This window comes from Rhinolophus sinicus, chromosome 3 (genome assembly GCF_057876585.1).
Source record: "Rhinolophus sinicus isolate RSI-liver-muscle chromosome 3, RSI-T2T, whole genome shotgun sequence".
Classification (NCBI taxonomy): Eukaryota; Metazoa; Chordata; class Mammalia; order Chiroptera; family Rhinolophidae; genus Rhinolophus; species Rhinolophus sinicus.
Genome location: NC_142503.1, coordinates 195086745 through 195230923, shown reverse-complemented (window position 1 = coordinate 195230923; position 144179 = coordinate 195086745). Strand labels below are relative to the sequence as shown.

The following is a 144179-nucleotide window of genomic DNA, read 5'->3' as shown; positions in this document are numbered from 1 at the left end:
AGGAAAGGGAACATGTATTTGAAATGTCTAAACTAGCAACAGGTTAGTATTCAGAATGTGCAAGAAACTCCTGCAAATGAATAAGAAAAGACCTAATGAGAAAATGCGCAAAGGAACAAGCCACAGACAGAGGAAGGAAATGAAAACATCGACAAGTAGGCGAAGAGATGCACAAACACATTAGGAATCAGAGAAACGCTATTTAAAATAAAGACAGCACATTACAAATGTTAGACTGGCAAAAATTAGAAAGCCGAGGTATGCCAAGTATTGGTGAAGATGTGGGCTGTGGCCCCACTTAGTCAGATTAGATGCCTTGAAACAAAAACAACCCTACTTCTGGGTTTACAGCCCAAAGGAACTCTCACACTGGCCCCCAGCGGATGTAAGAGTGTTCACTGCAGCATTACATTTCACTGAAAGGAAGCCTCACTCCATTGTGAAAAGCACCGGTATTTTATGTACCACTAAGTAAGGAAAGCCACGTGGATGAGCAGGAGTGACAAAGGAGGGCCACAGCCCTAGGGATGAGCTTGGTGGACAGATGACCATGGGCGTCTCTGCCATATCTGCCCTCTGCCTGGACCTCCAGGCAAGACTCAGAGCATCTGTGCCTGGGCCACGGTCTGTCTGTCCTTCCAGACATCGAGGAAGATTGACGCCCACCAAGAGACGGTTCTAATATCATGTGCTGAGTATTCAGTTACTTGCACATTGGAAGTCAGGGAGGTATCTCAGAAGGAGATGGATATTTTTGAGCTGGTCAGGAGAAAGGAGCAGCAGCTCACCAAGGCAGAAGGAACATTTGTGGAAAGGGAACAACACACACACACGGGCTGTGCCCTGCCATGCCTCCTTGCACTAGCTCAGTTAAGCCCACAGCCATCCTATGCCAGAGCAGTGGGCACTGCCTGCCTTTCACTGGTGAGATCTGCCTCTCAGAGACGTACCAAAGCCCACTCGGGTCTGTCTACCCTGACAGCCTGCACCCTCTCTGCTACCTCACAACACCCGCCGCGCAGCTATCAAGGCAAAGGAACTGCTGGGGCAGAGGTGGCCGTCAAAACACAGTGGCTGGGAGAACCCCAAACAGCCCCATGTGACTAGAGCTGAGAGAGCAGAGGGGAGAAGGGGGGTAGTGAGACTGAGGGCAGGGGCTCCATTCAAGGCTCTGACGAGCCCACTCTGACCACCCCACACAAAATGCAGCCCTGGGGACTCCCCCATTCCATTTCCAGCCAGTGAGCTGGATACAGCCCGACTCACGCCAAGAAATGACACAGCGTCAGGCGCTTCACTCGCCCTTGGCGCTTCTCTCCTCCTGGCACACTATTTATTTTACTTATTTGCTTATTCTCTCTATTTCCCCCCAGTAGACTGTAGCCCCCCTGAGGGCAGGAGTTCTTGTCTGCTTTCTTGGCTGCAGCGTCCTCAGTATCTAGAAGGATGTTTGCATAGAGCAGACCTCAGTAGAAGCTTTGTTGAATGAATGAAATCAACATCTTACATCTCATGCCAAGGAGTGCAGCAGCTTCTTTCCTGAGGCAGTGGGCTGGCCACTGAAGGGTCTGAGCAAGGCACATGCTCAGATCCGCAGGCAGGATGGCAGCAGCAGGTGTCACCGTTAGGAGTGCAGACCAGGGCCAGGCTGCCAGGAGTGATTCCTGCCCCTGCGACCAGCCAGCTTTGTAATCTTGTGCAAGTCCCTTAACCTCAGTTTCCTCAGGTGCAAGATAAGAATAACAATAATACATCCTTCACAGGTTTTTGTGAGGATAAGTTAATACAAGTGGTGTTTAGAACAGTGCCTGGCACATAGTCCATGCCATGTAAGTGTTAGTTGTGTATCAGTTAGTTTATCCTGCATAGCAAATCCACCAAAATTAGTGACTTAAAATGGCAATCATTCATTTAACGCACGATTCTGTCGCTGGGCGATCTGGGTTGACCTCCAACGGCGAGGTTCTCCTGCTGGTCTTGGCTGGGCTCCCTCATGCATGAGCTGGCAATCAGTGACCTCACTCACACATCGGATGGGTGGCCAGATGAGGCTGGGACCACAGGGGAACCGGGGACATGTGTGTCTCCTCTTCCCGCAGGCCATCTCCGCTTGCTCACATGGTGACAGCTGCAGTGACCCCAGAGCAGAAAGAGAAAGCAAGCTCCAATATGCAAGCACCTGTTAAGCTTCCGCTTGCGTCATTTTGCTAATATCCTATTGGCCCAAACATGTCACATGGCCAACCCAACTCCCAAGAGTAGAGAAACAGTCTCCACCTCTTGAAGGGAGGGGAAGAATTTGTGGTTAGTTTTGCAATTTTTTGCCCTTATTTTTTTCAGAAATGCCAAAGGCCTCTAATGAGTATCAGGCCGCCTTTGCCAACGGCCCAATTTGATGGAAGCCTGGAAGCCCTCCTGGGTGTGAGCAGTGGCGTGTCCCATCCCTTATTCCTACTTCCAGCCCTCAATGATAAAAACCAGTGATTTTGAGGGGTAAGTGAGTGAATGTCAGATATTGACTTCTGCTCTGTCTCAAAGGGCCCTTACACTTTTGGGGTGGGGAAGGACACAGGCTTGGAGCCGACCTTCATCGGGGGTGATCAGAGCTCTCTGTCTGGGACATCCTCTGGGGTGGCATTCCCACCCCTCAGCCTCCACAATCCAGGCTGTGAAAGCCTGATCTCACTTAGCGTCTTCTCAAACAATAATTTGAAATCAACGAATTCTGCTGTGACATACTCCTCCCCCATGATTACTGAGCTGTAGACATGGGGAAACAAGACATTTCTCAACCAAGCCCTCAATCAGTGATTACCGTTATTGCATAATTGGGGACATCAGAAGCAACAGAGTGCCATGACTGCAGGGCCCAAACTCCCGCTCAAATGGCGCTCTGAGTTCAGCTGCTGGAAGACAGGGAAAAGTGGCTAATTGAGGCCAAAGTCTGCTCTGTGTTGCCTTCTAATTCTCCACAGTTAGTTCCTTTTTATTCTGCAGTGATACCCTTCGGTAATTGACTTTCAAATACTACGTGTTACAGATCACTCTGAAATGGGAGTATTTCTGGCAGGATTGAGGTGCCCAATGGATCTACGAGTGGATTTCATGAGGGGGAACAACTGTATAGATCTGGGGCCCCCCCAACAGTGCCCACTACACATCGATACTCGAGAAACACACGCCCATGAAGTACATTCACGGTAATCAGAGTACAGACACCGTCGTATCACCCACGTGTCCTTACAGCGTTATGTGCAAGGGATCACAGAACGCCCACACATTTCCCCCATTGTGTAAGGTCCTGTGACTTTAGAAGCACAAGTGATAAATGAGGAAACTGAGGCTCACGACACAGTGCATTTTACTGCACGTCTACTACATGCCGAGCATCGCAAACACAGGCGAGATTAAGGCAACCTCTTCCCGCCTTCAAGCGGTTCTCTGTGTGGAGGGCGGGGGGGGGGGGGGGGGGGGGGGGGGGAGGAGATAAAAAGCAAACAAATTGTAATAATGCAATGAGAAAGTCTGGTAATAGAGACTTATACAAATGCAAAATGGGGCGAACTCTCTGTGGGGGTTGAGGAGGTGGAAGGATGCCTAGAAGTCTACCCGGGGGAGAGGAGGTTAAGGCATCTCAGTCAGAGCAGGAAGCAAACACTGCATATTGCAGTTCCCTGGGCAGAGACCCTCCAGGCCCCTCGCATCAAGGGCATGGCCTAGTGCAGACTGACCTCAAGTTCCTGGCCTTGACTCAACATCCATAGCTGCTGTGGTCGTGTACTGTCCAACTGTTTGGCAAACAGCTGCACTCCCGTGCTTGCCTGGAACCCCTCAGGATATCCCCTGGAGAGGCCCCATAGGCATTTCACGGGGGCTGCCATCGCGCCAAGCTCATTTGGATTCTTATTGTAGAATTGCCACTGGAGTCCATTTGTAAGCCATGTAATGGTTTTGTTTTTAGAGCAATACATTGTTTTTGATTCCAACTGCTATATTCCTCAGTACAGCTATCCATTTTGTTGCTAGATTTGGCTCCAAAAAATTCCGAACTATCTCCAAGCATTAAATCTGGCCTCAAAGGTTAATGACGGTCTCTGCAGTGAGCATATTCAATGTGATACGCTCTTACAAGAAGGTGTGGCTCGTCAGCTGCCTTTATCACCCCTGCCCAGGTAAAAAGAAACTACATCTGATCAGTCAGCTGCCAGAATACTGATTGGGCTACTCTGGGCAGGGGACCTGGTACCCAAAGGCCGAGGACACTGAGTGTCCATGGGTGGCACTTGTCCTCCGTTTGGTGGGACGATTAGGCTGACCCTGCCCCCATCTCCACCATGGGGGGTCAGCCAACTTATTTGCTGTGGTCTAAACATGCTCATTTCCACTTAGGTCAGCCAGAGGAGCCTAGGACCCCAAGATTTGGACTGAGGGTTAAGGGACTCTAGAAGGCTCTGCTTACTTTGATAGACAGCATACTTATTACGAAATAATCAATATGGGCTGTTTCAAAAAGGCTGACGACTAGGTAACAGCCACACCTCATATGCAGACAGTGCTGGGGAGGGTAGATCATTAAAAATGCTGGCAAAATCCTTTTCATGGGAGCACAATTCTGAAGCCAGATAGATGATGGGAACCAAGAGCCCCTTTTTAGACCCGAGGACCAGGTTCTTCTCCTTCTGTCTTCAGGCCCAGGGGCGCCTCCGCCCAGGCTGGGGTGCAGTCCCCAGCCCAGAACCATCATCTCAAGGAGGATACTGTGGTTCCATGACGCCCACCTCAGCTCTCAGAATTACATGCTGTGAACTATTGAAAACAAAACCCCGGGACCACACAGGGCAGCCAAGAGAAGGACTGGCATTTCTGGGCTGGGAATTACAGATCAGGCGCCTTGGTGGGTCTGCGGTTCCTGCTCCTGAGGGCGAGCAGGCCAGCTGGCTGCCCTGCTTTCCAGGGGAGCTGGCAAGCTGTGTGACACCGTCACTCACCAAGAAAAGTTCACTTCCCAAAATATCACGCGCTGCAGGTAAATGGAAGAAAGGTCAGAATGGTATAGGTGCGTGGTATAAACCAGCTAGCTCGTACATAAAAATTGCCTAATTACTGGCGCTATGTGGAAGAGCATATATTACTCTGAGCAGCTCACCCTCATGGCTGTGATGGAGGCAAGCACATGTCAGAACTGCTTAAACCCAGCAGACCTCGGGCTCCGGCTGCAGAGAAAACGCCGGAACTCTTTATGCTCCACCCCTGCCAGGTTATTACCTATAAAGCAATCTGTAGAAATCTCATGAAAACGTCATATATATTTGAATCTTTTGTATTCGTTTCATACTTAAATAATGTGACTAATCAGTGTTTTTTACTCTTTACCCTTGACGTTTCATTATGAAGATTCAAAAGGGATAAATTCCATCCATTAGGTTTGGAAGCATACATAGTATATTATTTGAATGAATTAAATTTTGTTGACTTCTGTTTCAATCAGATTTTGCAATAAGATGGGGCAGCATCATGTCTTCCATCGTCTTTTATTTTGCTTGGTATCCAAATTCTCTGTGCCCCAAACTCTGCAAATAGGGGTCCTTTATTATCCAAAGATCAAATCCCCTTTGAAGCAATACAATTGTCCTTTTAAAATAACTTTGTAATTCACTTATCCCACCAAAAATTGATTGTCTCTTATATTCTAGACATTGGGCATCAAGCAGTAAGTCAGCAATTATTGTTCCGGTACTTGGGTGAACTTTTGGGGAAAAGCCAACACATAGATACTGAATTATTTTTTAAAAAATTGTTCATAAATGTAAAATAGAGAGCAAACAGGAGAAATATCTAAGCTAGTTTGGTGGTGTCAGGGAGGGCTTCCTGGAGGAAGTGAAAAGGGTCTCTTAAAGAATTAGTAGGCATTAGTTAAGTAGAAAAGAGAAAGGGCTTTGGCGGCAGACAGAGTGACCTGTGCAGACACAGAGGCCTGACAGCTGCTCGCTTGAAGAGCCGCCAGTTGTTTCTTTAAGATGCAGCCCATCAGTGTGAACTATGAGTGGCCAGCCTTTGTTTCCAACTGGTTTTTCTGCACAATAACTACACTACCTTCTTGTTCCCCTCAGGGTCTGACCGCGAATCAATGTCATAAGTCTGTGCCATTTTTAGAAAATAGCCAATATTAGAGAGACGGTACAAGCCAGGGTATCAGAGATTCCCAGACACGGACGGGAATTATAGCCTGAGGGGGCAGTGAGGCTCCTGGGAGGCCTGGGAAAACGAAATCCAGGGGCCACAGCGAGTGACTCTCTGACCATCACGAGAAAAATGGTAGATGCCAAGTCAGTCACTAAAAGGGGCTGGATCCTGCAATCCCATCTCCTCGTATGCATGCCTGCACATGTGCGTGCGTGCGCACGTACACACACACACACACACACACACACACACACCCAGAGGACATATGAGCACAGCTCTTGGGTCATTTATTCGGGTAGAGGGTTGATTACACTCACAACAGTGCTTGCACGGCCTGGAGAAGAAACCCCAGAAATGAGGGTTGCTCCATGGGAAAGGAACCACTGCAGAGTGGAGACTTGAGTAGCACCACCGGGATGCTAGTCACAGAATCGAGGGTATCGCCACGACCCCACCTCCACCCAGGAAAGGACGTGTCTGTGGCTATGGGGGAGGGGAACCACTGGCTTCTTGAGGTCTTCCAGAAACATTGCTTCTTTGCGGTGACCACTCACATAATGCATTGCAAATATCACCCAACACTTCTGTGTCCTGGAATTCCTGAACCTTGTAGTAACTTTGACCAGTTTTCTTAATTTCCAGTATTCCCACTTTTCCAAAGAAATGGGAAATATAACAACCAGAACTCTTCTGAAAAGTTGATTTACCCCAGGGAGATTCCTTGTCAAATGCATCAATTATGCCAAGGCTAGTGCCCCCGTCGCTCTCAATGGTGAGCGACAGGAAGGCCAGCTGCTCTGGGGCTACAGGGAACGAGAGGGCACAGGGCCAGTGCACATGAACTTGTAATCCCAGCAAGGGACGGGAGGCGGGGATTTCACGCAGGAGACAACAGTACACAATAGAATGCAGCCCAGGGGAGCCTGACACACGTGTGAACTGAAGATTTAGTCACCAGGCCCTTCTTGAGCATTCAGTCCATCACTGGTTCATCTACCAGTTATCCGAGCGCCAAGAACCACGGGGAAACAAGGGTGCCGCAGAAGCAATGTGCTTTTGCCGATGAAGAGAAGGAAGACGTGAGGATAACATGTGACCGCCAATATTCTTGGTAGGACTGGTAGGCGGGCTGCACAGACGGAGCTGCGGGAATTTAGAGGAGGAAAGGCCAGCGCACACGGGACACTCAGCCTTGGCGCACCACTGGGCAGCCCCTGTCTAACAGGTCGATGTGGGAGGTGGGTGCACCAAGGCTCAGACCTTCCCCTCTTGGGACTAAACTGAAGGGCCGTCCTTTTGTTGTCACTGCACCACAGTTTAAGCTCTGCCTCGGCCTGTCTCCCTCACGCTCCCACAGCCAGTGCGGTGCCGGAGCTGGTGGGAGCCAATTCTGAGCATTCTTCCCAAGTCTGCACTCAGTCTCGGCAGGTGGGAAGCCAGGAATCGGCCAGGGTGGGAGCATTTACACCACAGAAATTGGCAAACAACACACCAGGACTCCTCCCAGACGGAAAATTGTTGTTCAGCGCTTCCCGGCACACCGCTGCCCACACGGTCAATCACAAGGCAGTCTTCAGTCAACTTCCTGAACGCAAGCCCCTTTGCCACCCCAGGGTCTGTTTCCTGGGGACCTGATTTAAGACCCTAGGGGAGCTTCGGCGGCTCCTCTGCAAACCCAGGCTGCCCAACCACTGGGACTTTGGGCATTTCCCCTGGCACCCCTGAGCCGTAGCTTCTGCGTCTCTCGTGAGAGGCATGGCCTCGGTCTGGGTTACAACGAGCGCTGGATGCCCAGGGCGTCTGTAAGGTCATAGGAAGGAGATCTAATCCGTGTGGCCTGGGATCTGAGCCCGAGGGTCCTCATTTATAAAATGGGGCCCAATTTCTCAGGTTGTTAGGAGGAACAGATGAGACCAGTGGAGAGAAAGCTCCCAGTCCCGTGTCCAGGCAGGGACAATCCCTCTGCAAACGGATGAAAGGCTTCTGGACTGGCGTCCCACGAGAGTAAGATTCATCCCTCACCCAGAACCTGGTGGCACAAAAACATGTCGAACGCTTAGATGACAGGGGGAGGCCTGTTCTGTGCACTGCAGCACACAACATAGAGAGAAATGATAACCAACCAATTCAAACGTAAGACTTTCCACGTTTTGTCTTCTCTGTTGCCGCCATAAGCAGAAGACAATTAGAGAATTCTAGGAGAGGCTTTTAACAGCCAAATTGTTAAACTTAGAACCAACTTTGGTTCCCTTTAGAATGACTCTGTTTTGCTTCCCGCTGTAAGGCTACTGCCTAGCGCCCTGGTAAGGGTCTGCCTTGGGTCTTGGCATCACACTCTTGCTTCACAGAAGAGATTCGTTTTACCCCCTACCTAACTCCATCCCGCTACAGTTGAGGGCTAATTGTCTCCTTGGAGCACGTGTGCTGCCGCGCTTCTCTCCTGGTGGAGGGTGAGCAAGACAATGTCAAGTAACCAAGATGCAGAATCATGCCTTGCTTGGAAGCTGACGCCAGCCATTCATCTTCAGCAGTCTGGTGTGCACCTTACTGCTTCCCAAATTACGTATTCGGGGACAGAGTGGACACATTGCTTTCATGGAGCCATTTGGCGACAGGCTTCCCCGAGTGCTGTCCCTTATTATTTCAACATCAGCAGCAGTTGCATTTCAGGTGGGGTCTAGCAAGTAGGAATACAGGACACCCAGGTACATTTGAATTCCAGATAAATAATGAAAAATGTTTTTAGGATAGCATGTCCCAGGCAGTATTTGAGACATACCAAGGGTGCCAAAAAAAATGTGTACACATTTTTAAAAAGGAAAAACTGGATTAAAATTGTAATACTCAATATATACCAATAACAAAAGATGAATACAAGTCACGTGTGACTTCTGCAATGACAAGAGGTGCTCAAAGTGGTTCCCATCAGCGTCCAGACACTTCTGATTACGGTGAACTCCTGCTTGAGCAACGCTGACCAAAGTGTCCACTTGGATACATTTTTTGGCACCCCCGGTATTTATACTAAGCAATTATTTGTTCTTTATCTGAAATTCAAATGTAACTGGGCGTCTTGTATTTTACCTGGCAACCCTAAGTTTAGGGAACTTTCAGAAATCAGAGAGTACGAGAAATCTCTGATTTCTGGAAGTTGGAGCAGCTTCTCCACCTGTGAGAGGAGATGGGCGTCTGGGTCTCCCCAGGCCGACTGAGTCCTTGTGCGCAGTGGCTGGTGGAGGGCCTCCTGTGAGAGGAGATGGAGCAGGGCGACACTCCAGTGACCTCAAAGGAGAACTTCCTGCCTTTGAAACATCGTGAATCTTAGTATTGCTGGAGCCATGGGCGGAATGCAGAGGGCGAGGTCCCCTCAAACCAAACCGCACACACTGGGCACAGCTCTGGCCACCCGGAATGTCTTCCAGTTGAGCTCAATTACTGCCATGTGTTCTTTGTAACCATGTTCTTCTGACCACAGAGGGGACGTGTGAGCCAAGATAAGACCTCTGCCCTTTCACAAGTCAATTTCTGGATTTGGTGCCTGACTTTCTGAACAAGGACAGAGAACGGTCACACCTGCACGCAGCACAGGACGTGCCCTTGGCCGTAGGTGGAAGAAGCGTGACTGTTTCTACCCACGTTCCTGGACCAAACGCCAGAAGCGTGCATCCAAGTTTCTACACTTCCGCTGACGGCAGGAGCAGTGCTCTCATGGCTCACGTTTCTGCCACATGAACTTATACCCAGCGAGGCTGCTGAAGGACAAGGTCCTCACAGTCCCTTGGTAATTATAAAACAGGATCGCCCTCCATAAGCCACAAGGGAATGCGAGTCTCATCACTTAACGTTCTTGCCATTTAGGTCATGACCTGACACCAATGATTTATTGCTACTTTTGACTTCCTATTGCAGAGGTGGGACAGGAATTCGTGTTGGTCACCAGGTACTTCCTGTTCTGCTTCCCAGTGCAGCCTGGGTCACGGAACACGGGAAAGAACAAATCCCTGTAATTTTTAAGCCACTGAAATTGTAGAATTATTTGTTACTGCAATACGACCTAGCCCACACTGACTGATGAAATTAGGGTTGAAAATGTTTGGGGGGTGCAAGGGCCAGGTTGCAACAGCTGAGCACGGTATCAAGTTACTCAGAGAAAGTTTGGGCTCATCTCCGATTGTACCCCTCACTGTGTGACTTTGGGCAAGTGCCCCGACCTCTCTAAGCAGCAGATTCCTGGAAAAATCGTGGCACCCTTTTCACAGGGTCATCGTGAAGATTAAATGAGATAATGCCTATAAAAGAGTCCAGCGCCTAGAACACAGTAAGCACTCAATCGAAGTAATTACTATTAATACATGTTTATATTTATTATTACAAGACGGAGGTTCTAATGAAAGAATCCCCCAACAATGTATTTGGCACTGTCTCTTCCTGACGTTTCTGGAGGTGAGGGTTTTACTGCCTTACCGGGCTGCTGGTCCCACATGGATGTAAGCAGCCAGCAGTCACTCCTCTGTGCTGGGCCATCTCCCTTTCACTTCCACCTCATTAGGCCCGGTTCTGCCTTCCCCGGGGACTCAGGAAAACCTTACTCTTCTTGCACATGACAGATTTTCAAATATGTGTACACACTGACCTTCTCCAGCAGTCTCCCATGACCACTTCTGTCCTCTCCTCCAGACAAAAGAGCCCCAGTTGTGCCAATGTTCCCTCGTGCGGCATGGTTTCCTAACCATTCTCCACCCTTTCCACCCTCGCTCAGAAGCACTTCAATTTCTCCAGGTCCATGCAAACGGGGCAGCAAGATGTGGTCTCCTGGGTGCAAAGCAGAAGCATCAGGCAAGAGCTTCCCTCTGGCCGTCGCCCTTCCGTTGACCTTGCCCAGGTGATGGCGATCAATGCAAGCCTCCCACCCTGACCAAGTCCTGCTGTGGGCCAAGACCTTCATCCTTCATCCTAAAATAGCGTAACTGCTAGTTTGTTTGAATATAAATGGTTGGCAAATTAATTTCATTTCCCAGCTTTCCTCGTCTTCCAACCAGTCATTCATTCAGCAAATATTTAACCCACACCAACCACGTGCCAGACACTGTGCTCAGCACTGAGGTGACAGCAAGACAGCAAGAGGGTCTCAGGCTGCTGAGGGAGTGCGACTGGCAATCAGAGTGACTGACTCTTCTGACTCTCAATACCATCCCAAGTATGAATTGCTACTCCTGGTAAAACGTTTCACCTGTAAACATGATAAGCAGATTTCTATGTCTTTATATAAAAGACAATTAAAACGTGGAAAGAAGGAGTGAGCACAGCAGGACAGTGGGGAGTTTCCTGGGTGAGCTCTGTCGGCCAGCACGCCACCTGACAGCATAATGCCCGTTTCTGCACTTTTTCCAGGACCTTTTGCCTTGCTGACAGACGCTTCACTCTTTATCCCTCCTCACTTCTAGCAAAATAAATGTGCAAGAAGAAAAGATGGAAGGAAGGAAGGAAGGAATAAAAGAGGGAGGGAGGGAGGGAGGGAAAGAGGGAGATAAAAATTTAAAAAAAAAAAAAAAAGAAAAACTTAAAATGAAGAAAAAAGGATTAAGGTTAGCATCATCTGCTATATAACTAAATCCAGAATATGGTTATGACACTGACATTTGACGATCTGCCCATTCCTGATCTCTGGCATTTTTTCACTTTTTCCACAATTACTCAAAACACACCAACAGTGTTTCTGCCACCACACTCAGCACATTCTAACTGTCCCTGAGTGTGCAGCAGGTCAGCACTTGGACAGCTGGGTTCATATGAAGTATGTGACTATTCCTGCCGACTCGTACTTCTCTTGAACCCTGAGCACCCCTTCAGAAGGCATTTTCCTTTATTAGGAAAACGGAAACAAATGAACAGGTACAGTTCCACTTGTCATCTGTCAACATTAACACAATGCCTGGAACATAGTGGGTACCCAACAAACAAGGGCATTTTTTGAAAAGAGGAGAGGATAGAGCAGAGCAAGCAGCAGGAGGGCTCCCTGAGGCGCACAGAACCCCAGGCTCCACGGGGATGCTGGGGAGAGTGCAGGGCTGAAATGGTGTCCTCTTTGGACCCTCGTCTTCCTTCCCCACTCAGCATGGCCTCACAGCTCCAGACATTGGAAAAACATCTTTTAAAATGTTGAAGGATAAAATGAAGTAAACCTAAAAAAAAAATGGAATGAAAAACAGAGAAAAAAATAGGAGAGGTCCAACAAGTCACTGCTAAGAGGTCCAGAAACATGAAACAGAGAAATGATCCAAGGATACAAGAACATTTCCCAGAGCTGAGGAACAAAGTCCTCTGGTGTGAAAGGGCCACTGAGCCCAAGCCCATCATGTGGAAATCTGAAATAGCCTCCTCAGTGGTCACCTGCTTCCATTCTTGTTCCTCTCTAGTCTGCCCTCCCAGAGCAGCTAGGGTGGCCTTTTAAAATGGTCCTATCACTCTTGTGAGTATAACTCTCCAATGGCTTTTCATTTCAGAGAATAAAATCCAAACTCCTCTCCATCACCCTGCGGTGTGGCATTTGCTGAAATCTTGGACTTCATGTCCTGCCATTTCTTCCGTCCACCGCGCCCCAGCTACACTCTAACCGCAGCTCCTCAAACATGCTGAGCTCAGCACCTTTCCATTTGGTTTTGCTTCTATCGGGGACTGTCTTGCCAAGGTGGCTTTTGCCTTCTCGCCCGCCAGACCCCAGCTCTAACATCGCCTCCCCCTGGTCACCCTAACACATAACACCCACCGTTTAACAGACATTCAAATTCATTTTTGTTTGATATTCTTCATTGCACTTGTCACTATGTGAAATTATTGTTTTTATATTTATCTTTTCCCCCTACCAGACTAAACACTCTGTAGTTATGGAATGAAAACCCTGTCTTATTCACTGCAGAAATTTCAGGGTTTAGAGCAGTGCCTGGGACAACATAAGTATTCAATATTTGAGAAATAATGGATTCTCAGTAAAACAAATGCAAGAAGCCTCACCAAGGCATGAAATATTATAACACCAAGGATAAAGAAAAGATCCTAAGAGTTTCAGAGAGAAAAGGGAATCAGAACGCATTAGGCTTTTTCCTCAGCAACACTAAATGCTAGAAGACAGTGGTACAACACCTTAAGAAATCTGAAGGAAAAGAATTTTCAACCTAGGCTTCTATACCTAGCCAAACTATCTATCAGATGTGAAAGCAATTTAAGATATGGTATTTTCAGACAAGCAAGGATTTTAAAAAGTAACAGTAACCTCCTGTTCATGACTTTAAGGGGCCTTCTGGAGGATGTACTAGTGCAAAGCAAGAGAGAGACTAAAGAAAGAAACTACAAAAACCAGAACAGCAGACACAATACACCAAAGTGGTAAAGAGAAGACCAGTATTACAGGGAGGGGGAGTCCTATGTGAAGACCGTGCTGGAACCCAGGGACTAACTGATATTCGATGGAGCAAGAAGAAAGACTCCAGGAAGGAGGCCTCTAATTAAAAAAAGAAAAATTGAAGAAATCAATTTTCTGGCATGATTGACGATATGAAAGAAAAAGGCTACTAATGGGTATTATAATGGATCTGATGGCATAACTGTAAAAATTAAAAAATACGTAGAAAACTTAACAAACAGAAAAACAAGGAGGTCTTTTTTAATTCCAGGAGAAACAAATGTTTTGCCAAAACAATGAAATGATATCACAGTATCATTGAAATAAACACTACCTACCTAGTAGGCACTGTTGAAATAAACAGTACCCACCTAGTCGAGATACTGTAAACAGTACCAATTTATCTTTAAAAAAAAGCTAAGATCTTATCTACTATAACAAGAATATCCAAGTGTTAAAATTGACAGTGAGGTCATCAATGTCACAAGATCAGCACACAAAATGCAATCGCATTCTTTAGATTAACAATGAATCTGTGGAATCCAAAATTAAAACCACAACACCATTTACAATTGCTCCAAAGAAAATTAAATACCTAGGCACACGCTTAGTAAGGTCTGCATCCTGAAGCTTACAAAGTACTGATGAAAGAAATCAAAGAAGACCTAAATAAATGGAGAGACATTCTGTGTTCATAGATTGGAAGACTCAACAGAGTTAAAGATGTCAATTCTCCCCAAATTGTTTCAATGCCACTTCTATCAAAATCCCAGCAATATTTTGGTAAACATAAATGTGTGTATTCTAAAATCTATATAGAAAGGAAAATTTATATATAAAGCAATCTTTTTTTAAAAAGGAGGAATCACGGCAATCACTGTACCTGATATACAGCTTATTATACAAGTGCAATAATCAAAACAGTGTGGTACTGGCACAGGAATGAACATACACATCAACCGAACAGAAGAGAAATCCAGAAATACACCCATTTTCAAACACATCTAGCTAATTTTCGACAACCCAGAAGAGGGCCCCCACCAGAACCCGACCAGGCTGGCACCCTGATCTCAGACTTCTAGCTTCCAGAATTGTGAGAAATAAATTTCTGTTGTTTAATAGCCTTCCAGTCTATGGTATTATATTTTTGTTACAGTAGCCTGAGCTAAGACAATTGGGATCTCTCAATTCAATCCTGTGGGCAAGAGACAGAATCTTCTCTGGGGAAACTGACCAGTCCAAGAGGAAAGATTTTAAGATAATTACATGGCACTGCATTTGTGCATCGCTTCACATCTTCCCTCATCCCAGCCCAGGCTGCACTAACTCTGCATAGGCTTCCACCAGCTCCTGATGGCCCCTGGTTTCCTTCCCTGGGATTTGCATAGGGTGCCTTCCAGGAACAGTGGACATTCCACATTGTAACTTGGAAGTGTGGGAAAGTTAGCACCCCAAAGAAAGGGAGTTGGGGGAGAGGCTGTGAGAGACATTTCAATGGGCTACGTGGAAGGTCCTGCAAGATTTGAGTGCCAGTCACTTTCAGTTGTAGCCAACTTGATGACGTCCCTGTAACTGTGCTCTCTCCTTCCTTGGTCCCACATTTTTCCTTCCTGGGGTCACATTCACAAATAAACTACCTGAACATAAGCCTTTGTCTCAGGCTCAGCTTTCTGAAGGTCCCATGTTACAAGATGGGGTTCTTCTAAAAACAGCCCACCCAAGTCATTCTACAGGAAAGCCAAAAAACGACAGCTCCAAACCCCTCCCCATCACACACACACACACACACACACACACACACACACACACACGCACACCCCAATCGCCTTTTCAATGGTTCACGTTTATACATATATGGACAGCCAAGAACCACTATGCATTTGAGAAAACCATCTAAAATGAAAAATAAAGACAAAAACAAACAAATAGGACAGGGTACTGGGACTGCAACTTGGAGAAAGAAACTAGGACAAGAAAGAGATAAACAGGAACGTTTCAAATATTATAATTAAAAATCCTCAACGAGATTAAGAAAATCCTTCATCCATGAACTAAGACAAAATTTTTTTTTTTTTTTTTTAAGGACATTAGAGCAGAGCTCTTTCTTGGAAATTAAAAACATGATAGCAGAAAATTTTAAAAGTCAGAAGTTAAAAGAAAATATTGAGGAAATTTCCAAGAAAGGGGAGGAAAAAAGATAGGAAACAGAAAAAGGGTGGGTGGCAGAGGAGAAGGAAAAAAGAGTTTAGAAGACTATGATTCCCAACATCTAAGTAACAGAAGTTCCCGAAAGAGAACAGAACGACTTCAAGTCTGCTCAACAGCAACACTGGAACCTAGACAATACCAGAGTATTTAAAATACTGAAGGAAAATTACTTCTATTTTTTTTTTTAAGGAGGACACAGGCCACAATGACCCATGTGGGGATCGAATCAGTAACCTTGGTGCTACCAGCACCACGCTCTAACCGGCCATCCCTACTTCCAATCTATAATTCTACACAAGTCAAACTATCAGTCAAGTATAAAGACAGAACAGACATTTTCAGACATGCAAGATTCCAAAAAATTTAATTCCCACACATCCTTTTCTCAGGCAACTGATACAGGATGTGCTCCCTCAGATAAAAGGAATAAACCAAGAAAGAACACACTGGACCGGGAAACAGGTGAGCCCACACAATTAAGATGCTGAGAGGAAGCCGCAGAGTAGGGGAGAAGAACGCAAGACTGTGTGCAGATGGAGGAAGCGTTGAAACTCTGTGCCTGAGGACGAGAGAGCCAGTCACTTGTCCCTAGTGTGGGCAGGCAAAGCCAGTCTCTTCTACTGATGGAATCAGTAAGAGATCCTCAAAGAGGATGACGTAAAACTAAGACTGCATCCCCTAACGTCGTGCGTAGGTACATTAAAGTCTGGTATTTGACCCCAGAGCTTGGCCAGAGCCTTTATCACAATAATTTGGCTATACAGAAACACTGGAGTTTCTCTTGGTTTCTCTCTCTCTCTCTCTCTCTCTCTCTCTCTCTCTCTCTCTCTCTCTCTGTCTGTCTGTCTCACACACACTCACACACACAAATGGATATGCAGATTGAAGGCTAGCCAACCTTGTAACAGTTGTTATTTCTAAGGAAGGGAATTATGGCTTAGGAAAAGGAAAGGTTCTTAATTTTTTTGCCATGGATTCTTTTGGTTTTTAATGCAACAAATAAAAACAGGATCCTTTTCTACCCAGATTCCTTGAGGGTCCATGAGCTTCAATTTAAGACTTTTTACTATTTACCTTCATTCCTACTGATTTTCCTGGCATGTACCATGCGCCATGTATTATTCAACAAATGATTTCCTAAAAATTAGTCTAAAATGATGTACGGGTAGGAGAAGTCTAACATACAGCAGACATTCACTTAAAGCCCTCCAAGGTCATCCATCAACAGCTAGAGTGTCCCCTGAAAAACCACGGCAGCGCTGTTCCTGCCTTCAGTCTTCCTTGGGAGGAGTCATCAAGCCCTGACCTCTTGGAGAGAGTGTGGCCTGATTTTCAAAGCCAGTTCTATCTTTGTCAAAGGGCAATTAATTACAGACATCTTAATAGCATATTAATTTTATTGCACATAATCAAACACTGGATAAAATAGCCTCTTGCCCTCTTCCCTCAGCTTCTGGCAGAGAAAATCACGAGGACCCCAGCTTTCCTGATCCTTTGCTAAAATAGGTGACGCTCTTCACCTTTGTCAAGGAGGCCACACTTTCACTGATGGCATCTCAGTCATCTAGCCAAAGGCTGGAGAAGCAAGTCTGGACAAAAGAGCTTATGTGAATCTGAGCTACTACATATATTTACAACGGAACTGTAATTATAACGAACGCTTGCATTTCACTAGAATTTGTCTGCCAGGTGGCCCTTCAGTGGGGAAGACAGCACCATCAAAGCCAAAGCTTGACAGCAGTTCTGAGGGTGTCAGAGAAAGCCAACTGGAAGAATGGCCAGATGCTGGGAAAAGGGAAGTATTCAAACCTACTTACTGCTTCAACATTTTCAGATGAGACTACATTTCCTAGTATCTTCTGAATGGGGAAACAGAAAAAGCCACCCATTGGAGTTTGTAAAAAGATGTATATTTTTGAAGCAGGAAAAAAAACGATTCATTTCCCAACAGGACATCAGCAAAACTGGCAGGATGGGGGTGAGGAGCTGCTTCAGACGTGCCCAGCTGAGTCAAGGTGACAAGAATTATTTGCTTACTCGTTTCTCTCCACATCTTCATTCCCAAGGTTCTAATGATTCAGAAATGAAATGTCAACTGAACATGCCCTATACCGGTCTAATTTCTTTTGACAGCCTGCTTCACAAATTACAAAAAATTTTGAAATTAAGTATCTTTGGAAATGGAAACCAGACCCACTGTACCATTTTGGAGGGAGGGGAACTTAAAGTACAAAGTGAAAACACAGTAAACTAATTGGAAAAGTGTGGGAGAGTGCTAGTGCTAGAAATGGTCTTCCGATTTAAAAAAAAATGGTAACAATGGGGACTATCCATTATGCAGCGAGTGCTGTAAGCCTATGTGCTGGCTCGTCTACGTTTTTCTTTTTTTTTAATGTCTGGCAGAATGTTTTAGAAACTAAACCCAGAAAGACTACAATTCTACCAGAAGGTGCCTCAGATGGTTTAGCTAATAATTTTGATCAGCTGAAATGGAGAAAAGCATCATTTCAATTATTCACTTTTCAAAACCCGTCAATTTTAAGTTGGCATATTAAATGCCCCTTTCTTCCACCCTCCGTCACCATCAACCAAATAAAAGTCAACCCCAAATGAACCCTCACAAAAAGGAAAAGGGGGTGGGTTGGCAGTGACATTTTTCAATGTTAAAGTACTAACAACCTTGTCAACATTAATTTCTTGCCATTCAGAAGCGGAGTCCGGCTTACGTGTAACTTTGTTCGAAGAGCGTATAAGTTCCTTGGGAGAACAAGGGGGAGGCTGGCATTGCTACTGATGCAAAGATGTAAGTGCAAACCACCATATATTGGCTTTGGTTTTAATAGCCTTTTAACCAACTTTGTTAATGGACTGAATGCAATTTAGATATGGAACTTGGCTAAAACGTCGCTTCAATTGGCTATTAAAATTTAAGAGCCAACTAAGATAGCTAATTACAAAAAAAGCCCCAGTGATAATGCTAAGCAGAATTAGTAATAGCAAATGACAGTCTGTCTAGTCTTATTCCCATAGGGAAAGAAACTCTTAACTGAGAAGTCAACCAGACAATGTGCAGCAAACGCAATCGCATTACCGCTATTATGGCGTACAAATCCGGCAGCGCGCGGGACAAGACAGCGAGAGGAAAGTCTGTCAAACTTGAGTCAGAAAGCAACTGACCCCCTTCCATACCAGTTCCGGCAGATTGCAGGGAATTTTATTTGTACTCACAGTTGAAGGAAAAGCGTTCTCATGAAGCATTTCCTGTAAAACGCTAGTGGGGACTGAGGTGTGTGAATGGAAGGAACAAAACCTCCGAACAAGGACAGTTGCAAAGGAAAAGGTCCTTCGCTACCACAGAATTAGATTGCCCTTTTAGATATTTAGGTCTAAAAACGACAATAAATACATGACTGCTAAAAAGTTGAGCTTCGAGGGGACCAAAATGTGCTACTGCTTTGCTTCATTACAGATCCCCTCATTACAGCATCAGCTGAAGTGCAGCCCAGCCGCCTGGGAAGATCTGTCATGTGTGGTGACCACTTTGAATCAGAGGTACTGGAGTCTTTAACGTTCCCTAGTCAAGTGTCTCCCTGCTGTGCCTGTAAATGTCAGTCCAGTTTTTTCACGGCTGTGCGCACAGATTAGAAACAGCAGGAGAGCTCGGGAGTATGAGTACAATACCAGTAAGGACACTTGTCTTCGTGGCACTGCTCAAGTGGTTCTTGGAATGCAGGACCCTGCTGTTTTCTAATATTTACACACAACTGGAGTCATCACGAGCAGTAAATGCAGTCTGAAGGCAGCTCGCTTCTTTTGTTGGGGACTTTCCTTTCCAATAGGGAGAGCAACAATAACACCAAAAAAAACCCAAAAAAACAAAAAACCCCACCGTTTTAAAAAGTTTCATATTCCCCCCCCACCGAGTTTTGCTAAAAGACCAACTGGGTGTTATGATGGCTGTTCGCTCAGCTCGACCCTCCCTCCCAGACGTTGCCGCGTGGCACAGTTCATTGGGAACAGCAGGAGTTTGGATTCTCGACCTGGAATTGTTTCGCAGGCTGTGGTTTCTGACCTCTACAGAACAGGCAGGGCCTTGGAAAGCATTTCGATGTAATTTCAGCCACCTTCGCCTTCTGCACACTTCGCAAGACCTATCAGACTTATTTGGGGGATACAGCACCTGGAATAGACAACTTCTTTCAAAAGCCTGGTTAGGAGCTTAAAAAACGGGGAGAAAACCCCACTGGGTCTGTATGTATACATTTAAAAAATGTCTTAATGATCCCTCTTTAAATTATGAATGGAAGGGAGGATAAATTACCTATTTTTGACATAAGCCTTTAAATATCTGCGAAGGCATTCAGGACTAGAAACTTGGAAGGGGCTGGCAGTGGCTGAGGGGGCTGGCAGGGGCAGATACAGGGACAGACCACATACCTTCTTGCAAGCCGTGTTAACCAGATTAGGAGCACAGCCCTTCTGCAGTAGGACGGACTGGGCATTAGCACCAATGTTCTCTAAGAGTTAATGAAAGACATGAAGACAAAAGAACAAAGCTTTTGTTTTCTTTGATGGGGTGGGGACTGACGTGCCCAGAACAGAAAGGTCTTCTTAAGGATCTTGAAGGCACATTTCTCTATCTAGAAAAGTTCAAGAAGTAAACTATTATTCTCTCCTGTCTTCACTAGGCAATCTAATAGAACCAATATGCGTCCCCAGCTGTAAGTTCCTGGGACATCCCGCCTAGAGCTTTCCTGTGTTCAGGGTCAGCAGACCCTGCAGTGGCTTCACTCTAAGTACTAACATACATCGGCCCTGCATGAGGAAAATCTGAGCACGTGTGTAGGGGCATCTTTCACATCTGGGAATTATACCAAGGACTGTCGCAAACTTCTGTGTCCAGGTCACAAAGCATACTGAATACAGTGATTTTTCACTCTTTAAACCAAGTGTAGCCCAGTGTTATAATCACTTTTCACTTGCTTCTAAAAGATAATCAGAAGCAGAAAGACACCCCCTAGGAAAACAGGCACAGATTTCCGACTCCTGTTCCACTTCCTCCCTGCTCCAAATTCTGGATTCACACCTCTCGATCCTCCCCCAGCCCCTGCACTCCAGGCACGACGATTATGTTAGATCACGTCCACTCACACTTCTGATGACTCAGACTTCTAATAAATGTTGAACTTGACTAAGTCAAAAAGAGGAGTTTTTCAAAGATCACTTGCAGTGGGTTATAAATAAAAACGTAATTTGCTCAATGCAGAAATTTTACAGGTAACGCATTAGAGCTGATTGTCTGGCTAGGTCTTATTTTCAGGGAAACACAGTAAGTTAAATGGAATTAATTAAATCAGCGTGGTGAAGGCATAAAAATAAATCAATGAAATCAAACCAACAGTTCAGAAACAGACCCTGGTGTAAGAACTTAATACGTAATAAAGCAGACATGACATCACAAACCAGGGCAGAAGAGGGGTAAGGAAGAGAATTTATTTAACAAGTGATACTGGTGCTACTACTGGTTAGCTAGTTGGAAAAAACTCCACTGCGATCCTTACTTCATGGCATGCACACACCAAATAAATTTCATATGGATTAAAAATTTAGAAGTATTAAAACAAAAAACCTCGGAGAAGTCATGGTAAATAGTTCTGATTTCAGGATAGAAAATATTTTAATACAGTGGCGGAATTTACAATGAAAAATATTAATAGATTAAAGCCATAAAAATTAAACTTCATAAAAATAAAAAATACATCAACAAAAAATAAACTAGAAAAAGTCAGTAACAAACATAACAAAGGGTTAAGAGTATTACTATGCAAACAGTACAAACAAATACACCAAATAGAAAACAGAATTATCAGTTGACAAATAAAAAACTAGTTAGGTTTACTAGGAATCAAAAAAATTTACCTTATCAAATTAGAAAAATTAGTAATACTCAAAGATGACAAAAATGTAAGTTGAACACTGATTTACTGGGCAAAGTGTTCAGTGATGAATTTTTTGCAAAGCAATTTGATAATACGCATCTATAACCACCTCCCATTCTTTCAATCTTTGAGCAAATGGATCCCTTTTGAAAATCTAAAGAAATATTTATACAGGTGGACAAAGATTTTTGCCCAATTTTATTAGAGAACATTGTTTTCAATACTGAAAACAACTTAAATGTCCAGTATTGGGGAAATGGTCATAAAGTATCATAAATCTATTAAGAAAAAATTATGGAAACATAAAAATTATACCTATGAAATACATGTAATAACATGCAAAGTATTAAATGTTAGCTTTAGAAAGCAAAATATAGGCTGTATGTAAAATATGATGATTATTGAAAGATAAAAATGCATAGAAATGACTGGAAGAAAATGCGTCAAAATCTTAACTGGTTGCACGTAGGAGTAGCAGCACGGCTAGTTTGTCCTCTGACAGTTCTCTGTATGTTCTAAATTTTCTACAATGACCCTGTATTATTAATACCCCTTGATAACCGGAAGAATAACGAGCACTAAAAACAGCATGTTAAAGGATAAACGAGCATATATTGCTCAACTATATCTATACAGACATACACAAAGGTGTACAATTTATTAGGTTGGTGCAACAGTAATTACGGTTTTTGCAAGTATTTTTAACCTTTTAAACCACAATTATTTTTATACCAACCTAATATTTGTATTTTCACCACTAATTTACTGCTATCCAACTCCGGTCTCTACTGGACATTTTATGGTAATTCAGAGAAATACTAGAGTTTTACAGCTCTGGTCTAGTCACGTTTTGTCTTAAGAGGCCACTCCTGTAAAACGACTAGAAGATACTTTACCTCAGAGTTTACTTAGTTACAAAGATTTATCAGTTGCTTTCTAGAAAATGTAGAGCACACATAGCTCCTGTCGTGTGAAGCGCAAGAGTCTGGCACAGGCGTCGGTCCTCAACAGACGAGAAGCCACTCGCTAAGGACCTGAGAAAATGACAACGAGGACAGGATACCCAGTACCGGAACGTGTTAGAATATGGATGTGGGATGGTGAAGAGAATGAAAAATGGCCAAACCCACTGAACGCAGGAATTGCAAAGAAGCCGTGCAAAATAAAAACAGCAAATATGGAACTGAAAAAGGCAAGAAAACTAGCATAACTCCCAATGACAGGGAGGCTACTTAACCCTTTTTTTTTTAAAATCAAGGGGGTGAGACAAACAAGTATAAGGAGGGAACAGAAGAACAGCCCAGGGGATGATGCAGCTGTGAATCAAACTGGCTACTACGGCCGCTGCGAGGTTTTCATTTCTGCAGCCCTGCCAAGAGACTAACATTCGAGAAAATGCCAGCACTTGTTACAAACAATATGTGAGGAAATTTTGTTTTCTTAATGTTTAACCAACAGGCTTTTGCTGTTTTTGTGTTTTGAAAAATAAAAAAAAGGCTAAGGCATATACATAAAAACACACCACACACATTTTATCCTATTTTAAGCGTCAATGTGTTTGAAACAGAACTTGAGAGTTGATTTAGGTGTTACAAATAAACTTGGGACCATAACACTGATGAGTACTAAAATCAAACATGCTACAGAAAGCAAGAGTCTCTGCCCAAAACCTAGCTCTCTATTCTGTAAAGACAAACTCCAGGAGGCATGTAAAAAAATTAACCTTCAAAGGAAAGTCTGCAGATCTGTTTTGCATTTTTCATCATCTGACCAATACAGTGACAAATGCTTCACATGACAACTAAATATGCACATCAGAGAGCCAAAAGTCAGTCTTTGTGCTGATTCAGTTGCTCAAACTTGGTAAAACCTTGACAATTTTTGGTCTACATCTCACCTGTATTATCTATTAACTTGCTGTTTTAAAAACTGAAATATTTACTTTAGGCTTGTCCTAAACAGTAAAGAAATCAGCAGTTTAATATACTACTTATATTTTGAGTACATGTTAAAATGCTTAAATCTTAAATAAATGTGTTTCTTCACCATCTAAAAACATTGTATGTGCTGCAAGCGCTAAGGCGTATGACCATTTAGAGAATCTAATCCAATCCCAATTCTGCTAACAAAGTATATCTTGAAATCGTTCATAAATGTTTAAATTCCAAGCTTTCGTTCCCTAGGCAACTATAAAAAGTTCACATTTCAAAATTTCTAATCACAAAAAAAAAGCAAAAAACAAACAAAAAAAACTTCTAATCACCAAAACTCTCAAGTGCTTGGTTTACTGTACAAATATTATATGCTACAAAAAATGGAACTAGTAACAAAAAAATCTGTGAATGATCAATAAGATATAGATAGATAGACAGACAGACAGACAGACAGACAGACATATATACATTTTACAGGATTTCCTTAAAGGAAGCCAGTCTATAAAATCTTTGATCATGCCACCACTTGATACTTGATCATGTTTTCTTATCATCCAACTTGCACACTTACATAATTGTTACATTTTCTAATTTTCAAACATGCATATTGTCTCTCTCACAGATATACGTATTACTCCACTTTTTCTTTCACAATCCTTTCCCTTCTTCGTACCTCTCGTTTCATACAACAGGTGCTTGTGGAACTGAACAAAATCAATACAAACCAAATCTTATGGCCACAAAAGAACCCTTTATTTTAAGTTTTATATTTCCTTAAAAGTAAGAACTTTGTCATTTTATATACTCCGAGAAATATACGACCATTAAAAAGTGCACATCATAGTAATTTTTCTAAGTACTCCAGAACCTGTCACATACAGCGTGGGCTAGCTTAAAGAGTATATAACCAAAGGATTATGTAATTTTATAAATTAGCCTTTAATAAATTGTACAAAGTATTTATTTTAATAAAAAAGTTTGTTTTTCAAAGCTATAGGTATTTCACTGTTACCCCCACCCACAAGACTCACACAAAAACAAAATAGAAAAAGAGGAAAAAAATCCAATGAAAGGAAGAAAATAAAAACTGGTTCACAGCATTTGATTTACTTCTGGACCCTTTTTCTGGTTTTTGAACCTTGAAGAGAAAACAAAGAAATTTAAATCATTAATTTACAAAGCAAAAGAAGAACAGAAATATAAGTATTTCTATATATAATTAGCATTTAAAATTTTATTGACCATCATGATTTGTGGACATGAAATTCACACACAAAGGTATAACTGTTAATACCCTGAAGATCTTAGGAAACTGTCAGTTTTCTAGTATGTCAGACAATACTCTGAGTGTAGCTTATAGTCTTAAGTTACATCAGAACACTTCCACTGGTAAAACATACCCAATTTACACTGGTCCTGAAATATTTCTCCCAAAAAACTTTATTGTACAATTTAAAACATTAAACCTAAAGTAAACTGTAGCAACAAGGTAAGTATTCATTCCTTGGGGGAAGCAATGAGGTTACGCATATTATGAAAAGCAAACAATTTTATTCTAAATGTGTTGCCTTCTAAAGCCTGCTACCTATACTCTAGGCAGGAGAGCACTGGGCTATTCCAAAATGCAGTCTTTTCCACCAGGAATTAAACAGATCCCAACTGAGTAGCTTTCCAGAAAAGCATCACATCTGATACTGGTCTACGAGTAAGTAACTTATGACAGCTCCTATCCAACTGTTCCTGGGTTGGAATAAATTCCGTGATTCCTCATCAGGGGCATGGGAGTTCTGCGTCACCGAGGAGACACTGTTCCCAACCACCACCCCCACTCCACCTCTAGCGGGAGCACAGCAGACAGAAGGATATGCTTAAGCCTGACCAGACTGCCTAGTGGTGGCAAAGGAAAGATGCCCTCCCACTGCTTGGGCTTAACTCCTTCAAAAGTGCAATGGGAGGGGCAGCGGAGCTCATAATTAACCCATGAATGTACTAAACAACAAAGAGATCAATACTTCTGTTCTGAAACATACAAAACATTCTTTGAATCTAGGACAAAATACCTACCACACATGTCTAATAATAGTGTCTAAAGATTTTTGGATCACAGGTTTATTTATTTACTTCACTGGAAGATCAGTTTTAAAATCACTGCTCTTTTATTTTTCCAAGTTCTAGTTTCTATGCAATTGCACTAAGTTAAAGCAAATTTCAAACATATATAAGTATCTTTTTTTTCTGACACTCATAATGCACAGCCTGCAACTATGGTTGGTTTGAAGTTTTTAGTTTTTTTCCTTCAATTTTTGTGAGATAGCCTTCTTTTCAAAATAGCTCATGGTACATTTCTAGGTTTTTATTTCAAGAATTTGGAATTTAATTTTGCATAGAAAACAGAATGTTGTGATTGTCTGAGATTGGCATAATGGTATACCACAAGATCAAGGTCAATAATCATTACTATAGTACATCTCCGTTTCAATACATTTTGAATCTATAGTCACATTACAAAGAACATTAAAGATAACCATGACAACTACATTCAAGTAGTATTGCTCTCATTAACCTCCACTTTCCTCTTAAATTAAGTATTATTGCTGCTTATCCCCTTCAATCTAGTTTTAAAGTTTTCCACTGCAACTAAAAATGCTATCACCACCTGGAATTTATTATATGATCAGTATTATGCAACTTGGACACTTTGCAGCATGTAGCGATTCAATATTTCCCAAATAATCAATTCTGATGCCTGCAGAAAAAAAATCTATTGTCCTTCTAGTCTTTTAAAAAAATATGTTCCTTTTCATAATACGCTACTACTGGTAAAAAGTCCAATCATAAGACTAATGTGTAAAAGTTAGTATTTGACAAACAAATATTTAGGATACTTGTCTATGATTTTATAATGCAAAGGAAAAAAAACAAGCGGAAAATTTCTTTGTAGGGTGCCCTTAAAAATACGTCTTTCTTAACTAGACTAGATACTCAAGAGGTAAACATCAATCATGTTTTCCTCAGAATCCTCAAGAATGGTCCAAAATCCAAGGTATCTCCAAAAAAAAAAAAAAAACAACAACAAAAAAACAAGACTAGGTTGCTGAGCTCTGTCCATTTTATGAACAGTAGGGACAAAATATACTAGCCATAAGTATCATGGCTACATTAACTCATTTTTAGTACAATTCTGAAATACTGGCATGGTTTTGAAATGCCAGAATACACATGGTTTTTTAAGGCTTATCATTTTGTGGGGCAAAGAAATTACTTGCAGCAAATAACCAAATTTTCTCAATTGGTAAAAATTATGCCTTGCATAAAAATAAAAGGATTAGAGGCCTCTGTTCTTCTTGAAAACCACGCCATCACCCCCTCTCTTTCTTTGAGAAAACCTACACAATACACATTTTGAAAGCTTTCAGAATGTGTTCTTACACAATAGACCCCCAACTAGTCAAAATGAGTTTAGGTGTATCAAGAAAATTATACACGTTTTTAAAACGGTCTAAATAGATATTAAAGGAAAGTTGCTCCCATTTTGCTAGGCAGAGCATTCTGAAAGAGCACACAGTGAGAAAAATCTCTTACCATATTGTAAACCATGAATTGTGTTTGAAAATAAAATTGTTAATGAAGAAACTGACATTTCTAAAGCTGCTGCTAGAGGTAACTATTCTTGAAACACATTTATGACACAAAATCTTAAAGCTCTAAAACACAGAATTTGCTGAACTGTACTACACACTTTTTAAAAAAAACTTCAAACGTAATAATGTGCTTTCTTCAAGTTACTTTAAACTGATAAATACAAATGTATACATTTTCATGGACTCTTGGTTTTTGTTTTTCTTTTTTCTAGAAGCAATAACATTTTACCATCTCAGGTAACAGTTCTCTCTTTTATGAATGTTTAGATAGTAAAATACCTTAATCAGCCTCATACTTTAGGAGAAAAAATGAATTACAATGGGGAAATAAGACAGCATTTAAGTACAGCAACTCAGAGTTTATATAAGGGAGAATCTGATTATTCTTTATCTTCTATTTTTATATCAAAAAAATATCTGGATTGTTCTCCTTAAATTAGCAATGGGATCTACTCTCTTCTTTGGGCATTAAGTAAAACAAAAACACTAATATATTTTCTCACAGTAAAAACTAACAGTATAAGGACCTTAAGTTAAAATTTTAGGTACAAAAAGCATTTTTTATAATTATGGTCAAATTTAAAATCATTATGTATCAAAACAAATACCTCTGCTGCTCACTGAGCACCGCTCAGTAACAGTGACCTGCAGGCCGTCGAGAGCCTGAGTCAGCCTCACGCACAGCTGTGACTTCGCTTTGGTCTAAATCAGAATCAACCTTACGAGAACCGTGGAGGACCTTCCCTAAACTAAAACTGCCAGTTTTAGAATTGAAGGGATATTTTAAGTAAGAATATTACTCCATCTTTAGAAATGCTCCTCAATTTTGCTCTCACTCACTGTCATAGCTGCTGCTGCTAGCCTCTGGCTGAGACATGCTTCCATGTACTGCTCCTTGGGACGCCTCACTTCCTAGTAACAAAATGAACAAGACAGGGGATGGGGGGCTGGGGGAATAGCAGGGAATGGAAGGTGGCGGCAGAAAAGAGAGGGACTTCTTCAAAACCTTTAGCTTCCACACTGAAGTCATACATTCCCTATTCAGGTTCTCCAAGTATTCTCTTGGGTAAGTTCAGATAAACCTAAGGAGGTCCTACCCATATATATAATGAAGAAAATATGCATAAAACCAGGGCAAAGATGATTCTCTTAGAAAACCGAGATTTTGCCTTCCACAAACATGCCCTGTGCTTCTGCCAAAGCAAAGGTACAATACACCACTGACCTGACTAAACAGGGCACTTACACTTGAATGAAATTTTTTACCGAAAATAAGCCTTTTCCATTAGAAATCAAGAACCAACAAAAAAAATAGTCCAGCCTCGTTTTGCCTTTGCAGACGCTCCCTCTGCTACTGTCATTTCCAGAAGCACTCCCCATGGGAGCGCCTTCCGATCCAGCTCATGAGCTATCGAAAAAATACCTTTATGCCTCACTTTTTGCTTCAAGAACTTTGAAAAATGATGATTCAAGGTTTTAACTCCTTACGTCCAAACTTGTTGAGAAAGAAGGGCTGGCGTTTTGTGGGGAACGATGGGGCAGCTCCGGGAAGTGGAATCTGGAAGCCACGGGAGACGCACGTGGCAACCAGCTGAGTCCTGACACGCGCTCTCCTCCCCACGCACGTGGATGAGTGCGCGGAAATGGAAAGGGAGGGGCCTGAGAGTTATGAGTTCTGGTCTCTAGGTCTAAGCCTCTCAACTGCTCGGTCATTTAGATGCTCGGTGTCTCCGGGTCCCTATCTACAAGACGAGCAGCTCCTTGTCCCAATGTCATGATCACGGTGAACAGTCAGTAACACAATGTGTGTACAAAAGACACTGTGACCCATTCTACACAAATGACATTTTATCTTAGGATACTTTATTATAAAATTAAATGCGATGACCCAAACAGTTAACCTCTTATTTGGTGAAAGGAAAGGAAAGTCATGTTTACATAGGGAAAAAGCTAACAGGCAAGACGTCCTACTTACGGGTTTGTATGGTTGTTTCTGTCTGCGCATCTGACCATTCCATTTCTTCAACACTAGATTCTGTGCTTTCCTCAATTTCTTTCTTTCTCTTCTTCCATATAAAAATTAAAAGAGAGAGAGAGATGTGGTCTGATGGTCAAAGAAGTAAATATACAAACTTAGCATATACATAAATCTATAGAGGTGTGGGTGTGTTAAGACCTACAGGAAGAATACAGCGTAGTCCCCCCTTATCTGAGGGGGATACATTCCAAGCCCTCCGGCGGATGTCTGAAACTGTGGATAGTACTGAATCCTATACACAATGCACTACGCTTTTTCCTGTACGTACACAACTTTTCAATTAAAGGAAACTCTCTTAGGCATATCCGAACCGCCAGCATCACCACTCTTGCGCTGCAGGGACACTGTAAGTAAAATAAGGGTGACATGAACACAAGCACTGGCTGCTGTGAGAGCCGATCTGATCACCCAGGCGGCCACTAAGTGACTACTGGGCGGGCGGGGGATGCGCTGGGCAATGGGGTGATTCACGTGTCAGGCGGATGGCTCGAGATGTCAGCATGCTGCTCAGAACAGTGCACCATTTAAAACTTAGGAATCATTTATTTCTGAAATTTCCCATTTACTATTTTCAGATCACGGTGGACTGGAGGTAACTGACACCGAGGAAAGAGAAATGCGGATGAGGGGGACGACCGTGTACCACTTCAGGGTAGTGGTCACCTAAGGGAAGGGACAGGGGGTGGAAGAAAATGGGATTACGAGAACCACCAACTATCCAGTCTGCATAGTGGGTACGTTTGCCTCTAACGTTTTATGCTTCATACAGTTCACCACTGAAAGTCATGCTTTAACCATCAGGATTATTATACAGAAACTCTTTTAAAGCAAAGTGTTTTATAAACTTGATATCACCACTCACTGAGGCCAATGATGCTTATTTTCCCCATTTTACCATGTACGTCTGGGGAGCGAGTAACCTACTTGATAAATGGGGAAACAGGTGCCTTGCCCCACATATTATATCAGTGGTTATACGCTATAAATTGGTGGTAAAATTCTATTCATGAATCAATGGCAAACTTCCAATAAATGTTTTGATATATTTTTATTAAAGTTTAAGAGGGCCATAAACCTTACTGTAAAGGAAGTCTTAAAAGTGCATAGCTCTCCTAAGATCTCACAAGACAGGTTGGATTTTCCACCATTCTCTCAGGTCTTCCCTATTTTCTATTTAGTTTCCCAGTTGAGTGTTACTTAGGAGTTAGTGCTTGCATTCTGTCACCATCCATTCTTCCCAAATGTTCACTCAATTTCGTTGCATTATTTCCTATCACTACAACATTTTCTAACTACTTTATTCCTGCGACAAGTTTTTAAATGACTTAACATCTCCCTATGTAGGTATAACTAGAGAAGGACTTTAGTAATAAATTTAAAACTTTGTATGTTTCAAATAACTTTATCCCATGTAGTGTCAAATTTAAATGTGTTAAAATGCAAATTATAACTCAAAGCTCCTCTAGGTTGCCTAAAATAAGTCTGTATCATTTAGGAAATCATCTGATACTTCCCAAATTTCACAGATTCGCAATACATCAGAATGTCCTCATTTTTATTTCCTAACAATTACTATTAAACTTCATCTGAGAATTTTCCTTGCTTCGAGCCATTGTGTGTACAGCTACAAAGAGTGTAATACCTGCTGACGGCACAGTTCCTTTTTCCTAATGGCAACCATGGCTTCTGTTCCAACGAGAATTATGTGGGAAAGCCCAACTCTATTCAAACCTCGTTATCTTGAAACCTCCAAATGGTCAGAACTGTCATTATCTATGTATTACAATTAATTCCACTATTTGAAAATATTCTTAAAGTGGCTATGGAAAGATCAGAACTCAAGAGCTACCCACCATGTTCCTAAAGAAAATGCTTCACACATACAAAAATAACAACTTGACTAAAGCTTAGGAAACGTTAAAAGCATTCACTTAGCAGATTTGTATATGGAGGTATTCCTTCTCAAAAATAGCTGTGAGAGTGGCTGTAACTTCATATAGCTGAGGAGAGAAGGGGAGAGTGCCTTCCATCTTTCTTCTCCGAAGTGTTGCTTCATGATTACCATCTAAACCCTGCTGGGCTGAACAGATTGGTTCGATAATTACATACAATAACTGCAGTGGGCAGGTAAGCCTCAGCTGGCACCAGGCAGCTCCCCTGTGAGAACTTCCATATGCAAACTGCACTGATGGACTGTGCATTAGGTCCATCTTTCCTGCCAGTGCACAGGCCTGAGTAACGCCAGCCAAGGCTCCGAGGTTAGCATGTCAGCAGATCTGTGATGCATTAAGCAGGAATAAACACAGACACTTTTGTTCGTTTGGACCAAAATTAAGGAGGAATATTTCAGGACCATACTGCTTTCCATACAGGAGAAAATGCATTTTACAGTTTTCGAGGGGCAGATTTCTAACTGCTCATTTTAAAGGGAGCTATGCAATACATTCTACCCAAGAACCTAGTACACTCATCTTGTTTTCAAGCTTATTTAATAAAAAGGAGCTTTCTTAATCTCCACGCAGGTAAATTACGTACGAATGAAAATCAGACAGTATTCAGCCAACAGAAGGAACACGTGTGTTTTAAGCAGTACGCATTAGGTGAAGCACTGAATTTCATTCATCCACACTTCAGCTGGGTGTCTCCTGCTCAACTCTTCTGACGATATATGTAGTTTGGATAGAAATGGCCAATGGTCTACAGACTAAGACCAATTTTTAAAAAAACCAAACCTTCAAGTTTAATAGTATCTAAGTAGCAGCTGCCAGTCATAAAACCCATCACAAGGAAGGAAAGTACAGCACAGGGAATACAATCAATGACACTGTTATCACTGTACGGCGTCAGGTAGCTGCTAGATTGCTGGCGTGGTCACTTCGTAAGTTACATAAATGGCTAATCACTATGCTAGCTACCTGAAACTAATATAATATTGTATGGCAGCTGTAATTGAAAGATACACTTTTTAGAAAGGAATGGAATTCTGACCCATGCTACAACATGAAGAACCTGAGGACACTGTGCTCAGGCAAATAAGCCAAATACTGTATGATTCCACTTCTCCGTGGGACCCAGAGTAATCAAACTCAGAGATGGAAAGTACAATGGGGGTTGCCAGGAGCTGGGGTCTGGGGGAGATGAGGAAAATAGGGAGTAGTTTGTAATGGCTACAGAGCTTCTGTTTCGCAAGAATAAGAGTCCTAGGGATGGATGGTGGTGACAGTTGCACAACAATGTGAACGTACCTAATGCCACTGAACTGTACTTAAAAATGGTTAAGATGTTAAATTTTATGTTATGCATACTTTACCCCATTAACAATTAAAAAACAAAAAAACAAACAGTATCTAAGAATGTTATTCATTTGGTAAGCAATGAGTAAAATTCCAAACAATCTGCTGCCAGCTTCTGTCTCCTGATTATCTCCAAATGCTTCATTTTGCTATTTGTCAACTACTAGACTTCGGACAGTACGTGCACACAGCTGTCCCTGGGTATCTGCAGGGGACTGGTCCCAGCACCGCCCCTCCTGGAATCCTAAACCAGAGGCCGCTCCAGTCCCTCATTAAAACGGCGTGGTATTTGCACATAACCCGTATGCATGTCTGCATATAGGCCACCATGGGCTCTGCCTACACATCACTGCATGCGTGTGGCTCCAGCTCAGTGCTTAGCACATGGCAAATCCAAGTTTTGCTTTTTGGAACTTTACGGGATTTTTTTTTTTCTGGGCATTTTTGATCTGAAGTTGGCTGGATCCGCGGTAAGGAAACCCACGGATATGGAGGGCCGACTGTAATTTTGTTCTCTTTGGACAGAAAACGACTTTACAAGGTGAATATGCTAATCTCTGATTTTGTCGTGTTCCATACCAGGTTTCATAGGCGCCTTTACTTGCATTTATAAATGAAACCAAACTATTGTATGACACACAACAATAACTTATAAACTTAAGAGTTTTCTTTTAATTCAGCACAGCTAAATATCTTCAAAAAATTACGTTTGTGTTAAAGTGTATTAGCGTATATATTACACATTGTATTTTTGAAGTGCTTAAATATAGTAGGCTAAAATTTAGTTAATTAACTGCTTCTCACCTCCAATTTAGAAAGAGGAAGACAAATCAGCTAGATGCATTTGGACTGATAATTTACCAATAGTCTAAACAGTGATTGGAGAACAGTTATACTTAAAGCAATTTTAATGGAAAAGAGTATAAAAATCTGCACAGGCAAGAAAACCAAAGACCAATTCTTTGCTTTCCAAGTCAAACATCAAAAAATCAGCTCTGGATGCTTTCAACAGCCACTAAGAAAAGCCGATTAGATTCATGGCTGTATCATGATGGTACTCACTCAGAGACCATGGTTGGGTTTCTCCCCTTATTACAGAAGTCAGAAATGTTCATTGTAGAAACTATACAGCCTAAAATTTTTGTATGTTTGGTATTGCACACGTGTCAAAGAACAAAGAATTCTAAATAGAAATATGTGACTGCACTAAACAGTTAATCTTATTTCATTTATTTATTTGACTAAGGCCACTTAAAATCACCATGCAAAGTATACACTTTATAAATTACTATTACATTCCTTAATAGTAACCAAAAATAGAATATTTTTTAGTAAACAGTAATTTAAAAAAAAGGATATATCTTCTATGAAGGTAAGCCAAATACAGGTGTTACTCCATAATAACTAAACCCAGTGGATTTTAGTTAAAATTCACTGTCACACTTTCTGACTTCAGCTTGTACTACAGGGCAACAATAATCAAAACAGCATGGTACTGGCAGAAAAACAGACATGTAGACCAATGGAATAGAATTGAGGACCCAGAAATAAACCCACATAAATATGGACAGATAATTTTTGACAAAGAAGCAAAAAATATACAATGGAGAAAAGACAGCCTCTTCAATAAATGGTGCTGGGAGAATTGGAAAGCCACATGCAATAGAATGAAACTAGACTGCTGTCTGTTACATGTACCAAAATTAATTCAAAATGGATCAAAGACCTAAACATAATATCTGAAACAAACTGCATAGAAAAAAACATAGGTATTACACTTATAGACCTTGGGTTCAAAGAGCATTTCATGAATTTGACTCCAAAGGCAAGGGAAGTAAAAGCTGAAATAAATGAATGGGACTATATCAAACTTAAAAGCTTCTGCACAGCAAAAGAAACCATCCACAAAATAAAGAGGCAACCAACTGAATGGGAGAAGATTTTTGCAAACAACGCCTCCAACAAGGGGCTAATATCCAAAATATACAAGGAACTCATACAACTCAACAACAAAAAACAAACAAACGAACAATCCAATTAATAAATGGGCATAGGACCTCATGGAGATAATTCTCCAAAGAAGACATACAAATGGCCAACAGACATGAAAAAATGCTCAACATCACTAATCATCAGAGAAATGCAAATAAAAACTACAATGAGACATCATCTCACACCAGTTAGAATGGCTAACATCAACAAGACAAATAGTAACAAGTGTTGGAGAGGCTGTGGAGAAAAAGGAACCCTCATACACTGTTGGTGGGAATGCAGACTGGTGCAGCTGCTATGGAAGGCAGTGTGGAGGTTCCTCAAAAAATTACGAATAGAATTACCATACGACCCAGCAATCCCTCTCCTGGGTATCTACCCAAAAAATCTGAAAACATTTATCCATAAAGACATGTGTGCTCCAATGTTCACTGCTGCTTTATTTATGGTGGCCAAGACATGGAAACAACCAAAGTGTCCTTCGATAGATGAATGGATAAAGAAGTTGTGGTATATATACACAATGGAATACTATTCGGCCATAAGCCAAGATGAAATAGTGCCATTTGCGACAACGTGGATGGATCTTGAGATTATAATGCTAATCGAAATAAGACAGAAAAAGTAGAGAACAATAAGATTTCACTGATATGTGGTATATAAAACTGAAAACAACAAAAGAACAAGACAAACAAATGAAGAAACAAAAACTCATAGACACAGACAATAAAGACGTGACTTTTCCTATGAAGCCGCCGATTCCCGTCGTCCTTTCCCTTTGATGTAGCCCTTCCCAAGTCTGTGTGCATGGTGGAGCCCATCTCCACACTTCTCTCTACTTCCCTCCTATGAGGTGAGCACGGACATGATTTTCCTCATTTGGAGAAGCCTCCTGACCATTTCCTTTTGCAGTAACACTGCCCTCCATCTTCACAGAGGTAGAAACCCCACCATATATTTACTAAATACCTACTGTGTGCCTGGCACCCTTACAGGCTTCATTCTCAAGTTCAAAAACCACACACTAAAAAACAAATTAAGGGAAGAGTAATTTTAGCTTTTATAAAATTAAGCACACACAAGTTAAATTTCTAAAACTGTATTTATGTAAGCCTGTAAGGAATCATTTTAGAGTTCCATAAATGAGTCTTAAGTATCCAGTGTAATCCCACATACATGGAATTCTGTTCTATTAAGTATCAATCCATGTGTAAATGTAACACATGCATACTTCAGGGTCAAGCCCTGATTTTGTTTTGTTGTGATTGTTATTGTTTATTTGTTTAAATTTCAATCTCTCTTCTGTCAACACTTTTAGTTATCTATTCTGGAGGTGGGAAGAGAAAGTATAACTCAAGTAATTTTGCTAACTGTTAACAGGTTTGGGGGAAATGATTTCGCATAAGAAAGTGTTTAAATAGATGACTAACAAAGTTTGGAATATCTATGTCCTTCACTAGTTTAAGCTATCCCACTCTTACAATACCATCAAAAATGAAAAGTTTACCGTAATTATCTGAAAATGATGCACTAAAAATTACTGCTAATTTTTGAGTGTGCCAAAAAAATACGGATACATTTTTAGGCTCTGTCAGAATAAATAAATAAAGGGGGGAAAAACTTCACCTAGTTGGCAATCAGATTCAACTGCTTGCTATGGGCAATACATTTTTGAGCAAAAGCACTGCTTTCACAAAGTAGGCATAAAATGTCTACTGGCTTATTTGGAACAAGTATGTGTCCTATCGGAAGTTGGGCCTGCTGAGGACAGAAAAGAGCTGCTTTCAAGTCCTGCTGTCATTCATCCTCCCAGAAAAAAACACTGGGTGAATGAGCAGACAATGAGCTGGAAAGCAAGCTGAACCCTGAGCACATGATATACGGGCTACTACATGCATGAGAACTTACTCTCATCAAATTTTCATGTGATATGGGCAACCACAGCCTGGAAAGATCTCCCAATAGCATTTCAAAACCAGGAAATCCAACTTCCAACTTGTTGGCAACAACGGCCTTTCATGCTCTAACACCATTCACCTCACAAGGACCAAGAAACTTCCAACATGATCAAACCTATAGTCACTTAAGAGTAAAAGAAGTTTCTAAAGACTTGATAAACTAAGGTCTAGAAAACTAATATGTCACTGTATTCTCTTCTAAGTTGGAATTACTATGATACCTCCTCATTCATATTTTCCTCTGAGGGCTCCATGATCTGTACCATTAATGTTAAAAAAAACTTTTAGCCAAGCTAAGGTGTTTCGAGGGCAATTTATGAAGAGTGGCAAATGGGCGTCTAGTCTTGCTTTAATTGTCTTTAATATTTTATGCCTCAAATCACTAGGAGATTTTAAGTGCCTTGAGCTCCTCTGAGAAAAAAAAAAAGCTATATAAATACATAATAATAATTAATGGTTGTAAGGCCCAAGCTGTACCTCACATCAATGCTGTAAAATATACATAAAATAACTTAAAAGTACTGACAGAACACTGAGCACTACATAAATGTTCAACGATAACCTAAAGTTTAAAGGGTCGATATCCTATGACCAGTACCGAGCACCACTGAATCCCCTGGAGAACTCTCAAAATAAAGCATAAAACTCAGAAACTGTAACACTGCCAACTAAAAAGGCCAATGAAAATCAACCCTATGTATGTAATGGTGGGAAATTAAATGGTTTCAAGTCATACATGAACCAGTTTCATACAAAATAAATCATCAGGCTTAGCGTTCTGCTGAAAACAGACTGCCTGACCTCCCGGAATAGGGCCATGTCCACAAAACGCCTCATCCTAACCACACAGGGAGGAGACGGCAGACACAGAATTCTTTGCCACCTGGAAGTCCTCTGCTTTATGTCAACTACCTGTAACCCTCAGCACCAATCAGCAGCTCCAGGGAAAAAGTTCACTTCAAACTCATTAAGTTGATTCATGTATTTTTAATATGAATAAGGTATGGAGCTGCATTTCGGTGTCTTTATTTCACAGTAATTACCACCTCGCCTTTGTTGCAAAACCGACTTTTACCAATTCCCAATCATTTACTATTCAAAACAACCTATTTAAACACACACACTCTCCAAGCGAAATGTAAGCCAGTCTTCATTCACATCTGCCTAATCTATCTCATAACCGAACTTTTAAATTTGTAAGTTCTTAGTTCAAAAGGTGTTAATAGATTCCAATAGAAATGCTCCACGTGTTATTTTCTTGACATCAAGAAACCAGACAGACTTGAGCAAACTTAAATAGTTAGGGAAACTTCAACAGTAACATTAACGTTTACTGATCACTTGCTACGTGTCTAGCACTGTTTTAATCACTTTCTGTATCTCATTTAATCCACCCAACAATCTTATGAGCAAGATACAGAACATTACGATTTCCACAGAAAGCTTTTAAAAAAGTCATCCCTTATTAAAAGAGTAAAAACAAATTATCAACTTCAACAATCTAAATTTAGACATTTAAAATATAGTTCCTATTACTCTACCATGCTGGAAGAGCTAGACAGACTTTAACCAAATTGCAAGGGTACAGTTGGGGCAATCTAGCTTAAGTAACAGGCAGCATGGCATAAATTAAACAGTGCATGAGGGACAGCCACCTCAGTCAGGAAGCTGGCCACCAGAGCAGCCGCAGGCCAGACTCATAAGGAAGGCCTGTGCTCTTGTTCAATTCTCGGCCAAGTTCCAGGCTGAGTGTCTGTGAGGATCTACTTAACGGTGGTGAGTGATTTTTCAAAGGAACTCCAGAAAAGCCAACTAGCATAATCTAACCTAAAAAAAACAAAAGCTTTGGCGGTAGAAAGGAGGGTATGTGCGCCTCATTCATATTACAAATATTCGTATTCGTAATATATGGCGTCTGAAAAGGAAAAAAATCAAACATAAATTGCAGGGCCACACTCTAGACCTACTCAATGAATCTCCAGGGACGACACCCAAGAAGAGTCTAATGAACGGCTAGCTCCCTCCTTGCTGGCTTGGGCAAGCAACTCAATCAAAGCCCTACAAGAAAATAGCTAATGGAGGTATTAATGTCCTTTTAACTTGCTGAGTTCCTGCCAGTAAATTAAGCTATTCTTAGCCCAGATGGGACAGGACAGAATTCTTTAAGGACGCACTCTATCTTATTGATCCTTGCAGCCCTAGAGACCCAGCCTGGACCAGGTACATAAATTAGACCTTATACATAATTGTCGAATGTTGATTTACGAGTACACACTAAATCCAGTAACTGTTGAAACTGTACTGCCAGATTCTAATGAAAGTGTTTACTCCTAATCAATAAGGAAATTTGGCTGTACTTTTTAAGGGCAGACTGATCATTAGATTCTTTCTTCTTCAGCTTTATGTCATCCCAAAATTCTGTGCTTTAAATAAAACTCTTAGGCTATTGAGACTGAAAACACTCCGAGTAAATTCATATTTCACTCTAGTTTCCAAAGACACTGTATCATGCTCACGCATGGCTGTAAACAGTGGATAGAAACCTTGCTTCATTCCACTGCTGCTCAATTCTTATATGTTTTACCATAATGGATATCTCTTAGGAACATAAAGAGAAACAGACTGAACTGACTACACCTACCTTTTTCCAAAAGAGATTTGAATCTGATCAATACAAAGAACATACACTTTTTTCTTATTTTTTTTCTAAACTTAACTGTGGTAATCATTTCATGAAATATTTAAGTCAAATCATTATGCTGTACATCTTAAACTTACACAGTGCTATATGTCAATTATATCTCAAAACTAGAAAATTGAAAAATAAGATATTAGCAAAGACTTTTATAAACGTAAATGCTGTCAGACTTAACATCAGCTACTGAGGTGGAGGAAGGACTATATGATGAAGACAGTCAAGAACGCTCAGTTCCAACGCCTCACTGCATAAATCACATAATGCTAAGGTCCTTTGTAATTCTAAAAATGGATTTGCAAAAAAGAAATGGGTTCGAAAACAATAATAGTTTATATATGGATTATCTGAATAATAAATCTGAAAAAACTTTTAAAAATTACAACAAAGAAAAAGAGGGAACAAATATGCTAATTATAAGGATTAATATAGTCTATAATCATAGAATCATATTTAGCTCTGAGCTTCCTGGTAACCAGAGCAAAAAAGACACCCTGATTATATACCTCTTGCCAAAAAAGAAATGGAATACTAATTTCTCAAAAAAGAAAGTTTTTCCTTGTAGGGAGTCCCAATTATTCAATCAGTGGAGCTCTGCTTTTATGTGTTTTAGACATGGGTATTTACAATTTATTTGAAGAAAATGTTCTAGGCCTTTCCTCATTTGGGAGAAAAAGAAAAAAAAGTTTTTAAAAAAACTAGTCTGGTCCAGCTCTCACTTTTACAAACAAAAAGACAAAAGGCCAACAAAACCAATAACTCACAGTTACGTGGCTATCAAGCGGCTTCATGATCTTACCCAATCCTAACTTTTATTAATTTCTTTCTAATACTAAGAATAGCCCTGTGTCAGCCACGAAGACGACAATAATAACAAAATAAAAGCAGTAAATTAATAAAGGAAACCTAATAGTTCAACTTGGTATTCATTTTTTCCCCCTAAATGAAGCTTTATATGTGTAGGAGATGATCCAACAGGAAATTTCCAGCCTTCTGAACTACCCAAGGACACAAGAGAATTATAAGGTCACAGATGTTAGCTCTGCAGCAGACAGACCTATTCAGCTGTATGGGCAGCCAACCCGCAGAAACCAAATTTTCTCCAGCACACAGGCCCAAACAATGACTTGCAAAGGAAGGGGGAATGGCACTGGACAGGTTCTCACTGCAACAGAGATCTTCACTTCTCAATGAGCAGTTAGAAAGAATTACGAAAATCTTTTCATTTGCTGCTTCTTATTTTAAAGAGAGAAAATTTGTTTTCAGCCCTTTTTCTTATAGTTTGGAATATGAGATTTCCAAAGGAATCTACTGAAACTTACAGAGTTAACAACAGTAAAACGGGGCAATAATGTAAAACGCATCTTTCTTCCAAAAGCAGTTTTCCTTTTCCATATAAAGGTAGCTAACACATTTTATTAAATAATTTCAGATTAATAAAGGAAATCAGTAAGTCAACAATTTATTAGAAATAACCAATAATAAACCAGTAAGTTAATATATACCTGTAAAATCTAAATATTAAGGTGATACCAGGAGTTACTTACATGCCTGCATAATACTCCTACCATAAAGGTCATTATTTCTTATTTCTCTCCAAACAATTAATCCCTTTGTATGCATGTACATAGCTTTACATAATGATATTTCTATAAAGAATACAATAATGTTCAAATGATAAACACATCACACCAACAAAGAAGCAAACTTTCAAGAGGTACTCTGACCACACCAACAAACAAGGAAAAACAGAGACAAGTTCAACCCTAGGGGTTCACTTGAGAGAAGGAAACACACAGACTATGAATTAAGTGCCTGGTCAAAATCTCTCTGCCAGATATTACTATCCAAGTTAGAATATTTTTAGAAATTTAATAACTTGCTACTGTACATAAAAAATGTATATACATTCATCTTTTACAACCCTCTATATAGTTTCTGTATCATAAAGAGTCTGCCTTTGTACAATGGTGATACTAATTAACTGCCAAGCAATCTGTTATTATTGTCTTTACTGAGCTCCTGGTTTCCTTTACTAAAATCAGTATTTGTTATTGCAATAATCACAGGAAGTCCAAAGAATAATGCAATGACAAAATTCACCTTTGACACAGTTTTCGCTTTCAAGCCTCCATTCTCCACAACGCCGAGTTCCAGTTTGCCATCGTCCTTACATCCTATCGATTTCAGTCCTTGCAAAAGAATATCTCGTAAACTTTGATATCGAGGTTTTTCAACGTAGTCCAGTGATTTCACTGTTTCCATGTATTTAGCAATTTCATCTAAAATAACACAATAATTTTGCAATTTTTTAATCATAAATACAACATATTTACCTAAGAAAATAATTTGTAGTTCCAGTAAAATTAGAATGCAAATGTATATCATGTTAAAAGATGACTTTTTTCAATTACTTCTTCAATGAAAAGTATGCTTTTGAACTCAGGAATTGTCAGATTAACTCAAACAAAACTATATTTTGAGATACAATGTAAAAAACATTTTTGTAATAGTGACACAATTAGAAGCCATACTAAAAATTTAAACATGCACAAAAATAACTACCATAGTTTTAAAGCTATCAAAAAATAAAAAAGGACCTAGAATAAAGATTGTAAAGTAAAATGTGCTTAAGTACAATGAATATTACAGCCAATTTTTTTCTTGCTTTCTTTGTATAAATGAGAAATAAAACTCCCGTACCAAAAATAGGTGGAAGAAAGAAGCAAGGCCTGATTGTCCCATAAAACAAAAAATCGGCTTCTGAATGGTAAAAGGTTTACTGTACACTGAGGCAGAACCATATCCATAAAAAGAAATCTTATTAGTCAAGATCAATACTTCTCAACATCAAAAATCCATCTTTAGGCTCCCAACTCACATATGTGTATTCCCAGCCTAGCCCTTTCCCCTGACTTCCAGACTTGTATACCGTGTTTCCTGAAAATAAGACCTAGCCAGACCATCAGCTCTAATGCATCTTTTGGAGCAAAAATTAATATAAGACCTGGTCTTTTATCACATTACGTTACATAAGACCAGGTCTTATAGAAAAATAAGACCGGGTCTTACATTGATTTTTGCTCCAAAAGACACATTAGAGCTGACGTTCCGGCTAGGTCTTATTTTTGGAGAAATAGGTATACACTGCCTCATATAGTGGCTTTTGGATGTATAATTGTCATCTTAAACTCCAACAAATCTAAATGGAAACCTCTGTCCTGCCCCTAAAACCTGCTCCCCATGTGGTTTGCCCTGTCTCTGTTACCAAGAATTCCATCCTTCCCGCTCCTCAAGCCAAGCTTCTTCTCTTCCCACACCCCATATCCAATCTCAATCTCTCAATCTCTCTCTCTCTCTCTCTCTCTCTCTCTCTCTCTCTCTCTCTCTCTCTCAATCATTGAAGTATTTATTAAACACCCATTATGTGCCAGGCAAGACTCTATATACTTGGGATACATGAGGAAAAAAGAGACAACCCCCACCCCCAACTTTCAACTTTCTCAATCTAATAAAGGGGATCTGTAGAAAACCTAAAACAAACATCATCAAGCGGGGTAAAATCTTGAAATTTTTCCTTCTGAGAGAGGAAAATGGCAAGTATGTGCACGTCCACCATTTCTATTCAGTACAGCAGTCATGTATGCTTTTACCAGCACAGGAGGGCAAGAGAGGAAAACAGGAGGCACAGAGCAGAATGGAAGATATACAACAGTTCATTCACAAACATGATGGTGCATGTAGAAAACCCTAAGGAATCTATAGAAAGCTACTAGAATAGGTGAACTTAACAAGTCACAGGATGCAAGGTCAGTATATAAAAATCTATTCTATTTCTAAATATTTACAAGCGATTGGGAAATGAAACTTGAAAAACATATCCCTCACAATAGCACCAAAAACTTAAAATACAATGAAAGCTGAGCAAGATTTTTTGCAGAGAAAACTATAAAACACAGTTGAGACCAATTAAGTGACACGAAATGGAATGGAGGATACCCCATGTTATTGGATCGGAAGCCTCAATGGTAGGGAGACAAACGCTTCCCAATTTGTCTACAGTGAATACAATCGCACTCAACGTTCCAGCAAACTGGGAATGGACAGATGTGTGCGGAAGTGACAAGGTGACTCTTAAATTTACACAGATACACAAAAGGCCAAAAATAGCAAATGAGAGAAGCTGAAAGAACAACATTGCTGGAGTACTTCAATTATCAGATGCCAAGACTTGAGACAAAGCTATAGCAATTAGGATGGTATGGCCCCAGAACAGACAAAAAGGACAATGGAGAGTCTGGAAACAGACCCACAACTGCATCAAGACAAATGTGGCCCCACAGGGGAAGAGTGGTCTTTTCAAGAAAGACTGCTGGGTCACTTGGATATAAATATGGGGGTGGGGAAGAACTATGCTCTTCCTCATATAATTCGTTGCAGGTAGACAATACATCTACATGTGTAATTGGCAATCTGTAATTGTCAAAAATTGGAAATAACTCAACAATAAAATAAATAGTATATAAATACAATGGAATACTATATAGAAATGAGAATGAACAAACTACTGCTAAATATGCAACAATGGGGTTCTGATGACCTAATGTAATGGTGACTATAGTTAATAATACAATACTGTACACATACAAGTTCCAAAGAGTAGATCTTAAGTATTCTCACCATAACAATATAATTGTATATTGAAGTTACATATAATGAAGTTAATGTGAGGTGATGGGTAATCAATCTACAATGTGTATGTACGTCATCATGTTATATACACTTTAATATACAATTATATTGTCAATTATTCCTCAATAAAGTTAAAAATAAATAAAAACATCCAAAAAAGCCATGCCACAATGGGAATGAATTTCACAAATACAATACTGAGAGAAAGCAAAGGACTCTAACCGAACTAGAACACTAATTCATTAGGGTAGGGATGTTTTTGTCTGTTTTGTTCACTCTAATTCCATTTCTATGCAGTTCGAAAACAAATCTTTGGTGCTGGAAGTTAGGCCCATGCTTCACTAGGCCAGAGGGACTGGCTCATGATGGGTGGGGACAAGGGGGGATTCTGAGAGCCTGTAACGCTCCACTTCTTGATGTGGTTGGTATGTTGCAACTTTAAATACCAGAAGGTCAGGGTAGACCTCCCTGAAAAAGAGGCAATTAAGCGAAGGCTTGGAAAGGCTTCTAAATATATTCAAACTGACCACTTCTCTCACTACCTCCACTGCTACCTCCGTTGCATGGATTGTCGCGTAGATTGTCGCAGCAGCCTGCTGACCTACTCCTGCTTACACCCTGCCTTGCTCCTTTAGCAGTCTATCCTCAAAACAGAAGCTAGGGAGATGTCCCTAAACAGCCAGTTCATGTCACTTTTCTACTCCAAACCTTACTTTTGCTCAAAGTAAATGCCAAAGTCCATATGATGGCCTAAAAGGGGGCATTCCTCAAATACAACAGGCATTAGCGTTCCTTCGGCCTTGAACTCTGTTCCCCATAGTTCACTCCCTGTCTCCTTCCTACAACTGCTCAAATGTCCCCTCCTCAGTCTGGCCATCCCTGCACAGGATATTTAAAATTCCAATCCTCTTCCCCACTTTACTCCAGGATTCTATTCCCTCTTTCTTCTTTTTTCCATGGTACTCACCATATGATATACTGTAGAATTCACTCATTTGTTTACTATCTATCTCTCCCAACTCCAGTGTTAGCTTCATGAGGACAGGAATTTTGGTTTTGTTCACTGGTGTATCCCTAGCACCTAGAATGGTCCCTGGCACACAATAAAACTTCAATAAAAAATAGTTGAAAGAACGAATGAAATGTGCTTCCTCTCCTAAAAGCAATGAATAACTGAATCAAACTCAAGTATTCATGTAGCCCACTTTTGAGAAGGGAAGTGTTTTTTGATGAGCAGGCCCCATACAATGATTACACCTAGACTCTTACATTGAGGGATATTCCATGGACATCATGACCTTCTTTTTGCCCAGCAAACAAAATCCCTATGAATATACAAGAAGTCTTTTCCTACCTGGCTTGTTTATCTCAGGAAAACATTTGTCCATCAAACCTGCAATATTTTCTCTGTATCTGTTAAAAATTAAAGAATGAGTCACTGTTTGAAGCTTGATGCCACAGAAAATTAATATTGAATACCAACAAACAGCACATTTAGCAGCACTGTTACATCCTCAATATGCTTCCAGTCTTCTAAAATAAACTGAACAAAAGACCAAAGAATCTTACTGTCTAACACACACCTTCTTCTTTCTTTTCTTTTTTTTTTTCCCCAAGATTTTTAAATACCTGTTTCCTAGCTCTGTCCATTGAAAGGGCCCCAGAACAATGATATACCAGCGGCAAGGAGCACACCAGAGCCCTGACTATGGTTTCTACCATTCTTCACCGGAAGTAACCAGGGCTCCTTGGGGAAGTGGCTGATACCAACTCTGAGCCTGGAACATCTGGTTGTGCCAAAAAATAAGGAAGAGCTCAAAAACCGATGGGGTGTGTCAAAAGGAGATGGCAGCCTGCTTGAAAGGGCTCTCAGCCAAATATGAGCACCAAAACGAATAATGTCAGGAATAGACTATATATAACGGATGCAATCGCCATTTTTAAAATCCCTGAACCCATACTGATACTATTACTACCATTAACAACAATTAAATTAAAACTATTTTAAAGGGGAGGGTGGGCAGGGCAGCTCTTCTTTAAAAAGAATGCCAACTAATAAATGTAGAAAAACAACAGAAATAATAAAATGCCATTTTTTCGCCACCATAATAGTTGTGTTTCAGTCAAGAATCATCACAACATGCTAAAGCCACTGCATAAAAGATTACTGGGAACAGAATATTTTATTCACGCACTGTGAGTGATCCCAAAGGTTCCTCCACAGATAAGTTTTTACTTTAAAGGGGGAAAAGTTACCTTTACAAATGACCCGAACAAATGACAGTTATTTAATATTATGATGAATGGGACAAACGGACACCCTAGTTTGTTGACAGGTAATGGCAGTGAGAAGGACACACATCATCTACGTAAGTTTCCTGCCAAAAATGTTTGATTTGAATCTAATAAGGAAACAATCAAGCAATTCCAAACTGAGAGGCTTTCTGGGGGGGAACAAAGTGGCCTGGACCTTCAAAAATATCAACATCATTAAAATAAGATTAAGACTAAATCTAACACACGCTTTCTTATGTCTATATTAGTATCAGTGAAAACCACAGTAAAAAAACTCTAACTGAAAAACATTTGCTTATCATGAGTTTGCCCAAAATAATTTATTATACGTCTCCTTTACCTAATTTTGGAATCTCTAACATACTTTGGATCTTTCAAATTATCCTCCCAAGGAAGATGGCCGCTAAGCCACTGGATCATACAATAACCGAGTATTTCCAAGTCACCACGTCTCGATGGGGCTACGAACACAAACGCAGCAGGTTAAGCACACTGAAATCATTTTTAAGGGTTAAGTTCAAGTATATGTAAAGCAATAAGGTACAACAGTCAACTTTACAATTTTGTTTCTCTTCATAAAATTTTGACTGCATTTAATAAAAGTATGGAATATTGGGCAGTATAAAAGAATCTATCTGCAACTAATAATTTACTTTAAAACACAAATTGTCAAACTCTAGAGCTTCAACCTGAGACTCCTTTATCTAGGAAATAAATTATAAAACGACACATTTCATATTGCCCTTGGAAAACTTAAAGATATTAAAAATGCCAGGAGCTATTAAGAGAGGGGGTGTTAGCCCCCCCATTCCCCCCCCCCCGCCGTGTCAGGCACAGAAAAAAGAAATGACTGCTGAAGAAACAGGCTGACTTAACAGGTGACAAAATAAAAGTTGACCTGTTATAAAGCTGTAACTGCGTAAGAAACTTAGACTTTCAGGTGGGGAAAAACTCACATTCCGATTAAGCTAAATGTGACCAAAAAAGAAATCCTCGCTGCAGCTGCCTGAACCACCTTTTTTGCTAACACTGCGGTATCTTTGAAGCTGGGCCGGGAGATGGGGACAGGGACACAGGCGGCCCTGCTGCACAGGTGCTGGGTCTGGCGCCCCCCCCCCCCCCCCCCGCTCCCCATCCCACCTCGCTTCTTCATTCTTATCTACTCATTTTTCCAGCAGAACTGAGAGCCGCGTGAGAATCGGCTGAAAACACTAGCTGTGAGCTCCGTTCGGCTGCGGCTGACGTACCCACGCCATTGTGCGCGTCGATGCTGGTGAATTCAAGAGTGCCATCGTGACATCTTCTGGGGTCTTCTCTGTACTCTTTATGGACTCCGTCTGGGCAGTATCGATAAGCAAGGCCATAATCTACCAAGTACACCTAGAAATTTCCAAGCATCGAGACAAACTGAAGCCAGAATGACTGCACATACTCTTTTAAAGGCCGGAAACAAAACGCTGTCATTTGCGGGTGAATCCACTGTTAAGACCATACCATAGCACCCCAAACACGTTAGCTCCTGTGTGCAAACAACAGCAAAGACTGAACGCTGAAAGACTTTTCATTCAAAGGAAAACGTTAGATGACCACATAGCTCCAGTGCAGACAGTATCACCTGACGTTGTGTACTTTTTAGATAAATATGTTACTCTTGTAATTAACCTTGTCTCCTCAACCTGAGCAAGGATTATAAACCTCATGTTTTTTCTTAGTTAAAACACAACTGAGCATGGAGTAGACCGTCAATACTTGCTGTGGCACAACCGCCATCCTCAAGTATAAGACTGCTGGCTTAGCTGACACGTGATGCATTAGTTGTCTTCTATTCCTCTGCTTCTTCACTTGTAAAATAATCAAATATCAATTCACTCCATAAAAATTTTTCACAAGTTATAAAAATGATCTGAAGAACTTTTAGATGAGGCTTTTACATACATTTAAATATTATATATTAAAGTTGAGCCCTCACAATTAAAACTAAATTTTAATATGATATACATCTTTGGGCATGTACATGCCCGTATCTGATTAGCACACAAAGCTAATAAATGGGGCTTTCCTCTATTTCAAGTCCTCATATTACATTTCTAGTTCTGGGTAATGTCTCACAAATGTATGCAGTTAGTCACAAGGGAAAACCGATGTGAAAATATGGGGATGATCCACACATACATCTAATACTAGAAAAACAATCCATCCAAAGGATATGCCCAAAGAAAGAGAGCTGTAAAAATATTTCCATATAAACAAAAGGCAGCATGTTTTATAGGTTGTATTTTTAGTTATTATGTAGTCCAGTCTACTTCAACTAATGGAATCCTTATTGTTCAGCCTCTTGACTATGTTTTGTTTGTTTTTAACCAGAAAACATCTAAAACAAGATGGCTGGAAATTCTGTGACTGCCTTTAAGATTTTTCCATTAGCATGCTTTCGTATAGCAACTTTCTTCTGTCGTATGTATATAGATCCCTTACGGCCACCACAACAGAGATGGGGGAGGGAAAGCAAATATATGAGATGACAGAAAAAGAAAGAGAAGCCAAAGGAAAAAGGACAAAGGGAGCAAGAGGAAGTTAAAAGTAGGTCTGAAAACCAGAAAAATGAAGTATGGACTATCGACATAAACACATTCACAATGCTTAAACATTCTTTTCTCAGACAAGATCAAGTAAGAAGTTGGAACACACATGCAGCAAGTACAGTGGCCCAACAATGAGTGTCAACCAAACCTTACTTAGGAAAATCATGGAAAGAGCTATGAGAAAATTATATAGATCCCTCTGCTCTAACTAAATTAACCCAAATAAAGGTAAAATAACATTAGCTTTTCTCCTTTCCTTAAAAAGTAAAAATTACAAAGTGAATGAAATAAACTAAAAAAAAATATGCACATTTAAATTCCAAACACTAAGGGTATACAAATTTAGACAGCTAAGATATTTCTGTAAACCAATTGATTTGAATAATCAACATGTTAAAGACCAAATTTTCCAAGTAACAGAACACTTACACTTGATGGATTTCTTGAACAAAGGAAATAAAAAAAATGACAAAGCAGACAGGCAAACATAATTCACTGGAGCACTATATAATTTTAAGCTTCCACCCCCAAATAGCTATTTGAAATTCACTTTGTATCATAAGCACTTCTGAATATTATTTAGGGCAAAATAGCCAACTTGATAAAGTGCCAAACAAATCACATCAAAAATGCAGAATGTTAACTAGATAAAAATGTCAAGAAGAAATATTACTATTACCATATCTACTTCAAAAAGTAAAACTTCTGCATGGGTTCGAAAGTTCAAAGCAACCATATTTGTTTTCAAACAACAGGTTTTAAATAGTAGAAATTAAATTTATAAAACTACCTGGTCAGGATTCTTGCAGCTCAGAAGAAGATTTGAGGCCTTGATATCTCCGTGTACATACTCGTGCTCGTGAATATATTCCAGAATATCCAGCTATGAAAGCATCATACAGAATTAATTAATGCAGTACCTAACACCAACCAGCAGAGGACCAATCTGCTTCAACACAACTAGCTTTACTGGATTAAAAACAAGAAGCATGTAGCTCACATACAATTCTTAAGCTTAGCTGCAAGACAGTTTTCCGAGAAAACCTTTTGGCATTTGCTTCATATATTTTCTGAAGGTCACTCCCAAAGCGATCTATTATCATAAACCTGTAACTGAAGACAAACAAGAAAAGTCAATGAACAAAACATTAACTCAGGAAAACCTATTTTGCAATGAGTGCTCTCCTTTCATGGTAGTTTTTCAAGGCAAGGTTTAGGAAGAAAGAAAAAGACAAACATTTAAAACAATTTCTTCTAACTAGAATTCTCAAGAGCTGAGAGTGGGCCTCATCCTGGTCTCAGGTAGTGACATGCGACAATGTTCAATGTAAGATAATGCCCACAGCAAGAATCCAGCAGATTCATTCACAGTAAAGATAAAACAACCTGAGTAAGAAAGATACCACTGTTTTTTTCTCCTAGTTAAATTTATGTTTCTGGATATTAGTTCCTTCCTGTGACTGCTTTTCTCTATTTTTAAGGCATACTTTAGCAGTATCACTACCATTCTATTAAAATCAAAACTGTCAAGAGATGCTGTAGCAATAGCTAAATTCAGTGAAATTGCTTAAATGGTGTAAAAGGATTATATATTAAATACTCAATGGACAAGACTGGGGAGAAGAAATATTCTGGAAAAATGTGAAGATTTTTGGTTTTGCCACAAACCACATACGTTACTTTAGTCAAGTCACATTCCTTCTTTGGGACCCAACTTGCACAAGCATCAAATGCAGAGTAGGGCAGGGCCTCATGCTTTCTACAGCCTTTCCTAGCGCTCGAATTCTAAGGTTCAATAACCACATGCTGTATTTCAGTGCAGACTGAAAAGCCTCCCCATTGCAGTTAACACCGTTCATCTTCTGCTCTGAGGACCTTTTATCTTTATCATGTTTTCCAGATTCTGACTTGTCCAGTTAAATCACTCAATAAATCAATAAAAACCAAGACCACACTCAAAATGTATCAAGCGATCTCGTAATGGGGACAAGACGAATCATCACCCTCACAGCAGCTGGCACCTTCGAAGCCTCGGTCATGAGCAAGGCACCAACCCAGGCCCTTCAGGTGCGTGAGTGCACCTGCCTCTCAGCATCACCCTTATGAGGTGGCTGCTCCTAGGAGCCCCGTGTACAGCAGAGAAAAGCTGATGAAAAGTCATGTGTCCTCCAGTAACTGGTGGAGCCACGCTTTAGCCCACTACACTAAACCTAAGGAAACAAACGTCAGCAGGACACAAAAATCCCACCTGTGTGTTGCAGGCTTCTAAGATAAAAACACAGTACGACAAGTTCAACAGGGAAGGAAGTGCTAACATTAAAAGACAACATGGCAAATAAAAAAATCCAGAATTCTCTCCATTTTTGAACTGGAAGAGAATCTGAGATCAAGTTGTCTGAACATTTTTTGATAAATAATTAATTTCTACAGAGGCAAAGTGATTTGTCCAAAGTCATACAGTTAGTGGCAAACGTATTCATTCATGTAAGAATTTCCAGTACCCTGACTTCTCAGATAATAATGAAGAAACACTAATTTTGACTGCCTGGTTTCCTCTGTACAACACATTTTCAGGGATTGAGGGGTGGGTGAGACCAAGGACACATGTATATGCTTGGTTTTTTTTTACAAATAAGTATGTAATTATTATAAATATATGGGTAACAAAAACACAACCTCTGTTGACAGTCTGAAAGAGGGCTAAAACACAACTGCTTAATTCAACATGAGATCCATTAATACATCACATTGAGTAGTTCTTGGTTTATATTCATAGATCACTCCGCACTACTCTATAAACAATCCCTTAATCGCCTCACCATTTCTAAATTATGCACATCAACTGAAGCATGATTCTGTACATGGCATAGAAATTTTTACCACATTCTTCTACGGAGACATTTCTACCACTGAGCAGTAAAATGAAAGTTATTTCTAAGCAACACCTCTGAAGTAAAACCATACATAGACGTACGGTATATGTTCCTGGAAACTCGGATAAAACAATGCAAATAATGGGAAAACATAAATCAGTATAAATAATTTAATAATAATCGCACATAATGCTTTTATGATCCTGACACTGTTTTAAGCACTATAGTCATATTAATTCAAATGAGTTACAGGGAAATGTAAGGGTTTCTGGCAGGAAAGCGGGGCTAGAAGAACAATTTTTCTGTATCTTTACTTTTGTAAGAACCAAAGTGATTATTTCTTAAGAGCTTCAACTCAAATAGCAAATCAATACCTTCCAAGTGATTAATGCTCCCTTTCAGGAGACGGTTCCAGCAACTTCATTTTAAGGAAGCAACAGGCTGAGAGGTAAGGTAAGCACTAGTAAATGGTAAGTTAAGAAGGAAACTCGAGTGTGTCTGCCTCCCGAGTCTCTGACTCTACAGCATCCTCTAGTCCCCGCAGGGGAAGTTTTCTCCCGTGAGGCTCCTGTCACTCAGCTTAGAGTCACCCTTCCATCGCCACCGCCTCTCCAGGCTCTGATCACGTCACAGGAGCCACACACACACACACACACACACACACACACACAAGCCCTGTTTAACTGGCTCTGGGCTTTATCACAAACTGGGTAATAAGACTGGATAAGGTAAAATGTGCTATGACAATGCTGCCAACTTGAAGAAAAGGCACCATTCAGGAAGGAAGGAAGGAAGGGCGGGCAGACTCCACAACTAACATTTCCTGAGCACATACCATGTGCCAGAAAATCTCCCTTATGTTTAACATGTTTTCATTTCATCTTCACAATAACTCCATAAAGTATTATTATTCCCATCTTACAGGTGAGGAAACATGAGAAACTGAAAGTAACTAACCCAGAACCACACCTGATGGAGTCAAGTATAATCTAATTCAGTGATGTTTAAGGTTTTATGGTGACATACTTCTTTGTTTTAAAAAAAAAAAAAAAAAAGTAGTTTATACTAAAATTCTGGAAGGTGGAGAAAAACTTCATTATTCCAACTCTAAAATGCTCTAGCCCCAGCCACACTCCCCTTCCAATTATCTCTACAAAACGTGGTTTTTGATAACATACTGTTTCTTAGCCATATAACTGCTATAGACCAGAGTACAATCAAATGTACGTGCTTTCTAGCAAATCATCTGTAAGGGGCTTCCTGCCCTAGTCCCCTGTACATGGGCTCCACGTACACCATGTAAACCAATACTCAAATGTCACTTTCACCATCACGTCACTGCCTCTTGTGCAAGAGCTTCCAACGGTCTGCTACAGGTAGGTTCCAGACTGCTCTTTCCTGCCCTGGTCTCCATCATCTGCTTCAGTCTCTTTCTCCAAGCTTACTTCTTTCTCTTTCACATGCATGCCCTCTTCCTTTGTTAATAAAAGATGGTGGCAAGGCCACACAGCAGGCCAGGGGCCTATCCTGTCCCTGTGCTCACATTACTCTCCCACTTGAGAGCCACCCTCCCCTTCAATGATTTTCTAAACCAGCCGCTCTTAACATTTAAGGAATTAAAGACCCCTATGAGAGTAAAAACCTAACACATGTTTAACATATATTCTAAGAGCTTTATATTTACTCCCCCTTATTAAGTGAATAACTGGTACTTTATTTGCACAGATGACAAAACTGAGGCAAAAAAGGAGGAACTTACCCAGTCGGACACATTCTAAGGAGCTAAACACAGACTTGAAACCACGCAGTCTGGCTCCAGAATCCTTGTGTATAAATTACTTAATCAAACCTTGATCTATACTATTTCTCCAGAACATTTCATAAAAATAGAGAACCTTGTTCCAGCAAAACCATATGTAACAAAATGTCATGTATCATTTCAGGGAGTTCCCACGTTACTGAGAAATGCATGGATTCCAGGAGGAGCATTTCCAAGGGAACAACACTGGCCGCCCACCCAGCAACTCCCTCCTGCCCGCCTTGGCTCCCAGGACACCAGTTTGCTCAAGCATTCCACCCTCTTCCACTCAGCCAAGCGCTTCACCCCGCAAATCGCTGTGATCGCTCTGCCCTTGCCCATGACTGGTTGAAGAATGAACATCGACAAAACTCTGACCAAGATGACATGACAGGAAGTCTGCCACAAGCCTCCAGGGAACGGTTTCGTCGCCAGGAAAGTGAGGCTCACCAGAAGCAATACCGTTTTCTTCTGTGGGGCACGGTCTGCAAGCGAAGCCTAGAAACGGGGCAGCCACCTCGAGACTACACAGTAGGGAATTAACAGAGAACAGGCGAAGGTGAGGAAGGCAAAAGCCAAGGTAAAGGAACCGGGGCCTTGCTGACTCCTTAGGAGAGCTGCGTCCAAGTGCTCCGCCACAGGCAGGGAAAGCATCCAAACCCCACTCCAAACTAAGTCTGCTCTTCAAATCTCAGCTACCAGCCTTACTCCATGGACTACCATTCAAATATTTAGAAAGTATCAATTATGCATCAAACTATTGGAGGTTTTCTCCAACTCAACAGTTAGGTTCTCCCTATTCTCCGAACTCCTAAGACCCGTAAGAGTCAGCATCACACGACTGAGCACTTAACTGTTCTAATTGGTTCATACATGTTTCACGGTAGCTTTTTCTCACCCACCAGACTGAAACCTCATAAAGACCGGGACTCTGAGGTGGCTGATTAAACATCTAACATGAAAGACAGAACTGAAACTTGAAGGGCTTCCTTTTACATAAAGAACATGGAGTTGTTTGTTTGCTTGTTATTTTTAAGACAAAAATCCAGGGCGCCCTGGCTCTGTCCTGACTTGTCAGCTGGGTTGCAGCCAGTTGTCACTGGTTTGTGCTTGTACAAGTCCTCCAAATGAGAGGTGCTGCCATTATAATGGGGCACCGCAGCCTGTGGCCATGGAAAGCAGAGGGCAGCCATAACACCTTGTTCACTTTGCCACGCACACTCCACACAGCCCAGAGGAAGGCCTGGAAGGATTGTAGGTGCTCAGTAAATAATTCTTGACTAAACCAACTGCACAGTGAATGCTCAAAAAAGTGAGGAGAAAAACAAAACATGTATATTTTTACCTTTTTCCATTTTTATCATGTAGACCAGACCCCCAATACTTAGGGACACCCAGGTACTTCAGTTTATGGGTCTGAATCCATTTCTGAACTACAAATTAAAACAGATGCAATAATCTTTTAAATCATTAAGAACAAAATGTACTTATACATGTAATAAGGTTTTACTTTTATTTATTCATAAAAAAGTAAAAGGTACATTATAATAAAAAGGAATTCAAAGCATTTTTATTAACCCACAATATTTTGTTACCTTGTCCTAAATATTGTCTTTTTACAACAAAAACTATGCAAAAAAACATTCTTTAAAAAAATCAAACCACAGTACTGGGGTTGCAATTAGTATCCCTAATTATGTAAATGTTTACTTGCTACCTCAGAAAGACTTATTTACCCCAATCTAAGAGTTTTTACCTCATTCTAAAAGTCCTCAACCAGGAAATCAAGCTCTAGGAAAAATGAAAGGTTTCCTACAGATTTCTGAGCCTATACCATCCAACCAGGAGAGTCCTTGAAATCGGGGAGGAGAGGGGAGGCGGAATAGGGCAGGGAGGATAGAAAGGACCAGAGTAGCTAGAAGAGGCCCTGCTCTCTAGCTTGACAGTTTGTTCTATTTCATCAATTATGGCATCTTCACCCTCATCCCAGGTTGTGCTCTCCAGGGTTTAGAAAAATACTCAGAAAGATTTAGAGTTCCTTAAGCCACGCTCATGGATTAAGGTTATTTCTCAATTTTTAACATTTCCTAAATCATACGAGGTCTGACAATTAAGTTCACGAACTATCCTAGAAAAAGTACTACATACTTCATTGCTGAATATCACTAGTCTCCTTCGAAGTATTCCCCTTGGGAAGCTATGCACCGACGCCAGCGCCTAGTCCACCTTTCAAAGCAACTTTGGAACCTTTTTTCTGGAATAGCCATCAGAGCTGTTGTCCTATTACCCTTTGATGTCCTAAATGTCTTCCTCTCAGTATTTCCTTTATCTTCGGGTAAAGAAAGAAGTCATTGGGGGCCAGATCAGGTGAGTAGGGAGGGTGTTCCATACAGTTATTTGTTTCCTGGCTAAAAACTCACTCACACACAGTGCCGTGTGAGCTGGTGTATTGTCATGATACAAAAGCCATGAATTAATTGTTGGTGAAAAGTTCAGGTTGTCTGATTTTGTCATGAAGTCTTTTCAGTATTTCCAAATAGTAAACTTGGTTAACTGTTTGTCCAGTTGTTACAAATTCATAATGAATAATCCCTCTGACATCAAAAAAGGTTAGCAATATTGTTTTGACTCTTGATTTGAACTGACAGAACTTTTTTGGTTGTGGAGAATTGGCTGACTTCCATTGTGCACTTTGACGCTTTGTTTCAGGGTCGTATTGGTACATCCATGTTTCATCACCAGTGATAACACAGCCCAAAACATCATCTTGCTTCTCCAAAAGGTCTTGGCAAACTTCGACTCTCCTTTGCTTTTGTTCATCGGTGAGCTCCTTCAGGACCATTTTTGCACACACCTTTCTCATGCCAAGATTTTCAGTTAAGAGTTTCCTGTTTCCCTATCGATGTTTACTTGGTCTGCTATGCTTCTCACAGTCAGCCCACAATTTTGACGAATTTTTGCAATGTTTTCGTCAGTTCTGCTCATCACTGGCCACTCTGACCTCTCTTCATCAGTTTCTCCCCTCAGAAAAACGTTTAATCTATTTGCACACTGCCATTTTCTTCATGGCATTATCCCCATAGACTTGGACTAACATGTCCCTGATTTCACTTCCACTCTTGCCAAGTTTAACAAGAAATTTAATGCTTGTTCGTTGCTCTAATTCAAGCTCAGACATTCTTGCAACGGCACACAAAAACACACAATAATAATGAATGCCACTCAGCAAGATACCGCCACATGTTGACATGAACACAGCTGTGAGACACTGATATACCAGGGTTATGACACCTTCCCGAGCTGTTTGTACAGGGCTGCCAGTGTAAGCGCACGGTGGCAAGTTCGCGAACTTAATTGTCAGAACTTGTATATCATTTATTAATTTTATTCTTAACTTTATATATCGAAACAGGTAAAACCTTGTAATAAACCCATTAAGAGATCAGAATTCTTTCATAAAATCTCATTTACATGGAACATATTTATAAAGTAAAAATTAAATAATCGTGATATAGATACAATGGTCATGTTAAAAGTGCTAACATGTTTTGTATTGCTTACTTTGCTCTGGTTTGGCAGCTCGCTGGTAGAACTTTAATTCAGTAAAAAGAGGTCCATTCTCACTGGGTTCCTTGAAAATAGGAGTTAATTAGTACTAGCAGCAGTTAAAATTACTAAGTTATCTTCAGTGAAACTTCAAAAAAGACTAACAAATCAATCTTTTTTTCCAAGCAATGTAATTCTGACACTTAAGTTTATAACTGTTTAAGTCAAACTGTTTAGAAATGTTTTAGATATTCTCAGAATAGTCTGTAAGTCTTACATTTCTCTCCAGTTCCAAGTCTATAAGTTATAAATTATACAAAATTAGATGTACAGCTCAGTCATTGCAGAAGTTTAAGAACTACTTAAATATGTATCTGTATTAAGCATTCTCTAGGCAAAGATCAGCAACCATGTTAACTATTTCAACGAGAGGCTACAAAACATTTCTGAGATTTAATAACATTTCAATACTTGATTTAACTAATTACTGGCACAATCCCATTCCTTCCCCGTTTCTCATTATAGTTATATATAGTTTACCAAGACTGGCAGAAACCAACTTTATCACAAAGAAGAGTATTCTGGAACTCCAGAGTGAGCAAGCAGTCCATTTAATTGCATCCTTTCCTTTGATACTGATTCCACATGTTCCAAACTAAGGAGCCCTACAATTTACTTCCCACGTGACAATTTAAAATCAAGAGGAAAACAGGGCTCAATAACAATTGTTTCCCACCAATTTTACTGGACTACATTCATTTCACATTTTAAGAGACATTAACAAATTATTTGCAAAGAGGCACATAGGAGTATACTCACAAAAAGGTATGTGATAAGCAAGGAACACCAGCCTGTCGGGAGTTTTGTCTTGTTAAGTAAGTATGGAAGGGTGAGGAAAATTGTACAATTTTGTGGCATTTTTAAATAGTAAATTTTGTCTGATTAAAACTGGTTAATGTCTATTTAATGTTTAATATTCTGTGTTGGTATTATCTTGTTTATTGAGAATCTGAGAAAAGTTATGAAAAGCAGTGAAAACTTCAAACCAGGAAGCTAACATTTCTAATTGCAGAATTGCCTTTCTTTTAGGAAGTATAGGAAAAATTTTATTTTGGACAAAATATCTGTGTAGCTAGAGTTCAAGGGTCAGTAGAGCAGTAGGAAAGTGATAGATGAGGCCTGATACCTTAACCGAGAGAATATTTGTGAAAATACGTAGTTTTCAGCCACTGGAGATACTTTTTGCAAATACTAAAAATGTTTTGGGTTTTTTTTTTTCATTCAAGATACCCTCACTGTCATAGAAGTTAATTTTACTCCTTGAGGTTTAAATAAAACCACTCTATACACACAGTTCTAACATCTCAGGTTTCTTGTCATTCAGAAAAATAGGAATCCCAAGTTAAAGTACGTACAGGGAAACCAAAAAGCCAATCTGCAGCGTCGGCAGGACCTACTTAAGACTGAGCATTCCACAGCAAATGGGCAATAGATGGCACTTGGATCAGAATCTGAAAATAAGCTTGTCTTATGTGCTACAGGTAAGTATACTTTTCAGCCCAGCATTGGAGGAGACTGGAATACAAGGGTTTGGCATGTCATCACCTCTTAAGTAGAAACGAACCAATATACTAGTAAGGTGAGGGTGCCAAGTCCTAATTTGCGGACTCAGTACCTCAATTTTCGCCATAACCAGTGGCTCCGTCCTTAGCAGCAGTGGTAGCCACAGACACTTGTGCATGTTTAGAGCCTGTGGCCTGAGAACAGGCATTCAGCAGGAGTAAGAGATTCAGTGTAAGTAATGAAGAAAAAAATGGAAATTCAACAGAAGGAATTTTGGTACACTACCCTCCAAAAGCTAACTTTTAGAACAGCTCATTATTAATATGATTCAGGTTTGAAAGGGGTTTTCCTAAGACAAATCCTAGCTTATTACCCACCAGTATAAAATTCTGATTTATTCAGTTTCAACCTATGTCATATCAACTTTAATTTTCAAGCTTCCCTTCAGGCAATAATTTATTAAACTTATAATAATGAGAATCAACCTATATAAATCAGGCTATTATAATGAAAGCCCCACTACAATGAAGGCTCTCTGAGCTCATTTCATACTTCTGCAAATCCAGTAAGACTCCATTATAACAAAATAAAGGAGCTACTTCCTTGCCATTGCATTCTAGCCAAAGCTAGCTGTTTCTGTTAAAGAAACTACCTTAACTCATAACTAAAATTTTATTAACATATTTCAAATCTGAAATACTTTGCCAGCTCTATAATAGCCAAGATTTAGAAAAGAAATCAGGACTGACATTTTAACTAGAATATCACTAAACGTTTCTTTAAGACTTTTAAGTGTCAAAATGAAGATGACAACAGAAAAAAAAATTAAAATGTGATATATTTCAATGGCACCATCTAAAAGCAACTGGCTGCCATTTAAAAAGGAAGCTGTATAAAGTTTCTTCTTCCTACCAAAAAATTATGATATATGAGTTGAAAACTCAGGTCACTTCTCATAACATCAGTGAGGGAACTTAAACATCAGTCTGCAAACTTCTTTCCAGGGAACTTCAAAATACAGGTTTAATCCACTCATACTGGAAAGTGACCATGATGTAAAGAACTGTTAAGACACAAGATCCGAAAACTTGACCTCCACCTCCAGTTCTGCTATTAACTCACTGACAGAACTACAAAGGGTGAGTAACTGAAAGAACTATTATAAATTATTATAAAGTCTGTTAACAAGAAAATGCAAAGGAGAATGTTTTTCTCCTTGCATTATTGAACTTATTATTTCCAATTTACCATTTCCCCCTGCACATTTACTAAAATAAAATACTAATGCAGTCTCTCGGTTATCTAGAGGCAGAGAGTACAAGTTTTCCATCTCTGGAGACCCAGCATGCACCACGACGCCAGGGCTGCTCCCGCAAGTCAATAAGGAGCAAGACCCTAAACAAAACCAGACACACTCATCTGGCAGAAGAGAGAATATATTTAGAATTTACCTAAACATCTATCTTGAATATGTATGTCTTCATTTCAAAGCCAACTGTAAAAAAACGTGTGGGTTAACTACTTGGAGCTCCTTGGTAGAGCAGCCATGCACATTAGCAGCAACCAAGACCTGTGACAAGTGTTCCACGAGAAGCCCAACCAGAAGCACGGGTACCTGCAGGTCCCTACTGAATAAAGGGCCCCAAACAAAGATAAACATGAGCATGCGTACATGGTTCCACTGAAAATAATTACAGAGCTCTGTGCGCCAGACCCTACCAGTGGTCTCAACCTCGATGCACAAAAGACTTCTCTGGGGAGCTTTACTAAAAATACCAGTGACCAGGCCGTGCATCCAGAGGGTCTGATTAGACTGTACAAGCGAAGCTGAGAATCACTGTTTGATATGCTACTACATTATTAAGTGTAATGTCACATTAAGAAGTAATTTGCCTTCGATTACTTCTTAACATTTGCTGAGGTTTTTTTACCTCTAAAAATAAAATACGTGCTCATTTTAGAAAATTTGGTAATAGTTTGACATATTTTCTTCACACACATTGCTATTAATATTTTATAAAATTACCTCTATACTATAGCTTTGTTATCTTGCTTTTTATTTAGTAATTAATTATGGAATTTCCCAAAAGAGGAGTACCTGTTCTTTGAAAACATGACTTTTAATAGGCCTCAATGTTTTAGATGGCAATAGTTCAGATGTTAATAGTAGACAGATCAGATACTCATTTTACGTTTCCATTTGATGAACCATTTCAACTTTTAATATTGTAAAGCTCGGAGAAGAAAAGAACTGCAGCACAGTAACGGACAGAGCTCTGGCATAGCATGTCACAAGTGAGGGCAAATCATGAACGGGCCTACTCTAAGAGGCATACACAAGAAATGGAAATGGGTGGTGTTAAGAAGTTAAAAGGTGGTGGGAATCATGGCTAAAAAGTCTTCAAAAAAACAAAACGGGCACTTAGAGTAGGCATGAAAGAAAAGCTTAAAACAAGGTTCTTATCATGAAATAACTTAAAATCTAGTTAGGGAGACAAAATAAACCCATAAAAAACTAAAAACAACTGATGGCATGAGAAGAGCATTAGCAAGTGAAATTGTAAAATAAATGGAAATAGAATGAGGGCTACAGGAGATTAAAGGAGTTCAGAAAAGACAGGTATCAGGAAGAAACAAGCCAAGAGTAGTCACTAAAGTCTCCCTTTGAGAGGAAAGAGAAAATCAGTAGTATTGTTTTGTTTATGGCATTCTTCCAGAATCACAGGCAAACTATGACATTGAAAATGTTACTGAAATATTAAATGCAAAAGAGAAATCAACTGAATATTTATCATCGTCCTAATTACAAAGAGAAGGAGTAATACAGGCTAATGGAAACAGAACTGAATTAGGAGACAGGAGAGGCAGAGTACTGGACTAGGCTTGATAACAAATGGCCTTAAACATAGAAATGTAAAGTAATTTGCTACCTTAAGCAGTTAGGAAATACTTGTTATTACACATTTTTTCCATAACTGTGAGTAAAAAAGGTAGTAAAAGTCAAGTTACATCGAGTCACAACTGAAATACTTAGAATTACCCATAATAAATACCATAATTCTGAAATAAAACACAAGGTAAAGAAGCTCAGGTTACATAGGAGAAAGAAGACACGGTTCCACACTAGCCTCACCGAAAGACAGGGCCCGGGCGCGCTTTCCTCCCAAGACCTGGAAACGACTGTGCAGATTAACCCACAGCGAAGCGGTCAGACGTGACCAAATTTTTTGAGCCTTGAGATTCTGAGAAGTCAAAAGGGGACTATCCCAAGAAGAAACTAATCTTACCAGTAGATTTCAATATTTGAATTTGTTGTATCAAAGACAAATGCAGATAGGGGCCGGCCCGGTGGCTCAGGTGGTTGGAGCTCCGTGCTCCTAACTCCGAAGGCTGCCGGTTCGATTCCCACATGGGCCAGTGGGCTCTCAACCACAAGGTTGCCAGTTCAATTCCACGAGTCCCGCAAGGGATGGTGGGCTGCGCCCCCTGCAACTAGCAATGGCAACTGGACCTGGAGCTGAGCTGCGCCCTCCACAACTAAGACTGAAGGGACAACAACTTGAAGCTGAACTAAGACTGAAAGGACAACAACCTGACTTGGAAAAAAGTCCTGGAAGTACACACTGTTCCCCAATAAAGTCCTGTTCCCCTTCCCCAATAAAAATCTTAAAAAAAAAAAAAAAAAAAAGACAAATGCAGATAATACTCTTTAAGTCCATGCAAATGACCCAATTTAATCAAAATAATTTTCGTTCCTCTGATTTAGCAACAAAATGATTATTTCAAAATGAATACTAGTCTTTCTCTAACGAGAAAGAAGAGAATTCCAGAATGAAAGGTCATGAAGAAAAGTGAAATGTCAGGGGAAACACACAAATGACACACACTTTAAAGTTACCGACTTTACTTCCACGACAAGCATGATGGAGTAACTGGGAACCAATTAGCCCTCCCACTGTAAACAAATATTAAAAGTGGACAAAATATAGGAAATTGCTATTTTCAAGCACTAGACAAAACAGGCAGTACAGAACAGTGACCTCTAAAAGCCAGGAAACTAGGGGAGCCCATGGCAGATAGCCCCAGCTTTCTTCATAGAGGCACTAGGAGTAAAAAGGAAGCGACGGAGGACACCGTGGGGGAAGAAATGGGGAGTTACATCGAGTCACAACTGAAATCACTGTTCCAACAGCCCTGACACCAAAACCAAACAAGGAGATTCGAAATGTTTTTAATTTAAAGATATTAGGCAAAAAATTAAAGACCAGTATCCCTCATGAACAAAGATGTAAAAATCCTTAACAAAGTATTAACACGTCAATTCCAGCATTATGTAAAAAGCATAATACACCATAACTAATTGGAGTATATGTTAAGCATACAAAGTTCATTCAACACTCAAAGATCAATCAATATAATTGCCATGTTAGTAGAATAAAGGAGAAAAATCCTATGATTCACTTCAACAGATGCAGGAAAAGCATTAAGAAAATAAATAGACAAACTACAGACTGGGAGAAAGTATTTACAAGACACATCTGAAAAGGGACTTCGATCCAGAACCTCTCTTACTATTCAATTATAAAAAACAAAACACCTTGTTATACTAAAAAAAAGTGAGGGGGTGGGGGGTGTCAAAAGACTGAGGAGGCGCTCCACAAAGGAAAATGTATGACTGGCCAAAAAGCACAATGAAAAAGGGCTCAGAATAAGTCATCAGGTAACCTATAAACTAAAACTATGAGACACTACTACACTCCCAATGTCATGGCTAAATAAACCAATGGATCAACCAAGCAACCCGACAATTCCAAGTGTCAAACAGGAAGTGGCATGCCCTAACTCTCAGATATTACTGGTCCAAGTGTCAAGTGGCATGACCACTCTGGAACTCGGCCTTGTACCTCCTTACAAATTTAAAGCTACACCTTACCCACAAACCACAATTCTACTTCTAGGTATTTACCCACAAGAAATAAAAAACGATATCCACAAAAACACTTATACAACAATGTTTATAGAAGCTTTATTCATAATAGACACACTGTGGAAACAATCCAAATGCCTATCAATAGGAAATGGAAAGCAAACAATAATATGTCCATAGATATAACCTACTGAGCAATAAGACTGAACAAGCAACTGATACAATATGAATGAAACTTTAAAACATCATGCTGAACATAAGAAGTCAGAGATGCAACAGTACATTACTGTACAATACCATTTGTCTGATGTTCTAGAACAGGAACAACGGAAAGCACAGCAACAAAACAAAAAAAACTCAGATAAGCAGTTGCCTCCAAGGATGCGGTAAGCAGGGCTATGACCAGAAAAGGACACAAGGAATCTTTTTGGGGTGATGGAAATGTTCTATATTTCAATAGGTGTGGCAGTTACAAGGGTATATGCACTTGTCAAAAAAAGTATTCAAATTGTTTAATATCTACGTATTTCCTTGTAAAAAACTATGCCTGAATAAAAAACATGTTAAAAACAATCACTAAAACAATTAGAGTCCAAAAGAGTTAACTCATAAGGAATCAAATATGTTCCTTTTTGAAAAGAGAGTAAAATAAAACAAACCAAAACAAAAAACCTTGGGGTAATTCTAATTCGAGTTCTGTAGCCTTTACAGGAAAAAAAGAAAAAGGAAGGGTGGGAGACAAATGTGGTAATTCGCCAAAAAAACAGATCTTGTTACCTCTTCTATGTAACACAAACATGTCCTAACATGCATTAAAGAACTTTGAGAGAAGGAAGTTATAAATGTTGGTAAGCAAAAAAGTGTGTAATATACTGATAACAAAAAAAAGTAGTTAAAATATCTTTCAGTGCACCAATATATAAACTGACCTGGCTATTTAAGCATGCTTATGTCACATGGAATGTTGTCAACCTTAACTCATTACAAACTAATTTCACCATTAGTATAGCCAAAAGAAGTTTCAAAATGATCACAATTAAATAAATAATTTAATTTACTAAAATGGAAGGGGACGGGAAGAAAATTGGAAATAAACAAAAAGAAAAAATTGACCAAACAGAAGTTCAGAAGCCAATGCAAGATAAAATACAACAAAATTTCATTAAGGAAGTACAGTCTTACAGAATATAAATATGAAAAGCATATCATCTACTGTAAATATAGCTGAAATAAAAATGAAGTGAATAGCTTTATTCCACATCTGTAAACCTCTATGCTTTCAATCCTTTTTCCCCAAATACCACTGCCACTCTAATTCAAAAGACAGGACAGAGACTTTTTTAACTCAAATTATTTAAAACTATAAAGCTACTTTTGTATCTCATTAAATATTTATGGAACATTAAAAATGTAATACCTTATGGTTTAATTAACTCCAGTTATCAAAAAGGATATTTTACAAAATAAATACAGTACTACACTAAAGCAACAAAAAAGAAAAAAATCAGTTCAAATATTTTCTTACCACTTTTACAACACAGGGTGCATCGCTGCCCACCGATTTTGAAGAATTCGTATCAGCTGTTTGAAAAAGTGACATATGTAATGTCAGAGCAAGAAGTAGCATCATCATAAATAGCCTGTTACTAATCTTTATTAATATTTAGGTCTGTATATCCATAACCCCTTAGAATAAATTTCAGTTCCCAAATAAGTGTTTCAGGATCTCATTACAGTGTATTTCATCAATTTTAAGACATTTTTTCGTATTTTAACAAGTCTGAAATTGGAATGCATCTTACAATGGCTAGTATCTTCACTATGATGATCAATTAAGTATAGAAAACTCCAAGTTAAAAATTTCTTTAATTCAAAAGTATGCATGGCCTTTGATATGCTAATGTATGTTGTGAATTCCCAAGAAGATGATAACTGATGCAATTTCTTAAATTGAACAAACAAGGGAATCCTTTTCAGTAGCAGCATCAGGAAGGTAAGCAAAGAAGGAGCTAAAAGTTCCCAAAAGCATTAGTTTCGGGGGCCAAAAAAATCTCATCTCGATTCAGGATAAGTGGCACCAGAACTCTAAACTGCCATCCAGAATAATTTTAATGTGGCTGCCATTTTGTTTCACATAAATAAAGAAGCGCAGTTGCCCTAGAATAAGGCTGCCCATATTCATTAAACAAATATTTTTACCAACTACCTACTATATATGCCAGTTTCTAAGAAACTGACTTAGCAGTGAACAGGAAAAAGTAACCGCTACTCTTATTATGAAGCTAATGTTTCGGTGGCAGGGCATGGACAACAATTAAAATACAAACTATGGCTGATGGTGCTAAGTGTAATAGAGGAACAATTAAGCAAGAGAGGCAAGGAAGCAGTGCCGCAAGGCAGTAAGAGAAACCCCACTGACAGGGTGTCTTTGGAGCAGCGGGCTGAAGGCAGTGAGGGAGCAAGCCCTGTAAAATGTCCGAGGAAGAAAATTTCAGGCCAACCAGCACCAAGGCCCTGATGTGGGCGCCTTCGACAAGTTTGTGGAAAGCCAGGAGGCCAAAGTAGCTGGAGAAGAATTGAGTGGAGTGTAACAGGAGACAGAGCATAAAAGCACCTGCAAGCAAACACGATGAGCTTGACAGGTGACATAAAGCTGTTACTGCAGGATGAGATGGAGCGCCACCAGAAGGTCTGAAGAGGACTGGCAAGATCAGACTCTGATTTTTCCAGAATTCTTCAGGCTGCTTTGTGAAGAATGGAATGTAGAGGGTAAGGCAGGGAGATCAGTTAGGCCATTACAGTACTCTAGGGGGAGATGGTGGTGGCCTGAACCAGAGTGGGAGCAGACAAGGTGATGGATGAGTGATCAGACTGAACATACCCTGTTTCCCGAAAATAAGACCTAGCCGGACCATCAGCTCTAATGTATCTTTTGGAGCAAAAATTAATATAAGACCGGGTCTTACATGAGACCCGGTCTTATAGTAAAATAAGACCCAGTCTTATATTAATTTTTGCTCCAAAAGACGCATTAGAGCTGATTGTCCAGCTGTTCTGATTTTCGGGGAAACACAGTCTTTTCAAAGACGAGTCAACAGGAATTAATGAAGTTGATGAGGGGGTGGGGGCAGTAAGGATGACTCCAGGTTTTTGGCCTGAGTAACTGCTTCCTAAGATAAACTGCAGAAGGGGCTAGTGCTTCGAGGTGTCTAAAGTTTGAGATGTTTATTAAACATCCAAGTTCAGACGTTAAATAGGCAGTTGATATACAAGTCTTGAGGCTCAGAAGAGTGGTCCAAGTTGGAAAAAAACGAGAGTCACCAACCCAGGAATGTTGTTCATTTAAAACTCATGAAACTGGAAGAGATCCTCCAGGGAATGAGTGTAGAAAGAAAAGACAAAATCCTAGAACTGAGCCCTAGGGCATTCTCACATTAGAAGTTAAAGAGAAAAAGAGGGACAGGCAAAAGAAACCAAGAAACCACTAACCAGCTGGGAAGCAGCAGTATCGTGAAAGGGCTGCAACTGCAATACTTCAGACTAAAAAGGGACACCAAGTCATAAAAATGGCTGAAATAGGCAGGTGAAGAGTTCTGTGCTCCTCAAGGAAGAGCCAAGGATACTGGATCAGTAAGAAAGCACGGTCAGATTTTGTAAATACGCATTTAGTGTACATAACATCAAAATGAGGACAGTATCTCAGTAATATTGTACAATTCAAATGAGGAAAGGGGGGAGAGAAGCTCAAGAACTCAATCAAACAATGTGTACTGAACAATATGCCAGGCACTGGGCACACAGTAAGAAGAGCTGTCCCATCATCAAGAGGCCCATGTTTTTTCTGGCAGGAAGAAAAGTGATTTCAATGCAGCGTGCAAAGGATTATGGAAGGATTAACACAGGGGACCATAAACAAACAAGCAGACAGTACCTGCCCTAAATTCAGCTTTGGAAAACCAAAGCGAACTAAGTATCAGATGCAAGGATCAAGAGACAGAAGGCAGAATTACAGCCAAAGCAGAGATTCTAAGGCGATAAAAGGGATGAAGGGAAATGTTACCTACAGACCAGACTATATAGAGGGTCTCGTATGCCATTCTCACACCATTGGCCCTTTATCCTAAAGGCAGCAGGGAGACATTAAGGAAATTTAAATGGAAGGTCACAGGATCTGGTTAGCAGGCTAGGTCACTCAAGCCCCAGTGTGAGCAATGGCACGCAAAGGGACAAGACTGAGCAGAGAAGATTCATCGCTAGAATGAGAATCCAAACAAGACATGAAAATGACCTGCACTGATAGTAACAAGGCAGTGGCAACAAAGGTGGAGAGAAATGAATGGGTCTGAAACGTCACTCGGGTAACGCCCCAGGACTACATGAGGCACAAGGGACAGCAGTGAGGAGTACGCGAGAATGCCTTCCCAGTGTCTGGCCTTCCCAGAGGGCTGTCACTCATTCAGATAGTCCTCTCCTGATTCCGAGAGGATCCTGAGATGGAGGAGGAAGGCCTGAACTCTAGACATGCCTGTGGGACATCCTCGGGGAGGTCCCTGTGAGCCACCGGCTCTGGGCCTGGACGGGGAGATCACGCCCTAGGCTACAGACAGAAGAACGGAAATCAACAGTACAGAGACAGTCACTGAAGCCATGAGGCTGGATGAGATCAGCGAGAACACACAGAATGAAAAGTGAGCCAAAGAAGGAAAGCTGGAGAACACAGCAGGACCTGCGAAGATGGCAAGCACAGCCAGAGAGGAAGGAGGAAAACCAGAGGTGAAGGTACACTGTCATGAAGACGATGGAAGCCATTTTTATGAGAGGGAAAGATAAACAGTAGCAAATGCCGCAGAAAACATCCAAAGAAAACTCAAAAGCAATCTGTTTAGTTCATGGGCAGAAATTGCTGATGACCGTGAATATATGGCTGTCTTGGTGTATCAGCAGGCAGAGAGAGAAACTGGAGGAAGCAATATTGAAGCAAATCCCTTCTCCAGATTATCAATACAGTTTTACAGAAGCAAAGGTTTGTCACAGAAATCTTTCATTTTAGCATTTTCATTAAATGCTAAAAACAACTTGCTATGAGATGGCACTTTCTGATCATAAATACAAATAAAACAGTTACACAAAGCAAGGTCCAAATTTGCCAAAGGTTGCAACAGCAAAGTAACAAATGTGAAGAACCTACTTGTTTAAAGACATGTTCCCATTCCTAAAACAGGATGTCCTAATTCACACACTCTGCAGTAGAGACAGTTTATGTAATCTACCATCTCTAAATTTCAAGGCCAAAAAACATACACCTGGCTTACATAGCTAGTAACCTTTCGTGGTTTATGAGCATTTTCACCTTAAGTCAGAGACAGCCTCTGAATGGGTTCTCTGAACAAAACTAAAGAATCCACACCTATTTCCCAAAGACAAGTGCCACTGACCTAGAGGAACCATATTTATGAAACACAGTAAAGCAGTGGCTTTCAAGCTGTGTTTCATCAACAGCTATGATTTCATGTTTCCAGAGACTGTGTCTCACCAACTGTAGCCCATGGGTCCTGGAAGGGGTTGAGTGAGACCCCTCCAGAGTCAGAGCAGCTGCTCTTCTATCTATGTCAGCGGGTCTCAAACTGGAGCATCAGAATCACCTGGAGGACCTACCTGTCCAATCACAAAACTGGGCTCTGTCCCTACAGTTTCTGATTGGCTGGTCTGGGTTAGGACCTGAGAATTTGCAGTTCAAAGAAGTTTCCACATGACGCTAATCTACACTATTGGTATTCTGAGAAAGACCTTGCTTGTAAGAGAAAAAGGGTTTGTGGGGACAGAGCCAAGAGTGCAGTTTCCAGGTTCTCGGCCTCACATGGAAAGGTGCTGGCTCAGGTAGTAAATGGCCATCAGCTGTGATTGGATGGCCATCAGCTGTGGCTAGTTGGCCGTCAGCTGTAACCAGTGAGCCATTGGCCACTAATATAACTGCCGTGGCTACACTAGCAAAAACTGGGGGCTAGCAAGAAGATGATGGCTGAGCTAGCAAGCGCAGATTGCAGTTAGCACGGCAGATTGCAGCTAGCAAGTGAGGTGGGTTGGCAGAAAAGCAGACAGCAGGTCGCACGTCGCGTGACTCCAGCCTCCAGTGAGACTGCGGTGGTGTGACTCCCCTACCTATGGCTCTGTGGGTGTTCCTTTTTGGCCTAGCCGCATCCTGCATTCTTATGTGGGGAACAAGAGCTGAGACCCCGCAGGCCGCCCCGTGTGACAGGGTTCCTCTACTAAACATAAAATTTTGCAAACCTCCATGGCAAAAGTTAAATAAGTAATGAACTAAATGAATCGAGATTAGAGGTGGGGTAAGAACGCAGAATGGAAAACTTAGGATTATCAAAAGCAAAAATGAATTGTGTTGCATCACTATAATATTCTGGTGAAGCAGACAGAATAAGAGCAATCACATAAAATATTTTGAAATCAATAATTTAATTAACCTACAGAATCTCAGGGCTCCCCAATGAGTCCCCCAAAATTTCAGGGCAAATATGCTAATAGCATATTAAATCAGACCTACTAGGCAGTTTCTAGGTCATTCTCCTAATTCTACTACAGTGACTGTAAGGGTGGTCTAGAAGGAAAAATAAATCCACAACTACTAAAGATCTGAAACTCTCCAAGTTAAACCAAAACAGAGGGAGTAAATCATAATTGGGCAGAGGTAGGGAAAGAAAGATTTACATGGCTTTCTTTGTATCTCAAACAACATTAAGACGATAAAGAATACCTTAAAAATCTAAAGCACAGCACTCGCTAATGACAATATTACAGATATCTTACCCTCTTTTTCTACTGTGATTAAATCAATCATCATCTTTTCCACTCCTATGTCAGAGATGCATTTTTGCCTAACCACACAATATTAAGTTGACTGTACATTATTAGGAACAGCCTGTAAAAGCTCATAATTGAGAAACTATTTTTACTTTAAAAAGCACATAAATCTTTGGATTGACAATTAACTGGAAGCAGTCATCCACTTACCAAGGTATATACAACCAAAGCCACCTTGGCCAATGGGTGATCCTAGTTTCCATTCCTTTTTTGACAAGTCGGTGATTATCTCCCCAGCTGCAAACTGTTCTGCAAGACGTCTTTTTGCAGGGCCCTGCCTTGCAGCTTGAGCTGCTTTAACACGAGGCATTTTCACTATAAAACAAAGCAACAATCAGAATTATAATCCTAGAAGTGTTCAAAACATTTTTCACTAAGAAAAGTTTCTGTGCAACACAGATGCTGTTCAAATTCCTACTTATTCTAAAACTTAAAAGGATGTGTGATCTAATTTATAATCCTACTTGATTATCTTTTCATTTTGAAGAGGAAACAATAAATAAAAAGATATATGCAATTACTTTCAAAAAACACTAGGGGTGTCAAAAAAATGTATACAAGTGGACACTTTGGTCAATGTTGCTTGAGCAATAGTTCGCTGTAACCAGAAGCGTCTGGACGCTGATGGCAACCACTTTGAGCACCTCTTGTAAATGCAGAAATCAAACGTTGACTTGTGTTCATCTTTTGTTATCAGTATATATTGAGTATTACAATTTTAATACAGTTTTCCTTTCTTAAAATGTGTATGTATTTTTTTGGCACCCTATGTATTTAGTTTTAAGTTCCAGTGGTATAATATCTATGACTGAAAATCTATTTAACAACAAAACAGAATTGCTCTATAAAGTTGACAGGGAAAATTGCATCTATTTAGAATGCACATTTTATCATATATCAAGATCAACACCGATGTGATAAGAACACAGTACAGAGACTGAAAACACAAGACAATTAACACAACAGGAAAGGGAACAATTTTCTGAACTGAAAAGAAAAAATTGTGAAGCTACAAAATGAATGGTCACAGCAAATACATAAATCAACTCAGGATGACCAACACTAAGACATAGCCTACTAAAATTACTAAATTTAATAGTAAAAGAAAACTCTTTGAGCACCCAGAACAACAACAAAAAAAATTATATTTTATAAGGAAAACAAAATCAGATTGCCATCATTTTGACAGCAACACTTTACACCAGAAAAAAAAAAGTAACATATTTAATACTCAAGGAAAGGAAACATAAACTGAAGATTTTATACTCAGTTACATTTCAAGTATAAAGACTTAAAGTCTTATCAACATGGAAAAAGGGAATGAGAATCTACTAGAAAACAAGCCTCAGATCGCCAAAACGACTAACGTAAAAACTGATAATGAGCAGAAAATACATATTTATTTGTAGAACCTGAGACTTAACAAAGGCTATAAAGGAGAGGGTAGAATTCATAATGGTATATGTTCTATTAATGTAGATACAGTACAATTGTAAAAAGAATCGGAGAACTTAAGCAAAAAAAGTTACTTTCCAGTAATACACATTGTGGTGATACTTGGTTTTGTTAACTAAAGCTATTGTGTGCACAAATATGGAATAATTCAAATGAGTAATTATGTGATGTTTTAATTCTATCATCCTCTTGTGTCCTTAAAAATAAGGATTCAAATATGGAAGAAAAGGAATACAGATGAAAGACAGAAAAGGTAAGATTAAAAATGTGGATATTTGGAAATATTTTTAATTCAGAGGTATTTTATCTTTTACAAAAACCACACACACACACACACACACACACAACCTTGTATTTCCCAGCCCATTAACAAAAAAGCTTAGAAACCATAACCAACCCAGTAGCAATGAGCATCCCTAATACACAAATTGTATTCTTGAAATACCACTTCTTGTTAAAAGAAACCAGGTTCCTTGAAGAAATGACTGATTCCACGTCTGGAGCTGAAAATGTACAAGGTAGACTGGGAACATCTTTTCATTTCTAGATGTCAAGGAAGCTATCAAAACCCACTAGAGTTATGTCAAATATGTCTAAGGAGCCAGCCTCAAAGATGCTTCCACTGACCAAAGATGGGCCATTTTGAGTCAATAAAGATAATAAGCACAACAGATTAAAACACATAAAATGGATGAATCCAAAAGTTTATAACAGTAAGAAAACCTAAGTGGTCACCTCTAGGGAATAATAGAAAACCACTCAATTTCGAAAAGTGGTAAATAAAGGGAGCGAATCAAGCATTTATATTTTCTTTCTTACATGAATTGTACCACTGGGTAGCCAAATAGAAGGTGAAGAGAAATTTCTCCTCACAGAAAAATTTCAGCTGATGAATGACTGAGCATGGTTTCGGTTAACACCATTTCTACCCACTAATGAGTGAATAAATCCAGACATAGAGCACTGATAGCTACTAACATCAAAATATGAGAGAAATCCAGGTATTAAATGCCTCCCGATAAAAGAACACACCACTACCCATGAAGTCATCTTGCCAAAAAGAAAAACAAAATAATCAGAGCCTGAATCGAACCAAGCCTACCCCTTCCTGGATGTGAAGAGAACAGAAGAACATGAACTGTCACGGGAAAGCAATCAGCACAGCCCTCACTGTGGGAAACCCTACAGGACATAGAATCCCATTTCTTCAACAAAGAAAAACAAGAAGAGATGGGGAAAAGAAAACTACATTTTTAAAACAACGTATCTAAACCAAAACAAAATCTGGCATATCTAAACTACAGTGCTCAAGAATGCACATTTGAGTGATAAAACTCTAAGGAAAAGGAAATGACTACCATAAAAGGCAACAATCTTTGGAGAAGCATAAGAAAGTTGTGATTAGGACGGGGCACAAGACAGGACAGGCTTCGGTCCATTTCTTACCGTGGGTTGTGGTGATAAAAGTACCTTGTAACTCATTAAGTCTGTATTTGCTGGATAAGGTTTTCTGAGTTGTGAAACATTTTATGGTTTTAAATATCAAAAAATTACTGTTCCTATAATTAACAATCACCAAGGGATCAAAAACTAGAAATGTTTTTATATTCCATGAGCTTGTCCAATCACACAAACAAATAAAAAAGTAAAATCTGTACTTCATTTCCTATGAACTACTGGTAGCCTTTTGCTTTTTAATGTAGAGGCACTTGATATGATATTACAGAAATTAGCTCTTTGTATCGCAAATAGTCTTCCCAATTTGTCTTTTGATATTTATTTTGAGCTTTTGGATTTTACATTATCCTTAGAAAAACCCCACCCAAATTACTTTTTTAAAATATCTTCCATGTTTTCTTTTAGTTCTTTTATGGTTTCATATTTCGCTGGTACAATTCTGATCTGTCTACACTTATATTGGTATAGGATATAAGGTAGGAAACCAGCTTTTTCCAAACGATTTATCCAGTTTTTTTTCTTTTCTTCAGTCCCTCATACACATTAGGGAGACCCACAGTGTTGTGGAGGAACTTAAATACATCATACTAACCCAAGCAAAGTAAGTACAAAGTTCAGATAAGTCATTCAGTGTAGGTCCTAGATTACCAGCTTCTTTTCAAAAAAGAAAAAGAAGGAAAAGAAAGAACATCAGATTTACTAATTAGGATTTGAAACTAACTTTATGCTTGGGTGAAAACCTCCCCCACACTTAGGTCAGCTCCACATGAATGAGAAGTCACTGAAATATACTCTGCTGCTCTAATGAAAAGAGGCCACTACGACACATATTTCTCTAAAATGTCCCTAAATGAAAAATCTTTCCTTCCTCCTGTCGCTTCTCACGAGAAAAGACGTGGAGGCCTCCCTTCTGGAGCCCCTACAACCTTAGGCAGGGCTCAGGCAACCGACCGCATGTCAGTGCTAAAGGGCCGGGTGCAGGGGACGATGGCACAGATTAATAAACATTTGGTCAAGTAAGACATCTTTTAAAATGCTGAGACACAAAGACCTCAGCAAACGCAGCTAGTCCGCCACTTACGTGTACCCGGCAATCGAACGCAACCATTCCTAAAACAAACGAACAAATCATACCTAACAACCGTTCTGATTCTTACGGTGTGCTGCTGGGTTCTATTTGCTAACATTTTATTTCGGACTAAAATTGATATTCATAAGTCAGGCTGGTCTGCAGTTTTTTCTACTAGATTTATCTGTTTTGATACCAATCTTAACGCTTACTTCATAAAGACTTCAGAAGCTTTTCTTCTTTTACCACAATATAAAGCGTTTCAACAGCACTAAAATGATCTAGTCCTTAAAGGTTTGGGAGGCCTCGGCTGTGAGAGCCCGACAATACCAAGCGCCGCTCCGGTCCGCAGTTCTGACGCCGCACACGGGCGCAACCGTTTTGAAAACCTGTCTGGCAGTAGCTGACTGACCCAACAATTCCTCTTCTACAGCGCTACCTAAGACACAGGAAAACATGTCCATCAAAAGACATGTACAAGAATGACAATAGCGGCTTTATTCAAAACAGCCCAACAGGGGAAACTCACGTGTCCATCAACAGAAAAGTGTATATAATAAAATGGAGGAAGCTCCCAAACATCATGTTTAGAAAAAGCAGTCAGACATAACATACTGCACGAGTCCATTTATATGAAGTGTAATAATAAACCGAATCATGATGAATGAAGTCCAACAGCGATGCCGTTTGGGGGAGGACACGAGTTAGAATTGGAAGAGGAAGGTTTCTGGGGATCAGGTCATGTTCTGTATCCCAATCTGAGTGACATTTAAACCGTACGCTCACTCATCAAAATTAATCAAGTTGTGCACTTATGATGTATTTCATTGTTTTTTGTGTTTTTTTTATTTATGTAAAATTAAAACAGTAAATTACACAAGGCATGTTATGACAGTCAGGGTCCAGACAGGCAATAAAACTATACAAGCAACTTAAACGGGAATTTAATATAAAAAAATATTAATTTGTAAAAGGTGGGCGGCTCCTTAAAGGGGTGAAAGAGAGCTCTAAGGGACACAGGCGTAGCGCGCACAGGGAGCAGTGACGATCAGCAAGGCTAAGGGAGAGCAGTTCACAGCACAGGCTGCGGCTCCAGCCCAACGGCCGGGGGCAGAGCTCTCGGGGGTGCCAGGGGGCTGGGGCACAGATGGAGCAAGAAGCTGCCTACTGCGGAGCTACAGAACGTCACGGAGAGTAAGCCTGGCTGGCAGCCACACCTTAAGAGGGAGAAGGAAAACAAGAAAACAAACAAGCACCCTGAAACACGAGAAGCTCCTTCCCCTCCAGCCCTGCAGTGTCCCTCCCTCACCCGCTATTGGCAAAACCTAACATTGTAATGGAAAGGAGAAAACGTTTCCAGGGTCTAGCTCAAGTGTCACAAACAGAGCAAAGCAAGGTGAATTCGGAGTTGAGAAGCTATAAATCGGTGCCATGCAGGCGTGTACAGCGAACTGCTCCATGTTCCACATGCACACACATGAGCGACCCCCTGGATCAAGTCGCAGACCATCTCATCACACCGGCAGGTTTCCTGGAGCCCTTCCTGCCCACACCCACTCCTGTTCTCCCACACAAAGAACAGGCTGTCCCGTCAGGGTGTACCCCTCACTCTGGAGAACCCCGCCCTGCCAGCGCGGTCTGAGCTGCCTCCCACCTGGCAGTCCCGTCAGCATCCTCCCCTGCCCCTCCCTGACCTTCACTGCATTTGGCAGCCCCTCTTATGTTCTGGTTCAGGGTTACAGAAGTGCCCCAGTTTTAGAGAATATGAAACCTCTGTTTCTCAATCTCTTTGTTCCTTTTCAGGTAATTTCTGAAAAGAAGAAAGAATTATTTAAAACCAGAAGTCCCTAATCAAAGACTATAATAAATAACATAACCATAGCATTTGCTTTAGTTAAGTGAGTGAATTTTCTAAAGAACTTAAAATACTAATTTGAATTAAACAATTGTGTTAATACCTTATAGGTTTCTTCTAACTAATGAAACCAGTATCTACATTAAGGTTTCTATTAAAAAATACACCGAAGAGCACAGAGCTCGACCGAATTAAATCTTTCCGCCTAACTTCTGTCCACTGGAAGCAGAGCCAATCCACTGTTATGACAGCCAATCCGACAGAAAGGTTTCAAAGAAAGTTTGCATCACATGCTCCGACCACTCCTTTTCCCACTGATACCAAATGAAATGCAGATGCAAATGAAAAGCGCATCAAAATGCAAATCAACACTGCCCTTTGCTGAAATCACTCACTGGCATATTCCATATTAGCATATTCACCAAAATTTAATTGTAAACAGAGTAATTATGGTACTAAAGTTATTAAATACACAAAGCAAGCTTGGAACTATACATATTCAAATTGAATTTCAGAGGCAGATCAACTTCTATATCTGAAACAATATCCTAATTAATAGTCAGCTCTGATAATGGTCCTGTTTTTCAGATAACATTCCAAAAAAGTTCTTCTGCGAATATTAAAATAAAGTTTTGTGAAGCCATTTTTAAATTTTCAATAGCTATATTTATCACAATATGGTACTGTATTTAGACAACTGGCATTTTTCAAGTCCTGGATTCAAATTTAGAACAATTTATTTTTTTAATCTTCTGCTGAAGAGACGAAAAAGCTTGAATGAATCAAACAATGCCACTTACCCTTGGTGAGTTCTATGAATTCATCACACCCAAACTGGAAAATGACAATGCTGTATAAAGCTGTTACACACTGGATGCCTAGTCATAAATTTCCCCTAAAATAGGAATACACATAAGTTCTTTTCAAGGGTCATCATATTTTTATGAAGTTTTCTTTAAAGTCATAAGCTTCTCTGATGTCTTTAAACTGCAGAGAGAAATGTTGATTCAAAGATACTTTTGCAGGAGCTGGATCACTCACCATTTCATTAACGTGGTACCAACATGGTCTTATCTCCACTCTTCACAGCGTAAAGCTTTTTCTCGCTCCCCCCCCCCATCTATGTTTACTGAAATCTTTTCCACACCTAAAGATCTCTCTTCCTCAGTGGGATATGACCTCTGGTTTCAGCACTGTTCTTACCTCTCATTGCATTTGATAAATGTTCCCTGTAAGTGTATAAGCTCCCTGGGTAGAACTGTCTTACAATACACTGCAGCTGGTAGGAATTCAATAAATGTGTAAAATTAAACAGCAAAAAGGTTAAGCGTTTTTTTTCCCCTCAAGTACCTGACGCCTAACTTTATGCTTTAATAAACATCACCCAGCTGCAGGAGATATTGCTACTCCTTTTAAAAACCCAGCAACTGAAATTTACAATGATTATGTTGAACCCTGTTGATTCTCCTCAAAACTAGAATCCCCCTTCCTAGTTCCTAATTCTAAACAGATGAACTCATGTCCTAGTTTAGAAGAAAAACAACCCAGCAGCTTCAGGTGGGAATTTTCTATCTTTCCAAGACCCAAACCCACAAACCACCTGCACCCCCCTCAAGCACAACTTTGTACCCACCCTAGTTTCCTTGTCTCCCATCACAATTTAGGAAAGCCATCCTCCTCTATCAACACCAGGGCCTTCTCTGCCTTGTATCCCACCCCCTCCAACCTCCACGGGGCTTAAACTATTAATTAATCCTTCTCTCATATATTACATCTCCCTCAGCTAGATCCTTCCCATCAGCTTCTAAATACGCTCATGGCTCAGCCATTTTTAAAAAAATGTTTAGTCCCTCTCCACGATGACCCTTTCTTCTCCCTTTCAATGATGCCAAATGTATTAAAAATTGTCTTACAGACATTTCCTGTCTCCTCACTCACCCCACCACTCCCTCGCCTGGCCTCCACTGCACCTACTCTCGCTAAGGGCGCTAAATCCAAATGACACTTGGAATCGTCTCATTTGCCCGCTCAGTGCACTGTCACTGTTGTTCATTCTTTCTTTCTTGAAACACTCTCCTCCTTTGCTGCCACAACACAACACTGTCCTGGTTTCATTCTACTGTTTAGGCCACTCACAGGCTAGACAATTTGGGAGACACAACGAGTAACAGCTTATTCTTTCAAGGAGCATGTTCTACTTTTTGATGTCCAGTTTTCCTGGGTTGTGTTTCGTTGAAAAAGCAGACCACCTACACACACTTCCACAGCTTACACCAAAGTACAAGTTTACTATGAGACTAAATTATATAAAAGGAAAACTTTCTTTTAAAAATTTAGATCTTTGGAAATAAAATTAACACTTTGTAAGCGGGCATTTTCCCGCCAAATCGCGTCGTAACGCGGGGCTTTTTTGACATTTTCTCACCAAAATTAGACTTTCCGTAAAATATTCATATCTTTCGATCTATTTGATATTTTTCTATGAAACTTTCAGTGTTTTAGTTTAAAAAGAGGTCTCTATTTATTTACTTTGCAAAATTTTTGCCGGTTCCAACTAGAGGCGATATGACGAGTTTACTCGTTTCCCACAAACAATGTGTTAAGAGCCTTAAAATTAAAATAGAGGCATATACTGAATTTAGAACTGACTGATATGTTTATTCCTTTAAACTAACAGCTCAAGGAAAGAGTTTATAGTCTCGAAGCGGTATCTGTACCCCAACGTTCACAGCCGCATTGCTAACAACAGCCAAACGGTGGAAGCAACCCAAGTGTCCCTCCATGGGTGATGGATAAACAAAATGTGACCTACCATACCATGCAATAGTAGTCAGCCTTTAAAAGGAAGAAAACTCTGACACATGCGACATAATGGACCTTGAGGACGTTACGCTAAGTGAAATCAGTCAGTCACAAAAAGACAAATGCTGTATGATTCCACTACTGTGCGTTGTCAAATTCGTAAAAACAGAAAGTAGAACGATTGCTAGGGTTCGGGGGGGGGGGGGGGGGGGGGAGGGGAGTTGTTTAATCGGTATAGTTTCAAATTTGCAAGATGAGCTGTTCTGGAGATTGGTTACACAGCAATGTGAACATACTTAACACCACGGAACTACACACTAAGAGATGGTTAAAGTGGTAAATTTTATGCTACGTGTTTTTTCCCCACAATTAAAAAAAAGAATTTACAAATGCAATCGATAAAACTGACATAGAAATTAAACTGAACCAAAATAACACTAACATACTCTTGGTGATTACGGAGTCACCCCCGCCCCCCGCCACACACACACACACACACACACACACACACACAGTTGGAAAAGTATTACAAGTGGTATTATTCCAAAGGTTGCTCTATAGATGCTGATTACATAAATCTACTAGTTACCACAGCCATAAATAAAGCTTAAGGGTAAATTACGTGAATTTATGAGGAAGAGTAACGGTTTGTTCATTCTCTCCCTCAGTGTTTACTGAGAATCCGCCATGTACCAAGCATGGTTCTAGGGACTTGCTGTACTTCAAGGAACAAACGTCCTGCCCTTTTGGCACTTACAATCTAGCAGAGACAATAAAAACAAACATAACAGACAGATGATCTAATATTTTAGAAAATGTAGGTGCTATCCTTAAACCCGAAGCACGCAAGCAGGTCCGGGGGCACAGGGCGGGGAGAGCAAGGCGGCGGGGCGGCCTGCAGTACTAACTCACTGCCCGCCGGCGGCCTCACCGAGCAGGGCAAGTCCCAGCAGAGACTGGAGGAGCTGAGGCCGCTGGCCGTGCGTACCCAGGGCAGATACTCTAGGCAGAGGGATGAGCAGGGCAAAGAGCCTAAGGGAGGGGAGGGAGGGGCAGGCCTGGCACCCAAAGAGTACGGGTGCCAGCGTGGCTGGTGTGCAGCGAGCAAGGGGAAGGGAGAAGTCAGAGAGGGAACACGGGAGCCCAGGAGGCCACTGTAAGTAACGACGGGCTTTACCAAAAGGGTAAACGTACTTCTACAAAGTCGAGGAACAGGTATTATACTTGCATTTTAATTCGCAACACTTCAACCAAAATAAAAATCATACTCTGAACACTTGAGTCACGAAGAATTCTCTCATTAACCAATTTCTCACCAAAGTTTTTATATTTATTTCTTGCTAACCCGTATTACTCCCTTCTCAAAATCTATTCCATCCTAGACTGAACTGTTTAAACTTGATACAAATCCAGAATTGTAAGTGCCTTGTTACTAGCGTCACTTCACGGTAGGAATGGCTTTCTAAGGGCTGAAATCCCATTCCTACAAAGTAGAGGTCAGGACTAGGCCCAGTTCTCCCTTTAACTTAAATATAAGTAACTTGGTAGTGCCACTAGAGTAAATGGTTTGCAACTTTTTGACAGGAAATAGAAAAACTTTTACCATACTACACCCCTCTTTAATTTAAAACAAAAATGATACAGAGTCCCATGAAATTCTGTATCATTACAAATGTGCTCGTGTAACTCCTGCTTCATTAATTCATTTGCTCAACGAATACTTATTGGGCACACACAAAACCCTGCCCTCATTGAACTTACATTTTTATTTAGGATAGATTAATTTTTAAAAAATTAAAGCATACGCTATATCCAGTGGTAAAAATTGCTAAGGAGAAAAATGATAAAGTAGGGACAGAGAGTTTGGGGAGTGGGGTGAAATTTAAAAGATGATCTGGCAAAGCCTCACAAGAAAGTGACATGAACCAAAGACCTGAGGCTCAGTGAGGGGAGCTAGCCGCGCAGTTATCCAAAGAACATCCCACAGGAGGGAGCAGCAAGTGCGAAAGCCCCGAGGCAACAGCTCGCTCAGCTGGTTCTAGAAACAGCAAGGAGGCCAGCACAGGCTGGCAGACAATTAGCTAGGGAACAGCACTGGCTGACGTCACAGACGGGAAAGGGCACAGCAGTGATGACGCCCAGCACACAGGGCGCTATGCTCAGACTTCACGTTTTCCAAGATCACTCTGGTTGAGGCACCAAACAGACTGCAAGGGGCAAGGCAGAAACAGCTACGTCATTACAGTGGAGTTGCCGTCCCACTGGAATAGCCAGTGACTGCATTCATCCTTACTGAATAGTAAGTATGTCAATTTTTTAAGAACTGTCCTGACTTTTACCCACTAAACAGAGGGGTACAGAATAACCTAAGAGGTTTTCTTTTATTCTTTTAACTTTACACAAGCTACCCTCCCCCACCTCCGCCACCCCTCCAAAAAGAACAAGTCTTCATTGCCAAGTAGAAACAATTGATATTAGGGACAGATGGTCTAGGAAACATGCTAATCACCTCTTACTCTAGATTTCCTAAACTCTATATTTACCGCAATTTAGTTCACCAGGAAATTAAACACTTGAACCCATTTATTCCAAAGGCATTTATAAAACAGCTCCAAAGTATGTGCTGGAAACTGTATGAGGGGCTGGAAATACAAACATGAATGAAACGCAAACTTTAGCCTCAAGAAGCTGCACTTACTTAGCTTCATGCAAAAACACCATCACATAGTTATGATTTAACATTACACCATCAGCTTCAAACAAGGCTCAATAAAAAGCCCTCCCGCTGAAGGATGTTTCTGAATCCTTGATAAAACTATTTATTAAAGACAGTGAGCAGCTGTAGAAATCTACAAAATCAAACTCTGTTAGTTTCATGGTAGGAAAAAAAGTGCCTCTTCCAGTGATGTAAGTTTTTAAGATATGAAGAGGTATGGAACTCCTGTTTCCTCTTTTCCAAAGAGTGCCAGAAACTGCAGAGCAGAAGTATAAACTCAGTCACGCAAGGACCCGCCGTCCGAGGCAGTACTGCTCAACCTTGGCTATCCATCACAGTCGCCAGTGGAGCTCTGAAACAGTCAAGCGCTGCCCCACACGCGCCCAGCGTGTGTTTCACGGCTGCACAGGCGGCTGCGGTGCACAGGCTGGGCTGCTGATCCAGATATTGTGCTACATCTTCCTTTCTTCACTAAGTCATTCATTTCAAGGTAATGACTCTTACATAGAATTCTATTGGATTACAGAATTTTAATAAAAGCCCCTTCCAGTTCATTTTAGAAGACGGGTAAAATATATAAATTAGTGAAAGAACTGACACAGGACAACTCCCCTCCAAAAAAAAATCACTCTTTTCCCATCCCATCCTATCCCAGGCCAAAATCACTCATTTGTATTCCAAACTTATTACATTTGGGATTAAGAAGTACTTATCATTTTGGTATAAATGGCTTCCTGCAAAACTACAGTAAGTTAAAGAGAAAATCAAACAAGAGATTAACTGGTCAACAAGGAACTTCCTCACCTCTTTTGCTAAATTACATCAGGGACAATTTGAGAGCAATACAACCAAAGACAATTCCTTTACAAAGGAGTCAGCCAATCAGGAGTTGATTAATGCATTTGATTAGCGCTAAGAAATCATCTGAAAAATAAAACACTGACTCTTGAATTTATATAGCCACTTCCCAATAGAGGGTCTTCAGATATTTACTTCATTTTGTCCACACACATCCTACAGCTGAGACAGAACAGTAAGGATATCCATAGTAATAAAAATATACTTATTACCAATACCTTTTAACATAAAAACCTGAAACACAGGAAATTAAACTGTTAGTTCCTGTTAGGGACACCCAATTGGTCCCCAGGTTTCACTCAGGGAACCATGCATATCAATAAAAGCATGAAAAACATTCACGCTATATGGTACCTTTAGTAACATAACAAAATAAGAGACAAATATAACAAACCATAAGAATACAGAAGTGAACCTACAGAAATAATGATCCTATAAATTCATAGGTTTATTTCTGAAAAACATTAAGCTAAACTCAAACTGTGATACAATCTTGAGAAGTAATTGACACACTAGTCAGGATTTCACACCTAAGTTGGAAAGAACTAGGTGAAGACTCATGCTTCTAACTGAAAAACAAAGTGGGTATCTTCAGAGAAGAAAAATTTCTTACTGGCCATAATTTTTTTTTCACTTGTATTAGGAAAGTGACTGTTACATTACACAATTTTTGGTAAATATTTAAAATACAGTATCAAATGTACTTCCTCAATTTTAATTTCCTTTAAATGATTTCTAAAAGTTCTAAAAGAGGAGCACTAACCACAGAAATGATTTTTCACAGTAAAGAGCACACAGTAGGTTGCAATTTCAAACACAAGCCCAAGATCCCTCGCTGTAACCACTTCCTCCTGAAGGGAGTGGTCTGCGGAGCCTCTGCGGCACACTTCCTTCTTCCGAGTTTTGTTGTGGTGGTGAGATCCATCCCTGAGTCCTAACAGGTCTCCAGGAACCAACCATGAAGACAATGCAGTACATTCTTTTATCTATTTGTACAGAGATTGGAAGCTAGAAACTTCCTGCTCTGCCTATGCAAAGGCGCGCGACCTAAGAGGTGAGCAAGTCTAAAGACTTGGACTCAAAGGAATGTGACACTTGCCTCCTTGGCCCCTAAGCCCTAAAAGTAAAGAGCAACAAGGAACGCTTCTTTATGTAAAAACTTCCTAAGATAAGAATCTCTGCACTGTGCTGTTAATATTCTTTTATAACACTGAGCACATTTTGACAATTTTGTAAATGATAGATTTCCTATTAGTTCTCCTATTTGGGGGGCAAAACTAACTACCAAACTTTGTTTACTGTCACTTCTCTGGGTGCTCACTATTAAATCTATGCAGGATAGCTACTGAAAAACATTTTTCCTTATATATTACAGCGGAGCTCAAAGGGAGAATATTTCTAAATACTCTAAAAGGAAATTAGGGAGACAAATAAAACAGTCAAAATATATCAGAAGCATACCACACAGTCATTAAAAAATTCTTGATGAAAATATAGAACTTTTCAGAATCTGAGAGACAAGGTTTCTCTAAGCAACACACAAAATAAAACACTCAAGACATAAGGAAAATTGATAAATTTGACAAAATAAAAGTTAAAATTCTCCACAGCTAAAAAAAAATACCGTAAGCAAACTCAAGACAAAAAATATCTACAAAACATGTGACAAAAGTATTTTTAGAAGCCTTTATTATAACAAAAAAGACAAAAGAAAAATGAAAAATGACACAGAGGCAAATTCACAGAAAAAGAAATGCAAATGGCTTTTAAAAAATTCGTATTAGCAGACTTTTCAAATACATACAAAATAGAGAAATTATATAATGAATTCCCATGTACACATCACCTAGTTTCAACAATTATCAACATGTCAAATTTGTTTCCTTTGTATACCCTAGTCCACTAGACTCTCCCAAGATTATTTTAGAACCCCACACATCTTATCATGTAAATACTTCTAACAGGTACTTTTCAAAATATAGCCACCATATATCACTGTCACATCTCACAAAATTAACAGTAATTCCTTAATATCTAATAAGATCAGTTGTCTCAAAGTCGTCTTCTTATAGTCGATTTTTTAGTCACTGCATCTGGTAGATGTGTCTGAATCTCTCTAATCAATAAGTGCCATCTCCCTCTTTTATTTTTTCCTTCCCCTTGTCATTTAGCCTGTAAAATTGCCCACAATTTGAATTTTACTGATTGTGTCCCTATACTGTCACTTATATTGTCCCCTGTAATTTTTGTTGTTGTTGTTGCTCAAATTGTCCTATCTCTGGGGTCAAAGCTCTTGAACTGAAGACCACCAAGAACACACCTGTACTGTAGGTTGGGGGCTTAGGTTGGGTAGTGAATCAGCTGGGAGAACAGCGGGACAGCTCAGTAAGAGAGTCCTTAAGCACGTATTATAGGATGGGGGCTTAGGTTGGGTAATTTTTGTGGTAGGGTCAAGAGAAACAGAGTTCCTTTAAATTGGATGCTGTCAAAAAGTGGGGTAATTCTATGTTTGGGAATCTCAAGGAATCTTTTCTAAGGGAGGGGAGACTAGAAGGAAGCTGAAGCCGTCATTGGTAAGGAAGCAGCAGTCACTCATTTTGGCCAAGTGTTTTGTGGGTGGCACGGCGACCTTGGTTTTGTTTGTGTTTTGTCTCATTTTATCGTGATCTCAGAGAAACCTTGTCTGAAGTCCGCTGTGAGTGTCTGCATTTACCCGGAGAACAGGACCCGTGTGTGAAGGCCACGCCAGGGCAGCTCTTCTCTCTATTCCTCTGCACTAAGCAATGGATGCCCTTCAGGTTGGCCACTGCGTCCCTCTGACACGACCCCAAGTCTCCGATGTTGTCCTTATTCTCTATACAACTCATCCCAGGTTCCTATACATATGGAATGGTCTCCAAGATATCATTAAGTGAAAAATGCAAGAGATGAACCATGTGTAAAACATTTCTATGTATATAAAATAAAGGGACCTATTATTCATATGTTACATATGTGTAAAAGCCCCAACATTTTGATAAGTAAAAAGACAGAAAACCCAATTTGTTAAAAAACAGGCAAAAGACCTGAACAGGCACTACACAACACATGACATCCGAATAGCTAACAAGTATATGAAAAGGTGCTCAGATCACTAGTTATCAGGGCAATGACAATTAAAGCCACACTGAGATCTACATTTTCATCCTGCCTTTTGGCCCACCCCTTCTTGGTCTCTTTGTTGCCTCCTTTCTGCCCAGCTACTGTTCACATTGGGATTCCCCAGACTTCCATCCTCAGTCTTCACACACACACACACACACACACACACACACACACACACACACACACCCCTATCTGCTATGTGCTCAATCTCAGTTGAGGGCATCATCACCTAATTGTTCTTCCAAGCTAGAAACTTCAGAAATGGCCAAGATTAGGACTGCAGTTAGCTAAATCCAATAAAAAGAAATTTCACAGGATAAACATAAGCTCTCATGGTTGGACCCCAAAACTAGTGCACAAAAACAGAATGAAGAAGATATGGCTTAGATAAACCTGGGGGTTTTGTTCAACTTTAGGTTGAATGAATGATGTGGCCATCAAAAGGATATAGCTGATAAGAATACAGTTTGTAGAAAGGTATTCTTTCCTGTATTCATAGCAAAGTGTTGTATCTAAAACAACAGATGCAACTCTAGTTTTCACCAATCAAGCCGTGCCTAGAGTACCGCATTCAATCCTAAGCACTCTAGTTGTAAAATGGAATGAAATCAGAGGGAAGCCACCAATGTGGTGAACTGACCGAAATCATGCCTTCTAAGGAACAGCTAATGAACTAGATGGAGATATTTCAACTCAAAAAGACTGAGCAGACCTGATGACGTCCTCATATATGTGAAAGGACGTCGTGTGGAACAGGGGTGCAGTTTGTTCTGTCTCCAAGACAAAATCAGGTAGGAGAAATAAGCAGACTGCCACTCAATATAAGAAAGAACTTACTAACAATCAAAACTTCATTAAGTACAGAATAGGCTGTCTCTAGAGCAGTGGTTGCCAACTAGGGACAATTTTGTTCCCCTGGCCTGGGATGATGCTAAACATCCTAAAATTCAGAGAACAGCGCTTCACGGCAAAAAATGATCCATCTAAAATATCACTAGTCCCACACTTGAAAAACCCTGTTCTAAGGGTAGTGATTCCCTGTCAGTGGAGGTATTCCATTACAGACCAGACAATGTGATGATATCCAGGACGTAACTTTCAAGAACGACAGGAAATGAGTTGAAAAAAGATTAACTGTTTCAGATAACTCTCCAGAGAAAAATAGCTTCAGGGATGTTAAAGTGAGGATGATAAACATTTACTGGACACTGACTGCGGGCCAGACATTCTACCAAGTGACGAATGTACTTATTTCGGTTAATTCTCACCACCACCTATGACTTCACAGGTATTTTACTTTGATTTGATGGTAAAAGTAGGCTGCCCTAATGTCACACAGCAGTCAATATTTGAACTCAGATCTACCTGACTCCAGTTATATACATCACTGTCCAAACCATAAATATTAAATGACATTCAACATTTTTGTAGTCTAGAAAACAAATGAAGCAACACATATTCTAGAAGTAGTGGACGATGCCTAAAAAGGTTCGTACTCACTGCAAGCCTAGCTGGCTAGGAGAAGGGGGAAAGGATTATTTGAAGTAGTCCTGTGATGGAGGAGAGAACAATTATCCTGACTGTCCCCAGTTGCCCACTTCTGTAGAGCCAAGAAGCTCTTACATACCCACGGAATCTCAGTCAGAAGCTGAGATTAATGATGACATCCCTTTATCCATAGGCGTGAACGCTCAGGATGGACAGACGTTTGAACATCCCCGACTGGGAATCCTGCCCTTAACAAACACACGAGATGCAGATACACGGTTTCTTGGCTGCCTACACTCATGCCCATCTGTCAGGATGGCACTGTGCCTGCTCACATGTTGGTCAAACTGTCACTAGGGCATAGGTGCCAAGCAATGATAGTTTTAAATGGGCAGCTTGCATAGCACTGTAAAGAGCTTGCTCTTCTGCAGAAAAAAAATGTTTCTGTGATAATACTGAAGGGTTGCAATCACAAGAGAAATATGGTTGGTCAATCTCAACATTTCAGTGAAAAATGATCTAGACTATTAGAAAGAATCAGACTAAGGAAATTAAATCAAACAGAAAAGGTACTTTGAAGACAAATAAGTGGTTGCACCACAGCTTTTCACACTGCCAATCTTTAATTAATACACATCGTGGTAATCTGTTACGCAGTAAAATCCTTTGCTCAACAAGTCATCATTGATGATTTTTTTTTAATGGGATGATATTCTTTTCCATGTTCTAAATTAAAAAGTAGAAATGTACTGATATTTAGTATTTTGTCATTAAATCACTTCTATTTGTTGAGTGGTTATTTTTTAAATGACAGAAGTCTAATCTATATCCAAGATAATCATTTACTTCTGCACAAAAGAAAGCAGAAACCAAATAATAGTCCCACAGAGGAATAGGGGAAAAAAGTATAATTTGTTCAGGGGAAGAAATCAAGAAATGAAGTGGGCGCTAGACAAACAGAAACTGAGTACTTTCGGTCACAGTAAGTTCGAACTCGACAGCTGTCCCATCCCCGACAATAATGTCCCTAAACTACGTCTAGGTTCCCATTCTACCTTTAAAGATGTTTTGAACCAAAGGCATTAAGTATCTGATGTCCTGACTGCCTGGAAATGCCCCCCTAGATTAGAGCTGCAGTTGGAGCCATTTGTCCCTCCTCAGTCCTCAGCGGTTTTGAAGACCAGCTGGTCATCATCATTCTCCGTACAGTTCTTCACACACAAGCATCAGGACAGACTGATTAAATAACCCGAGTCTCCTCTGTGCCATGATAAATAAAAGGGATTCCATTAACTTTTCCTCATTAGACCGACTTATCAAGTCTCTGTTTTTATCATTTCAGTTGCTCACCTCTTGGACCCTTTTTAGGCCTGATGAGAAATGTCACCCACACCAACAACGAGCCAATAGCAAGCAGTCTTCTTCCTACATGTTCAACTTACTAAAAGTAGCATTAATATGAAGGAGTCCAAAAGTCCAGCAGAGTTCTCAGCATCCATCACTGAAGACAGTGGCCACAAGTTTGAAATCTGCCATTATTCTTCTAGGAAATACTAGGGACTTAGTATTCTCAAGTGACACTTTTTTTATCTTTCTGGAAAACATACATAACATGAAGTGGTAAGTCAAGGGTCATGGTTATGTAACCAATGAAACTGATTATAACTGTCTAACCAGTGGTTTTCTATACTCGTGAAACTATCCTTCCTTTACTTCCCTCTTCCCCTTCACTTGCATGACTCCCCAAAATAGTCAGTTCTCACTCGTTTTCTCTAGGACCTATCTTTGCTCATGCTATACTCTAAAATGTTTTCTGACTTCCTCTCAATCTATACATACTTTTTTCAAGACTCAAGCCATGTCATACCTTCATAAATCTCCATTAATTTTCACACTTAACTGCTTGCTCATTTCCTATCTTCATTTTGGTATGCAGTTTACAGTGTATGACCAACTGATTTTTTTTTCCTGAAAATCCAGTTTACTTTCCATGTTGTGGACAAATCCAGTCAGTGTGATTAGTTTTTCTGCACGTGTAGTAAATTATCAAAATAAGTTTTCCCACGACTCTTTTCCATCAACTGTGAAAAAGCTGGTCTGACAACACACCCAAATAAAGCTCTTGAAAATCACCTCTTAAAATTTGAAAGAAAACGTGGCAAGTCTTTCCTGTAATATTTACTGAACTACAAATGGCTAAAGAGCAATTTATGTTTTAAAAGTTGACTAGTACAACACCAACTGATTTTTTAAAACGGTACAAAAAATAATTCAATGGAACAAAAGTAATTATTTTCAGCAGACAGTTTTGGAACAGCCGGACAAAGCACATACAAGTCTCATACAAGGACTATGGGCAAAAGGAAAAGAAGACAAAGAACCAAGACCTAAACCTCATGTCCTATGTAAAAATTAACCCAAAACAGATCATAGCTCTAAACGTAAGATATAAAATTATAAAACACTTAGAAGAAAACAGAACATTTTCCTTACCTAGGGTTAGGCAAAGAGTTCTGAGACACGCATGACACCAAAAGCAAGATCCATATATCAATAAGTTGGACCTCATCAAAATCAAAAACTTTTGTGCTGCAAAGGACACTGTAAGAGAATGAAAGACAAACCACAGACTAAGAGAACACATTTACAAATCATACATCTGGCAAAGGACTTGTATTCAGAATATATAAAGGGACACCCTAAACTCAACAAAGAGAAAACAATCCAATTACAAAATAGGCAAAATTTGAACAGACAAGTCAGCAAATAAGATATTTATGGCAAATAAGCCATGAAAAGATGTACAACATCATTAGCCATTGGGGAAATGCAAATTAAAGCCATGATGAGATACCACTATACACCTGAATGGCTAACATAAAAGTACCGCCAACACCAAATGCTGACAAAGACTCGGGGAAACTCTTCTATACGGTGATGATAGGATTGTAAAACAGTATGGCAACACTGGGAAAGTCTGGCAGTTTCTTCAATAAGTTAAACATACACTTACCCTATGACCCAACAGCTGCACTCCTGGGCATTTATCCTAGAAAACTGATGACTTACACTCACACTAAAACCCACACGTGAGTATTCACAGCAGCTTTATTTTTAATGGCCAAAAACTAGAAACCACCCACAGGTCCTTCAATGGGTGAGGGGTTAAATAAAATGTGGCAGAGGCATCAATGGACAAGCACAGCAGAATTATCAAAACTAGGAAACAGACACTGATGTAGCATCAGTAATTAAACTTCTTACTTGAATTTCAGTTTTCACATTCTTTTTGTTTGTATGTAGGTAACTTCCATGGCATTTTTTATCATGTGTAAAAACTCACGTAACCATCACAACTTCAGGATACAGAACTGTTCTATGACCCCGAAGAAACTCCCTCATGCTACCCCTTTAGTTACACCCCACCCCAGCCCTAACCCTGGCAAAAACTAACTGGCTCTCCATTTCTGTCATTTTGTCATTTTGAGAATGCTATAGAAATGCAATGATGCAATCACACAACCTTTCGCAATTGGTGTTTTTTTCACTTAGTACTACCGTGTTTCCCCTAAAATTAGACCTACCCTGAAAACAAGCCCCAGTTAAGATCGTCAGCCAGACGGAAGCATTTAGTACATTATGACGATGTTCCAGAAGATGACATGACTGTATTTGAATAAATGTAGATTGTTGTACATGAAAAAAATAAGACATCCCCTGAAAATATGCCCTAATTGTGTCTTTTGGAGCAAAAATTAGTATGAGACTCAGTCTTATTTTCGGGGAAATACGGTATAAGACCTGGTCTTACTTTGGGGGGGGGGGGGGGACGGGACAGTACATCCTTGAGCTCCATCCAAACTGTTGTAGGTGCCAGTAGTTTGTTCCTTTTTGTTATGAGTGGTGTTTCCTTACACGGCTAGTCCACATCTTACTTAACCATTCACCACTGAAGGACACGTGTTTGTGTCTGGTTTCTGGCTACTATAAACAAAGCCCCATGAGCATCATGCACAGGTCTTAATGTGAACACAAGTTTTTACTCCTCTAGGATAAATGCCCAGGAGTACAATTGCTGGGTCATAAGTTAAATGTATGTGTAACTTTCTAAGAAACTGCCAAACTAATTCCCAGAGGGGCCGTACCACTTGACATTCCTACCAGCAACATGACAGGTAATGTAAATTTGAAAGTCACAATTTCTAAAATATTTTCTAAAATCCTGAAAAAAACAATAACATTAAAACTTAAATGTTATCACCTGACCTTAGCTTTTAAAAATAAAATTTTTAAATGTTTTTACTGATTCCCAAATAATTATTTTTTCACTTCTAACAAAAAATTTATGATATAATCTGTAATGTTGAGTTTCTGTTGCCATATTATATAGTAAACTGCAAAAATTGAAAAAAAGCAACACCCCTAATAGAAACAAGTTTGTTTCTATGTCTTTCAGACACAGTCTATGAAGACTAAAGGTTTAACAGTACTTTCTAACACTTAATGTTGTGAAATGGGATCACAATGGAATTATTACAGGAGTGGCATTAAACAATGACATTTTGTTCAGCTGTTACTTGGTAAAGCAATTTGAGAAAAGCAATTAACCTGAAATATAGCTGTAGTTATCTTAGATCTCTAACTTCATAACTTCATTTTAAATTTTAGGTATAATTGACAATTAGATAACAGTCTCTTTTGGGTTCTTGAAACTAAGAGCCAGGTCTAGAGCAGACATACCTGCCCCACGTGCAAACAGCAGCAAGACTGCCAGTTTGCAAAGAGAAAATGAAATAAACGCATAAGAAGAAACTACAAAGTCCCCAAAAGAGTCAGATGGTGCTGCCCTCGTTCGTAATGACTTCCAGTCCTCAAAATTTTAGTCCCTTGTGGGACCAACCATATTGTTCCAGGTATTGAGCTCCACAAGACAAATGTGTCCTTCTAATAAAGTATGCTATTTGCTTAGAAGTATATGACAGAACATTCCCAAATCTCAAAGTAATAACCTTGCAATTTAATTATATCACTTCCATCTAGTATATCTTCTCACTTAATGTACGTGGCTTACTGATAAACACATTAGTGTGTGTTCAATATTCATCCTAAATATTTGCCAGGGTGAGCAGTATCTCTCTTAATTTTCAAATCCGAGAGTAGTGGTTCCTACCCTATAGGCCGAGACCCAGGGACAAATAGGAGTTACCGCAAGGAATCATCAAAATCCATGTGATCCGTGCACCTACTTGAAGACTAAACAAATAATATGACTCACAAGGCATGTTTCCCAGCTGACAAAGTTGAAGCTGTGGCTAATAAAATTCTTAATAAGTTGACTGAAGAGTATTACTAAAAGTAGTTTCCTGTCAGGATTTATTGGTGAATGTTAAAATCTAACTCCTATTAGGGGAGAAGGGCACACCTCACATCTCTCTAGGCTCTCTAGAGAGCTTTTCCTTTTTAAAGGATTGCCCATACATCATCCAGAACAAGAACAACAGAATGTGCTCGCATTTGAGTGCAAAGATTTAAGACAACATTGGGAGAGACGAAGCGCGTGAAATTGCTTCAAAACAGTCACCTCAGAATGCTAGGTACTTAGATATCATCCAGGAGCCAAGGGCACAGCCCTATAATGGCAAGTGGGTACATATTCACAGGGACCAAATAGCTACACGGAGTACAAACACAGCTTGGTTACACCATCTGGCTACGGGCTGTCAGGACTCTATCACCTTTCTAAATTAATCTTACATTCTTATTAAAAATTCCATATTTGCTATATTTTATCAACAACAGTGTACTTTTTCAAGTCTGTCCTATACATTTGTTGACTTCTTGTGTACTGGATGCTAGAGAACTAAAGTCAAAAAGAATGACCTCTATTTAAAACAAAGAAAACTTGCTTCACCAGAACACTACAATAGCAAGAATAGACTGTCCCTAACAGCTCCTGACATATAGCAGTCATGTGATATCTGGTAAATGAGTCCATTTCTGCTCATTCTGAAAAAAACCTCAGCAAGCATGTAAAATATCCCACCGGTCTGACAAATATTCTCCAGTCCTATTCAGTTACCAATCCATTCTCAAAACCCATCAAGACCAATTTTAATGAAAGCCTCACCCCCACACACAAAGAGGCAGAATTTAATTCCCATTAGGTTCATGCCTGGTATATACAGATATCAGCATTTGCCCATTTGTACAAATTCAGGAGTCACCCTTCATTTGATACAAGGTAAACTGTAAAGCTGTGCTTCATGTTCAGTAAATTTTATTTTTCAAATCAAAATTCTATTCAAAGTACATTATACCTTAGTAGGGATGGCTTTAAGAAAAAAATATAGTTGTCAAAACAATCTTGTTTTTTCTTTTCTAGACATCTGGGACATTCATTTATATATTCATTATTATTTCGCATTAGTTCTCAAAAATAGCTGGCCTATTTAAGAAATTTAATTTTAGCGTGTCAGCATTTTGAATGCATTACTGTTACTTTTAAAATATACACTTGCATCCTGGAATAAAACTTAGCATAAGCTTTGCCTGTAACCATTTCCTGGGGAACCTACTAACTTACTATATGCCAGGTTCTATCCTTGACACATTATTCCCTTGTATCATTTGTTTAACAAATATCGTCTCATAAGTTTTACAGCACTTAACATAAGAAGCCATTACACTATCAACTTGAAACTATTTGTCCTAGATACTAGTACTAAATTGATAGGAATGCTTAATACAAGTTTACTGTTATTAAAGTTGTTCTACTGTATTAACACAGAACCTGATCAGCAATGTTGAAATGCAGAGCAGACCATCTGTGGTAACTTCAGCAGCGAGAGCTCGTATTGACTCCTTAAGTTACATGCGCTTCTCTAGGTAGCAGGTGAACATAACCTTATCTACCCAGAAACTTAATTCCAATTACTACGTGCCATTTTGAACAATACAAATATAATCTGGATAAAATGATTACATAAAGAACACTTCCTTCCCTCTGAAATTACTTGAAAATTGTTGATTAAATTCTCCCCCAAAGTATCAAGCTCAGCACGTCATAAAAAGTAAGGTGTCTATTCTGAACCCTTAACAACAAACACTGCTCTACATTTTTCTTTTGCAAATTTCATACTCAACAGATGGGCAATTCCAATTAAAAAAAAAAAAAAAGAAAAGAAAACGAAAGACGTTCTTCAACAGTTCCCTAAAAGCACCACCCTCCCAACAGCAAAACTGGTATTCCCAAGTTGTTCCCAAAAAGGAGATGGGGAGGGAAAGAGCCTCCACAAAGAAAGACAAAAATGGGTGACTTGATAGAAAAGTTAGAAAAATGGAAGGCCTCAAAAGGCACTTGTCCCCGTTCCCTCTTTCTCTCTCTCTCTGTCTCAACACACCGACTCGGTTGCTGTTTGTCGCATTTAACTCAATTACCCAAAAGTTTTCAGACCAAAGCCAAACACTATTCCTTGCCCTTAAATACAGCTGTATCCTGGGTGGTGAACACACAATGGGGTTTATAGATGATGTATTACAGAATTGTACACCTGAAATCTATGTAATTTTACTAACTGTCACCCGATAAATTTTTTTTTTAAAAATGCAGCTGTGTCAGGAAAGGGTGCCCCCCTGCCATCTAAGGAAACGGGAGCAGCAGAGCAGGAACTGGGGGAGGCACACGCCAAACCCCGTGTAAAACTCCGCACGGAGCCCTGCCGCCCACAGCAGACCCGTCAGCGCCAGCTCGCACCGGCCGCACCGGGACGGGACCGGGACGTCAAGGGGCGGTGCTGGAAGCTGTCCTCAGGGGACGGGCTCCTTCTCCGCTCAGGTCTCAAGGCAAACGCCACCTCCTCCGGGACGCCCGACCTCACGCCCACCGCCCTGGCCCACAGTCGCCTGCCCTTGTTTTAAGGAAGCTTTTCAGTGTTTGAAAAGTATCCTATTTGCTTCTATTCTGTTTCCCCCTCCACAATGGCAGCTCCATGCCACCGGAGGGACCTTCGTCGGTCCAGGCTGGCACAGACCCCACCTCAGCCCTGGCCCTGACCCACCAGGATGCCGTGCAAGGCTGGCCGCGCCACGACGCCGTCGGGGACGTGGAACTAAGCCTGGGGCCGGCCCGGCCCTCGCAGGCAGCCCGGGGCCACAGGGGGGCCTGAGAGAGACGAGGATGGAGGGAAGGCCCGCACCGCCCGCAGTCCCCGGTGCCACCCGAGGTCACGGCCGCCCGGCCTCTCGGCCTCTCCAGCCCACCGCCGCCCCCTGCGCGGCCCCCGCTCGGCGCCCGAACGCGCGGACCGCGCCACTCGCAGACCCCTACCCCGAGCCGCAGACCCGTCGCCTTCTCCTCAGTACGAACTTCCCGCCGCTTTCTCCAACTCGCAACTCCGCAGCAGCGCAGTCTCCGTCCCACCCCGCAGTATGAGGCCTCCCCATTGGCTCGGGGACCAGTGGGAGAGGCGGGGCGAGCGGGAACGCCGCGGAAATCGGGCCCCGGCTGCCGCCCCAGGAATGCCGGGAGCCGTGGGCCGGCACGCCCGCTGCATGCTGGGAAATGAAGTCTTATGCACGAAGTAGCCTCCCAGTCCTTCTGGCCCCGTGGGCTTCTGAGAAATGTGGTTCAAAGCTTCTGATTCAGCGCTTCTTCTGCTCAGGTGCTGTACCCCTCAATGCCATACGAACCGAAATAGTTCCTGCCAATGTTCACAGTGGCTGGATTTAGTAAACCAGTGTGTTGACAACGGGTTGGGTGTAAAAGAAGTCCTAGGTTCCCATTGGCTGAATGTCTCCTCTGTCTACGTGAACTTGTGTTTCCCCACCTTCTGGTCCACCACCCTGGAATGCTTCTCCCACAGCAGCTTGGTTCAGTATTCTGTGTCTTGGCTCTGGAAGCAAACAGCCCCCAGCTCAAATTTTAGCTCTTCCACTTTGTAGCTTTGTGACCTAAGTGCTTTAACGTGAGTCTCAGTTTCCTGTTTCTACAGGATTAAATGAGATAATCTACAGAGAGTACTTTGTACATAGTACTAGGTGCTCAATAAGTAGTAGATAATATTAATATTATTCAGGCCACCCTTTGCCATGTGCCTAAGCCTACCTGTCTTTCAAAGCCTATTTCAATGTCCACCTAACCTTCTTAGTATTTCATCTGTAATTCTCTTATGCCACAGTTCGCGTTCTACTTACAATCAGTTGTCTTTAAGCCTCCAACACCTATGAGACTGTGAGCTTAATGTGGACGGGGACACTGTTCTAGGTCAAAAATCACCAAAGCTATAGGCAGAGGGAGATTTACAATGAAGCTAATAAAACAAAAGCTTCAGAGCCTCATTTGAACAGACAGGTCCCTCCTAAAGCCCTGGGAAGGGCCTTAACAATGTTTTACATTGTTTTTTGGTTTTTTTATTTGCCTTGTAAGATTTTTTTGTATAATTTTCTTAAAGCAGACCTCCAAAATAGTGTGAGCTTTAGTCCCCAGAAAACCTGGAGTTACTCTGTCCATTGGACAGTGCAATATTGCACAGGATGACTTACATTTGCCCCTCCAGATACCCTCACCTGCCCCAGATACTTCTCCAGCCTACCGTCGGCCCTAGGAGGCTGAGCTGTATAAACCACTTCAACGTTCCTATGCCCCTGGCTTCTGTTGGATTTAGCCAGTGGAGGACCCCACAGAGTACTGGAAGGAAAGGCAAAGTTTCTGGGTCCTTGTTGTCAAGGTCACCTCCAGTTGACTGTTTTCCTTAGCGGAAGTCCACTGCTCCCTGGCTCTCCCCTCCAACTTGTGGTAACAACTTCCTCCCTTTGTGCCTCAGATCTGCAGATGAAAACGCCGGGGTCTGCTGCTAAACCACAAGTTCCTGCTCCATTCCCAAGTTCCTGTTTCCACCCCCACACCTTTGCTCGTAGTCTCACTGTACAGAAACCCTTCTCAAATGATCCTATTCCAAGTGTGTCATCTGCTTCCTATAGAGACCCTGACAGAAACCCATGAACAAGGTGAGCACTCGATGAGCATTTGTCGGCAAAGAGGCCTTAAGATTCACACATCTTCTGGGTGTGGGATTCCCCAGCAAGACTCGGTGGCCAGAATCCACTGAGAGAGACATTCTACACACAGACGCATGCACACACATGCACAGCCACACATACGCTAAGAAGACTTGGACCAGAGCTTATCTGTCACACTGCGACCATGTTCCCCTAACTTCACCACACACGTGCAGAAGGACTACCTCTGCTCTCACGCTGGGTTTGCAATTGGCTGGCCTTAGAGCACAGTTACATCAGCAACAGTGCGTGGAGTGTTCCAAGGTGAGAATGGAATGTGTTTATTCTGGAGCCCTTGGCTCCCTCACCCTCCGTTGAATGGCTTACTGTGAAACACCACTCAAATGCAGCTATGTTCCAAGGCAGTTGCCAACACTCCCAATATCATCCACACATGATGAAATGTCCTACCAGTGCAGAGCGTGGCAGGACACCAGTCCAAGCTGCCATCACGGAGACAGCATGTCTGAAAGGCTGTAGGTAGGGATACAACTCTGGGACATAGGAGAAGGCCCTCGGTGAATTCTGATGAGTTGATAGCTTGGTATCAAGGTCAGGGTTGTGCAGAAGATCCACCGGTGAGGACTTGCTGTGGCTGGGCTGTATATCTTAAGAATTGAACTAGGGAGGACAAAGTCATGAATATAGTCCTGCCATATATTCAAAAATATCGCTACAGTCCAAGCAGATGCTTCCTGAGCACCTACAGTGATCCAGGGATTGGGCTAAACTCTGGGGACTCTGGGATTCTGGTTTACCTAATGCTCAAGGGGGCCCTACTATGTGTTAGGCCCTGTGCTGTTTCACATATGTTATCTCAGTTCTTAAAGAGGAAAAAAGAAATCTCAAAGAGTTTAAATGATACCAGGCCCCCTGAATCTACCTTCTAAATGTGTTTTTACAGCCCCTTTATGCACAACCTCAGTACATGAGGAAATTTCGTATGAGGAAATAATTTCAGTGCTGTGATAGAGATTTGTAAATGCTGTCATAATCAGGTAATGAGATCTCTGGCTGACAGATCATCGTGGATCAAGCAGGGTGACCCACGAGTGGGTTCAACCCAATGAATAAAAATTTCCAGCTGCCTAGCAAGGACAGACCAGCTAAAAATCTATATACGTGGGATCTGTATTGATTTGCCAGATATTCAGGCCCCAGAGTGCCCTTTTTAATTTCCAGGAGCCCCTCCAACCCTGGCAACCCTGGCACAGAAAGGTCACAATAGTACAGGACAGTTTGGAATAGGATGGGGGAGGTTGGTATAGGCTATACCATGGCAGAAACCAGTCTGTAATGTTCCGACATGATAGCCACTAGCAAAAAAACACCGCCCTGGCAGGCTTCCCAGCAGACGCTGGCTCGACGCATGCCTCAGTGTACCAGTCCATGTCTTTGCTCTTTTCATCTGTAGAATGGGAATGTGCTGGCCCAACCAGTTCTCTGCCTCCCCGGGCTGATGGGAGGTAGACAAGGTAATGTGTGAGAAGAACTTTGATCTACCTGGAACAAAGTTGCTAGGGTGGCATTACTCAGTGCGGGCCACCTAACAACAACCCGAGGAAATATTACCTCCTGGGAGGAGGGAAAAGGGAGAGGGATGGGAGCAGAATGTGTTCTGGGGCCTTCTGAGGACCCTGCTCCTGGTTTCTACTCCATCCCCTTTTCATGCCCCAACGGATCCCAGGTGCCCACTTATGTCCACTTTTAGGAAGGACGTTTGAGCATCTACCATGTGCTAGTCAGTGTCCCTAAAAGACTTATAATCCTGTGACAGAGACAGACATATCCACAAATTCTAGTAACTATGATTTTTGTGAGCACTTACTTTGTGCTGAGAAAACCATGTAACCCTGAGAGGTAGGTAATATGACTCCCAGTGTCCAGATGAGGAGACAGAGCCCCAGAAAAATAAACTGATTTGCTCAAGGTCACAATGCTAGTGACCCACAGAGCTGTCTGACTCCCTACCCATCCGGGTATCAGTCACAGCTGCTGACACTGGAAAAAGTAACGAGATAAGAGCCTCCGGGTGGCACAGACTGGCCGGTGCGGATGCAGGAAGAAGAGCAAGTTGTTCTGCCAGGCTTGTCAGACAAGGTAACCCTGACTCACTCACTCTGCTGAATGACTCTTGTGACTCCCACAGTAATAGCGATGGCTTCTTTTGGATTTAATGACAGTCATTAATGATCATAGGTTATTCTGAGGTCCGAAGTAGATGCACATTTAAAAGTCTTGGGAAATTGTTTCCTCCTCCTCCTCTTCTTCATCCCGATAATGATGACAACATTGATGATGGTGATGCTGCTGAGGGTGATGCCAGTTCCCATTTATTAAGTTTTAAGCATTTTCCAGGAATTGTGCTAATAATTTACAAATAACATTTGAAGAAATCTTCACAATAACACTTGAACTTTTATATTATCCCTTTCCCCATTGCAGAGATAAGGAAACTGGAACTCAGAGAGGGTAAGTATCCAGCTCATGGTCACACAGCCAGTGAAGTGATTCCATTGGGCTTTAAGCCAAGGTTTTGATTGACTCGGAAGACCAAACGTTTAACCACTCTCCGTGCAGTGCACCAACCATTCATCATTTCATGTGTTTTTATCTCCTGAGCAGTTTTTTCAAGATGCCACAGTTATTTGTCTTCCCCAAGTTTTGAGAGATTGATGGTACAGAAAATTTTAATCTGTGCACCTCCAAGAATGACTGAATTGTTTCACAGTGTGCTGGTGAAACTCTCTGAGCTCAGGATGATTATGAGCTGTCTGTGGAGGGATTGCTCTCTGCCCACTTGTCCAGAGACGTGGCAGATACGGTCTACTGATATTCAGCGCACATTTCTACCCCTTTCTACTCTCCCTTCCTACTGCAGAGGCCACCTAGCTAACCCCCACGTTTCCCAGACACCCTAGCACTTAGGGCTCTGGATGCAAATGAGGTTCCAGCAGTTAGATTCCTCAAGAAAGATGTGCAGGGCGAAGTGAGGTGTCGACACAGTCTTAGAGCCTTGGGATTTTTTTGCAGCAGTGTCAGAAGGCAACTGCGTTGGTGGCAGTCGCAGCTCCCTGCTCCCTGGGTGGCAGGGACAGTGGGAGTTTGTGGAGTAAAGAATTTAACCTTGCCCCAGACAGCAGAGCTCTGGCCTTTGTCCTCAGCTTCTGGGAGGTGATCTCTAAGACCTTGGAATGTCACACCTAATAGGAGCATCTTTGTCCAGGAGCCTTGGGTCACCAATAGGATTTAGGGTGGGGGCTGTTTATGACAGAAGAAAACTGCAATTCATGGTGGGTGCTTTGGGTCACACAGCGTCAGCCAACCTCTGGCGGAACTAGAGGCTGAGATCAGGCAATTAGCTATCAATCATACCCTTGTGATGATGGAGCCCCAATAAAAACTCTGCACACTGATGCTTAGGTGCTGGGTTGGCAACACTCCACACATATTGTCACACGTTGCTACTGGGCAAGTAATGCTCTCGTAACTCCACAGGGAGCGGATAACTGAAGCTCCACATTGGGAACCCTTCTGGCCTCTGCTTCTGCTATTAGCCAGTTTCAACCAGTATCCTTTCCCCACAATAAACCACACCGATGTGTGTAACACTTTCAGTGAATTCTGTGAGCCCTTTTCGTGAATTATCAAAACTGAGGGTGGTTTGGGGACCCGCCCCACCCCCCAAACGTGCAATTGGTGTCAGAAGTGAGGATGGTGGACTACGTTCCCTCAACTGCACAGCTAGCAAACACTCTCAGTGTCCCTAGACTAAATGCTCTAGTCCTCTGGTCGTAATGGCATTCTCCTCCTTCTTCTCCTTGATTGTGGCCGAGCTCGTGGCTTCCCAGCAGGGCAGTTCTGCCACCAGCCCTTCAGCAATTTTATGAGTACTTACCTGTCTGTATTAAAGTCCTTTGTGCTTAAAATACCTAGAATGGTTATTGTGTGCTGGGTTAAACTAACTAATACAAAAGAGGAGCTCGCCCTGATAAATGACATAGCTTATCGATTCTAACACGCAAGCTGCCATGTGGGAGACCCTGCTCGCTGCGCCATTTGTCGTGCAGGGTGGCCTGCCGGATCTTGGTCCTGCTCCCCACATAAGAACACAGGATATGGTGAGGCCAAAAAGGAACACCCACGGAGCCATAGGTAGGGGAGTCATACCACTATATTCTCGCTGGCGGCATCCACCTCTCTGCAATCCGCTCTTGCCAGCCCAGCCACCATCTTCTTGCCAGCCCCCCTTTTCCTGTTAGCGTAGCCACAGCAGTTATGTTAGTGACCAATGGCTCACTGGTTACAGTTGACGGCCAACTAGCCACAGCTGATGGCCATCCAATCACAGTTGATGGCCGTTTACTACCCGAGTGAGCACCTTTCCACATGAGGCCAAGAGCCTGGAAACTGCACTCCTGGCTCTGTCCCCACACAAGTGTTTCACATTTTAATGTCTCTGAAATTCAGATATGTCTTGCAATCAATGCCAGTTGTAATTAGCAGTGATTTTATTTTTTTCTTTATTAGTCACACAAACAATAGTGGGATATCTTACAATGGCTGGAATCTTAGATTTGATTAAACTCTAGGACACCTGGTTCTTGCTTCATTAGAACGTCTCTCCAGGTCACCTCCCCTCTTCATTCCACTTCCTACATGTCACAGTGGATCTGACACTCCCAAACTCCCAAGGGCCTGGACCTTTCCTCTTTTCTCCCACTCCACGCGTTTTGAAAGTGAGGAAAAACATCCTTAGAGAAAGAGAAGTAGTGTGGTGATAAGATAGGGGCATGTGTTTTGTGAAGGAGACACACCTGAGTCTGGAACCTCCCTGTGCTCTTTAACTGCTGTGGAATCTTTCAGAAATTATTAACCTCACTGAGACTCCCTCCTTATCTGTATATGCTAGTATGTGTTGGGATTAAATGGGACAGCATGTGAAAAGTTCTTGGTCCTTAACAGGCACTCAAGAAAGGTCATTTCCTCCTCCATCTGCTCATCTCTGTCTTATTTTCCTCCTTCTGAACATCGAGAGGTCCACCTCTCATGCTGCTCCATCTCCAGAAGCCAAGCTTTGAGCAGCTGTTATCACTTATTGTCAGTGGTTAGCCACAGTTTCAGGTCAAATATACATACATGTTCACAGCTGCCAAGTTGCAAAGGAGGAAAGGAAGGACAGCTTTTTCCAAAAACAAAAGCAAATTGTTGCTTTTATTTTTGCAACCATCCAACTCTTGTTATGTTTTGATTTCAGGGCTGCTCCAAGATTCTGGGACAAAAGGCACTATATATAAGCATTATTATGAGACTCAAAGGGGCTGTGAGCAAAACAAAACCCTTTTCTCACAAGAGAATTGAAGAGACTTGTTGCCAAATATAGTCACTGCCTGGAAAATACATTTTCCTTTTTTTCCACACATCACCACCATCACCACCACCTTGCTTTAAACCCATAGCCACCAATTAATCCAATGGAAAATATTTTTAAATTGACATATTTCAGCAGTTAGCTTGTGCCAGGCATGGTCCTAAGCACTTTATATCTAGCATCTCATTTGGTTTTCTCAGCAAGTCTGTGAAGTAGGTACATGTTTACCCTACCTTATGGGGGAGGGAATTGAGTCTCAGAGAACTTAGGCCACTAGCCCCAAGTCATAAGCTAATAAGTGGTGGAGCCAGGATTTGAACTCAGCTGTACTGTGTCAGTGATTACGCTCTGCTTTGTATCAAAAGGGATACAGGAAAACAATGAAAAGTGGCACATGGCCCCTGATATTCAGAAATCTGGGATCTGATCACTGAGGTAAGTGTCAAGCTCAAGTGTGGGAGAAATCTTAATGAGCAAGGCTTCTCTGAGAAGACAGCATGAAGGGCGCTATATTGTGTTAGTAAATTACTTCATGCCCCTCTTCCTCCTCCACTGATTTCTCTGTACCCTGCGGTGTCTCCCCAGTTCTGGCAATAAGGACATCCCAGCAGCTTCCCTCAGAGGAGGAATGCCATGGGGAGGATGCAAACCAGAGAGCAAGATGGCAAGTCTTAGCTTTTGAATTTTAAAATACACCTTTGAAACTCAAGGCAGAAGCCATATGATTCAGAGAAGTTTTTTTGAGTTTCAAAAGCTTGAGCTTTTGAGTATTGAAGGTCAAGGTCATAGAGGAAAAGCCAGAGCATAGCCAAAGTTTCAGCAGATCGCTGTCTAAACCAAGACTGAGAGTGGGGGAAGGGGAGATGTCATGCAGGGTGGCCTGCGGGGGCTCAGCTCCCGCTCCCCACTTAAGAACGCAGGACGTGGTGAGGCCAAAAAGGAACACCCACGGAGCCACAGACAGGGAAGTCATCCACTATAGTCTCGCTGGCAGCTGGGTTGGAGACCCAGGAAGCAGGAGCCACAAGATCCACAACCTGCCGTCCACTTCTCTCTGCCAACCCACCTCACTTGCTAGCTGCAATCCGCCTTGCTAACTGCAATCCGCGCTTGCCAGCTCAGCCACCATCTTCTTGCTTGCCCCCATTTGCTGCTAGCGTAGTCACGGCAGTTATATTAGTGACCAATGGCTCACTGGTTACAGCTGACAGCCAACTGGCCACAGCTGATGACCATTCAATCACAGTTGATGGCCATTTACTACCTGAGCCAGCACCTTTCCACATGAGGCCGAGAGCCTGGAAACTGCTCTCTGGGATTCTGTCCCCACACAGCGTATGGGATCTCACCTAGTCTCCCAGGCTCTGGGCTGCTTGCTCGGTTTCCACAGTGTTATGGGCTGAATTGTGTTCCCCACCGTCCCCCGCAAGTTCAAAGTTGCTATGTTGAAGTCCTAACCCCCAGTACCTCAGAATGTGACTATATTACAGACAGGGTCTTTCCAGAGGAGAGCAAGTTTCAGTGAGGCTGTTCAGGTGGGTCTTAACCCCGTCTGACTGGTGTCCTCCTAAGAAGAGGAAGCCAGGACACAGACACACACCAGAGGGAAGACCCTGTGAAGATGCAGGGAGAAGATGGCCATCGACAAGCCAAAGAGAGAGGCCTCAGAAGAAACCAAGCTTGCCAACACTTTGATCCTGGACTTTCAGAGAAAATGAATTTCGGCTGTTGAAGCCCCCCAGTCTGTGGTATTTTGTCACGGCACCCCCAGCAATCGAATACATGATGACCAGAACTTAGCGCCCCAGAGCTGCGTGGCTCTCATGTCAGCCACCCCCACCCCCAGAGTCTGCCCCCCACCCCCTCCTGCGCAGCTTAGCGCTCTGTCTCCACCCACGTCTAGGACACACCAACATTTTGCAGCCGTCTGGCTGTGTACCAGGCCAGGAGCCCTTTCTTTTTCTGTCCCTCCGTTCAGAGGACAACTCCTGTGAGGCGAAAGGTAACCTCAGGGAGAGATGTTGCTGCAACTGTACTTTAAAATGTTTACTAGATGGACAGAATCCCTAGAAAACAGCAAAGGGGACAGGAATGAAACTATGTGACACTTCTGTGATCAGAGGCCTTGGGAGGATGTGGACTCATTTCATCCTCACTATGAAGCCTAAAAGGCAGGCATGATTATCACCGCCCAGCAGGTAAGAACCAGGATCTCCACCTGTGGTCGTGGCTACTCAGTGACAGAATGGAGCTTCCTACCCGGGGCTCCAAAGCCATCGCAATGCCACACTGCCTACTAAAACTAGATACGTTGACATTTTTTTCCTCTTTGTCTGCATCGGTGTCTCTGGCTAACACCTTGAGAAAGAATGACTAATCAGCAAGTTATAAATTATACTCAAGTCAAGCAAACAAGCCAAGAGTTTTGCCTCTAACAGGTGTGGCTTGATGGCAGACCATTAGTGACCATTATTACAAAAAAACAAACAAAAAGTAAAACCCAGGCTGCAATTCACCAGTATGTGTGAATTTCTCAGGATTTACATTTCACACCAGGGAGCTGAGCTCAGCCAATATTTTCATAAGCCAGCACCTGTGATAGAGGTATAAAGCATGATTTACTGAAGTAACATTTATCCTTGGAAATTAGAATATAAACCAAAGGCTAATTTGTGAACTTGCTCATTCTTTCTACTTACTGTCACTGGTCTTAGCACAGAGATAAGGCCACAGGTGTTTCAACATGAGTCGAGCAGCTTTAAGAGGATTCAGGACACATCGCCTGGTCCTGCAATGCAAAGGTTTACTGAGCACCTACTTTGCCCTAGGTGCTGTGCTGTTTTCAGGGAGGAGAGAAGATTGCTGTCCCTAAGAGGACACATTTTCCTGGGACAGATGGACCCACAGTGACAGATACAGGATGGGGATAGTTGCATTATGGGAGGGGACTCATGTTTCCACCCTCAAGTTCCCCTTGGAAAATTCCATTCCACACCCCAGGAGAGCCCTTCTCCCATTCCTCCCCAATAAGAAGTGACTTGTCAGATTGGTAAGACTGGGAGAAAGAACTCAGCATGTGGCTGAGTGTCTGTCTGTCTGTCTGTCTGTCTCTTTCTCTCTCTCTCTGATCTGCCTACCTATCCCTACCTTCGAGGAGTAAGAAAACTCAGGGAAAGACCAGTCCTACCTTCCTGACTCAGGTCTGGAAGCACATAATGCTCCGTCAGCTCCGGGCTGCGTGGCAGAGACACACACACCACAGCACCTTCCATGTGGCTGCGGGTGGCTTGGCTGAGGGGCGTCAGGTTTCGGTCTGAGGCCAAAGTCTAAGGAAGCCCATTGGGCCACAGGTCAAGCCACGTTCTCCAGTCCAGCTTCACCAACAATCAAGCTGACATTTGGATATTCATCTGTTTGAGTCTATGTCTACTATTTCAATTTATTTCCAAACTCAGAGGAAAGGGGATAGAGTGTTAGTTACTTGAGTTCCTAAACCCCTATAGCTGTGACAGAGGGGAGTAGGAGAAGATGAAGGAGCAAAACGAACAAACAAACAAAACAAAAAAAAGAGGAGAGACCTAACTGGGAAACTGGGCAGCTGCTGGGTAAGGCTGGACCCAACATCCAATGTCATTGAACTTCTAAAGGATGGGTGGATGTGAGTCAAGCACACGAGTGGGAAGGGCACTGCCGCCGCCAGGAGAAAGACACATGCAAAGGCATGGAACGTGGAAGCTGCTTGATGCTTTTGAGAAATTGTAAAAAGCTACCCTTGTCTCTGATCCTCCCTGGATAGCACTGTCCCCAGCTGTGGCCCCTCGCTCTGTATCTTTGTCTATGACTACAGTCTTTGTTTCCCCATCTCCTTCTGACCCTCTCTTCGACCTCTCCAATGTGCCATCTGTCTCCTTCAGGCCACCAAAAGCATTCTTGCTCTGGTCACCAGTGACCATGTGTTACTGGTTACAATGACCACTGTTCCATTCTTATCTTACCGGCCTCGTCACAGCATTCAACCCCGTTACCCAGTCTCTTCTCCTTAAAGCACGTTCCACTCTCGGCCTCTGCCCTCATTTCCGTTTCCTTTTCTGAAAGCTCTTCTGCAGTGTCTTTCACTGGCACTTAGTCTTCGGCTCCAACTTCTGAGTCTTCAAGACCCCATTCTCTGTCTTTATGCTCAAGGTTTCAGAGGGTGGAGATAAAAACCTGGGAATCATCAGCACAGAGTTGGTTTGTTAGAAATGAGAATGAATTCTCCATGGGAACAAATGGACTAGCCTAAAGAGTGAGTGTAGATTAAAAAAAAAAAAAATCAGACCGTTCCAGTGGTGATGGTGGAGTAGCTCATATCATACTAACCTCCCACTGGACAGTAGCCAAAAGCAGGCAGAAACAAAGGGGATTTGCCCTTGAAAGAAGGAGCCACACTGCAGGAGATCCACGTTTACCCTACTTTTCCACTGAGGACACTTCCCAGTCCACTTGCAATGGGGTGCTAGAACCCAAGAAGAAAGTCCCACTCTTAAACCCTGAGGAGCCAGAGGCTGGAGCAGGAAAGGCCAGAGCAACTGGGAATTGAGGAGGGGAGGTCACAGGACAGAGCCCCAGGGGCAGCCCTAAAGCCTCATATAAACACCCTTGCAACCCTTGGCCAATTAATAAATTACACCGGCATGAGCAAGACTAAACAGCCCAAGAGGAAAACAACTGGAAGGCTGAAAGAGCAGGCAGAGACCTTAGCCACTACCTCTCGCGGGGAGACTGTTGGAGTTTGAGCCTTACCTAACAACGTGGAGGAGCTAGAGCAACACTTCAGGCTGGAACCCAAAAAAGACCAAGATTAAGAAGAAAGGCTACGTCCGAGGACTGGGGAACTAAGAAGGGAGGCCCAGTGAGGTCAGTAGCTGGTCTTAGGCACCCACCTAATGAGTGGCAGGACTGGGATTCAAACCCAAGGGTGCTGGCTCCAGAGCCCATGCCTTCAAGCACTGCATTCAGCACCTCTCTCTCAGCACCCTGCATCCTTCGTTTAAAGCACTCATCACCAAATTCAACACCCAATGTCATTGCACATTCAACTGTTTGTCTCCTGCACTAGACTGAAAATCCCTAAGAGCAGAGGGCTTGCACAGTGCCTGGCGCGCCGTCCAATAAATATGTTGAATGAAGAAATGACTGGTTTGGGATGGCTGACTCACCAAAGCCTAAGCGTGTGTAATGTATGAATATATTTTTATTAGGAAAGACATATGATTAAAAATGCATTCCTGCCATATAATTTCACCACCACCCCCCTTGTGATCCTGGAGTGAATTAAATCACCAATAATCACTCTGGTTTGTGGCTGGGTTTATTTGTATGTATCTGTCACTGACTATTTTTAAGCACGATCAGGAATTTCTAAGTGTAATATAAATGACTCAGTATTTTGATTAATCAGCTCAGTAGGGAAAATTTCCATGGGTAATCAGACTGAACATAAAGATAGGGCTCATGCTGAGAATGAATGGAGGGGAGGGGAAAGAGGGAGAGAGGCAGACAGAGATAAGAATTTTTTTTGTACTCAGGCAGTTTGAGTCAATGCTACAGAACTTAGAAAGTTTCGGGTTTATCATAAACTGAAGTTGGCAGCTGCATTCGTTTCCTGTGGCTGCCACAACAAATTATCACACACTTGGTGACTTAAAAGAACAGACATTTATTCTCTCCCAGTTCTGAAGGCCAGAAGTCCAAAATCAAAGTGTCAGCAGGGTCCCACTCCCTCCAAAGGCTCTACAGGAGAACCCTTCCTGGCCTCGTCCAGCTCCTGGCGGCCGCAGGCTTCTGGCAGCATCGCTCAAACCTCTGCATCCATCTTCACGTGGCCTTCTTCCTGTGTGCATCGAATCTCCCTCTTTTTTCGCTTTTAAGAACACCAGTCACTGGATTTAAGGTCCACCCTAAGTCCAGAATGATCTCATCTCAAAATCTTTAACATCTGCAAAGAGACCCTATTTCCAAGTAAGGTCACAGTAACAGCTATGGCGGTTAGGCCTTGGACAAAGCTTTTTGGAGACAATAGTTCAAACCACTACAGCAGACGTGGCCGATATGGCCGATGTTGCTGCCATAATTCCCTGTAATGGAATTAAGAGAAGCTGTGTTGACAATTTCCCAAGGACCCCAGGTGTCTCCTGTTGCTACATGCCACCCCACCCCCACCCCACAATTGGAGCCGCCCTGGCCAAAGCACAACCAACCTGCGAGGTCCCCACTCTTCAGAGAAGGAAAGAGAGGCCTGAAAAGGTTTTACACTTGCTCAAGGTCATGTACATGGAGGCGTCAAGGCTTGAACCCAGGTGTGTCTTCTCCAAAGCCAGGGAAACACACTACCGGAAACACTCCCATTGTGAGAGAGCCACTGTATTCTTTAAACTCATTTGTTAAAATACAAACACTTCCTAAGAGAGGTTACCCAAGCCTTCATGGAAACCCAGATTGTACAAGAATGTATTAGATCTTCTTCTAGAACACAAGAGATCCCAGGGATATGCATGTGGGGAGAGAAGCAAAGATTGATACAACGGTAGATTGACAAATTGAGAAACTGATGCACAGAGACGTTAAAACTTGACCAAGAGTACCTAGCAAATCAGTAGCACATAATCAGAACTGTGCATAACGAAACTTGAAAGGCATCGGCCAACTTGAAATATCCCAAACTGGCTGTGCCAAAGGGTTGCTGTCAGTAGAAGCAATTTGAAATAGCAAAGCCCTCTCCAGACTCTGCGAAGAGGCTCCCCAGAGTAACCCTCCCCAGGAGGCCTCCCTAGCTGCAAAGAGGAGAGTGACAGAGCATGGAGCTGAGGGTAAGAGACTTGAGCTTTTAGGAGCAGGCCTGCTACTAAAGACTCAAGTGATCTTGAGCAAGTCACTTCTCCCCTCTGAACGTCAGTCTCCTTAACTTGGACTTTCTAATCTCAAAAGTGCCTGTAGCACTCCGTTTCTACAGCTTGGGCCAGCTAGGTCTTTTCACGCCTCAAAAGGACATTGTTGCCTCCTTTCCCGCTTCCACTACCAGCAGCTCCCCACTATTCCAACAGGAACCATCCTCCATAAATTTCCCTCTACAGCTGGAATGGGATGACCCCCTCTCACTTCTGCTCTAGAGTGCACATGTGATCCAGGCCTGACCAATCAGTGTACTCTGCACCCTGAAAATGGTGATTGGTTCAAGGATAGACCTGTGATCCAATCTGAACCAATGAGATTCAATCCAAGGGCTTTTGTTGAAAATGTTGACGGAAAGAAGTTCTCCTTCTGCTGGTGAAGCCATGCAATGAGAACGTGAACCTGGAGGGAAGGGAAGGCAGCATCAAGGCGGAGCCTGACTGACCATGATATCAAGAGAACTGGTAACATTGCTGGAGCGTCTGGATGTACCCTTACCTGAACCCAGCCCATTTCTGAAATTTTTAGTTACATGAGCCATTGTAGTCCTTTTCTTTTCTTTTTCTTTCTTTTCTTTTTTTCCTTAAGCCACTTTGAGTTATCACTTGCAACTAAAAGTTTCTTGATTGACTCAAAAGCCCTCATTTTAAGGATAAGGAAATGGAAACCAAAAGTGAGAAAATGGTCTTTTCATATAATCTGACAGCAGAAAACAGCTTAGAGCCCATCAAGTTCAATTCCTACTATTTACAGATAAAGAAACTGGTGTCTAGAATAAGACGGGACTTGTTTGTGTACAACACACACACACACACACACACACACACACACACACCCCACAGTATCAGTCGCCCTATTACAATGCTGAGAAGTTCTGTTTATCATCAGGCATTTCATATATCCTATTACATGTGAGAGAATTATTATCTAGCCTGGTACAGTGAAATGCTTTTTCCCATAATGGAATTTTCCTCTGGAAGTGTATTTTGGTATTAAAAGGTTCCACTTTATAATGTCAATGGTTCAATCTGTGATCTAAAAGGCACTTAAGCGCTTTGAACAAGAGGCATAAAAAGCCTTTATTGCAACAGCCTCGCTGGATCTACCGGTTTTGCCATTGATCCTTTTCCCCAGAAGTCCTCTCTGGAAGCAGCCCATGTAGCAGGAAACCCCATGGCGAGCTTGGACCTCCAGCTAGTGAGTAAGACACACTTCACAGGGCGGCACTTTCCACATGCCCATTTGCACGTATCGAAACCATTCGGAATGGAGTGCAAGAAGCTTCTTCAGGCACGTTGCTCAAGCAAGACAGTCAAGCCATCTAGAAATGGAGCTTAATTCTAACGCCCCTCATTACGTCCCACGTACTTACTTGGTAGGAAGTTCCACAAGACGTGTTCCCCGTGTTCTTGTGAGGGACCAGTTAATTATAGTTGCCAAGAAGCTTGATTCATGTAGGTGCTCAGTGAATGTAGGCTCCCTGTACTTGGTTGACGTGATTCTTCAGTAACTGAGGGATTGAGTTTCCACTGAGAGCAAGGGTGCAGTGGACCCCACACGTACAGCCAGGAGACCAGGGACTCGCAGCTTTGCCCTATGTTGCCATTCACTCCCCTAAGCCTCCTCTCCCTCACTGTAAGGGGCACGAGAGTATGCCACAGAATTGTCATGGTCACTCATGTCGTGCGGGGACCAACAGGGCTGCCTCCACCCCGATTCCCTGTGCCCCTTCAGCTCTGTCCCCTTCCAAGGAAAAGAGGATAGACCAAGGGGCACTTCTTGGTCATGGACCCACCCTCCGCCAAGAGCTGGGGACCTGGGACATTTGGTCCACTCTCTGCCTAGTCCACAGGGGCTAAAAGCAGGAGTATCCCCTGAAAGTGGTGGTGGGCAGAACAGCAGCGAGACGCTGGAATAATAGGGCAACATTTCCCAGAGAGTACACCATGGACCAATGGCCCGACCCAAAGTCCAGAGTGAAGTAAGTGAGAAACATGGCATCCTGTACTTCCTGCGAGGCGCTTTCCAATGCCCATCGACATATTTCACTCCTACAGTCAAAGGGGAACATTCAGCTTAGTTTAATCTTGGGCTTCCCAAATATATTCCACAATATCTTTCTTCCAAGCAATGTCTGTCTCTACTCCATGGCACTAATAGAAGGCACAGCACACGTGGGGGGCGGGGCTCTGAGATTCCAGAAGCTGAAATGGAATTTTTCAGCTATTTCAGCTATTCCTGCTGATACTTCATATGCTTCCATCCAGGTATTCCAACGTGAAGCCATTCCCCACTTCATATGCTTCCATCCGGGTATTCCAACGTGAAGCCATTCCCCAGGCCACACCATCTGCCTGTTCTCAAAGCATTCATTCACACATGCATTCCCCGTTCACAAGATGCACTCTGCTTCCCACGCCCTCTCCTAGGCAAACACAACACCCTCAAAACTACAGCTCCTGGCTTCAAGGGACTCGCTGTCTAAAAGGGAAGATAGATACGTGAACAGACAGTTACCAGCCAGCGTGACAAGGTCCACGAGATAAATGTGCACCTTGTCGGGTGGGGTGGGGCAGGGCAGATGTCAGAGGAGACTTGTTTGAAAGATGAGTTGCTGCCGGAGGAAATGGAAGAAACAGTCATCGGAGACAGGAATGCTACAAAGGCACCACATGAAAAGACCCAGAGGGAAGACAAGTAATCAGATTAGGATGGAGACAAGGGGGTGAGTGGAAAGGAGAGGAGCTGAAAGGTAAGCAGAGGCCAGGCCATGAAGAATTTACTGAGTCGTGCATACCAAGGAGCTTAGGGATTCCTCAGAGGCAATAGAAGAGCTATATGTTTGTGAGTGTCGGGGGGACAGCAGGTGACATGGTGGGTTGGTGGTTAAGAAGGGTAGTTCTGAGACCCCGTGTAGAAGGCCTTGGAGTGACCACCTGTACGAATTGGAGTGACAGGCAGGAAGAGCTGTAAAGGTTAAAGATGGCTGCAAACTCCATCCATCTTCTGATTGAGAGGGGAAGATTTTTTCCCTTCCTCTTGAATCAAGACTTAGTGAATTATTTGGCCAGTCGAATGTGGAAGAAGGGACACTATATGAATTTGAGGTCAAGGTAATAAGAAACCTTGGAGTTTCCACCTAGCTTACTCACTCTGGAGGGGGGGCTAGCTGTCCAATTCCCCTAGGACCACCGTGCTGTAAGGAAGCCCAACTAGCCACATGGCAAGGTGTGTACTGAGCGAGAGATGCCCAGCCAGCCTGAACTGTCTAGTTGTCACCGCCCAGTCCCAAGACATGTGAGTACAAATGCCATCTTGGATAATCCAGACCTAGGAAACACAATGTTGAGAAGAATCAAGGAACAGGGCCAGTGGCCAGGACCTGCTCAGCCGTCTCCAGTTCAAGTCACCTGAGCTGAGGCCAAGCCACGGTGGAGCAGAGACGGTCTGTCTCGCGTCCCTGCCCCAATTCCTAACCTACAAAACTATACATGTAATTAAATGGCTGCCGCTTTATGCCACTAAGTGTTGGGGTGGTTTAGTACAAAGCAAGAGATAAACAGAACACTGGACAAGATCAAAACACCAAATCTAGTGAAAAAATATCCCGTGAAAAGATAGGCAGTAGTGCACATGCGTACACACACACACACACACACACACACACACACACTCACACTCTTCTCAGGCACAACTCCTATTTCATAGTTCATGCTCACCCTGTCTCCTAGCCCAGCATGTGTCACTTCATAGCCACAGTTCTGAAGGCATAGGGACAGGGGACCATTTGAGAAAGAAACACGGCATAAATAGGAAAAACATAGTTAGTAGGTGGTTTCATTAATTACAGAGAATTTAATGCAATTCCAAGAGCCGAGTAATAACACCATGTCAGTCGGTGTTTCGTTCCCATGGCAAGATCATCTCTACAGAGCCTTCTTATGTTCCTGGGTCAAATCCAAGGTTGCACTGCAAAGCCAGCAAAATCCTCCCTTCGAGGAAGGCATTTGGAGCAATGTCAAGCTGTGCATCTCCTCCCAAGGCTCAAGTCTACCTAGAGGAGCTGGAGGCACAGCTCAACCTCACCTTGGCCTTCTGCCGGGAGTGCAGGGCTGAGAGAGGCCCTGGGGAGGGAGAGCCTTCTGCAGCAAGGAGGGAGGCCTGAGGCCCAGAGAGAGCACGCTGGCCAGGCCACTCCTGGAGCGGCCTGGGCCTGGCCCCATGAGCCCGAGACCTGCGCTCACACCCCAGTTCAGAACCTAAGAGTGTCTGTTCCATGACAGCTGTTTAACTGTCTCGGGGTATTGTGGGGCCACAGTGAGGTAGTGAACTTGCAAATTCTCTGTGACGTCTGGGGGAAGGAACTTTGAGACCATCCTAAAGGGTTGTTATGGGTGGAATTGTGTGTTCCCAACATGTATATGTTAAGTCCCAACCCTCAGTAACTAGAAAGTTGGTTTATTGGAAAGAGGATCATTGCAGATATAGTTTGTTAAGATGAGGTGACACTGGAGTAGGGCGAGCCCTAAACCAATATGACCGATGCCTTTATGAAAAGGGGAGGTTTGGACACAGACAAGCACACAGGGGAAATGCCATGTGAAGACAGGAGTTGTGCTGCCGCAAGCCAAGGAGCTACCGGAAGCTGGGAGAGACTGGAGCACATCCTCCCCTAGAGCCTTCAGAAGGAGCATGAACCTGCTGACATCTTGACGTCAAACTTCCAGCCTCCAGAGCTGTGAGAAAATACCTTTCTGTTGGTGCAGTCACCCAGTTGGTGGTACTCTGTTACGGCAGCCCTAGGAAACCACAAGAGGTCATTCGTTTAACAAACGTGTGTTCACTGAGCTCCTCCTATGTCCTTGGGCCTCATATATAGAGATGAGTAAGACACGGGCCTTCCTTGCACTCAGGGGCCGTCTGCAGAGAAAAACTCATTACAAAGCAATATACTAAGTTCAAAATAAAGGCTGGGCAAAGGTGCAGAGAAGAGGCTCCTAACCTAGCCCAGGGACTCGGGGAAGGCTTCTGAGAAGAACTGACATCTACGATTCGGATGACCCCCAAGGCTGGGAGGTACAAGTTCCCCGTTGATAAGTGCCACTGTTATGTTTTACATGGAGAATTCTGGCACTTGATGCATGCTCTCCTATCTAAAGATAAAGCCCCAAATGGCAGGGGTGGCCGAGATAAGAATTCTTTTTTCCACACGGAGGTTCTTGTTAGCAGAAACACAGCTAGGGGTGTTGGAGAAGGTCAGCAAGGACTTCTTGTGACTTCACAACTCCCTACAAACTCCATGCAGTGGGGAAGGGTTATAATTAATGGACAGTATATCCAGCAGGGTCCAGATCAGAGTCTGGCATCTGGTAGGTACTCTGAAAGTGTTCATTGCACTGAAATGACAACAGAACTGAACCCCAGCCCAGCCCATTTCTGGGGTCACAGAGACCACTGTAACCTGTTCCTCACATCTGGCAGTGGACCTACCCATCAAATGCACCCATCTGTGGCCCATGTGATGGATCAGACGTAGGAGGGGGGTATGTATCATACAAGATGGCAGCCAATTGGGCAAGTGACCCAAGCTGAGCCAATAAGTTCCTTCCTTCTAGGATTTTGAGTTGAAGAGATGGGGAAAAGAGACGATGCAAGAGAGACAGATGGACCCCAGGAGAGTCTCTGTCAGAGAGTGAGACCCAGAGACAGAGACAGAGAGACGGAGAGAATTTGAACAGCCTTTGTCCTTGGTTCTAGTCCTTTCCTGAGGCGGGCAAAGCTTACCTGGTAGAGACAGGAGCTGAGGATTCCTTTCTACCCTGTCTCCAATCCCATTGGCTCTTGCGAGGAAGAATACTAAGGATACCTCCCACCAGGTGCCTGCTGGGTTATTTTACAATGACACAATGAAAAACAAGAGAAAGCTTGGCAAACTTTAAAAAAAATACAGTTAATTGCCACTGACATTCTTCCTTTAGTTACGCAAGCAAGCCCTGGGTGTAATCACATGCATTATTGTAATCAGCCTGCCAATCACATGTTGAAATATTTCATTTTTGACATAATTACAGTAGAATACCCACAACCCATCAATAATATGGATAAGGCAAGACTGATATTGTGTTTCCAAGTGGGACCTGACAAAGCCATCACAGCTTTTGTTCAGAAAAAGAAAGGTGGGACGAATGGCATCTTCCTCTCACGTTGTGACTGGGTTTAGCCAGACTGTCTCGCACGTCACTCAGCAGAGGCTGGAAAACCCCACTCGTCGGAACTGTAATTGGGAATTTTCAATTATCTAAGACTCATGTATGTTATTCTCATTGAGTAACAAATTCAAAATGAATGCTCTGACCTGGGGCCTTTGTGCGTAGATGTTACTGTGAAATGGAGGCCTATTGTGAATTGCTTTTCTATGTTTATTTACCTCGTTTTACTTATTAGTTCCTTGCAGTATGGCAGTGTATTCATGTCTATTACTCTCAAAAGTAAAACGCATGCGTGAGAAATTACAAAATCTGGACTTCCAACTTTTCCAGGCAGTTCAGTCAGCCACGATCATCCCCCTCCCTCGCCCGCACCTTTCAGTCTTTTCATTTCAAGGTAAGGCTTCACAACAGTGAGTATAAGAAGCCCCGATAAATCCTCAGACTAATTGTTCAAAGAGTGCCTTTGTTTTTGCACACAGAATTCTGTCTTTCAGGAGGACCCCTTTTATCCACTTACTTGAAGTGCTGATGTTGGGAGAAAAAGGGGAAAGCACAGATCTGAGGAGAGCGTGTCCTTGCTCAAATCTTTTTTCTAGAAGCATCTTTTATTAAGAACACAACATTGGGTGTGTCTGACCAACAGACGTGGGCATGAAACAACGCAAAAGCAAGTCCCCAGGCGTCTAGGACAGAGGCTTAGGTGTGTCAGCAGGGTGACTCTGAAGTGGCCAGATTTCAAATAGCTTCACACAGCACTGACTGCCCACCCTGGGAATCGCACTCTTCTCAGCAAAGCCAGAGTACCTGCAAACTGCCCCTGGTGCTGACACCTTGACCTTGAACTTTGGCCTTAGTGCCAGCTGCCCAGTGTGTTATGGTGAGGGAGCTGACTGACACACCCAGTAGGGCAGATCACTGACTTAGCCAGAACCTTCATTCCCCACTGGGCCTCCCCACTGACCTGCTTTTAGGGTGGAGGAGGTGTCTTATATCATTTAAGGCAGCCACATCACTGTGCCTCTGTGGCCTCCGTCCCCAAGCTGTGGCAAGCTTAATAGCAACCTGGGATCATATTGGTTACATGGTGTCTCATTTAATATGACCCGGGGAAAAGAAAAAAGAAAGGGAGGAAAAGAGAAAGGAAGGAAGGTAGGAAGAAAGGAAGGAAGGGAGGGAGGGAGGAAGGGAAGAAAAAAATAAAATAATGGATGGGGTGGGGGTGAAGATACCATAAAGTATAGGAACTAGAAAACATAAAATAATACCAGTGGAAAAATAAATATAAGTGCATTAAATTCTTATATTAAAAGTCAGAAACTCAGAGTGAGTTGTTTTTTCAATCCAGGCATATAACATTCATAGGAAGCACAACTAAAAAAATGACACAAAAAGACTGAAAACAAAGGCATGAGAAAAGATGTGGCAAGTTTAGGAAAAAAAGGCAGTCGTGGTAATGTTACTATAAGACTACATAGGATACAAGGCAAAAATAGTATTTCATATTGATAAAAAGTGTAATTTACAAGAAGATGTAATAGTTATGAAATTTTTATACCTGATGTATTATTTTTAAATTTAAAAAAAGGATGGCAATAAAGCAGGAAATTTAGTTGCACAGAATTCTAGTATGTCTTTCAAACACTCTTCTCAAAAATAAATGGATCAAATAGAAAAAGAATAAACATGTAGAAGATTCAAATAGCACAATTAACAAGCTTGATGTAACAGAAACATGGAATTTTGAACCCAGCAATCAGAGAATGTATATTCTTTTCCTGGAATACTCACAAAATCAGATCATATAGTATACCGTAAAGAAAATTTAGAAAAACAAAATGAAAAAAGAGAAATGATTCAAACCATAAATGATTCTGCATACAGTACACTAAAATTAGGCATTAATAACAATGAAGAGAGCTAGATAAAGTCAGTCTGCCTCAAAATGTTAAAATGCCATTCTAAATAACTCCTGGGTTCAAGAGAAAAGCAAACTGAAATTAAAAACTATTTAGAAATGAGCAACAATGAGAGTACTATATACAAAAAACTATAGATTGCAGCCAAATTAATACTCAGAGGAAAACCTATAGCCTTAAATCTTCTGTTCGAAAATAAGGAAGATTGAAAACAAATGAGCTAAGCATTTAACTCAGAAACTGAAGAGGTAGAAGGAACAATAAAATAAACCTAAAGATGGCAAAAGGAAGAAATTAATAAACATGAAATTAATTAAATAGAAAATAAAATAACAGGCAACCAGTAATAATAAAAGCTTTCACTTTAAAAGACGGATAAAATAGACATACTTTGGGCAAGTATGTCTCATCACCAATTCATTGAAAATTTCTGGAGCACCCAATGTGTGCCGGGTGTTGTTCAAGGCCCTGGGAAAAGAAAGTGAACAAAACAGACAAAGACCCCACCCTAGTGGAGCTTACATTCTGGTGGAGGTGGGGATATAATAAATAAACAAACAAGTAAAATCTAAATATGTCCGACGGTGATGAGTGTCGTAGAGAAAAACAAAGCATAGAAGAGAGATGCAAACCCCTAAATTGGGATTGGTTTGCAATTATAAATAGGATAGTGGGGCAGATATCGGGGAAAGATCATTCATGGCAGACAAAACAGCAAGTGCAGATACCCTGAGGAAAGAGCATGCCCGGTGTATTTGCAACAGAGGCAAGAAACAGGGGAAGGGGGAGAGGAGAGAACAAATACATAACAGGAATGAGAAAGGGACATAACTCAGAAGAGTTTTTTAAAATAGAAGTTACTGAAAATGTGGCTTGTATTAATCATATGTGGGGTCAGTGGTTGTAGCAAGAACCCACAATACGTGGCTTCAACAAAAAAGAAGTCAACTTTCCACTTGGACAACTGTCTAGCGTTAAGAACTCAGGCTGCTTCTGCTTTATTGATCTGCCAGCCCGGCGCGTTGCCATCTGACACACCTCTGGGGCCCCCATCCGGGCAGCACACTGAGGGAAGAAGGGGAACACGCCCGCATTTAAAGGCATGTGCCAGAAGGTGCACACAAATACCACTTCCTTTGCGACCTGAATTCTGAAATTTTTCACAACTTGAGCTTTGGAACCTGGTCACATCTAGCCACCAGGAGAAGCTAGCGAAAGTTGTCTCATTCCAGGCACTTACGCCCAGGTACAAATCAAGTGTTCTCCTTCCGTAGAAAAAGAAGAGAACAGATATTGAGGACAATTAGCAGTCTCTGCCACAGTAGCCAAATAATCTAGCAGATCTAGCTCTAAATAATCACTGTGCCAGATGGTTTTAAGAACAAATTCTCCCAAATCTTCGAAAAATAGTTTCAAAATTTGTCAACTGTTATAGAACATGAAAAAAGACAGAAAGTTTCCTAGTTTAGGTTGACATGGCCCTAATACTTAAAAACAAGAACAGTACACACATAAAAACTATAGGTCAATATCATTTATAAATATAGAAGCAAATCCTAAATAAAATATAATCAACAGTCTGTTAAGGGACTAATGTACCTTGACAAAGTAGAGTTGAATCCCAGAAATGCAAATATGGTTCCAGTCTCCATTATCTATTCTCCCTTTCTTCCTTTTGTAATTGTACCTAACTCCTGTTTTTTTCTGACAATATGGCCACTGAGCCAGAGACTACATTTCCCAGCCTTCCTTGCAGTTAGGTGTGATCAGGTGATTAAGTTCAAGCCAATGGGTTATGAACAGAAATGATACCTACAATTGCCAGGTTATTGCTCTAAGGAGGAAGCTATTTTCCCTGAACTTCTCTTTACCCCTTCCATCTTGCTGAAAAATGGCAAGCCTGGAGCAAGTTTGGAAGCTACTGGAAGAGAATGGCAGAGCCAGCCTTGGCCTGCATACCCTAGACTATCACTGTTAAGTCTTATGTAAGAGAGAAATTAGCTTCTAGCTTATCTAAGGCATCGTATTTTGGAATGTCTTTGCTGTACCATTTAGCTTATGCCCTAATTAGTACCCTAATATTATAGTTACCAGAAATCACCACAAACATCATTTCTAATGATGAATCATGGAAGCATACCCATTAAAGTTGGGAACAAGAAAAAGATACCTGGGGGCGGCCAGTTAGCTCCATTGGTTATAGCGCGGTGCTCTTAACAATAAGTTTGCCGGTTTGATCCCTGCATGGGCCACTGTGAGCTGCGCCCTCCACAACTAGATTGAAACAACTACTTAGAGCTGATGGGTCCTGGAAAAACACACTTACATAAATAAAAAAGCTAAAAAAAATTTTAGAAAAAGAAAAGGGTACCTGCTACAGTGTTTCCCCGAAACTAAGACCTAGCCAGACAATCAGCTCTAATGCATCTTTTAGAGCGAAAATTAATATAAGACCGGTCTTATTTTACTGTAAGACCCGGTCTTATTTTACATAATACAGTGCAATATAATATAATATAATGTAATGTAATATACTATAATACTGGGTCTTATATTAATTTTTGGTCCAAAAGACGCATTAGAGCTGATTATCTGGCTAGGTCTTATTTTCGGGGAAACACGGTATCTTCTTTATTCAACATTTTGCTGGATGTCCTAGCCACAGCAATTAAGTGTGAATAAAATAATAAATATTAGAAAGGAAGAACTTTAAATTTCCATTATGTGCAGTCAATACAATTATCTGCTTTCCTACTGAGAAAGTATTAGAAATAGTAAGCGATTTCAAGTGGCTGGAATATATAAGGTTATGCGCGACATAACGTTTTAGTCAACAACAGACCACATATATGATGGTGGTCCTGTAAAATTATAACGGGGCTGAAAAATTCCTATTGCCGAGTGACATCATCGCTGTCCTAACAAGATAGCACAGTGCATTACAGAATAGTTTGTCTGACAACCTGTCTTGGTCCTGAAGGTTCTCTACAACCTGTGCTTGAAGGCTTCCAATGCCAGAAAAAGTATCGTTCTCCAGGAGGATCTGTTCCTTCAATCTATCCACCCATCCACCCACCCCCACATCCTTCCTTCCAGCCCCCCATCCTTCCATCCAGCCCGCCATCCACAGCACCATTGCACAAACACTCACTGAGCACGTCTTATGCACCAGGAATGGTAGTTGACACGGGGGCTTTTGAGTTGAATATATCACGGTCAGGCTGTCAAGGAACTCAGAGTCTAGTGTGTGTAAACAAATAACACACTATGACAAGTGCTATCGTAGAGTCCCCTTTGAACTGCTGTGGGAGAACGAAGATAAGAACTTCTGGGGGTGTCAGCAGGGATGGCATTTTAGCCAGGAGCTGAAGAATGTCTAAGAGATATTACCCAAGCAGAGAAGAGAGGAAGGGCTTTACAGACAGAGGGGCAGAAGGCTGAAGACAGAAACATACACACGATATGTTCAGAAAACTGCAAATAATAGGGCAGGGGTGAGGGTGAGTGGAAGGGAGGGCAGTTGAAGGGGGGAGGGAAGAGGAGGGTCAGACAGTGGGTCTGGGAAGGTGACATGAGGCAAAACTCTGAAAGACTTTGCAATCGCTGCTTAAGGTAAAAGTTTGGGTGAGTAGAACAGCCATTTTCTAGAAATCTCTTTAAGAAAATATTTAAAGAATCCCCATGCTGTCCTGACATTAATCTGTGCTGCTGGCTTGGGCTTAGATGCAGCTTTGCAGAATATATTTTTTAAAGTTTCATTATGCCGCTGTACATCAAAATAGGCCTATATAAATTATAATATGGTCATGCCAATAGGACTTGCAAACACAATATTTTAAGTTTATATTACATTCCAAGACCCATAAAAATTATTCCGAATGGCTGTTTGCTTTTTGAAGCCAAATGAAAAGGTATTTGCAATTTGATTATTAACAAATCAAATCACTGATATGATATTGGATTTGGTACATCTCAAACTGACTGAGAGTGAAAAATCCTCAGTGGTCAATTATGTAGCATGGCTGGTTTATAGTTTCCTGTGTGTCATTAAGAATAAGCGCTACAGCCAACTCCGATTTTATTTTGATTTATTTTAACCCTTTCCCTGCTCTGAGAATTTCTCTCTAGGCCTCTGCTAGACACTGGAGCTTTTCTCCGACTCAGGCTGGGACGGGGACGACCAGGTGGATAGCTGACTGTATGAATAAAGCAATGGCAGGACGGCCAGGTGGGTGGATGCATGCATGCAGGCCATTTTAATGCACACCAGGTTTTAAGAATTAGATGCTCAAGCACGGAATTGCTTTCGTAGTGGAAAGAGTGATGGTTTTCCAACTTCTCACATTGAGACTTTTTTATTTTTTACATTGCTTTGTGTTTTGGCCCTTTGTCCTTAACTAAGGTAAAAGTCCCTTTCTTCTGATACATCCAGGGCCTTTTGAGAGTAATGGTTACAGAGAAAACAATATATGGTATGTCCTCACTTAACACGTTGCGTACGGATCACGAGAATCTTCACCAGGGATTTAAACCCCGCCGTATGCAACGTGTTAATGTCGTCGATAGGTTGTACAACTTTAAGCTAAGTGATGTATAAGAAAATCAATTTTCCCACAGGCTAATTGACATCAACAAGAGCTAGGTTCCTACAGCATCTCATCAATGTTAGAGCAAAATTACATGATTCAAGGACCCTCTCTATATGCCCTTGAGTAAAATGGGTCATCCTAGCCTGGGCCCTCCTGTCTCTGCGACCTCTGCAGGTTCAAGGGAAAACCTCCTCCTACCAGCAAAGGTACCTGTCTTCCCCTTGGCTCCAAGCTGATACCTTGATTTCAGGGAATCCTTAGCTGACCCAAACTCTGCTAGTGCACGGAGATGTGTGACCCTGGAAGGCAGACTAGAGGTCTCCTGCAGGGTAAGGCACGAGGGGACACTCCCTTGGACACTCCCTCTGTTTGCTGATCTGGAAACCGTGCGCTTGGGTACCTTTCCTCACTAGGAACAGGATTTGGGTGTGGGAAGCCACATCTTGTCCTGCTTTGTGCAGCTTTTAAGCCTTCTGCACGATGGTCACCTCTGCCAGGTAGGTACTGTTGACAGCTTTCACAGGCTTCCCGCCATGACGTCCTCACACCTGAACCTCACCATGAGCTGGGCAGCACAAGAGTTATTTCCCCATGTTTTTCTAAAATAAGTGGAAGCACAGATTTAGGAAAGTTATGTTTCTCATACAAGGTCACAGGAATGGACATCTGTTTGTGCCTATCCACGGCCCTTTTTCCCTTCTTTGGTAATAGATCCCTTAGCTATCCTTTTAGGAAGTGTCATGCTTAAATCATGGTCTGGGCAGGGCAAGGCACACCCTTTCATCTCACTTACTCCCTGGTCTAGAGGTGGAGCACTTTCCTGCAAACCCCTCCCCTCCAGCTATATCAGGAAAGGTTCAAGGAAGATCACGTTACTAGGCCAATGAAATGTATGTCCAGGAATTCTGTTTAACTGCTGAGACAGAGCAGGTCTGTTCACTGGGATTGCTGGAAGCGGGGGTGATACAAGTCAGGCAGTCCTGGAGAATATCGGTGGAGAGAGGTGATTTAGCAAAGAAGCGAGCACAGAAGAGAGCAAGATGTGAGAAAGAAAGAAAAACAAGACCCAACAATCTTAGTTGACCTCCCTGGAGTTTAGCATTTATATGTGTATTCTGGTTATTTATTGCTGCATCACAAACCATCTCGAAATGTCGTAGCTTAAAACAGTAATTCATTATTATCTTCATGGTTCTGTGGGTTTATGGGCTTAGCTAGGTGGTTCTCACTTGGGAGTCTTTCACATTGTTGTACTGAGATGCCAAACAAGTTTGATGTGCAAGACGGAGTCTTTACAAATATGTCTACTGGCTAGGTGCATGTAGCTGGGCCAGCGGGGGTCGCCGGGCACCTCTCTCCCCATGGCTAGTTTGGACTTCCTCACGGTGAGCATGGAGGTCTCACCCCAGGTGGGCTTCTTACATAGTGTCTGACCCTCCTTGGAGTGAGCGTTCCAAGGGAACAAGGTAGAAAGTGCAACCCTTCTGCATCCAAAGCCAGGCAGTCATTTCTGCCACTTCTATTGGTTACAAGCGAGTCACCCCAGAGTCAAGAGGAAGAGGCTATACAAGGCATGAGTACCAAGAGGCATGCTTCGTTCAGAGGCCATTTTTAGAGACTAGCTAGCACCATATGCCATGTGTTCCCTTTGATGCCCTTAGACTTGGGTTTCCACGGCTTGCCACCAAAGCGAGTTTGAGCAGAGCCTGAAGTAGGATACAGGCCTGCTCTGCCCTCTCCCCTGTTGAAATCCTACCTGTGAAGCCCACGTCAGATACGCTGTTAATGCACCTCCCCCAACTTGCACTCCCCCAATTGCTCCTCCCCAGTCACAGCCGTTGCTTCCTCCCTGATTCCACTGCACCACTGGAAAGCAGTTGGAAGAACTGGACAGAGCCTGAGACTTCACTGAGGTTCAACATCCTACCTTGGCAGCTGGGGAAACTGAGGCCAGGGAGACAACAAGAAGCGACCAAAGTCACTGTGCAAGTTAGGGGCTAACTAGAGAAGCCTTCAGAGCCGTCACATTCTCGCCCCTACGGACCATGGATGCAATGTGTGTCTTCCTGTCCCTGCTGGACCCTAAGCTCCTTAGAAGCAAGGCAGTACCCGCCCCATCCCCACATCCCCAGCTCCTCGAACACTTCCTGGACAGGGAAGACGTCCAAGGCTTAAACACACGTTGTTTAAATGTACTGAGGCAAATACTACACTGTGAATTTCTCAGGCCTGCTCTGTCCTAAGTTGCTCTCTCGTCCCTGGGGAGCCACCCCTGTGCCCCTACAGGAAAGGAAAGAGAGGGAGGACCAAAGACAGTGTGATGAAGTCCAAGGCAGCACACACGCTCAGCATCCCAGGCCTGGGCGCTATCATGGGCTCTGCCAGTTACCAGGTGGCCTTCCATGTCCTCACCTGTAAAATGGGCGATAAGAAGCACACCCCTCCCAGGTGTGTGCCTGTGGCATGCAATCATGTGTGCAATGCAAAGGGGCTTAAAAACCCTAACAAGCTGCACCAAAGCAAGGGGTTGGCATATAATAGATTGGGAGGTACAGGCTCCAGTGTGCTGATGGGGCGGGGGAGGGGAGCTGAGGAGCTCCTCAGAAGAGCAGCCAACCTTCCCCTCGCCTGCCCCCTGAGCCCTCCCCAGGCCCAAAGAATGAGCACAGCCACCCAAAGCTGCCTGTCACAGTCCAGGGCTAAGGGAGCCTCCGAGCCCCGTCAGATTTTCTCCCTCCCCTCTCAGATTCCCCACCCATTATTAGCCCCGAGTGGGGAAAGAGACATGACTAATTGTGCCCACAGTTGCCTCCTGGCATGGACAATTAGCCACCTGCATCTAATTCTGAGGGACCCAGAGGCTAATTGCATCTGCCAGACCCCATGGGCTGTGCGTGTGTGTGCGTGTGTGTCTCCTCCAGCTACCAGTGGGCGCCAAGGCAGAGGCTGCTAAAATAAGGGGGTATTATTGCATTTAACATCCACCAAGAGCCTGCTGGCCCCTGAGCACAAAGGGACCAGATCAGGACATTGTCCTTCCCCTAGGAAGAGGGACAAAGGAGGCTTTCACTGGTAAATGACTAAAGCACAGTGCTGCGGTTGGTAAGCACCCTCTGAGTCATTCTGGGGGTGCGGGAGGGGTCCACTTCAGGTTGCCCCTGTGAGCAGAACCACCTGCCCCAGGGTTCCAGAAAGATGCCATCCGGGCCCCTCCTCTCCTCCCGTCTCCTCCTCTGTCAGAGAACTGAGCATGCTTCACATGAGTATAGATGCCTCGGCCTGTGAGTCCCGCCTCTGGTTTGGAAACACCTCCAAGGCCAGGCAGGGTCCCTCTGTGTTTGACCTTCCCGCCTGGCTCAGCGCTGGGCTCACAGTAAGCATTGAGAAAATGTATGTAGAAGGAATAAATGAATGAGTGAATGAACCAATGACAAGAGCTGCCTACGGAAAAGCTTCTCATGGTTTCAATCCTGTATTGTTAGCACAGCCTGGCACACCCTCTCATCTCACACCCACCCTCACCAGCCGCAAACAGGACCTCCCATGGAGTCGGTTTCCAAATCAGCCCTGACACCTTCCCACGTTCCCAATCCTTGGCCTCCATCTGTTGCCTCTGCCCTCACAACTGCTCCCGCGGCTTCTGAGGACTCCAGGCCCCATCTAAAGAATTCATGCTGAGATTCCCTGTCTTCCGGTCCTGCCCCTTCAGTCTTTCTTCTTTGTACTTCCTCAGGAGATGTCCTGCTCTGGCCAATCCCTTGGCACCTAACCTGATCAGGCCATCTCACCTGGCCCCAGTGAGGCAGGGGTAGGGGGTGTGGGCCACGTGAGCCTCTCCCTGGCCATGCCTCACCTGTCCCCATTCTTCTCTCCCACAGACCTTGCCTGATGTGGCTCAGTTGTCCGCAGGGGACTCTGCCCTAGCAGCACGGACGTGATTGTTCAGGTCAGAGTAGACAACTGTTGTTATCAACCCCCAAATCTCAGTGGCTTCCCACAATAAGGTTAATTTGTACACACAACGCAGCCCAGCGTGGGTTTGTAGGGTGCTCTGCTCCATGCAGTCATCTGGGCATCTTCCCTCTGGCTCAGGATTCCCCACTATCCCATCTGCATTCAGTGGCAGGTGACAGAAAAGAGAGAGCTGCAGAGCACGTGTAAGGCTTGGCCTTGTGGCCCGCTTTGGCCCATGGCACACAAGGGCAGTGTGTACCTGCCTGCTGCTGAATTTGGTCTTAGCCATTGTGACTCGCTGTGGCTCATGTGATGTTCATAGATGAGACTGAGCTGAGGGCTGAAAAGCACTTTCACACTGGGATTTGCCTCTTGCACCTACACCATCATGTGACAGCTTCTCCCACATCATTGCTGTCCCATAAGTCTGGGCCCTGGAATGAATGCCGTGGGTGGAGACCTGTGCCAAATCCTAGGGAGAAGCCAAGCCCAGCCTCGCTGGATCCCAGTCCATCTGCAGAGGTCTGAGGGAAAACTGTTGTTTTATGTCTCTGCGAGTCTGTGATTGTTACACAGCAAAAGCTAACTCATACACCCCCAAATGACCATTTCATCCCAATATGTTTGTGCTCACTCTCAGTCCCCAGGTTTCCAACTCCAGCCTCCTGTCCCCAACTTCATGTACGGCCTGGAGCCTCCCCACATAGCTGGAGCCTTAGCTGACCTCTCCATCCTGCCTTTGGGGAGAACTCTCCGTGTCAGGCCTCATCTCTAGAGGGATCTGGAAAACTATAGCATTCTCATTATTGTGTGATCATTAACCAATTACATGTCTGTGACCTTTCTAGACCAGCACTATCCAACAGAAACAGAATATGACTCACACATGTAATCTAAAGCTTTCCAATGGCCACTCTAAAAAAAGTAAAAAGCAGGTGCGATTAACTCTAACCTTAAATTTTAGTTAACCCAATATATCCCAAATATTATTATTTCAACAGGTAACCAAGATTGATTATGTAAATTATAGTATATATTTCTAACCTATAATAAATACGTATTCCAGTACATATTATTTAAAAGACGTTTTACATTCCTTTTCATATTACCCCTTTGAAGTCGCATGTGCATTTACGCCGTGCAGCACAGCTGGTCACATTTCAAGGGCTCAGTAGCCACACGTGGCTTATGGCTGCCACAGGGGACAGCAGAGATAGCACAGGGAACCTAGGACTCCACGCCCCAGTGCCTAGCATGGTATCTGACACTGAGAAGGGACGCAGTAAGTAATTATTGAGTGAATGAATAAAAGCACTATCTTCAAGCTGCTGTTGGTGGCAGAACTATTACCCACGGTAAAAACACCTCCAGCTTATATAGATGGAATTTTTATTCTAGAGAGCAGTGATGTTTTGCAGGACCCGGCTGGCGGGTACTGTATCTGAGTCTACCTGCTCAAGGACGCTATATCCAAACAAAAATATAACATCAGGCAGTATTTCCCAAACTTGTTTGACCGTGGAATATGGTTTAAATTGCACTGTTTTGTCAGGATGCCAATAGAGACTCATGTACTATCATTTAAATTAAAGTAGACAGCAAAAAACGGGGTCTCACAGTTGAATTAATTGCGGTAAGAAATGATCAAAATTTGATCCATATGCTTAACATAAAGTAAATATTGAATAATTACACCAATAAATGCTAAAATTATGAGATAAAATGCATAACAAAGACTGGCAATTGTCAAACAGGAAGCGCACAGCTTGGCAGAAGGAAGGCAAAATGTACGACCTGCCAAAGGTGATACTTCCTGCTTCAGGTGACCTGTCACGAGACTTCCTATTGTTGTCAGGGGCAGGAGACCCTGTCCCAAAGGTAGATAGGTGACCACTTAGAAACAAAAGCTACCACTAGTCAAAGGCTTGCTGTGTGCTGGGCACGCTTGTACTCCCCTGAGGCAGGTGCTACAATGAGTGACATTTTACAGATGAAGCAACGGAGTCACCAAGAGATGGAGTAATTTCCCAGGTCAAGTTGTGTCTGAGGACTCCAGGTCCAGAGGCTGTTCTCCTACCTGAGGTGCCATGCAGCCTCTCACTGAATCTTTACCACAGTTCTGTCAATAAGCCCAGCCTTTTTCTAACACATACTTGCAAATGCATTGAAGATGAGGAATGCTCCCAGCTGTGACATCCTTCCTCAAACGTCTCACGGAACCTCTGTGTGGCCACAGAGCAGAGTTTGGGAAATGGTTTTCAGGACATATGCAGACTCCATTAATATGCCAGAAGCTATTATCAGCCATGTATTGACTGACTTAATCACTGGACTTTCTCCCCACCTCCATTTTCAAAAAAGCCTTACAATAAAAACTAGAATACAATCAGATCAAGCGGGAGTGGGGGGTACAATACTCTGGATAACGCCACAAAAATGAAGCCCAAACTTCCCTCTGCGTTTCCCGGCACCTGGAGTCCGGAGGGAAGGATGGCAGGCCCTGGGTTCCAGAGGTAGGCTCCAGCCTATACGTCAGGAGAACCAATATTTCTTGGCCCGTCGCCCTAGGATGCATTTGTCTTAGGGACATTAGCATAAGTGGCATTGAGCAGTGTCGTGAATTATGTCCCCAATAGTAATTTTATAAAAAAAAAAAAGTGCAGGGATGTTCCTTGCGTGGCTCTTATGTCACCGTGTAACCTTCGCTGAGGGCAGAATATTAAAGCGCTGTCCCGCAAAGGCAGTTCTGAAGGGGACTTTAAGTACAGGCCTGCCTCGTTTTATCGCGTGTCACTTCATTGTGCCTCGCAGATGTTGCATGTTTTACTAATTGAAGGCAACCTTCCAGCTGCACAAAGATTTCAGCTTGCTGTATTGCGAGGAACCGGACGCGCGGTAGCTCCAAGGTATGCCTGTAACTATAGTGCCTTCATTCTAGACCAGGGGTGTCCAGACTTTTCCCAACGTTTTTCACCAAGGGCCATATGCCGTAAAATACACAAACAGCCGGGCCACGCACTCGAGGTGAAGTACGTATTGCCTCACCTGGTTTATTTAAGTAAACTAAATATATTTTTGGAATTTGCTGCAGGCCAATTAACAATGGATTGCGGGCCGCAGTTGGCCCAAGGGCCGCAGTTTGGACAACCCTGTTCTAGACGAAAGAGCACATGGAAATAATCCTGGAATCTCATTTTGAGCTGCGTCCAACTTTCCCCTCCATCCCCATCACCATGGTCCGGGGCCAGCTCGTCACATCTCCTTAGCCTTTCACACGAGTCTCCCCAAGGGTCTTCCAACTCCATCCACCTCCAGCCCCTCCCCCAGGCTAGGGACAACCACAGTGATCAACCCAAAACTCCGCTCAGAGGACGTCTCGTCTTGCTCACAACGCGGCCACCATTCCGCTAGAACCAGGGAGCAGCCACCTTGTCTGTTCTGTCGGCATCTACACGCCCCAGGTCTGACACATGACGGGTACGCCATGACTGTTTATTGCTAGAAAGGAATCAGGCCAAAATAAAACACACAAGCGAAGTGCAGGGACTCAAGTCACGCCTGCCTACTTGCTGGCTCCTAAACCCACTGTCCACTTGCTTTTCTCGGTGCCTTCTCTCTTACGGGTCATGCCCCGTCTGTGAAAATCCTACTCAAGTGCCACCTCCCGTATGACACTGTCCTTGTTGCCCCCCCCCCCCATGGGAACAAACCCTTCCTGGTCAAGGTCTTTATGGTGCTTATGGTGGTTCCCAATGTCAGGCAGCCCAGCTTTAAAGGACTCAGGGAAGTCATTTAAGCAGTCTGAGCCTCAGTTTCCCCATCTATAAAATGGCAGTGGCATAGGAAACCACATCACAAGGTAGGAATGAGGGGCACATGGGACAGTTTTTTTCTAAGTTACAAAGATCTATGTTCATGCCGGCCTGTTCCAGCCCGTTCCCCTCTCGCCTGCAGGCTACTGCATGCCCCGTGCTTCAGACTTCCCTCTGCACCCACCACAGTGCCCACCAGGGGCCTTGCTCAGAAGGACTGAACGAACCCGACAACTTGAAACAAGAAGGATACAACACATATGCTTTATGGCTGGCGTCCTAGGTCTCAAACCCAAAGTTTACATGCATAAATATCCAGAATAACTCCCAACCCCTCCCATTTCTGTGATTTCATGGTTCTGAGTAGAGAAATAACCTTTTGATTTTAAGTAGACATTGGGGAGCTGAAGACCAGGGATGAAAGTCTTTCAAGATCCCCAGGCCCAACTGCAGCGTTCCGGCAGGGTCCCAAACACCGAGGGGGCTCTGCCTGACAAATCTCTGAGTGAACCCAGAGCTCCGAAGAGCCAGATCCGCTTGGGCTCCACTGGAAACAGGCACAGCCTGGGCAGGAAAGATGATTAGCAATAAACGGAGGGCACCTCAGGGGACCCTCCTACAGACAGTCTGTCACCCAGTGTTTTTAGCATTCCATTTCAAAGTTTAATTAGATAATCACTTTCCAATGCTCAGATGCAATTTACCCCTTTGGAGCAGCCCTGCCTGTAAGCAGTCAACTTTCACGGGCCACGGAAGCTGAAATGCCCACGACAGTCTTTAGCATCGCAGATTAGAGAAAAACATTTCTCAAAGAGAAAAATAACTGACAAATATTTGTGGTGTTTTTTTTTTTGTTTTTTTTTTTTGGTTTTTTTAAAGAGAGAACTTTTTCCCTAAATGTCAGGAGAAAACAATTTCTCATCCAAGAGTTCAGCCGTCACCATCAGTGCCTCCCTCCTCATGCAAGTCCATCAGCAGAGAACAAACTCTTCATCTGCAGGCAGGTTAAACTTCCCTGTGGAGGGAGATCAAAGGAATTGCAACCTTTCCTTCAAGGCCATTGTCACGTCAGCTGCACATGCACTCCCCCTTGCCCTCGCATGCTGTAAGCTGCACTGATCCCATTGCATTTAAATCAGTGGGAGAATACAGACCCCCTTTGGTCCTCTTTGTTGCCCGAACCTAAGATAGCAAGGAACCGGAAAGAATTCAAAATGTCCCTGGACTTTCAAAGGCAATCTGTTTATTTGCATGCTTGTTCAAAGTATTCCCTTATTTCACTTGAGCCTCAGAATATCCCCATGAGATGGATAGGAAAGAGGTTATGATGCCCATGTAAGGCCCAAGGACACTGAGTCAGAGAGGGGGCATACTCAATGTCACATGGCCGGTAAGGGGCAGAGGGAGAGACTCAAACTCGGCTCCAGGTATGGGCTCTCAGTCCAAGTTCTTTGCACTAAGCCTTTTTATTCATCAAGTACTTACCAAGTACCTACCATGTGCTGGGCTCTGGGGATTCAGCCCCTAGCAGGACACGGGCACTCTCTACCCTCAAAGAACTCTAAATCTAACAGAGGAGGAAGACGAAAAGATGCAGTGGGAGTGTCCAGTGAGAGATGTGAGCCCTGGAAGCCACGAGATCCAGACGACGGGTCCGATCTGATGCTGGGAAGCCAGTGGGAAGTGACTCAGCAGAGCCAGGACTAGGGTGAGACAAGGAAAGTGCCTCGTGAGCAAAATGTAAGGAGGCCCTCGCTCTTAGGGGCAGGCAAGTCATGGCCCTGGCAGGCAAAGGCATGCTAGGAAATATTTAACACCGGGCATTCTGGGGAAACAGACCCATTTGCAGTGTGTGCCCATTTCTGTGGTGTAAAGACTCCCACAGCAGCTGATTTCAAGCCACCAACGTGAAGTCACTGCAGAGGGAGGGAGGGATCTACATGCACGCTCTGCGAGCTGGGACAAGTGGCACAGCGCTATGGTGACATCTAGACTGAAACCTGAAGGGCCGATGACCTTTGGATACAGAGGCTGGATGTGAGTTTGAGTGAGACCAGAGGCAGAACTGAGGACAGGTTTTCTAGAGCTACGCTGTCCGTACTGTGATCGCTCACCATAGCTGGCTTTTTCATTTAAATTGAAATGAACTAAAATGAAATTAAACTAAAATGCAGTTGCTCGGTAGCACTAGACGCATTTTAAGTGCTCAGGAGTCACAGGTGGCTAGCGGCTACCGTGTCAGCACATATTACAGACCGTTTCCAGCATTATAAAGTGTTCTGTTAGACCACGCTGTGGGGTCGGAGGGGGAGAGAGAGCATGCATTTCCAGCAAGAGAAGAGAAATTCTGAAATGGGAGATGAAAGGTCGTCTAAAATAAATTTCTTTCTTCCACTTCAGATTTTACCAAGGACCAGCCTTGAATGAAGAATGGAATGAATGAAAGAAAAGTCAAAGTGTAGAGCGCGTTGGCCGTGGTGAGACCCCTGCTGGGGGAGTCTGCTCCCTGTCCGAGGAATTTACAGCCTTCAATGCCTGTGTCCAACATTTTAAAGCATTTCCAGGATGATGTTCCACTGAGCACACTGTGGGAAACACCTGTCCAGGTGTTTGTGGCATGCGAAGCCCAGAACTACTGCTGCCACGGAGGGAATGCTCAGGTGCAATGAACAGAGGTCTGGTTTTGGTTTAAAACCCCAGGCGGGAGGTAGCTAGACTTCTCTCCAAAGAGAGTGTACTGTGCATCTTCCTCGGATGTCACTGTCATAAGGAAGGATGATGATAGCCATAGAGGACATAAGATGCAGACACACAGAGGTCGGGTCAGCGGTTGAAGAAACCAAGTCCACATTTAACAGCTGAGGTGGCAGCAAGCATTTGGCTCTGCCCAGCACTGCCCCCGGGAGTGGAGGCAGGATTCGAACACAGGTCCATTTTTCTCTAAAACCCACTCTGTCCATCACCCCTACCTTCATCTTAGAATCCCAGCTCTGGATCACTTCTCTCTAAGTTTACGGCCCCAGTTCATCCTAGGACCTGATTTCCTTCCCTTCAATCATCTTAACCTTTCTCCTCAGAGCCCTTGTCACTTTCACAACTACTTTGAAAAGGAGAAACGAAAGGCAACTGTTTTAGTCTATTCTGAAGGGAATCTCATGCGGCTTCCAGAAAACTAGAAGGCAAAAGAGAAGTAGGACAAAGGGAAAATGATCACGCTGTAATTCAGCTTTGACTCCTGCTTTTGTCTTGACATTTGGTCATCTTTATCCCCCAGGCCACTGTCCTTTTACAAATGTGACTTTCCACACTAGCATCAACTTTAGGCGGTGGATAGAGCAAAGCTTACTTAAACAAGCCCACATTTTTTGGACATTCAGGTTATTTCCAATGTTTCTTTAGTAAATGGCCGCTCAGTTTCTATCTCTAGGCATAAAGCTCTCTCCACATTTCCAATTATTTCTTTGGGCTACATTGCCAGAAGTGGAATTACTGGATCAGCAGGGATAAGCATTTTAAAGGTTCTTGATACAGATTGCCAAATTTCTTCCCAAGGGGGCTACACCAATTTTTATTGCCCAAAGCTGTCCATCATTCCTCCTTCTCTCTCACCAGCCTTGAGTTTTATAAACTGGCCTCTGCTCACTTCATAGATGAATGTACTAGCTCATTGCTTTCATCTGAATTCCTTTTACTATTTGGGTGGTTGGTTCTTTCCTCAAATCCCGACATCTCATGAAAGTTTCATGGCCACTAAAGCTGGACATATCTTTGAGAAAGTTGTTCTGGGTTCAGAGGCTGCCATATCTCCAGGCAGGAGCCACACTTTTCCTGGAAAGTGCAAACTTTGACAGCCTGCTGAGAGTTCTTTCCCTGTCAACTGGCCCTTGGGATCCCCTCACCAGCCCTCACCAACCTTTCAACCACATGTCCACACTTAATGCCACTCCTGGAATGAGAACAGTGCATTCCAAAAGAATTCCTATTTGCCTGTGTTTTTAAAGCAAAACCAAAACCAGAAAACAAAACAAACAGAAACAAACAAAACAGCCTGGCCGGGCTGGCTTCAGAGGGCACCTGTGCCCCGGCAGGCCTGCAGCTCATCTTCCAAGGCCTGTGGACCACAACTAATTCCAACGCAGTGGATGGAGACAGAAATAGGCTTGTATTAGAGATCATTAAACTGGAGGCCTGTGGGAGAGAGTGGGGTGGGGGAGGAAGAAGAGGAATAGGGCAGAGAAGATATAAAAAGAAATACAAAGTTGGAGGCTGAGAAACAGAAATTGAGACAGAGAGAAGAAACAGTGAGGAAGAAACGGGGGGAAAAAGGAAGTAAGAAAGAAACAGTGAGAAGAGTGTAGGGGGTGGGAAGAAGCAGGCAGGGGAGACTGCAAGATAAATTGGGAGAGAACAGAATGTGGATGAGGATCTGCGGCTCTAAAATAAATGAAATGGAGGGTAAAAAGAAACGGGGAGGCGTAGAAGGAGAGTCAGGGGGCGCTGAGTCCAGTAGGTGCTGGAAAGATGGAAAACAAGCGAGAAAGAGAAGGGCAGGGGATACACCCCGGAGCCGGGAGCCGAGAACAGCCCCAGCGTGCTGCGACCTCGGCCTATTCCGAACGAACGCAGGCGGCAGGCAGTTCGGGACGAAAGCGGGCGCTAGCCAAGCTGCGGGCCTGCGCGCCCTGCGCCCGGGAACTGCCAGGTGTGGGACAACGCGAGCGAGCAGCCCCAGACAAGGAAGGGGGTCCCTCAAAGTTTGCAATAGAATCGCATATACCGCGCCCCCAGCTCGTGCAGACTCACGTGTCTGGGCATCCCCTCGCCTCGCACCCCCTTGAACCCCCGCATCCTCTCCCGCTCGTGTCAGTGACGCTGGCGGCGGCGACTCGCAGACGTCGTGGCGATCCCAGATGTCGACGCTAGAGGGCGCGCAAGGGTCGTTGCGCTGCGCTGGGTCCGCGACGAGCGGCCCCAGGGAAACCGAGAGAGCAACCTGGCCTGCAGGGTGCAGGGGCCGGCCTGGCAGTGGGGTGCGTGGGGAGCCGCGAGGGTGGCACTGGCCCCGATAGCTGATACCACGCAGAAGGATGTGCGCACTTTGTTTATTTGGAAGAGAGGTTGCACCTGAATTGAATCTTTGCAAGACCGAGACAAGCCCGTATAAAACGGAATGAGAGGCAGAGGAAAAGGAGGGCAAGGGCTCAAGATGCCACGTAACCCAGAGCTTCCGCACCTGCAGTTTGAAAAGTGCACCCCAAAACTGCTTGGGAGGAGAAATAGTCTGATCCCACCCGCACTCATCACTCCACACACACACACACACACACACACACACACACACACACACACACGCTTTCAGAATGGGGGAGGGGGTGAACTTTAAAAGGCTTTTAAAGCAAAAAAGAAAACGAGGTTTGCGAGGCTGAGGTACTTGAAATGATTTTGTGTTGCAAATTGCTATGCTTTTAACTGAGGCGCTGATGAAAATAAATGAAGCTCCTCTCTCTTTTTGCTAATAAATGAAATGAAAAAAAGCACCATTATTATGCCACCTGCTTCTAATTCCTAATTGTGGTAACTTAATTCTCAGATTGTTGTTAGCTGCTTAATATCGCAGGGGTGCGCGCGCGCGTGCTCTCCAGCGTGCGTACACACACACACACACACACACACACACACACACACACACAAGCATGGAAGGCCGTTTGGATCTATTCTGGCAGATGAGGTAGACGGTGTGCAGATTTAGGTTTTTATTTAGTTTGGTAACAGTTCCTATAGTGAAATGTCCATGTTCTCTCCAGCATTCCCAGGAGAGCTCAGAAGGAATAAAGGGGCTTCTCAGATGGTCAAAACCTAAATAGTCCATAAAAAGTGACCATGAGGAGGTCCATAAGTTTTATACACTGCATAGAATGGTGCATATTTCCTATAGAAAGAGAAAGCGTTAATTTTTACAAGCCTGTTCCTAAGTGCCTTGTATGAACCTGCCAATCTTGCGTTCCCAGCCTGGGCATTGTAGCTGGTTCAGGAGAACACGAAAAACCTTTCTTATCCCTAAAGTGTGGGGTGGGAGTCCTGATTTAAAATTTCTCCCTAGCAATAGAAATTGCCAGATTTGAATCACACTTTTGCCAAAGTCAAGAGCTGTGTTTAGCTTATTAACTAATTTTCCATTAAAACGAAGCTTTTTTTTTTTCACATGGCCATTCTTATTGTTGGAAAGTTCTGGACTATTGCACATTTTGGGAACATATTAGAGGGGCCCAGAGAAGTACAAATTTAGGCAAGAAAAAAACAAATTTCCTTGGTACAATTATGAAAGGACAGAATATTTCCTTGGGCCCTAACACATTTTTCTTCTCTAGTTCTTTGCAAACAGCTAAATAAATACATAAAAATAATAGCAATTTCATCAAGAGCAATTTGTCAGGAAGGCAAAATCGTCTTTTCTGAAACCAAATGAAATCAACTCAATGCTCAGTGCCATGGCCTCATGGCCTTTGACTTTCTCACCGTAGATGCCATTTGTCCCCTATAACTGTGAATGGAGAGCACAGTCGAAAATTCAGGCTGAATTGCATCGGAGCCAGTTTAAGGCCTGGTGAGACAAGCAGCCAGACCCCCATCCCAGTTCAAACTACCCTCTAAGTGTTGCCGGGACACATAGCGGTGTCCTGTTTACGGTGAAATCCTCTCCCCAGAAGGAGCAGACAGCGCGATGCAACTCTGTCCGAAACACGAACCAAGTTCCCGAAGGACAAGATGCAGAACGGCTAGCTTGAGCTAGCTTGAGTCAGCCCTGAATCAAGAAAAACCAAAAGAAAACACTTGTGAATGAAACTTAGCAAGCCCTCAATGGAACTGGAGCAGGAGGTGCTGCTTAAATCACCAAAATAAGGTTGCAAGCAACAGAGCTGGTGTTTGCTGGGTTCTTTTCTACGCGGCATGACATTACAAAAGGACTGTGTAAAAAGACAAGCCCACATCTGCAGGCAAAGCCAGGCAGACGGCGGCGAGGAGATGGAGAATATGCAAAGGTTTGCTCTTTAAATCCTCCCGAAGAACAGAAAGTGGAAAATGGGTGTCTGGGTTGTAGTGAGGAAGGAAAGATGAAACGTTGCATGTTAATCACCTAGAGTATCTTATTTACATCTTAAGCTATTTGTTGCTGATTCTCTCTGCAACTGTTTTGTACTGGAATTCTCAAAGCTGAACCCCAAGCATTTAAATGACCCTGTGAGTTTGTTGTGTGTCTTCTAGAAGGTGCAGACACACACACAGTGGCCCCACGTCTATGCACATAGGCAGAGTGTACCCCCCTTTTATCTGTACAAATCTCTGCCATCTCTATATTCCGAAACACAGGAGAATTTATGTATTTATTTCTCTCTTGAACTTGACTATGAAACACAAGTCAACACTCTTAAATGTCATCTTTTAATACCTCATATAAAAGGCAAACTTTTCCTAACATGCTTTCCTCCGATCCTATTTAATGAACTCCCTCGAATGCTGCATGTACCCGGTTTCATCTGTAGAGCTAAGGCATAATACAAAAAAGATTTTTTTTTTTTTGGTATTAAAAAATGAAAGGAAAAAAGCAGGGGAAATATTTTGAAAGTCAATTAAAATTTTGTGTACGTTTTCATTTTTTAATGATAAATTAAGTTACTAATTTTGTCCGTGCTCTTTGTAGACACTGCAGGTTTAATTGCTAATTGTTAACTGCGAATGAATACATTTGCATATTAATTAGCTCCCAATTTACATTTTTAATTTGCTTCCTTCAAAAGGTGCAAGATAAAAGGTCGTGTTATTTTAAATAATTTATGCTTTATTGCATGAAATACGCTAATATGAAATGTGCCTACTAATTTTAACCCCTTTTCTAAGAAGGAAGAATACCATTAAAAGGAGGAAGACAGAGCTGGTGTGTTTTGAAAAATAACATGATGCCATGTTGTTCTCAGCAGCAGAACCTGTTTTTTCCTGCAGCCTCGTTGGGCTGAAAACTGAATGTATTCTTTCCTTTACCATCAGTTTAAAGAGTGATAATATATTTGAAGAACAAAACAGCTGCTGTGGGGGTGAAGTGGAGGGATTGATGGGTCCTTTATCCAGGGAAGGACTCACAAAATGGGTCTTGTTTTCTAGTAAATACTGCCAGTGAGTGGTAGCCCCGTACAGTGGAGAAGGTTCCAGCAGAAGCCACTGCTTCTCCACCCCCCACCCCCCCACCCCCCAGACAGTTTTGCCACTGCTGCTGTCTTGGCTTTGGAATCCAAGTTGCTCACGGTGGCTTGGTGAAAAACCTTGAGGCTGTTTTAACAGGAGAGAGTTCTTTTCCAAGAGCTGACCAAAGAGTAATTTTCACTCTATACCTCTTGCCAGTCAGCTGCACTGTAAGAAAATAAAACCCATTGTTAAAGGCAGTGAGTGATATTAACACATCATGGCGTAGACAGGGAAAATAAAGCTCCATTTGGAAAGGGGTGTGTGGATTGGGATACTTTGGCCATTACTGATAGAAATACCTCCTTTTATTTTATTCCTCTTTTCTTTTGTAGGATGTTGTTTTGAGCCAAACCTACAAAACTGGTGCTAATATTTCAGAGAGCTTTTGTAATAATCTTTCTGAATAAGCATTCATTAAAATTTAAAAAAAGAAAAAACAGGGTCTGGGAGCTAGAAAATATGATAGAAAAAGATGCTGATAATTTGGAGGACATTGAAACCTGCCACATTTCTCTTCAGGTTGCCACTGAGTCTCAGCCCTTTTTGTTAGGTTTATATTTGCAAGTGGAATCCAAGCTGCAGTCTTGTGCTGGGAACCTTGTAGCCAAGGGCCATCTAAGGTTGCTCTCGCCATGGTTAACTTATGTGGGTCTACAGGCGGCAGGATGCACCGAAAAAGGAGGAAAAAGGAAGGTGTGTGCAGAGAGAGCCCCGCAGAGCAGGACTCTGGGGCTCCGAGGAAGTAAAGGACACTGAATAATCTCCCTGCACAGATCCTGAGCTCAGCTCGGACCAGTGTGTTTTGTTCCTGGCATCAAAACACACTGTCCCGGACCATGTGGGACCAGCCCAGGCTGGAGATTCTCGAGTCTTAACCTGGCTCAGTCGAAGTGTTCAGTGTGAAACAATGACATGAGGTTGGTCGTTCTCCAGAGGGTCGATCTTTCCAGGCAGTTATAAGTGCAGTGACGAGGACACCCATAGGTTCACTCTGGAAGACACTCTGGCAGTTGGGTAGAGCCCCCCAGAGGAGCCAGGGGCCTGGGCACATCCTTCCAAGTTCTTAGGACTTTCAGGCAGAAAGACTTCCTTGTGGTCCCGTCAACATCAGCAGAATGAAAACACAAGAGGCAACCTTGATCATTTTGTCCACCTAAGGGCGGCTGACTAAAAGGAAAGTAGGTGCACTTTAATTGTGTGTTATTCCAATCTCACCCGACACCAAAGAGCTATGAAAAGTGCACAAACCACCGTCAAATATTTAGCTTCTGGCCATCTCTGCTGCCAGTGGAAGGGTAAATGCAGGAATGGGCAGGGCAGTGCGTTTTGTGCACCAGGGGTGGGGAAATGGGGAAATACACGCTGGGATGTACAGGTTTCCTCTGCAGCGAGTATCTTGGCTTTAAATTCCGCCGTGCACTGACACTGCTGTAAATCCGCACGTACAGACATCGTGATTGAAGACAGGCTGCCCGCATCATCCTGCACACGAGTCTCGCTATGTTTCTGTCTCTGTTCTGAGATTCCCCCATATTTCACGTGCTCCAGCCCTCCCGTAAATCAGGGGTTAATTGTGATTCTTTCAAACCCGTGGAACTAGGAAGCTGAGACTTGTGAAGAATCACTTCAAGTGGAGGAGAGCTCAGAGGGAGGGGCAAACTTTATGAAATCCAAGTTTACTGCTATTCCTAAGCCATTTGTTGTGTGTGTGTGTGTGTGTGTGTGTGTGTGTGTGTGTGTGTGTGTGTTTAAAAAATACATTAGGTACAAACGCTGGAAAGTCCCAGCGCACTTTAATTAATAAAGCCACTTAGGATGGGTGCAAATCATGCACGTGGAGATTTGCACAGCCCGGCGTCTCTCTGACATCCAGCCTGGTTTGTTTAGTGTAATAGTCAAAACATTTTTTCTTCTCCTGGGTCATGTTGATCTGTAGTATAATTTGAATTCTCAAGCTGTTATCCATGCATCATTCCCAATAGCATCCAAATGAAAGGAAACAATTTCATATTCTATAATTAAGCAATACAGAACATGCAACAGGCAGGAAGCAAATGGGGAGAGCTGGGGGTGTGGATAAAGGACAGAGGCCCGAGACCCAAGTCCACAGGGCAGGCTGACCAGGCAATCTAGCAGCCTCACCTGGATGACTCTCTTCATATAAGTATTCTCCATATCCAGGCACATAACCCCCACTCCAACCACCTCCCCTCCTTGCACGAAATCTTTCTTTCAGAAAAATTCCAGCATGTTTGACAGATTTATTCCAGGGGAGATTCTCTACTCCCCATTTAAAAAGAACCCACTTCTAGGGTGCACAGAACCGCCCTACCTACTTGGTGCTGGAGAAGGCTGGGCTGGTTCCCTTCTTTTAGGTCCCCCCCACCCCCCCAACAGGAGAGGGTTTGAAGAATTGCTTCTACCATGGATCCCAGAGAGGGGAATTTTAAGTAGGCAGAATGTAATCACCCAAATTGGAATTCAGCCAGGATACTGCCAAGGCAATTACTCCTCCTCCCGTGCGAAATTCCAGGGGAGGGTAAATGACCCAAGTCGTGCAGACCTGCGGTCCTGCACCCCCATTCAAGCGGGGCTGCCAGGAGCAGGGAGCCCCAGGGCTTACCTGGTCAGACAAGCAGCCCCTCCTGCGGAAACAAATTTTTAAAATAAGCTACAAGAAGTGTCTTCCCTCTCCCAGGCCCCTACCCCACTGGTAGGTCAGATTACATGATTGTCCGGCACCTCACAGCCTCAGCGCCTCTGGAGAGGCCGCTTCTCTCATCTCCACCTTCTTAGCCCCAAACTGAACACCAAAGAGGTTTTGACCTGCTCAAGGTCACAAATGGGGCTCCAGTATTGTCTGACCCCTGACCCCAAGTCTCTTTGTGATGCAAACGCCCGAACTAGACTCCCCCTCACCACACTCTGCTTAGGCTTTCTTATGGAGCAGATTGCTCTTGGAAGACAAGGGTTTGTTTTTTAAATAGTGTTTTTCTATAAGTGGGACTGTAATAAGCATCCTCGGGCTAGTCATCTTTGCACCTCCTCAGATCCCCATCAGAGAGTCTACTTAGGGATTAAAATGATTTCCTGGCCTTGGGATTGTCTGTTCAAAGGGAATGCCCAGGTTTAAAAATGATATAGATTATCGACTGGCCTTCTGGAAAGAATTCCATGCTCCCAGGGGCAGGTAAGCCTCTCCAGGCAGTCCGTCCGGTTTTTGTAACCTTCATTGTCTACACATTCAGGTTCCGTGTTGATAAAGACAAGACATCCACACACATCTCTGTGACACCTTCCTAAGGACCCAGCCCCAGAAACTCTCCCTGTGACAGGGACCTTCCCTCAGCCCCGACTTTCACAGTGGTGCATCATTCGTCAATTCATATGAATCTCTTGTTTCCTTCAACTGGGAAGTAAGCTCATCAAGGTCAGGAACCGTGTCAGACGGATGTCTGTGGCCCCAGCACCCGGCACGGGGCTTTCCACAGAGAAACGGCTCAGTGAATGCTTGTGTCGGTGAGTGTATAAAACCCACCATTATTCGAACAGGGAACACACTAGGGCTGAAGAAACACGGCATTTGGAGGTGGGCCCAGAGGTTCTGAGTCCTCCCCAGCCACGTGTCACCTTGAGCAAAACCCACTAGATTCCTACGTGCAATGCAGCCAGTGGTATCCGCCCTGCAGAGTTGCCATCAGCTTTTACGGCAAACTATAGTAACTGTGACTTTCAGTCTTCCGGTCCCTGTTCATGGGAATTCAATGGCTCTGAGCAGTAGTGTCAGATTATTAACAAAATTTCACAAACCAAGTGAGAAAAATGAGGCAAATGTGGCGATTTTTCCTTAAAGCAAAATCCATTCGATTGAAAGGACTATCCTTCACTAGGACGCGATGTCCTGCTAAAATGTCCTTTTGTTTATGAAATGAGGCTGACAGTCTGTGAGACATGGTTTCATTCTTTCTACATCTTGCCTTGACAAAATTCAAAAGGTGGTAACTCTGAATTCCCTTGACCCCAACTTTGTTTCATGTTTTTCTGGCTCATAAATACAACGGGCTTAGAAAAACTGGCAAGGCTGGAGTTTCAGTCAGATTTCTGATCAAATACCCCAACTCTGCACCTGTACTGAAGGTTAGAGAGAGAAGAACTGGAAGGCAAGAATGCAAACGACCCCCGCCAAACTGCTCGCCCTTATTTTAGAGTATTAGAAAGAATAAAATGAGTCTCTCTTTTTTTAAACAAAAATGTGAGAATATTTGAGTCTCCCTGTTGGTCCCTTTGAAGCAGTAACTTGGGGGTGAGCCCCCTCCCACTCCCCCTCACATTCAGAACTGCTTTCCGTTTTGCACCTCTCCTGGCTCTGTCATCCCCCACCCTTCTTCACTCCACAGGGTTTCTCCAGCTTTTCGTCCTGCATCTCCTGAGCCATTCTAGTCCCATGTGGCTTCTGACCATTTCTAAAAATCAGATCTACCCAGAAAGAATGGAGAATCACCGAGGTCTGGGAGATTCAAACAAAGCACCAGAGGCTCTGGCGTGCCAGCCACGCCCCCTTACGTGTATTACCTTACCTGCCTCTGCTTTTAAATGCACTGCCTGAATATCCTGGTGAGCGCCCTTCCTGCCTGTCTGAGAGACCCCAGACCCGGCCTCACCGGGCCTCCTGCCTCGGGCCATGATGCATGAGGTGAACGCTGGATGAAGAAGCAAGTGTAGAAACAGCCCCCGAAGGAGGCAAATGATTAAGACCTGCTCAGAGGAGCACGTGGGAGACGCGCTGCCCCCAAACCGGGTCTCGTTCTGTGACCAGGGCCTGAGGAGCAGGCCCAAAGGCCATGGCTTCCAAGGCTATCAGAACCCACAGAGCCTCTGGCTGTGAGAAGGTGGTGTATCTGCTGGGAGGGCATGGAGTAGGTGGGTAAAGATGTGGGTGGTACCAGTGTGGACGGCAGTTACACAGAGGGTCTTGTCATGGACTGGATGGCCGCTCCCAACAAGCTGTGTTTACCCTCTAACCCCTGGTACCTGTGAACGTGACCTTGTTTGGAAAAACGGTCTTTGCCAATGTGATGAAGGATTTTAAGATGAGGTTATGCTGGATTACCCAAGTGTGCCCAAATCCAACGATGAGGCCTTATAAGTGACACACCAAGGAGAGACACACAGAGGACAGGCCATGTGGAAATGGAGGCAGAGACTGGAGTGATGCGACCACAGCCACGGGACGCCTGGAGCCCCCAGAAGCTGAAAGAGACAAGGAAGGACCCTCCCCTAGAGCCTTTGGGGGAGCCGGGTCCTGCCGACACCTTGATGTCTGCTTTCCGGCCTCCAGGGCTGTGGGAGAACGCACTTCTGTCTCCCAAGTTACAGCAGCCCCAGGACACGGGCAGCAGTCTCCCTGGGCAGAGGGGGAACATTGCCATTTTAGGCGATCAGGGTGTCCCTGACAGTGCCTGGGAGGGAGAGTCAGACATGAGAGTACGAAGAGAGTTGGGTGGTGGCTGGCAACACCCAACAGGAGGGAAATGCCACCAAATCTGAGTAGCAGGACCACATCTCAGGGATCTTGACGGGGGTCTGGAGCAAGAACAGAGAAGCAGAAAAAAGAGACGAAATAAACGGGCGAGAGGGAGTGTGCACACAGACGTGTCCGCGGAAGGCATTACAGGATGGCTTACAATGGTGAAAAACTAGAAACACGCTCAGTGCTCAACAACAGGAGACTGAGAAAGTACTATACAACCATTGAAGTGGTTATGTAAACTCGTGGTCGCAGCCATGGACAGAGCTGCTCGATTATAGTTAAAGGAAAACAGTCAGT

At 42.5% G+C, this 144179-nt stretch overlaps 1 protein-coding gene across 6 annotated transcripts; it reads right to left on the bottom strand.

The window, feature by feature from the left end:
• Nucleotides 1–24392: 24392 nt before the first annotated feature.
• On the bottom strand, nt 24393–135052 carry VRK1 (VRK serine/threonine kinase 1). Of its 6 annotated transcripts, none has more exons than XM_019750663.3 (14): nt 95604–95706; nt 89771–89878; nt 70583–70747; nt 65082–65137; nt 57082–57151; nt 54866–54953; nt 49854–49962; nt 49640–49732; nt 47515–47647; nt 46608–46728; nt 45327–45385; nt 41384–41562; nt 29280–29367; nt 24393–24801 (listed from the first exon to the last, which is right to left on the bottom strand). In XM_019750663.3, the coding sequence occupies exons 2-14, from the start codon at nt 89844–89846 to the stop codon at nt 24770–24772; spliced, it is 1269 nt and encodes a 422-aa protein (XP_019606222.2). In that variant the 5' UTR covers nt 89847–89878; nt 95604–95706; the 3' UTR covers nt 24393–24769. The 6 variants fall into 6 exon arrangements, with proteins under 6 accessions (XP_019606222.2, XP_019606221.2, XP_074183065.1 ...); XM_019750662.3 differs by having other exon boundaries at nt 29280–29370; nt 95604–95704; XM_074326964.2 differs by lacking the exon at nt 95604–95706 and adding an exon at nt 88720–88871 and having other exon boundaries at nt 29280–29370.
• Between the last annotated feature and the right edge of the window lie 9127 nt (nt 135053–144179).

What these genes read in the sequence shown, in the direction of transcription:
- VRK1 (XM_019750662.3), bottom strand. Translation starts at nt 89,846, where the DNA reads ATGAGGTCCAACTTATTGATATATGGATCTTGCTTTTGGTGTCATGCG. An exon ending in CTTTGGTTGTATATACCTTG is followed by an intron (nt 65,138 to 70,582) that starts GTAAGTGGATGA and finishes TTTTTCAAACAG; the next exon opens with CTGATACGAATTCTTCAAAA. An exon ending in AGCTGCCAAACCAGAGCAAA is followed by an intron (nt 54,954 to 57,081) that starts GTAAGCAATACA and finishes TTTAATTTGTAG; the next exon opens with TTCAGAAATGGATTCAGACC.